Genomic DNA, 144,179 nt, shown 5'->3' on the forward strand with positions numbered 1-144,179 from the left:
TGGTATTATCTGTTAAATTTATAGAGAAGCATCAATTTTTCTTATAGTTCATCCATCTGATAATGGATAAACATAGATGGTGAACAGCAATAGTCCATTCCCAAACTCTTTCATCTACAGGAAAAATCAATGCTCATAATTAAGTTAGTATGCTGTTATAAATTTCAAGGAGGGAGGCAAGATCTGTAAAATATGAATAGGACTGGTTACTGGGCACTTCCTAAATCATATAGGTCATAAAGGTTTTAGGCATTAGAGGTAATAAAGCCTAGATAGAAATCTGGGGAAAGTGTTCTGTGTCCCAGTTCCATAATGTAAAATAGTCTCCTCTCTATGAGAGGTATGCCATATCCCTTGGATGGAGAAGACAGTGAGCCATGTGAGAAGAATGACTGTGACACCTTCATGTTGACTATTCTCTTTTCCTAGAAATGGTCTTCCTATCCATATCCACACAGCTTTCTCGCCTCCATTAAGTCTTTGCCTATATATTATATTTCTAATGAGGTCTTCTAATCACTCCACTTCAAGTTACAACACTGCATTCCTGATTCCCTTTAGCCAACCATACTGATTTATTTTTCTATCTTATTTCACATAATCATTAGACTTATTGTCAACTCACACTAAGATGTAAATTCCTTAAGGGAAGACAAATGTGTTAATTTTACTTATTTGGGGGGTTTGTTTTAGAGGAGGGCCATACTTAGTGGTGCTCAGGACATAGCTGTACTCGGGACTGAGTGCAGATTCCTGGATCTGTACTCAGAAATCACTCCTAGCAGGCTTGGAGGACTATATGGTATGCTGGAGATGGCCCCTCGGTCAGCCACTTGTAAGGTAAGTGACCTACCTTCTGTACTATCTCTCAGGCTTCCATTTTATTCATTTAAAAAATAATTAAAGGCCCTTGAATGCACTAGGTGCTCAATAAATATTTGTTGAATGATACTTTTGTATCTGATATTGATGACAATATTATACTTTCTGTAGAGAAGAGACATTTCTCAATTCAGACAGGTAAAATACAAACATCTTTATCTTAAAAAGGTGAACCATTACAGAACCACAAATATTCTCCCTTTCCTTTGGGAAGAGAGAAGAATGAAAGATAACATTTATTGTACACATTCCTTGGGGTGGGAGAGCCTGACCTAGTGATCCACTCAGAAGTCTGCAAGTCTGTTTCTTTTCTCCTTCGTTCCTCCCTCCCTCCCTTTCTTCCTCTCTTCCTCTCTTCCTTCCTTCCTCTCTTCCTCTTCCTTTTTTCCTCTCTTCCTCTCTTCCACTCTTCCTCTCCTTCTCTCTTTCTCTCTTTTGAGAGAGAGGCCATGCCCAGTGGTGTTCAGGGTATTATTGGCTCTGAACTTAGTAATCACTCCTGGTGGTGCTCAGGAGACTATATGGTATGCCAGAGATTAAGCCTGAGTCAGTCACATGCAAGGCCAACTCCTTACCCACTCACTATACTATCTCTCCAGCTCCCTCTTCCTTTCTTTTCATGATTGTTGGTGCAATTATCCATGGTCACACAAAAGCCTTGTTATATTTTTCATTCACTTACTTAGTAAAGGTTGCACTCATTTTGTTGTGATGTTCAAGCAAATTCTGGTTATAGTGATCATTGAGGTCACTGGGGTACTCACACACAGTAATTGCATTTCAGGCTATGGCCTTATCATAGCTACAATCCCCACTGAGCACTTTTTGCACTTTTTAGCTGCCGTGCTCCAACACACTTGGCTGCAGTGCAGTTAGAAATGACCTACAGTGCTTCCATGAACAAATGGCAGAGCCTATGGGACCACACTCAGTGATTGGTCAGCTCCAGATATTGAGCAAGGCAGGCACTCCTAGCCACTGACCTATCCTCCGGACACCAAAGGTCTGTTCATGTCAAGTAACTGTCCAAGTAAATCACACACAGTTATCACTCCAATTCTTTCCCCCAAGTAACACCTCTTCACTTTGTGGTGCTGCTGTCTAATATTACACAACTGCATCTGTCCTCAGCCACAACACAACTCTTAAAGTTTGACAAGCATTTTCAGTTTGCCTCACACAGATCCTTAGAATCCCATGTGAAGGTGTAATAACACTGTTTCCCAACAAGAGCACACCAAGGACAATGCGAAATACTTTCTCCACTATCCCAAATATTGTAAGTTTATGTGGCATTATTTTATAGTTTAGCACCTTTCTCTCTTATTGAACCCAGATTAATCACCCTTACCCTGTAGCACAGCAGTTCCAGTCAGCTACAATTAATGGTCATGCCTCTTGATTAAAAGAAGAGAAAGAGGAGCTTGAATGATAGCACAGCAGGTAGGGCGTTTGCCTTGCACACAGCCGACCCGGGTTCGATTCCCAGCATCCAATATGGTCCTCCGAGCACTGCCAGGAGTAATTCCTGAGTGCATGAGCCAGGAGTAACCCCTGTGCAATGCCGGGTGTGACCCAAAAAGAAAAAAAAAAAGGCATCAGTACTAGAGATTTTTGTCCACAGAACTGAACTTACCTGGTTGGAGGGTGAATGGGAAAGGTCCTTTGGACACCAGTGGAGAGAAGTAGGCACTATGGTGGTGGATATGATGTTGGAACAATGTACACATTAAAAAGGGAAATTAACAGTATTATAAATAATGACACCTCAATTTAAATTGTTAAAAAAATTAAAATTTAATAGTTGAATAGTTGAATAGCTCGGAACTGTAGAGCTAGTAAAGGGTATAAAGTACTAGACTTGCCTGCAGCTGACCATAGTTCACCCTGGCACCACATGTGATCTCTAAGCATTACAAAGGGTCTCAGTGGGGCACAGAGCCAGGAATAGTGCCTGAATACTTTTAGGTGTGTTCCAAAAGCTAAAAAATAAATGAAATAGGGCCAGAGAGATAGTATAGCAGGTAATAGGTTTGCCTTGTACATGGCCGACCAAACTCAGGTTTGATACCCCAGCATTCCATATGCTCCCCTGAGCACCTCCTGGAATAATTCCTGAGCACAGAGCTAGGAGTGACCCTGACCATCACCAGGTGTAGCCCCCCCAAAAAACCCAATAAATAAATAAAGTTATAAATAAAGTGGCTAGAGAGACTGTGCAGGAGATAAGGTGTCTGACTTGCATGTGGTCAATTCATTTTTGATCCCTGGAACCAGATATGGCTCCTGGAGCATCACCCAGGGTGACTCCTGAGCACAGAGCCAGTAATATCCCCTGAATATCATTGGTCATGACCCAAAATCCTCCCCAAACAAAACATTCGTAGGATGTCACTGGAGTGAGAATAAACACAGTATCCTTTACCATGAACATCTGAAGTCATTGGAAATACTAAGTGATTGTGAAAATATATGGACCTTCCCTTTGCAGAACTCTTTGTTGAATGGTATATTACAAGGGCAAAAAAAAATCACTAAAATCTATGCAAAAGTATCTGGTTTAAGTGTATGGTAAAGAATATTTAAAGCAAGAAATTCTCAAAAATGGAACAAAGCAAAAAATGCTCTGCTCCTATAAAACCATCCAATCCCTGCTGACCATCATCTCTGTGATCTTCTGATCTATGACTTCTTTGTACCCAGTTCCACACTCTGACTGCAACTGTCACTGAGTCACACAGCCTGCTCTAGGCATAGAGCCAAATTGATTACAACAACTGCTTGTGTCACAAAGAAAGGTGGTTTTCAGGGCCCAAGAAAATGGCTCACCCAACCTTCTGACTCTGAGGCATAAATTTTGTCCATCATTCACAAGACAGAAAATAAATATCTGCCAAATCTAGTACATTAATAACCAGGAACATACATATGGACACAGAGTTAATTAACCAGGACACAGTGAGAATGTCAGGTTTCTCATACACTAGCAGATATGAGCTCAACCACAATATCCAAAAACATAGTTTCTGTGAACCAAATATGTTTGCAAGCGTAATCCTGCCCCAACCCTGGAGATACAATTGTGGTTTGCTCATTTTTAACTCCCAAAGTCTAGTACACATGTGCATTAATTTTTTTTCTTTAACTGAAGGAGAATGAAATAGCAAGTCCCTTAGAGTCAGAGTTATCTATTAGGCAGCTCCATCCACCAAAAAGCTGTTAATTGGGTGGGTGGCCTAAAGACGGTGCTGAGAGAGAGCTAAGTACTTTCTCAGTCTATAAAGGCCCTCCCGTTGATCGTCGATTTGCTCGAGCGGGCCCAGTAACGTCTCCATTGGAGACTTTGTTGTTACTGTGTCTGGCAAATTGTACTGAATTGATCATTTTTAAATATGGTATGTTCTTGTTCTGATTTCAGTTTAAAGGAAATCAAGTTACTTTCTAAAAATGAATTCTATGGTATTCTATGAATTATAGTTAAAACATTCAAAAATTATTTTTTTATAAAGATGTGCTAACCACTAGGTAGTTTTCTTCACTACTTATATCCAATGTTTCTTTTTCCACTTTCCAGTTACATCTAAAATATGACCCAAACATGGTAACTCTCCCAACCTCTGGGGAAAAGGAAGTCTTTGATGACCACACTTCTTCCCTGATCGTGTATTTTTGTTTCATTTATACCGTTTACCTAATAGACTCTTATTCCACTGAATTCATAGTTAGATATTTATGGGAGACTGAAAACTAACCCACTGAAGCTACCATGTAATGAGTACCCCTTATGTTACTCTCTGATGCTACACAGATCATCTCAAGCAAACAACACTGTTTTTATTTTACTGTTCCACTTTACAAACAAAGCTGGAAAAGTCAACAATTCCCCAAAGTCATTTATCTAATACCCTGAAAGATGAAGTTCAGTGCTAGGCTCTTTTGACCCTGTTCCCCAGTTCTTCCCTATTCACAAACAGAGGTTGAACCAAAGAAGGAGATGAATTTCCTTATTCAACCAGTAAATTGATGGCAAACAAGATATACATGCCTGATAAAACTCAAATGACTCCAGGGGAATCCAAAAGGAAATATAAGATGCCCTTGGCAGAGGGTGACCTTCTAGCAACATAATGTGTAACTATACATCTACGTGGAGTAGAACCTGGGAAAGGAAATTTCAGGCCACGAGAACCTGTAACTTTGAGTCATTCCCACACCAACTCTTCCTCCTAGAACATTCATTTCCCCATCCAGCCAGCTTTCTGTGTTTTATGTTTGAATCTGGGTGTTCCACCAGACACTGTGTTTTCCATATATTTCCGATCACTGAAAAAACTTACCTTTCTTCTCTCTAACTTAACTAAATTAAAGCTTAAGGTTTCAAAAAGTATTCTGCTAAGAAATTGAAGTGGAAGGGCCTGGGCAATGGTTTAAATGGCTAGAGCATATGTTTTGCATGCAGGAGCTCCTGGATTGATTCTCAGCATCATATGATCCCCTGAATGGTGTCCAAAGTGGCCCCCAAGCACCTGGGGTGGGGGAGAAATAATTTGAAATAGCAGAAATTAATGTTTAGAAATATAAAATTTTATAGCTATTTGTTTTTGTTTTCACAATCCTCAGGAAAGTCTATTCAGAGGTTAGTCTTCAATTTAGTTCATTTGAAATCTCATTTCTTCCTTTGTCTTTGATTGGGGGTGAAGGTGGGTGACAAGTTTTTTCTGTACCTATTGGACATAATCTTGTTTCATTATGAGGGTATTGAAAGTGGTATTCTTTCATTCTCCATTCTTACAGAATGGAGAAGCGAGTTTGCAGAAAATGAAATAATATTTCCAACAGACCTCAGAGGCAGAGAGAAAAAGCATTTCTGACCAGCCTTCTTCTTTCCAATTTTCACTTTGCCTTGTACAGAACTCACCCTCTTCTGAGGAATTTCCTTTCTTTTTTTATCTTTTTTAAAAATTTTTTTAAAATTTTTATTAGTGAAACACCATGAGGTACAGTTGTAGAATTTCCTTTCATCACAGTCCTTCCCACTTCCTTTTCGCTCACTGATTCCCCAGCAGTTGAAGCAAATGTCCGTTGGAGGGTAGTAGACCTAAGATTACACCTTTGCAGTAACAAAATGCTTATAGATTCAAATCAATATGTTGTAGGTCTGTAGCTGTGTGACCTTGGGTGGTTTTGGTTTGGTTTAGGGGCCACACACAGTAGTGCTTAAGATTTACTCCTTGCTTTGTACGCAGGATTCACTCCTGGCAGGTCTCAGGGACCATAGAGGATGCTGGGGATCAAACCCAGGTCAGCCACATGCTAGGCAACCACCCTACGTTCTGTACTATCTCTCCAGTCCCATTTATTTCTCCAGTGAATGGTGTGACCTTGGGTGACTGCCTTCAACTTCCTGGGTGAGATTACTTTATCTGTCTAAGGAAGCTACCGACTTCAGAGCAAGAACAAAACATCTTGATACCAGGGCAAAATGATAAGAACAGTAGCTGACACAGAAACACACAGCATGATTGTGAACTACTTTTATTAGGAAAATCATTGCACGGGAAGGAATAATAAATAAGGACTTTAACACTCATTCTAAAATACAACATATCAGCTGTCATTGATTCATTCTGTCAGCAACATGGTTTGGGATAATAATAAACAACAAAGAATACCCAGGGGGAATAAAGAAAAAAATTATCTTAGAATTTCTAATGTTGATCTGCTGTATTGATCTTTGAACTAAAGATTCATCTGGGAGAATTAAAAAAAAAACATGCTGTGAAAGATAAGATGAAGCATATTTTTTAAAAAATTGTTTGTTTTTTGGGCCACATCTGACTGTGCTCAAGCTATAGACTCAGGGATCACTTCTGACAGTGCTTGGGGACTACATGTGGTGCCCAGGATAAAACCTGGTAACCTGCATTCAATTCAAGTGTCTTTTCCTGCTGTTCTACCTCTCCAGACTTTATATTAAACTTTTATTACTTTTTTTGAAGGACAGAGTGGAGTGCATGCCGCTCATGCATGACATCCTGGGTTTAATCGCTGGCAATTTGTTTTTAAAAAAGAAAGAAAGAAAAAAGGTTTGAGGGGGAAAAAAAGACGCAAATAGGGAAAGGACAAGTCAGAAGTGGTGAGGAACATTCTACCCATAGGAGCTGGGGGGAAATCCTTTACAAAGAAGAGACAAAAGCAAATAAAATTATTTGATAGGCTCTAGCTTAACCTGTCATCTTATTTGGAAAAAATATGTTTCTTATTTTTATTACTAACCTTAGATTTCTATTCTTAATGTTGAGGCACTTTAAGCTTAAGTTCTGGTTTGCTTTGCTGTTTCTAAGGCATTATTAGAGCCACTTCAGTCAACTGGTCTTTTTGTTTAATTAATTTACATGATGTGGACCAGGCTGGAGTGATAGCACAGCGGTTAGGGCGTTTACCTTCCACGCAGCCAACATGGCTGACCCAAGTTCGATTCCTCTGCCCCTCTCGGAGAGCCCGGCAAGCTACCAGAGTATCTCGCCCACATGGCAAAGCCTGGCAAGCTACCTGTGAAGTATTTGATATGCCAAACACAGTAACAAGTATCACAATGTGACTGGGCCCGCTCGAGCAAATTGATGAACAATGGGAGGACAGTGACAGTGATATGGACCATTTTATAATTATATATTCTTTGAGCAAAATGGGAACTACAGATGGACAGTTATTTATCCTGAGGCTGGAACAACTACCAAAGTTGATGTCTAAATGTTTTCTCTTTCCTCAACCACAGCACTTCATTCCAATACACAATGAGAAGGCTGACTGCAAGAACCTACAGACCCAAATGTGAAACATTATTCCAAATGACTCACCTTCTTAGGAGACAATGTTGTTTTTTAATTCAGGAGTTAGCTATTCCTGTATGTAGAAAGGATTACATAATTTGAAAGATTGAGGAAAAGACATTTTATAATGGTGCCCATTTAAAGAAAACACCTCTGAATGCAATACAGTTTTGCTTAGGGCTGTTTTCAGCGACATAAAGGATTTTAGGAGACCTTTTTAAAAGCAGACAAATTGTGAGATAGACTGGTTAAAAAAATTGCATCTTTGACAAAAGCAGTAATCCTTTTAGCAAATTTTAATACTCTTACTATAATACTTTTTTTTCTTTGCTTTTTTGGCTTTTTGGGGGGATCATACCCAGCAATGCACAGGGGTTACTCCTGGCTCTGCACTCAGGAATTACTCCTGGCAGTGCTCAGGGGACCATATGGGATGCTGGGAATCGAACCCGGGTTGGCCGCATGCAAGGCTTATATTTAATTTATATGAAATCTAACTTCTCTCTTACTATAAAACTTAGCAGTTATTCTTAGAATAGTCTGGATAGAGCCTGGACATTTTATTATATTATTGTTTGGGGAGTAGGGAGAGTATTTCATAAGTGTTCAAGGAGTCTGGGGGTTCCTCTTAGCTCTGCTTGGCTAACCAGATCAGTCAGGTCAATACCAGGTCAACCAAGGACATAGCATAGCTCAGGCTCTGCACCATAGGAGAACACGCAGGCCGCACCTTTTGGTGCTCAGGGGCCTCTTGAACTATACTCTGCAATGTTCTAGGCCCATGTAGTGCCTAGGATCAAACCTGGTTCTGAGCTTTTCATGTGTTCCTGACTGATGGTGCTATCTCCCTAGCTCTGAAATTTCATTTTCACAAGTTTCTCAGGCAATTGTGCTGCACATCAAAATGTGAATACTTTTAAATTTTGTAAGTATTCATTTTGGTGAATGCTTAGTAATATATTGTGGAAACATTAGAATATGTATGTGTTATATATATATATATATATAGATAGATAGATAGATACAATATTTTAGGTATTCCCAGATGGAACACAGGGTCCCACACATGCAAGGCAAACACTCTATGACTACATACAAAAGCATTATTTAATCAAGCTCCCACAAAACTATTTAATCCACCTCCTTTTTTCAAGTATTTCTTTTTCTTTTTTTTAATTTGTTTTTGGGATAGGGACAGGGATTGGTTGTTCTTTTGGTTTTTGGACCACACCTGACAGTGCTTAGAATCTACACCCAGTTTGGCACTCAGGATGTCAGTTCCAGTGATGCTTGGAGGACTATGAGGTCCTAGGGATCAACTCCAGGGTTCTTGCATGAAAAGCACACATCCTCTGAGCCATCTACCTGGCCCATGCGTCCAGGTTTAATTTAAATGTTCACCACTATGGGCTGGAGCGATAGCACAGCAGGTAAGGTGTTTGCCTTGCACACAGCCAACAGGGCTGACCTGAGTTCTATTCCTCTGCCCCTCTTGGAGAGCCCGGCAAGCTACCGAGAGTATCTCGCCCGCACGGCAAAGCCTGGCAAGCTACCCATGATGTATTCAATATGCCAAACATAGTAACAACAAAGTCTCACAATGGAGACTTTACTGGGCCCGCTCGAGAAAATCGATGAACAATGGGAAGACAGTGACAGTGACAGTTTACCATTATAAAAGTGTGCTGTAATGACCAACTTTAATATGTATCTCACATTTCTCTATGCAGCCATTATACTGCATGCTTATTATCTTTGGATAAATTAATTTTTAAGTTTAAAATGCATGTTATTATAATAAACAACTACATCTTGCTCTTAATGGCTTTTTCTTTCATTCTTTCTTTTTTTTTCAGTGAGGGGGACCACATGGGCAATACTTACTACTAGCTCTGCACTCAGGAATTACTTCTAATGGGGATCAGGGGACCACATGGGGCACCATGGATCAAACCCAGGTAGGACGTGTCCAAGACAAGCCCCCCACCCACTATACTATCTCTCTGATCCCTGCTATTAATAGTTTCTCCTCTTAGGCAGCTAAATTAACATTTTAAGATTTTAAAAACTATTTCTTTTTATTGAGGTAACGGAGATTTACAAGAGAGTAAACATGAATACATTTTAGGGCTATAGTGTTCTCACACCAAACCACCACCAAAATGCCAGTACCCTCCAGCATTTCCACTCTATCCCCCTCCTTGATAATCTCAGTTCTGACAGTGCTTTGGACAGACTCTACAAAGACTGATGCATGGAGATAAATTTTATATAGTATTAACACTTTTGTTGCCCACTGCCAGGATGACACTCCCAACGATTCACTCCACCAACAGTGGCTCATTCAAGAAACTGAGAAAAGATTTGTTCTTACTGGTGCATCATATCTTAGCCACTATTGTTGCTAAAAGTAGCACTCCTGAGTGTTTGCTTCCAGGAATGCCTATCCAGAATCCAGCCACAGGAACTCTATCCTGTTTCTGGGAACTGGCACATTTCACATGCTGTCCCTTCAAAAGTCTGTCAAGACATATCCATGTCCGGTCCTCAAGGGAGCAAAGGGCTGTGTGGAAACGCTGCATTCAAGATGATTTCTCTTAGAGCATTCAATATAAAAACAAGTAGTTTCTCAAACCGGAAAAAAAATTGTATATTGACTTACCTACCCAGGTAGTAGGGAAAGGAAATCAGGCTTGAAAAACACAAGTCAAGTTGGCATACTGGAGTCATTCAAGGAACAAAAATGAAACACTTTTCCTTCCCATTCTTCTTCCCTAAGATCTGGTATTGCTTCATGTAAAAATAGTAGGAGATGTTTTGGCTACTAAATTGGTATTTTAAAAACCACTGCACCAATCCATTATGCTAGTTCAGGGAGAAATCTTGTCTTTATAAGGTAAAGGCCCTCCCGTTGATCATCGATTTGCTCGAGCGGGCCCAGTAACGTCTCCACTGGAGACTTTGTTGTTACTGTGTCTGGCATATCGAATACTCTCGGTAGCTTGCCGGGCTCTCCGAGAGGGGCGGAGGAATCGAACTCGGGTCGGCCATGTTTGGCCGCTTGTAAGGCGAACACCTTACCACTGTGTGTTTGATCCAATGCATATAATTAGGTCATCTGGGGTCTGTGTACAAATAGTAGAAAGCAGGATGACTTGTTTTTGCATAAAATAAAATAAACTTTTATTATAAAAGTGTAGAATTTTGATGGGGCTCAAGCAATAGCACAGCGGGGAGGGCGTTTGCCTTGCACGTGGCCGACCTGGGTTCGATTCACAGCATCCCATATGGTCCCCTGAGCACCGCCAGGAGTAATTCCTGAGTGCAGAGCCAGGAGTAACCCCTGCACATCACCAGGTGTGACCCAAAAAGCCAAAAAAAAAGTGTAGAATTTTGAAACAAGCGGATTTTCTATTTCATTGGCTTCTCCCATCACTTTAAGAACATAGTAAGAGTAAAGACTTAAACAATTTGAGAGATTTTCTAGTCTTCACTGTTGTTTTACCAATTACAAAACAAGGCACAGAGAAGTTAAATAAGTTCACCTAGCTAGCGAATGGAAAGTATAATGGATGGCAGTCTACCAAGAATAAATTTAGTGTCTATCCCTTTATTTTGTTTCTTAGTCCCCCAAGAATTTCCCACAGAATTTGCAGTTCCTCCCTTAAGGAAATGTAGTAAATGGGTCATCAATAATTCCTAAATCTAGGTGTTCATGTTTTTCCACTCCACTTAACAGTGTGTCTACAATACAGTGAAAGCATTCCCTATTGTTTACAAAAGCCTGTGCCATTAAATGTGTATCTCAGACTGGATAACAAGAGCACTCACTCTTGTGGATTTTAGAAAAAATTAGTGTCAGTATCAACTAGCAGCAGGATGGGATGTTTCTTGGAGTTTTTGATAAGGATATTTAGGGACAGTGATGGAAATAACAGTTTAGAAGATGGAGATCAGAAGAAAATTTGCTTAGTTTAAGAAGCAGGATAGTGAAGCACAGGACCTCATGGCTATTGTTTACTGTTGTAACAAACTTGAACATCCAGAACCAGGTTTGGTTCACAAAGTTGACACAGTAAAGGTCTGTTGAATAAAAGAATATGAGTCTGGTACTTCAGATACTTAAGATCTAGCTCTCACTTTCTCACTAGTCTTGATCCACTCACTTTCTGAGCCCATTTTCATAATCTATAGCAGGAAAGGTTGGACTAAAACATTTCTATGATAAACACAGATATTTTCATCTGCAAAGTTGCCACTTGGTGGAAGACCTGCCCTGACTTCAACTCCACTCTCTCTGTGGTTATAATAGGAGCACATTATTAAACACATTTATAAAATCTAACACTGTCCATGGACGATGGGTGCTTGTTCTGGACACCGGTATTTCAAGTTGGGAAAATATTGTGTTCCCCCTATTCCACCCCCAGGAATCTCAGAATTGGAAACGAAAATATATAAGCCTTCTTTTGGTGGTTGATAGTGGCCATATACAAATCTATTACTAGTGAGTGGTCACCTTCCTGAGTTTGAACTGAGCAGCAGAAATAGAAAATAGGAAGAAGGAAGAAGCAGGCACAGGGGAGCATAAAAAAGCAACTTCTAGATTAATGAACCCAATCCAATTGAAGCCCAATGCATTCCTGTCCTTTATTGAATTGGATACTGTAAACTACTCACATGAAATTTTCCATTAAGAAATTAAAAAATAGCCACGTAACCCTTAAATTGTCTATTATTGGAGATGAAAATAATTATAGCTAATATATTCTTATATCTCTTTAATTTCTGGAAGTTTTTTTGAGGAGGATTTGAGCCACACATGTAAATGTTCAGGGTTTACTCCCGACTGTCCTTGGGGTACCATATGGGGTGCAAGGGATTGAACTAGGGTCTGCTTCTTGCAAGGCAAGTGCCTTAACCACTGTACTCTATCTCTAGCCCTCTCTTTAGTTTATAAAAGTTGAAAATTTTAAGGATTATGAATGCTGCAGGGTGGCTAGATAAGACTATCATACTTTGACAGGAAGCAATTTGCTGAATAGACTTGAAAACAGAAGACTGTGTGCTAATGGAAGATTTCCTTGCAGTGAGGATCAAAGGAATATTTTCACTAAAAATATCAGAATTAAATGAGATATCCTTTTACATAAATATAAGGGTAAGTTACAGAGAAGCAACCAGAGCAAGAACTATTTCCATCATGTCAGGAAAACTAAAAGACAGACTCCTCTCTCATTATATAAATGTTTAACAGTTTGTTTACATAATACTAGTCCCAGGCCTAAAACTGAATCTATCTGCTCAAAGGCTTAAAGGCAGGGAATTAGTAGGAATGGAAAAGGAGTGAAAATGTAGAAACTTTAGTAATATTGCAAGTCAAACTTACAAACTTACTAAACAGAGGTTTAGAATTTGCCTTCAGATCCCCAAGATTATTCTGTGGTAGAAAAGTAGAAAAGTTTTACAGTCTCTCCAGATCATCCAGTATTAATTTTATTTAATTATTACTATGGAAAAGTCCTGGAGAGGAAATAAACATATGTTTCCTCTTGAGGATACACACACACACACACACACACACACACACACACACACACACACTTCTTTGGAACTTGAAAAAAATTCAAAAAATTCACAGTAAGATGCCAGGAAGCTTTTGTTCTTGTTCTATTAGGAATCTGTCTTGTCACACTAAATTTTTATCTTGATGATAAAGAAAGAGGAAGGCCCCTTCCTATCATATTCCTACACTACTCTCAGCGATGATAGTTATACTCTTATTTATTTTTGTGTCACTTTTAGACTTTAACTGTTAGTCCAAACTGGGACTGGTATTTAATACTGATCTGACAAGATCAATAATATTGCTTCTAATGGAATCTCTAAAGATACGCAGGGCTTCTAATTTGATGCAAACAACAAAACCCATAAGGTTTTGAGGAAAGCTCAACCCGCAGTCTTCTGCCCCCGCGCCTGGCTGTTCCTCGCCGAGGTCCCTTGGAGGGGAGCAGGTTGAGCTTTCCTCCCCACCCCGACCAGGGCTCCGGCAACCGAAGACCTCCAGGACCAGCCACCACCATGCTGAGACCACTCTCCGCACACATGAAGGTACTGGCAGAGGGACAAAGCCACGCAGGTTCCGGGGCCGAGATCTCCAAGCCTACTCGGACTGGAGTTGAGCATCTTCCACCCAGATCCTCCAAATCCCAGTAGGTGGGGGTCACACCCACCACCTGGCCCCCTGGAGCCGTGTAATCCCATCAATGGCCAAGACTCAGAGACAATAAAATCCAGCTCCCGGACGAGAACAGTGCAGTCTTCTGCCCCCGCGCCTGGCTGTTCCTCGCTGAGGCCCCTTGGAGGGGAGCGGGTTGAGCTTTCCTCCCCGCCCCGACCAGGGCTCCGGCAGCCAAAGACCTCCAGGACCAGCCACCACCATGAATCATTTTAAGCTGCTAAAATTTTTACTTTAAATATAATAAATCGTATTCTTTTCATTGCATTTTTTATTTTCCCTCTTCTCTTCCCTTTATTGTTGTTGAGATGAAGTGGGTGTTTCATTTGTGGTTTTGGAGTGCTTGGTTACAAACTGTCTTGTGGTGCTAGGAATTCAAACAGCATTGCTACTGGGATGGCACTTGGCATGTAAGGTGGTGCCATAGATCTAATTCTCTTCAACCAGCAAGGCAAAGACTCTATGAAGTAGGTTTTCCTGGGTCCCTAAAATGGTTGTTCTGAATTTTACAAGAAGACCTTCAACTGAACTTCCTTCAAATTTGGGAGAGGCTGCAGACAATTTCTGTCAGTCAACATTGTTGAGAGAACAATGGACAATGGATATTAGATAACTGATATTCTAGGTAGATAAAAGAAGTGTAAGAAAGCAGGGACCCTGCTTCCTTACTTCGACGGTCAGAATATAAACAACAACACTTTTTGAATCAAACATTATATGTGTCTGTTATAAGAAAAGAAATGGGAGACCCAGCAAAAAACTATGTTGGAATGGATGATAAGTAGAAAAGGTGGCCTTGAGCACTTAATACACATAAAGCAACCACAGAAATATCTTGAGCTAGGAATCAAAACACAGTGCATTCTGTAAAAGATTATTTTCCTTAGAGTATTTACATATAAAATGGGTCTGTACAACGAATAATGCCAAAAAGTTGATTGAAAACAAGTAAACCAGTTTCATAAATATCCAATAGGTGTTGGTGAATGAAATCACATATTTATATAAGCTGATGGGTGAAGAGTGTCTGTAAGAGCTTTCCTGTGGGGCTTCATTTCATTCTGGCCTCAAGTAAAAAAAGTGTAGCACTGTCCTCCCATTGTTCATCAATTTGCTTGAGCGGGCCCAGTAACGGCTCCCACAGTAACGTCTCCATTGTGAGACTTGTTGTTACTGTGTTTGGCATATTGAATACATCATGGGTAGCTTGCCAAGTAGCTTGCTGGGCTCTCCGAGAGGGGTGGAGGAATCGAACTTGGGTCGGCTGGGTCAGCTGTGTGCAAGGCAAATGCCCTACCTGCTGTGCTATCACCATCACCATCACTGTCCTCCCATTGTTCATCGATTTTCTCGAGCAGGCCCAGTAATGTCTCCATTGTGAGACTTTGTTGTTACTTTGTTTGGCATATCGAATACGTCATGGGTAGCTTGCCAGGCTTTGCCGTGCGGGCGAGATACTCTCGGTAGCTTGCTGGGCTCTCTGAGAGGGGCAGGGGAATCGAACTCGGGTCGGCCATGTTGGCCACTTGCAAGGCAAATGCCCTACCCACTGTGCTATCACGCCAGCCAAAATATGTACCCCCCCCCCAAAAAAAAAATAAAGTATTTCACCAGTTTCTCCTAGTGTTGATAGTCCCTTTGGAGGTTGAATTTATACAAATAAATATAATCATTAGCACAGATTCTTTTTTTTCTGTTCACACTCTTGAACCCATTAGTGAAGTGACTTTTTCAGGGTGGTTTTTCCTTTCATTGTTCTTTCATTGTTCTTTCATCTTACAATAATGTTTTACAGTTACTCACTTATTGTCTATCTTAAATTTTATATGAAGCAATACCAGTTCACCCCACAGCACTTTGTTAATAACTTTTTAAGTTTCTGGGTCATACCAAGTGGAAATGCTTAGAGCTTCCTTCAGGCTCTGTACTTGGGGATCACTCATTGCAGTGTTTGTAGGACCACATATAGTATAATAGACTGAATCCGGGTCAGCCACATGCAAGGCAAGCATTTTACCCACTGTACTATATTTGTGGCTGCTCCGTTTATAACTTTTAATAGCACTTATCACAGTAATGGTAACTTACCAATTTACATCTTCACTAGACTCTAAACTCCTTGAAATCATGGAATTTAACCTTTAAATTTAAATTTAATCTTAAATTTAATTTAATCTTTAATTAAATTTAAATTTAATCTTTAGTACTGAACCTAGCATATAAAATTAATCAAGTACCTTAAGTAACCAGAATCTTCCTAATAAAGATCTTTTATAAACTTATCAAAAAAGAGCTTTTTGAGAGCTGACCGAAACAGTACGCTTAATGAATTTTATTGGTATTTTCTTGTAACTTGTCTATCTTTTGGTGAATGCAGTTTTTCTTTTGTTAATTTGTTTTTTTGTGATTCCCTGGTTGGTGGTAGGGGGAGGGGGAGGTGCTATTCTTGGTTAAATAATGTTCTAGAACCATATGTCACCAGGAATCAAGGCTGGGACTCCTGCATGCAAAACTGAGCTAAGGCTTATTGAGCTACTCTCTGACATGGAAACATAAAGAGACTAATGACTACTTTTGGTCTCACAAAAGATCAATAACAGAAGTGAAAGTAGAAATGAAGAATAAAAAATTAAAATAAGATAATTTTAGAATGAAATGAGTTACACTTTGTGTGATTTCCAAAGCAATCTGGAATTTTAGATACATGAAAAGTTTAAAAAAAACAGATATGCATAAATAGAATTTACGAATTTGAAAGAAAGCTTGACAAAATCTCTAAATCATTACAAATTTGACAGATATGAGGTTGAGATACACATTTTTAGAGGAAGAAATTACTATCACCATATAAATAACACTTGATAAGCACCTATCATTTGTTTCACTCCATAAATTATTACACAAAAAGTAAAATATGCACGAATGTTGAATTATATAAAATTTGTAAATGATGGATAATTAAATATAGGCACTTAACAAATACATAGTTAAGAAGATCGTCTTGGGATAGGGAGCTACCTCAGGGGTCTGGTGACCAACACCCTGTTGGCCCTGCCATGGTCCATCATCCATAGTTCTACAAACCACACCATCCCACCCCAGTTTTGCTGACCCTTGAGCAACTCCCAGAGCTGGCTTGTTGGTCCCCAGCACTGCCAAGGACTGAGCAACCCCACATCTTCAGGCTCTTAGCATTGAACTTCTGAGTATCTTGAGAGAGAGAGAGAGGCCTCTGGGCTCCCTAAACACTGCTTTGGAGGTACTGTCCACTACCTCTAACCTAAATAGTGTCATGGAAACATAAGGAGTTTCTACATTTTGAAGATGTAGATTTGCCCAAGTAATATGGGATTATAGAAAGCAATTTGATTGTTCTCCATCCATTTCTTAAGAGTTACATGGAAAAATATCAAGAGATGTACTTATAACCAGCAACACCAGTAAGGCAAGTTAAGAGAGAAGGGGTAAATCCTTGGACAGCTTGTCTGGGACCCAGAAGGAAGAGGGCTGGGATGATGCAATAAAGGAAGGAAACTTGAAATAAACAAAGATTGGCTAAGACCCAGAGGACAATGAGGGTGTGAAGTGTTTTAGGCCTTCTTGATAAAGGTTTTTCAAGCTGAGGGTTGCATTCTCTGGGAGAAAGGAAAGTCTGCATCTCAGGATTTTTCATGTTCAGGAGGAAAAAAACACATTCCTTTATGGTGTGATACTGGCCTTTCTGGTGAGGATTACACTCTCAGTTCCAGTTACTGGAACTAAGGTTTTCAGTACCTAATAATTTTGAGACAACAGATGTTTAATTTGGGAGGGGCACACACAGCAGTGTGCAATCTGGCAGCACTAGGGGAGATGGTGAAGCTTGGGACAAGGGGCATGAAACCCAGAGCCTCTCATGGGCAAGGCACTTGAGTCATATCCCTGGCCATTCAAACACATTATTATTCAAAGATATTCAAATTTTTACAGAACCCCAACACAGACACATTTGGGGATGCTAATAAGATTAGTGTCATTGAGTAAAACAACAGCAGTTATTTTTATTACTTGTCATGCAACATCTTGTATTTTCTAAATGTTTCTTTTTAGTGACGCTATAAGGTTGTTTACAGGAGAGCTGTGGGGGGCACACTTGGTGACACTCAGGGCTTATACCTGGCTTTGTGCTCAGGGACCACCCCTGGCCATACTTAGGGGCCCAGTGTCAGGGACTCAACCTAGGTTAGCTGTGTGTAAGGCACTGGGAGACTCAAGTTTTAAGAAAACAGGCCTCTTCCCCTCACTTGAAGTGATCCTGAGGACCCTGCAGTCAGCATGTTATCTGCCTTATCCTTTCCAGTCCCAAGATCATGGCCTAATTGTTCTCTCTCTTTTTCTTTTCTTTTTTAGTTCTGGAGCCACATCCATCTGTGCTTGTGGCTTACTCCTGACTCTATGCTCAGGGATCACTCACGGCTGAGCTCTGGGGAAAATATGGGGAGCGTGAGACCAAACCCTGGCTGCATTCAGAGCAAGCATCTTACCAGCTGCACTAATTCTCTAATTGACCTGTAACTGTTCTCTTCTATGGACTAAGAAGGCAACAGCTTTCTTATGGCTTTCCAAAATCTTATAAGGTATCTAAGACGACAGGGAAACCTAGAGGAAACATTTAAATAAGGCAGCGTTATACAAAACACTGTATGTTTTCCCTCTATGAGTGACATTTCCTTTATATCTCTTCTCTTTACTATATGACTATTACAGTTTATGGATATATGGTAATTATCTTAAACAAACACATATTGCCAACACGAATGGAGGGAGGGCTGGAGGGACCTCTTTTATATAAATACAGGGCTATACATGTTTAATTTTGAAATTATAGTAGAGCAAATAGAAGTTAAAAACAAATGCACAATTTTCAGAATCCCTAAGTGGGTTGTATTCTTTTATACAGACCTAATAAAGTGTCATAAAGTCCAATCAAAGTGTTGGGGTGCAGTGAGGGAATCTTCAGTATGTCAGCTGGGAAAAATAATTTTGGGGAGAAAGAAGATAACAGAGAGAAGAGGGAAACTGTGTAGGGATACGGAAAGTGACGCCCCTGCCCCAGTCCTGGGAAAGAGTCCCAAGACTGCAAACAGTAGTCGGCTTTATGCCGAGAAGGGCAGAGACAAAGTGCTGAGTGGGCAAAAGCGGAGACAGAAAGAAAAGGCAAAAAGAAAAGGGGTAGGGAAAGGCCTGGATACGATGCAGAGAACTATTTCCCTAGTCCGGGTTAGGAAGGGTCACTTATTATGTATTCAAGTGAAAGAGATGTTTTGCTGCAGAGCTTCTTGAAACTTTAATGTGCGGATGAATCACCTGGGGATCTTGTTAAAATGCAGATTCTAATTCAGTAGGACTGGGGTGTAGCCCAGGCATCTGCATTCCTAACCAGTCCCCAGGTGAAGATAATGCAACTTTGATAAACAAGGATTTACAGTATTACTCATGAACACTTACATTAGTTTTATAAAATAAATGAATTAGTGCTTCTCAATATAGATACTTTGTGTGGTTTATAAAAAGACCTTAATTGTGAAATATCCTTCCTCCCACCCTCTTAGCAATTTGAAAGCATGACATTGGTAGAAATTTACAAGAAGGATGGGACAACTACCTGTGGTGCTTATAGTAACAGAGATGCACATTAAAGTGCCTAAAAGAACTTCCTGAGATCACAGAAATGTTCTATTTGGACTGTCTCAGGTGGTCACCACTAACCATCTGTGACTATAGAGCACTAGAAATTTGACCAGTAGAATGAGGGAGTAAATTTTTAACTAGTGGCTGTGATGATTATCAAAGTTGCTAGCATCATTAAAAGACAATGAGATACTTTTTGTCTCCTGATGGAAGTGCTCTTCCTGTCAGGGTTCTAGAAATAGTTGTCAATTTACAATAGAGACCCAAGAGGTATCCAGATTACACTAGGATCTGATGGTATAAGGTAACTGCCATATCTGAGTCCTATTGAAGGAAACTGATAACACTAAGTATGAATTTTATGTCAACTCATCATCCATAGCAATATTTCATCAAGAAGCCCATTTTGAGAAGCTTCTCTCTCTCTCTCTCTCTCTCTCTCTCTCTCTTTCTTTCTCTCTTTCTCTTACACACGCGCGCGCACACACACACACACACACATACACACACACACACACACACACAGGTTTATGAAGCAGAAGATTACACATTACGGCCCAGCTATGTAACTAAACTAAAGTCATCTAAACTTTCCAATCTTCAGTTCTTAATTTCTTGAGACTGGAGAGTTTTGATTGATAGTAATACCAGTAGGGAAGGTGTTAGGATGTTAAGTTTCGAACAGAATCATTGATTATATAGTCCCAGTCTATTAATTATTAATTACTCAAAGAGAACTCAAATACTGTATGTAAAACAAAATCCAAGGAACACTTTCGTTTTAGACTCTTGTACTAAATTTCTGTTTAATGTTCATAGATTACACTCTTTTAAATGAATGTTTCAGTGCTTCGTATTTGCTGTAACGAAGCCTAAAACTGCAAAAAAGGATCAAGACAAAGCCATTTGGTAAAAAGATGGTTAAGGGAGGGGTGCTTTATTTAGTAGTTTGGGGGAGCTGGTAAGCATCCTTCCTGCTAAGATTATACTGAAAATAAAGGAAATCGCAGACTGCTCATTTCCCTTGTACTCGTTGTAATCTTGTGGAAACTTCCTGTAAAAGGCAGTTATAGCATTAAAAGTAAACTGATTTCACACTCACCGGATACTAGCAGACGAACAATTGCAGTCCTCTGGGAGAAAAATAAAATAGCATACTTATCCTTTATACTTTGTATTAGTTGAGAAGAACATGGAAATCCTAGTGTTGGAGAACAGACTTCTGCCAGAGGCAAGGAAACGATTTAGAAACATGGTTACCATTTAGCAGTTCCACTGAGAGGCAGAGCTCATTAGCCAAGAGACCGGTTACACTCAAAACAAAACAAAACAAAACAAAAATCCATTAAAGAAAGTACAGCATGAAAATAGAGCCCCCTTTGATCTCAGCACAGATTAGTCACAGTTTTAAGATATATAATTTTAATAACCTCTGCTAAGGGGTAATATTAAGAGTAATTTTAGCCATGGCGGGTGTACATGAATTTTTATATACTGTCAGAACATTAAGATTTATCATGGCTGTCTCCTCTTTGGGCTTTGCAAATACACAAATATCTGTTAAGAGTTTATTAGTACAGCAGCATGTATGAAATGCCAAACTGCAGTTGTGTTCAAGTCTCAACAGGAAGGGAAACTGGAGAGACCCAATTTCCATCACAGTGTCAGTCATTACGGCTTCATTTTTATATATGTACAGCAGTTTTTGGGTAATATTTCATTTGAGAAGCTTCCATTACAGGCATTCTTTGAAGAAATTGTGGATTTGGTTCCAAAACATCACAATAAAGTGAATATTTCAATAAATTGAGTCACATGAATCTTCTCTCAGTGCCTATAAAAGTTGTGTTTAAATAATAGTATAGTCTATTAAGCATGGACTAGAATTCTGCTAAAAATGTAGCTCAAGGCTGCAGAGACAGCAGAGTCACGGACACCAGAGTTCAGTCCCCACGTGGTCTCCTGAGTCTGCCAGGCGTGATCCCTGAGTGCAGAGCCGATAGTGAGCTCTGAGCACCTCTGCATGGGGCCTCAAACAAAACTAAATGTATAGTTTATTTTAAAATAGTTTGTTTTGCTAAATGTTAATCATCATTTGAATCTCTCACAAATGACTGTTGCTGGTGGAGGAGGGTCTTACAAAAATAATGCAAAATCTGTGAAGTGCATTAAAAGCTAAGTGCAAACAAACTGAAGAGCACCTATGTTTACAACTCCTGCTAAAGAAAATGCTCCCAAACCATGAAAGGCAGCCTTAGCCTTCAAGCTGCATCAAATTTAACTTGGAAAGAAAATATAAATCCACTAGAAGTTTATTAGGAAAAAGTGAGAGACTTAATTGAAGTATAAAATAGCAAAATAGAAAATAAAAAGTTGAGAGGATGAATTCTGAATTCATATTTTGATTGCTACAGACTGACTGGTCTGGAAAGAGAGGGAAAGCCTTGAACTGATAGGGCTCCATGCCATTTGCTGTGGGCTACCCTTGCAGTTCTTTGTGTGCTCAAGTCTGATATCTACCTCGAGGTGAGAAAAACTTTTTTTTTTTTTTGGCTTTTTGCATCATAGCCAGAAAAGCCCAGGGATTACCCTGGCTTGGCACTCAGGAATCACTCCCAGTGGTGTTCTGGGGACTATATGGGATGCAGGGTACTGAATCCTGATCAGCTGAGTGCAAGAGAAGCACCCAAACCACTGTACTATCGCCCCACCAGAGAAAAACTTTTTTTTTTCCACAATTTTTCATTCCACTCTTTTTTTTTAAATTTTATTGAATCACCGTGAGATAGTGACAAGTTTTCATATTTGGGTTACAATCACACAATGATCAAACACCCATCCCTCCACCAGTGCACATTCCCCACCACCAATATCCCCAGTATACCCCCCCCCCCCGCCGCCTTCATGAAAGACAGGATTCCCCATAATTTCTCTCTACTTTTGGGCATTATGGTTTGCAATACAGACACTGAAAGGTTATCATGTTTGGTCCTTTATCCACTTTCTGCACACATCTCCCATCCCGACCGATTCCTCCAGCCATCTTTTTCTTAGCGATCCTTTCTATTCCAGCTGCCTTCTCCCCTTTGCTCATGAGAAAAATACTCTAGGATCTTCTTACCTTAAATGATATTCTACTTTGTATCTTTGACTTAGTGATGGTTTAGGTGAATTTCTGAACTTCACACTGGTGTGAAAATAGCATGTACTGAGTAGAAACAACTTCAAATGTTGATCTTCTGCTGGGTTAGTAGAAGCTGGGAAGGTTTCTTGTGATGTGGCCAGTGAGTCACATGTCTGCATCAGCATTGAGATCGCAAGGATAAACAAGTGATACTCAATGAACTGTTTTCACTTTCAGTATAGTAGTCAATAAATCACATGGCACCTGGTTGAATGATTTTTTCCATCACAGGCTAATGCCAGTTGTTCGCAATACATTTTAAGGTAAACTACTGTGTTTAATAGATTAGGTTTATTAAATGTACTTTTAGCTTAATGATACTTTCAATTTATAACTGGTTACTCAGGACATCATCATGGGCTAAGGAAGATCTGTACTGGCAATTATTTGGCAATTGTGTTGCTGGTCAACAGATGCTTTTGATGATTATCTTAACATGTTGTTAAATGGTTGTGACCAATTCCTAAATCAGGGACAACTGTATCTGCTATTGTGACTAGCTTCCTTCCCAAAGACCCACCTGAAAAATAAACCCGTCTTGGCCATTATCTATCAACAATCTATATTGGTGGTGGTGGTACTGTGCAATAATACAGATTTTAATTAGGGAAGTGTTTAGTGATTACAATCTCTGGGTGCAGTCTGTGTAAAACATTTTTGTCTTGTTTAGCTTTTTGGGTCACACCCAGTGATGCTCAGTGGTTACTCCTGGCTCTGCACTCAAGGAATCACTCCTGATGGTAGTATGGAATGCTGGGGATTACACCCAGGTCGCCTGAGTGCAAGGCAAATGCCCTCCCTGTTGTACTATCTTTTTGGCCTTTTTTTGTTTTGTTTTTGTGGGGGGAGTGGGGGTAGGAGGAGTTATACCTAGTGGTGCTCGGGACTTATTCCTGGCTCTGTGCTTTGTTTGATTACCCTGGCAGGGATTGGGGGACCATATGGGATGCTGGGACTAGAACCCAGGTCTGTCATATGCAAGGCAAGCATCGTACCCTCTATACTATTGCTCTGGCCCCTCTAAAACATCTTATTAGGGAAAAATTTAAGTGGATAAAAAGGTAAAAGGACTCTGATTATCATACATAACCAATACTGAGTCATCTCTATCCCAATGCACTTCTCACTACTCTTCAACCACTGAACCATTTTGAAGCAAACCTCAGATATTAATAGTAATTAATTTTCAAGCAATTCAGGATGTATTTCTGAAAGCTGAGGACTTAAGGGGCCAGAAAGACAATACAGGGATTAAGGCACTTGTCCTTTCATGCAGCCGATCCTGGTTTGATCTCCAGCACTATATACAGTTCCTTGAGCCAGGAGCGATTCCTAAGTACAGAACCAGGAGGAAACTCAAAACATGGCTGGTGTTCTCAAACCCCTAGCACTTTCCAGCCCCCTTCAAAAAACAAAAAAAAATAAACAAATGAAGATGTAAAAAACACAATCATAACACCATTTCTTAAAAATAGTATCATCTGTCTCCAGCCCCCACTTACTCAAATTAAAAAAAATAAAAAATGTGTTCAACTCTGGATCCAAATAATGTTTCACACATTGCATTTGGGTGCTGAAGATCTCTTTTTTTCTTCCTATATTTATTTATTTTGGTATTTTGGTCCCTATCAAGCTGGGCTCAGGAATGACATCTGGCAGTGCTCAGGGAATATGTGGTAATGGGGATTTGAACCTAGGTCACTTATGTGCAAGGCAAGAGCTTTAATCCCTGTACAAAGTCCCTTTTTCTTGTTTTCTTTCATTTTTAGAGAGGCCTCTCTAGCAGTGTTCCCCGCCTCTCAGTGATTGTCAGCCAAGCTGGCTGTTAGTTCAATGTGAGTATCCGTGGTATTGGGGTAATATGGTGCTGAAGGTCAAACAAGAGCTGGTTGCATGCAATTATGTGCTTTAACCCAGAACTATTTCTTCGAATCTCTGGAACCCTGGCATAGACAAGATTGGGCTTCTGGAGCCTGGCAGACTAGAAGACTCCAAGACCTTAAGCCTCATCACAGGGTCATTTCTGGTTGTTCCAGAGTAGAACACTCACCAGAGCAAGGCAAATTTTAAAACGCCAGCCAGCTCTTTCTTGTATCTATGAGGCCTGATACTCAATCCCTATTAGCACATACCCCTGGCTTCAGAACCATAGACCAAGCATTGATGGCCACAGCATTTACCCAGCAGGTCTTAATTGCTGGGCCAAGTACCACAGGGAGTGGGCCATAGACTCCAGAGCAAAGCTGGGGAGATCCCATCCCATGAATGTTGGAGAGATAAGAGGAGATAACTACAAATGCACAATTAAAAAAAAAAGGCACAAAAGTGTCCTGTGACTAGCATGGATAAAGTCAAAGGTAATGAAAGTTCTCGGTATGGAATTGGGAACAATCAAAGTGTTCATTTGGGCTGTCGATTGTATCTTGTTCCTTTAGGTAAAAGCAACTTGTGTGAATATGGTCAGTATACTGGTGCCTTGCACATGACAAGCAAGACGGTTTGCATATTTGCTCCCAAAGCCTGTAACTGATGATTTCCCTGATGTACTTCAATCTCAAACAGAGGCAAATCTTCAAAAAGAAAAGAAGCCTTTGCAAGCAATCCAACTTTCCTTTTACTTAATTATAATTCTGAGAGCTATCACTTACTGATGGTTTCCTAAGGGTCAGGCAATGCAAACTAGCCACTTCTCGCTAAAATGGCACATATACACACACAAAAAAAATCAAAGTTATTTGTTCACTCAAGGATATAGAGTGCTTTACAGTGAACCTTCAGACTAACTCTTCCGGCTTGTTATATAGAGTTTATGATCATCTCCATTTTACAAAATCATTGTTGAGCTGAGATTCAACCTTCTTAAACTATTCTAGGTGCTTTATGATGTATCATTATTCCTTTGTTACCATGTCTGACAGGTCTTGATAGATAATTATCCCCATTTTACAGAGGGGTTTAGTTTAGAACACATACATTAAGAATGATGGAACTTGATTTAAATTTGAGTATCCGAGGAGTCAAATCAGTGCCAGTAGAACAGGTCAGTACCAACACTCAGTTACAGGGTCTCAGGTTCACGGAAGACCCACTGCAGATCGTTCCTTCTCTTTCTGCTGCAAATTGCCCCCTCCTCCTTCACTCTGAGTCAGGCCTGTGTTGCTGGTGACAGGAAGCAAGTTACATTGCATCAAGAAACCTCAGGAATCAACAGGATGCGTTTTGTTTTTTGTTTTGAAGACCCACTGGTTTTGCGCTTTAATCTGTCAAATATTTAAGTACCTACTGTGTGCAAAATAGGTCACAGCTTAGCTTTTTGCACTCCCCAGAAGAGTAATTCAGAAACTTCCTGGAGACAGATGGCTGAAGAGGCCTGCTGGCTTGTTTGGGAGGTTCTTCCACATTTCCAACCCTCTCCCCCCACCTCCTTAGCCTCAGGAATTGTTCTACCCCCTCAAGGTAGTGGGAGTGACAATTCTCATTCTCAGATTGCACAAACCTGAGAATGAAGAGAAAAGCATTGGGCCTGGAGAGTTTAACAGATATCTCGGGAGAGGTGTCAGAAACTTGCTAGCGTATGCGATTCAGTCCCCCAGACCCGACCAAGTCCAAGTTAGCTTTCCAGGTGGAGAAGACATAATAGAATTTGCAGAAGACAGAATATAAAAGGGCTTGAGGTCCTTTGAGTCCCCACACCCTAGACTACAGCGCACAATCCCAGCAGGTTTCTGTGCAAAAACATTTTGAGATGAATGCATACATTGTCCTCTAACAATGCAAACGTGACAGCTGCCTAGTCACTAATCGTTCCGCCTCCGTTCAGAGCAGTTCGTGCCACAGAGGCATCTTCTGCGCTATCGTTATGCAACCTCACTCGCAGCGGGAGTTATTTCCTGTGCTTCTGGCTGCGCCAGATTCATGTAACACGCCTACCATGGGCTTCAATGGAAGTAGTTCTCCATTAACAACCACTCTAGCTTTTGGGGATGAATGCCCTGCACAGAATACCTCTTGCGCAGTAAAAATCCAAGTCATTAAAACTAATTCCTTTTCTCTCCCCTCCCCCACCCCCACCTCTCTCTCTCACACACACAGACACACAGACACACACGCACACTCTGGTTATGTATGCATGCAGACGGGGAACTGCAGCAATGCAACCGGAGGGACAGCAGGCGGAGCTCTCTTTGTACAGTCCCTCCTTCTAACCCCCACCAACTCAAGATGAACTCGTGCCAGTTCTATTCTTTGCTGTGCCAGGAAAACACACACAGACACACACTCACACACGGCAGAAGAGGGTAGCCGTCAAATAGACTCTCCATGCACAGTGTCAGTTCTAATCTCTTCCTTCGAACGACCCGGATATTCCAAAGCAAGTAACGGGGAGTAAGGCGCCGCAACAATGCAACCTCCCAGGCAGCTCCCCGTGCAGCTCACACCCCCGCCCCCTTTCGCGGCGTGCCAAGAGTTTGGAGCGCGCGCACGCATACAGCGAGCGCAGGGCCTGGCGTATCCCTCCGCCTCCCTCCTTTCCCCGCTCGGCGGCTCAAACAACGATTTGGGAAATGAAGGGAGGAGGGAACTACTTTCCTGAAACTTGCTATGCTGCACACGACTTCGAGTTGCAGTGATTCGCCCGGAGGCCGCAGCTTTTAGTCGTTCTAGCACACACCCTCCCCGTCCAGGCAACCGTGCTCGGCCACCTCGCCCCGCGTCCGTGGTGGCCCCCCCCGGAGGGGCGGGGTGGGGGGGGTAGGTAAAGCTGCGGCCGGGAGAAGTCGCCAGGGACTACTTCGCCTCTTGCTCCCGCGGGCGCCCCCGGTTCGGGCAGCAGCGGCGGCGGCGGAAGGAGCGGGCGGCGTGAGCGCTTCCGCCGCCCCCCTCGCGGCTCCCCTCAGGCGGGCGTGAGGAGCTGGCCCGCCGAGCTGCTGGTGGGCACAGGCTGGCGGGCGACCCGCGGCCGCTTTCCTCGCCCTCCCGCCTCGTCTCGGAACCTGGCCTCCGCGCGGGCGCACCCGTTCTTCTCCGGCTGGGGTGGGGGCGATCGCCTGCTCCCGCCTCGCCAGGCTCCCCGCCGCCGCCGCCCCCTCCTCCCCTTTCTGAAGTCTTCCCGGCTGGAGCGTGTCTGGAGGAATCCGCCGCCGCCGCCGCCGCCGCCAGGGCCCTCGCCGGCTGCAGCCCGTGCCTGAGGACCGCCCCGCTCGCCGCCGCCGCCGCCGCCGCCGGGGGCTGAGCGGGCAGCCGGGCGGGCTCGGGCGGGAGATGGTGGGGTGGGCTCCGGCAGGACCGCGCCGCCGCCGCCGCCCGGAGCCTGGGCTCGGCACCCCCCCGCCGGCCCCCACCGAGCGGAGCGCCGCTTCCTCCTCGCCGCATCCCTGAGGGAGGGAAGCGCCGCCTCAGCTCGCGGCCGCTCTGTCCGGCCGGCCGGCCGCCCGCCGCTTCCTGACCGGACCCCGTGGCACTCCACCCCAGGGGCCCGACGAGCGGCGCCCCACGCCGCCTTCCGACCCTCTTCACTTTCTCGTTTTTGCGTTTGTTTATTCTCTTTTCCTTACACCCTCCGCCCCTCTCTCCCGCCGACCCCTCCCGGCCTCCTCGGATCCCGTGGCTGGACACTCAGGCGAGGGAAGAGGCTGGGGTCGCCACGGCAGAGGCTGTTGCCGCCACCCCCTTGCGGGGGTGGCCGGGGATCCCGGCTGGGGGGGCACCGTTCCGGGTGAGGCATCCACCATGGTGAGGCCCCTGAGCCGCTGCCCTCGCGCCCCCCCGGCCGCCGCTGCCTCCTGCCCCTCGGTGCCGCTGCTGCTCCTGCTGTTGCTCCTCCATCTCCAGATCGGATCACGGTGAGGGAAAGATGAGCGAGGAGACGGCGACTTCTGACAACGAGTAAGTGCCTCTTGGCTGGCTCTCGAAGCCCCCCGGCCACCCCGACCCCAATCTCTGCTTTCCCCTTCGTAGACAGCACCACTCCCCCGACCTTCTGGGATTTTGGGGCCCGGGAAGCTTGCAGCCCTGCAGAGTTCCGTGCATCTTGTTCTGGACACAACCTTTGATTTCTTGAGCCATTTTATTTTATCGCGGCAAACAACTCTCCCCCCCCCCCCCATTTTAGTTTGCATTTTTCGGCGCGGGGGAGACATTACTAAGTGTTGGGGTGCGATGGCAATTGCATGTCCTTGAGGCGAAGCTGGGTGGAGGCAGGGTAGGGAGAGCCCTTCGCCTGGAAAAGCCCCCCTCCCGTCCTGTGTAATTTTTTGCACTTAAGCACCCCTATTGAGCACCCCCCAGAGATCCTCCTTCTGCTTCCTTCAGAGACGTTCCTTTCGGAAACTAAAGTGGGGGAGCACCTCCTGCAGCAAACTGCTGTTGAATCTTAATTCGATGAGTCAGTGACTCTTAAATACCGATTAAGCCTGCCCCTTCCCCCCACCCCCCGTCTTTTAAACTTATGACCCATAAGGTTCTTGGGGATTTTGTTGGGGTTTCTGTTTGTTTGTTTGTTTGTTTGAATGGCGCTCGGAAGTATTTTTAGAGTTTAATAGGATTAAGGCCCCCCTGGGGTGTGGGAGCTGTTGAACAATTAATTGTATTTGACCATTGCGAATACTGGACCTGACTTTATGTGTGGAGCACGGAAGAGTTGTGGACACCAGTTTGTGCTCCCCCTCAGCCCGTGTTAGAACGCATGGATTTACGTTGATTTTTAAAACAGTATTTACATTGCCTTCATTCATTAACTTAAACGGCTTCCCGGTTTAAGTGTTTGTTTATTTGCACTGTCCTGTTTTCCAAACGGAATCTTTGCTTTTTTATTAAAAAGAGAAAAAAAAAAACACCACTGCATTCACGTTAACAGCTGCTTGAGAGGGCGAACGGTGCGCGCCCAGTTTTCTATTGAGACGGGATTTAATTCCATGCCGAATATCCGCCGCCGTTTTCTCTGCCGTGAAGTTCAAGTTTTGTTTGTCCGGGGGGTGGGGGAGGGGGAGGGGAGGGTGGGAGCGCATGGACTGAGTTAGGATTCGCCCTGGGATGCATTCCTTTAAATAAAATGCATTCCTCAAGTCATACCTTTCTGATAGGACTTTAAAGTCCGAAGCCGAGGCCTGTTTAACATAAAACAGCTTTGAGAAATGCCTAGCAGCTTCTTCCCCCACTCCCCCCTCGACGCTCACTGCTCTGACGGGCGGGTGTGGGAGAAGGTAGAATTGCTGCAGTGTCAGTGCAGTCGAGAAGCAGAAGTGGCCGCCATGTTCTCTCTTTTTTTGTGAATCGCTCTCATTTGCATAGCACACTCTTCATTCATAAAAAAAAAAAATTAAAGCATCCATCACCTTGGACATCTTGAAAGGATTTTCCAGGGGAAGAAAACTTGAGGCTTTAGCCATCTGTCTTGTCGATTTTTAAGTTGCGGAAGTAAGGGTAGCTCACAGTTACAGGTTACATTCACAGACACAGCGCACACACAAACAGCTACCTCTGTTCTCAGAATGTTGACACAGTTATGTGGGAAATATCAGTTCGGGGAGGTGCTGGGATCACGTGATCGCCTCCATTCATAAAATACCTGGCTGTCCATTCACAGTGCTGTACTGTCTGACTGCCTTCCGCAGATTAGACCTACTTCGAGAGATCAAGAAGTATCTCAGATAACACCTCCGTAGGAGAAAAACTGCTGGCAATTCTGTGCGTAATGACGATAGTTTTTAACTGCATTCTGTTAGAAATTAACTTTGATCAAAATGTCAACTTCAGTTTTTGATGGGAAAAGTCTTGAATATCATTTTTAGGTAAAATATTCAATAGCTCCTTGATAATGCAGCTAATAGAAAAAACAAATGAGGGACTGAATTGACATATGTGTAAAATACATTGTTTCTGACTGGTTTCTTTTTATAGTACTTGCCAGAGTTTAAATAGAGTGCAAGTTTTGGGGGTAATGCTGTCAGTGGGTGATCCAGCTGTTACATTTAAAAAAAAAAGTAAATTTTACCAATGTTTTAAATCCCAAGGCACTGATATTTAAAGTACTAAATGACCATTTTTAGCTTTATAAAAATAATAGCCTTTTAAAAAACTTAATACACTTACTTTGGGACAAGTTGGAAATTCTCTCTCACCCCGACTTTTAAATTTTCATTTTCACACATATATCCTACTTTATTTATAAGTTGTTTTCTGGGACATTTATGTTTGTTTTGGTAGGACAATAATTGGTTCTAACATGTTTCATTATGAGGTGTTCCTTTTTTGTTTTTTTTTTGGGGGGGGTTACACCCGGCAATGCAAATGGGTTAATCCTGGCTCATGCACTCAGGAATGACTCCTGTCGGATCTGGGGGACCATATGGGATGCTGGGAATTGAACCCGGGTCTGCCACGCGAAAAGCAAACGCCCTGCCCTCTGTGTTATCTTTCCAGCCCCATGAAGTGTTTGCTCTTGAGGGGAAGATATTTGAGGGTTTTACTTTTAATATTAGAAAGTGATATTTTCATTTGATACTTAGTTTTATTAGAACCAACATTGTGCATTGACAGGGGGTGAGTTTTTATTTCAATAATTTATATATCATCAGTAGGAAGTATTTTGAAAGGTCAGTTTATTATATAAATCGTGTATATTTATGGAGAAACTAAAGAGCTTTATTATACTAGGCATCCTTAAAATTTTACCATAGTGTAAAACTGCCTTATAAAGATTTAATTTGGATCTTATATATTTGATTTCCCTTTTTAAAAAATTTTAGAAGTCACAGTAGGAATTTATACTAGAGATTGCTTCCTGCTCCAATTTTCTTTTCACTTCATTTCAACATTTTGAAGAAGTGAAAATCACCACATCTTCGGAAACAGTCATTTTCTAAGTCAGTATGGTAAAAAACCTTTGAGGTCTTCAGAAACCTTGTTTTGAAATCCTCTAATATATGCTCTATTACTTGAAATTAGAGTTCTGGCTCTGTAGGTAATGTTACATATAAGTATGTATTTAATCAAGAATTTTGAAGGCTTTATTATGTGTAAGAGTTTGTGGTAGTTTGTGTTATGTAATGTCTAGTTTGGGGGAGGTTGAATTTTGCTTTTCTTCGTTCTTGTAGGAACTGCTTTAAAAGTGTCCATTGGAAAAACTTCTCTCCATGTACAAGTAATAGTTCATTTCAGATAATGTGCAAAAATTGCCTTTGAAGTGAATAAAATAATTGATTTGGAATGTCTAACACTTTAATAACATGTTTTATGTGTAATCAGACTTTTGCTATGATGATGAATCCTCTGTATTAGATTTTTACTATGTTTTAAGCTCTGACAAATGTTTCTTGAATATGTAATTTATAGTTTGTATATACATGTATTCCCAACATCCCCAGAATTGCATAGTAGGTGCATCAGAGCTAATATATTGTAAGTATATCCCATAATGCAATAGGGCATGTTTTTTAATGGCTACATGGTATTCAGTGTATAACATATTCTAGGGTTTATCATTTTATTATTGTTGGATATTTCTTTTATTTCTAAACAATGCTTCATTTGATCCTGAGTTATTCGTCCAAGTTTATTAATTTTTTTCTTGAGATTTCTAGGAATGGATTTTAAATTAAGAGTGTTGCTGCCTTAAATGTCTCAGCAGTTCTCTTTGAAGGAAAAATATCAGTTGAGATAATTACTGATTTTTTTTTAAACCTACATGATGAAATTGATTTTTTTTGGGGGGGGGTCACACCTGGTTATGCACAAGTGTTATTCCTGGCTCTGCACTCAGGAATTACTCCTGGCGGTGCTCAGGGGACTATATAAGATGCTGGGAATTGAACCCAGGTTGGCTGCGTGCAAGGCAGTCGTCCTACCCGTAGTGCTATGGCTCCAGCCCCATGAAATTGATTTTTGAAAAACAAAAATTTGTTAAAGGCAAGTAGACTTAAGTAATACTTTTTTTGGTTGGGGGAGAGGGTAATTTTTTTTTTTTTGGTCATACCAGCGATGCGCAGGGGTTATTCCTGGCTCTGCACTCAGGAATCACTCCTGGCCATGCTTGGGGGACGGGGGACGGGGACACACACACGACCATATGGGATATGGGATGCTGGAAATCGAACCCAGGTTGGCCACGTGCAAGGTAAACGCCCTACCTTTTGTGTTATCTCTCCAGCCCCTTAAGTAATACTTTTAAATAAGATTAAAGTGATGATGCAAAAGACAGTTGTAAAAGATTTATTTGATTATTACCAACTTTTATGGTAGAAGAAGGTAAAGAACATTGAACTTAGAATTGGAAGATGTCTTTTTGCCCCAGCTGTTAGCAGTTCTGTGATTCCAGGCATGTGGCTCCTTCTGTAAACCTAATTTGATCACTTGGAAATCAAGAAATTGAGTTAAACATTGTTGTGGATCCTTCTTAATGCTAAATTACTCTAAAATAATATAGTTGTAAGAGATTTGCAAGTCATCAGATTCATAGTATATGTACGTGTTAATAGATTATAATATACTGTTGTTTCCGGCATGTTAAAGAAACTAAAAGACCTGAGATGTTAGGATGATATAGTATAAGCATGAATTTTTAATAAATTTGTAAATAATTGTCATACTTCTACCTAATTTTGGGCTAATAGACACAAGCCTTTGATAAATATGTACACAGATGGACAAATTTATAGTGTTTCTCTGTTTTGTTTTTTTTTGGTTTTTAGGCCACACCTGGTGTTGCTCAGGGGACCACCATACTTAGTGATGAGAATCAAACTGGGCTCTGCCATGTGCAAAGCAAGAGCCTCAACCCTAATAGTATCTCTTTGGCCCTGAGGTGCTCTTGGGAGTTGAGGGGAAGGCCTCTGATTGGATAAATGAGCAAAAGGTTATTCATCTTAAATACCAAGTTGCTTAGTTTTAAAAGGGCTGGAGTGATAGCACAGTGGTAGGGCGTTTGCCTTGCGTGCAGCCAGCCCAGCCGAGCAGGGTTCGATTCCTCCACCCCTCTTGGAGAGCCTGGCAAGCTACTGAGAGTATTCAATATGCCAAACACAGTAACAACAAGTTTCACAATGGAGACGTTACTGGGCCCGCTCGAGCAAATCAATGAACAACGGGAGGACAGTGTTTGTTTGTTAGTTTTAAAAGAAAAGAAGTTAACATCCTTCATGCTTTATTTATTGGCCAGAAATGCTAAAAATAAGTATTTGGTTATTTATGCATATTAATCTGTCACTGTCTGTCACTGTCCTCCCGTTGTTCATTGATTTGCTCGAGTGGGCCCAGTAACGACTCCATTGGAGACTTTGTTGTTACTGTGTTTGGCATATCGAATACATCACGGGTAGCTTGCCAGGCTCTGCCCTGCGGGCGAGATACTCTCCGTAGCTTGCTGAGCTCTCTCCGAGAGGGACGGAGGAATCGAACTCGGGTCAGCCATGTTGGCTGCGTGCAAGGGAAACACCCTACTGTTGTGCTATTGCTCTAGCCGGTGTGTGACGTATTCAGTATGCCAAACACAGTAACAACAAGTCTCATGATATATTAATCTACTAGCAGATTATCATTTAATAAAGAAATTTTGATTTAGGTCAGTTTATGATCTTCTGTTTCATAGTTGATTTCATTTAGGGTCTAGAACCAAAGATATTACAAATCTCAGATGATTTTGTGGCATTCAGAATGGATTGAATTAAAAACAAAACAAGATTAATATAACTTATTTCTTAAACATAGTTCTTTAATAGGTCGGAGCCATGGCATAGCGGGTAGGACATTTGCCTTGCACGCGGTGGACCTGGGTTCAATTCCTCTGCCCCTCTGAGAGCCCGGCAAGCCACCGAGAGTATTCCGCCTGGACGGCAAAGCCTGGCAAGCTCCCTGTGATGTATTCGATATGCCAAAAATAGTAACAGCAAGTCTCACAATGGAGACATTACCGGTCCCCACTCAAGCAAATCGATGCACAATGGGAGGACAGTGCTATAGTGCAATTCATTAATGGATCCTAGAATAAGATGTTAAATTGCTTTATACATAAAATTAATAGAATTTACTTTGGTTCCTCCCTCTCCATCCCCCCAGTTTCTTACTGAAATTTGTTTGCATTTGTAATCGGAGGAATCTCCAAGTCATAGCAGCAGTGTGTGTGTGGGACAACAGTTGTACTAGTTTCCTAGAGCTACCTTCATAAAGTGCTGCATAGTGGGTGCCTTAAATGAACAAGAAATTAATTTTAAAGTTCTATTGCTTAGAAATCTACAGCCACGTTGTTGATAGTCAGGCTCTTTCTGAAACCCATTAGAGAATCCTTCCTTTTTTCTATGGTTTCTTGTGGTTTATGGACTTCTGACGGTTTTTTTGGTGACTTGTGGTTGGTTAATAAATTTTTTTACCTTCATCACTTGGTGTTCTTCCTGTGCATCCCCTTTCTTTTTACAAGGACACCAGTCCTTGGATTAGGAGCCCATCCTATTTCAGGTTACCTCTTAATACTTCTGCAGGGATTCTGTTGCCAAGTAGGGTCATGATTCTGAAGGACTGACTGGGAAAGTTAGGAGTCCAATATTTTTTGAAAGCATACAATTTTCAATCCATTACACTAATAGAAATAATTTCTCTAGTACTACTGATACTCTATTATGATATTACATATATATTGGATGAGAGCCCGGCAAGCTACCGAGAGTATCTTGCCCGCACGGCAAAGCCTGGCAAGCTACCAGTGATGTATTGGATATGCCAGTACAGTAACAGTTTTCATAATGGAGACATTACTGGGCCTACTCGAGCAAATCCACGAACAACAGTGAGGACAGTGACAGTGACAGTTCTGATGTTACAGATACCTGCGTTGAAGTAGCAGTTATCACAATGTGATACTGCTATAATAATTAAGCCATTGTCATAGCTTATATACTAAAACTGCTAATAAGAATATTTTGCTATATTAAAATTTGAATAACTGGTAATTATTTCAATTCAGTGTATTTTTTGGTTATTCTACATGTTTTCTGTCACACCTTTAATATTGCTTTGTGAAGGAAAACATAGGTTGAAATCTCCTTTTATATAGATTGCAGCCAAGTGGCTGAACCCAAAGATAAAGATAGAAAATTGGAAGATAAAGAAACACCAAGGATAAGAGGAACAAGTTCAACATGAAGCTAATAGTTCCGAAAGAGATAATGGAGGAGAGGAAATATTCAGAGATAATGGCTAGGAATTTTCAAGTAGTGGCAAGTCAAACCCAATTCAGTGAACTGAAAACAAAGCCTCACAGTAAAACTAGGTTTATCTCAAGAGTTTAAAAATGCATCGGTGTGAGAGGAATCTATGAAATTATATGTAGAGGTTAGGGAGAGAAACAAGTAATCATAAATGCTGTAGAACTAGTGTAATATGTAATTAAATGTTCGCAATTTATAAGTTTATAGTAGAAGTTTTTTAAAATTATTTTTCTGCTTCTCAGAATTTTAGGTTTTAAGGTTTTTATTATTTAAAACAAAGCTGTTGGATGATCAACTATGACTTACTCAAGTTATAAATTCCTAAGTTCTTTCATTATGCTTCTGAAATTCATTTTTGCTGTCATTCTTGTTATTCATAAATGTAGGATTGACTGATGGATATTATCCAGTATCCGAGATATTTTTGAATTATCTTGGAAGATATTTTCTTTCCATAGTTAGAATGCAAACAATAAACTCTTGGAAGATATTTTCTTTCCATAGTTAGAGTGCAAAAAATAAAAAAAAGCAAGAGTAATCGAAATTAAAATTTAATGCCAGTCTGTGATTTCATTTTTAAATCTTATCTATATTGCAGCTATTATTAATTTTTAAATTTTTTCTTGAGTCACACTCAGCAGTGCCCAAGGCTTATTTCTGGTTCTGCTGCAGGCAGAGAATGATTCTCATGAATCATTCCTAATGGTGCTGGGAATGGAGAGGGGGCAGGCAACATACCACAGGATGCTAGAGATCCAACCTGGGTCACTTGCAAGCCAGGCAAGCACCCTGCCTGCTGTGCTATCTCTCTGGCCCCCGGTATAACAGGTATTGCTTAGAGATGATTCTTACGTGGAGTGAAGATTATATTTTCCCAGTAGCATTTACTATTGGAATTGCCATTTACTATTGCAATTCCCACTTCATATGATCAGACATATCTAATAATGTACATTTTACAAGTAACAGATTTTGTTTCTCTGTGTTGTATCTTTGAATATTGCTAAAAGTACAGAGTAAATTTAATGAATTATGACTTTACTGATACTGCTTTTTTTAAATGTACCTCTAGAAGCCCTGGCAGTCATGTCCACACCACAAAGCTGCTACCCAGTTTAAAAAAAAAAGCTACTCCAGCTGTTTTCCCCGATAAGAATACTGAATATTCTGAACAAACACGATGCTCTCTTAACACCTGTATTGAAAACCGTAATGCACAAAAGGAGAGAGAAAGAAAGGTGCCTTCCATAGGGGAGTGAAACTGGGACATTGGTGGTAGGAAAGGTGCACTGGTGGAGAGGGATGAGTGTTGGAATATTGTATGACTGAAACCCAATCATGAACAGCTTTGTAATGGTCTCTCACAGTGATTCATAAAGAACAAAAAAAAATCTTTGTTCGTTGAAATAGTTTTAAGTTCTCCTTCATGCCTCACCACAAGTCTTAGTAATGATGATAATAAAGTGTGAACTTAAGTTTTTGTCATTCGGTAGACTAGTTGTGACTGAGATATTTTGTAGAAAACTGAATACAGGGGCTCTTTTGAGCAGTTATTTGATATGAAAGAGAAGAAAATGAGTTCTTTAAATGAGGAAGGTATAATAAAGGGGGGAAGCATCTGGAAATTAGGTATTTGAAACTTGGGTATGGATTTGTGAGGCACACCCAGCAATACAATTACTTGACAGGACTTGAAAGAAAGTGTGGGTTAAGATGAATTCAGCATTAAAAATTGGGCTGCTGTGATACTTTTAAATGAAGTGGGGGGGGGGAGCAGAGATCTTTTAATGGCTAAATAACAACTTAAGTCTTAAATTTGTGAGTGTCTATTAGATATCAAGGTTAGAAAATGTCCCATGGGTGTTTTAAAGTACAGCTTTGGTGCCCAAACAATAGAGATTAGAGTTAGAGGTGATGGCTTCAGCATATGTAATATTGTTGAAGGTGGAAAATTATTAAAGGAGAATATTCAACTGTGATGGAAAGATGAGAAACGGCAAAGTTAAGGTAGATGAAGAAGAGACATCAAAAGATTGCAAAGTTTCAAGAGGTAGGACAGTACCGAGAAGAAATATTGCAAAGTGAGAAGTGATGAAGTGGAGGCAACAGAATAAGATAATATGTGGGGAAGTTAGGAGATGCAGTTTTGGGGAACTAGGTGTTAGTAGTGGAGAGGGAGAGAAAAATTTGAGGAATGGTTGGGTAATTGAATAGTTCAGGATAATCGAGTCTTACAACTTTTTACTGCTGGTTACTTAATCCATTTGTTGAGATCATGTGAGCTAAGAGCTATCCATAGTTACGGATGAGATAACTGACACTTGAGAGAGGCTTAGGCAACTTGTCCACTGCCTCATGAGAAGGGTGTGAATGGCAGAAATTGAAATGGATGAAATTGAAATTGTGTATTATTTATACTATGCTACATCTCACACAGTAAGATGTATACTTTTTTTTTCTTTTTGGGTCATATCCAGCAATGCTCAGGCGTTACTCTTGGCTCATGCATTCAGGAATTACTCCTGGTGGTTCTTGGGCGACCATATTGGATGCTGGGGATCAAACCTGGGTCGGCCGTGTGCAAGGCAAATGCCCTACCCTCTGTATATCTATCGCTCCAGCCCCGTATACTATACTTTAAAGAATAAGATTGAAATGAATGCATGAACCCTATCATTAATAGTATTGTAAATCAGGGACTGGAGTGATAGTACAGGGGGCAGGGCGTTTGCCTTGCATGCAGGTGACCCGGGTTTGATCCCCGGCATCCCATATGATCCCCTGAGCACTGCCAGGAGTAATTCCTGAGTGCAGAGCCAGGAGAAACCCCTACCCCTGTGCCGCTCATTGTGTGACCCCAAAAAGCAAAAAAAAGTATTGTAAATCACTGTGCCTAAAATTAAAAAAGAAATGGAAGTAATAGACTCAGAATTGACAAATGTTTGATATTGAAACTTTGCTAAGATTTAAGAACATGTAGAGTGCAAGTGGAGAAAACTGAAAAATGGGTTTTGTTCAGAGAACACAGCCTCCAAAATCATGGCATGCGAGGGAAGATTAAGGTAGAAATAGATGGCTTGTATGGAGGAGCTTGTATCAAAAAGGTTAGCAGTATTGAGGTTCAGTTTGCTGCTGGACTGGTGTCAAAAGTTGAGTAGGGGCTGGAGTGATAGCACAGTGGGTAGGGCATTTGCCTTGCATGCAGCCTACCCAAGTTCGATTCCCAGCATCCCATATGGTCTCCCGAGTACTGCCAGGAGTAATTCCTGAGTGCATGAGCCAGGAGTAACCCCTGTGCAACACCAGGTGTGATCCAAAAAGAAAAAAAAAGTTGAGTAAGAAAAGACCTGAGCCAGCACCAGTGTATTTAAAATAAATGTGTGATGAGTGATTCACATTCGGAGTATGAACTTTGACCTCTACCTCTACAATCAAAGAACAGGAATAAAAGTTTTGGAATTGCAAATGAAAGAGGGGCTTGAAGAGATAAGAAAAAGGAATGACTTGCTGGGAGGAGCTGAGAGTACTGGAAATTAATCACTCCTAATAGTGGTCTTATCAGGGGTAAGGGATGTTGGGGATTAGGAAGCTGAAGAGAAGATAGATAGACACATGAATTAATTACCTAGATTTGTATTTCATTGAGGATTTTAAAGTTTTATGAGAGACTACTCAAAATGTTGGCTGATATAGCAGGTCTTTATCCAAATTAACTACTTTGTTTTTGACAGAAGGTTTTTGGGGGTTTGGGTTACTGCAATTGTAGTTAAGAGAGGCCTTGGAAACTAAAAATTCACCAATTAATTTTCTATCCTTAACTTGATATTCACAGTTAACCCTATCCTGCAGTTACTGCTGCCTGTAGCATTAAATCTGGCGAGTCATGTGTCTGGCTTTGTGCTTGATTCTCTATTTGTAAAATCAGGATAATGTGATCGTACTTTACAGGGATGTTAATGTACGTTTCTTTCCATCAGTAGCAGTTTTTTATTAGAGATAAAGAAATATTAAGAAAATTCTGTTATTGAGATGAAAGTTACTATATTCATAAAATCCAGCATTTATTTTCATTTAGCCTGAAGATAGGGTTACTTTTTAAAAAGGATTATTAACCTACTGAAAATATTGTTTCAGTTTAAAAGTCAAAAGATATTTTTTCAGAAAAACTTAAAAACTCTTATGAAGCAGAAAAATAGTACAAATCAAAATTGTGAAGGTTTTTCTATGTTCTGAGTTAGAATATACATAGCTATAACTAGTATGAGGCAAAATACTAAAACATCCAAATCTAGCTGATTGTTTAGCTTGTTTAATTTTGAGTATTATTTAGTTATAAAAGCATTTTTAGAGTTTATTAAAACATTTTTAATCAGAGCACATTTTGGAATTATAAGTAGAGTTGACACATCTTCATTTTTATTGATGAAGCTTTTCTTGCAGAATCAGTATAGGAGCTACTTTTTTGTTTTTGTTTTGGGGCCATGCCCAGCAATACTGAGGGGTTATTCCTGGTTCTGCAATCAGGAATTACTCGTGGCTTAGCTCTGGGACCATATGGGATGGCAGGGTTGAACCCAGATAGGCTGCATGCAAGGCAAATGCTTTACCAGCTGTGATATCACCCTGGCCTCAGAACATAGATGCTTCCGAATACCACATGAAAGGCAAAAATCGGCTTTGGGGAGGGGGCACTGGCTATCCCCTACCAGTGGTCAGGGTTTACTCCTGACTCTGTACTTCAAGATAACTCCTGATGAAGCTGAGGGATCATGTTGTGCCAGGAATCAAACTGAAGTTGGCTGCGTGCAAGGCAAGTAGTGCCCTACCCACTGCTGCCCATAGCATTAAATCTGGCAAGTCATGTGTCTTGGACTCTGGCCCCAATCCCCTGTGCTTTTTCTCTGGGCCCAGAAGTAGAGGGCCTCAAACCCGGATTTTGGAATCAATCAAGAGCTTCAAAATTTGAATCTAATATTATTGAACCACATTCCTGGCTCGTGAACTAACTTTTTTTTTTTAGGCCTACAGCGTTCTAGCTATTAAGGTGGTAGATTTTGGAGATGAGGATGAATAAATAAATACTACTGGCTACATTAGGGTCAGGTATGTGTAAGCACTACAGAAAGGTAGTATGACCTCTGCAAGTACCACATTTAAAAAGGACATGCAAGCAGCATGATAGGAAGAGCACATAATGAGCACTGCAGCTATTCTAGGCAAAAACCACAATCTTGTGTCCTTCACTTAAGAATGTGACCCTCAGCCCACCACTTCCTTGCCTCAAGGAGTTCTTGATCAGGTATTAGAGAATAAATAGTTATTTGGTAATGATACACTTGGAATACTGATTCCAAGTAGGAAAAAATAGTTTTTTAAAAGAAAAACTACTCAAAGTAAAAGTGCTTTACTTTGAAGCAGCTTCTTTATAGGGGATACTTATATCTAGTTGAGTATTCTTGTGATTTGACAAAGTAGCTAGTTTTTGCTGTCTTTGATTCACTTTGAGCTTGTGTGGCAAGATGATTTGTGTAAGGAAATTGAAAATTTAGTGTCTGTTAATTGATTCACTTAAGATTATGGATCAAGTATTAATAACTTATTTGTAAAGTTAAGCCTTTATATATTATATATACTTATCAGTAATATCTTATTTCTTACAGGATTATATGTATATTTTCAAAAATTCATCTCTTTTAGGGCTGGAGAGGTAGCACAGAGAGTAAGACATTTGCCTTTACGTGCAGCAGACCCAGATTTTATCCCCTGAGCACTGCTGGGTATGTTCCCCAAGTCATCTTTTTAAAAATTAATTTCTTTCACTGGCAAAAGCTTTTATTATGATATGTATGCTGGTGATCAAACTCGGGGCATTACCACACATGCAGGGCAGGGCGGGGCAGGTGGTCTATCATTGAGAGCACCACAGGCCCAGAGCTTAGAAATGACTGGTTTATAATTAGCTCAGTAAAGTCAGACTTTAATAAGATGTGGCATGCTAAGTCAGGTACAAGATTCAGAAAGCATATATTTCTAAAAAATTAATGTCAGCTTTAGCTGAAGAACATGGTATGGTTCCAAATTCCTCAAATAACTTGATGTGAACCTACTGAGGAATATATTTTTCTCTTCCCTTTCAGGTATTTGTACTAGAAACTTGGATTTCATGGGTCAAAGTTAAAGCAGTGATAGACTCATGAAACATACTGTTCTGTTACACCTTTTACCAGCCTATATAATGTTAAGAGCTTTTCTACTACTATATTTTGGTTTGATTTGGGGGGACCTAAAGTTGGGGTGCTGAGGGATTACTCCTGGCTCTTAGCCCAGGGAACACTCCTAGTGGGACTTGGGGAACCATATGAAATACCGGGATCCCTGGGTCAATCATGTGCAAGTCAAATGCCTTCACCTTCTGTACCATTCTTAATTATGATTATACTAAAGCATTTTTGGTGATTCAGTACTGTAGAGTTGGTGGTGCTTAATTATACCAGTGAATTTGGTTATTTGATTAAGATAGTGTCTGCCACATTTTTTAGCTGCTAAAATCTCTTTGTAGTAAACGGTCATGGTCCTCCCGTTAATCATCGATTTTCTCGAGTGGGCCCAGTAAGGTCTCCATTGTGAGACTTGTTGTTACTGTGTTTGGCATATCGAATACGCCACGGGTAGCTTGCCAGGCTTTGCCGTGCGGGCAAGATACTCTCGGTAGCTTGCTGGTCTCCGAGAGGGGCGGAGGAATTGAACCCGGTTCGGCCGGACTGGCTGCATGCAAGGCAAATGCCCTATCCCTGTGCTATCGCTCCAGCCCTTGTAGTAAACACTCCTGAGGAAATACTTTGAAATTTTTGTAAATATTTGATTTTCTGTGATATGTTCTCTGTTTTTAAGATCTCATAATTTTTGAGAGCAACAATTATTGTGGTATTTGCCAAATGATGATTTTCTATTTCTCTTATTACTCCTATTGTCAGTAACACTTACAGTCCATTTATAACTTTGGTGCTCAGGTTATTCAGTGTCACATCATTTTTACGTCACTGTTTATTTGAAATTTTTTTATTATTTTTGAGCACTTGATTTTCAGAATTGTAAGATGTTCCAGGTTCATCTCATTTTTCCTTCACCAGTGTTAGAGTCATCCCATTATTCTACAGCAACGGTGATTTCCTTTTGTTGAAGAGTTTAGCACTGTAGCACTGTCCCCATTGTTCATCGATTTGTTTGAGCGGGCACCAGTAACGTCTCCATTGTGAGACTTGGTTATTTCTGTTTTGGGCATATGTAATACGCGACGGGGAGCTTGCCAGGCTCTGCTGTGCGGGCAGGATACTCTCATTAGCTTTCCCTGCCCTCCGAGAGGGATGGAGAAATTGAACTTGGGTCGGCCGGGCCGCGTGCAAGGCAAACGCCCTACTCATTGTTCTATTGCTCCAGCCCGTTGAAGAGTTTAGTATTTAGAAACTATTGTTTCTCTACAAGACTGGCGATACTAACCCCATTTTATTTACTTTAAATTTTATTGAGTCACTGTGAGATAGTTGCAAGCTTTCATGTTTGGGTTACAATCACACAGTGATCAGACACCCATCCCTCCACCAGTGCACATTCCCCACCACCAATATCCCTGGTATATCCCCCCTTTTCCACCTTCCCCCTGCCTCCATGGCAGACATGATTCCCTATAATCTCTCTACTTTTGGGCATTATGGTTTGCAATACAGACACTTTGGTACATCTACACAATGGAATACTATGTAGCTGTCAGGAGAGATGAAGTCATGAACTTTGCTAATAAATGGGTAGACATGGAGAATATCATGCTAAGTGAAATGAGTCCGAAAGAGAGGGACAGACATAGAGGGACAATACTCATTTGTGGGGTATAAAACAACATAACATGAGGCTGACACCTAAGGATAGTAGATACATGGGACAGATAGATTGCTCCATAGCTGGAACCCCATTTTATATATACATAAAGCTAAGTAAAGTTTCCAAGTCTTGTTCATAACAGCAAGGTAAATGTGACAAAGTTGGAACATAAACATATTTCTTCTGTAGCTATAATAGTATGTCTTTTCCATAGTTGTCTTTTCTAACAAAGATAGGGCATAATCTAAAATACATGAAAGAAAATTATTTACTAAGAATACTCTATTTCAAAAGAGAAGGTACTCGCTTACAGGCTATTTCAAAGTACAGTTTTCCCGTTATGTCCTTTCTCTGAGTAAGGCATCATGTTAGACATTGGTTATGTTTCGTTTATGTATATATGGAGGGAACATTGTCTCGAAAGCTTTAGTTTGTTTATGTGACTTCTCCCTTCCTCGATATATAATTAAAGGTTATAGGTAGGTTGCATGATATGACTATTAATAAATGTTACGTATTAATCTAAATATTTATCTTATTTAGATTTCTATCTGTTTGTGCTCATTTCAGTGTATTGTCATTTTATAATTAGCCATTAAATGATGTTTGCTAAATACTTACGCAAGCTTTATGTTCTTTTAAAAATTAAAAAAAATATTTGTGGGGGCACACCTTGTGATATGCAGGGATCACTGACTCTGTGCTCAGGAATCACTCTTGGTGGGCTTAGGGGACCATATGGGATGCCAGGAATCAAATCTTGGCCAGCCATATGCACATCAAGTACCCTACATGTTGTACTACTGCTCTAGCCCCAAGCAACTTACATTTTTGGTTCTTACTATAGAATCTTGTGTTAGAATTATTTTTTCCATGTCACATAAGAAAAGAGACAAGTAACTTCCTCAAGGCCAAAAGACTTAATAAACAGAGGATTTTAATCCAGTTTCTATAGTCAACTGTTACATGCTGTTATATTTTTATTTTGTACATTATATTTGTATTTCGTTAATACTTTCAGAATCATTTAGTTCTAACCTGAAGGTTTGGTGAACATGCATTCTTTATACCTTGTGGGAGCTTTTGAGTTTATTCTGTCCAGATACTACTGTTCAGTGACTAGTATCGTGATTCTTGACTTTTCTTAAATTAACATCAGTAAAATCAAAGATAGTAAGGAGCTGGAGAGAGTACAGCGCAGGTAAGTCATTTGCTTTGCATGTGGTCAACCAAGGTTTGCAAGTGACCAACTAGATTAAATCTCTGGCACCACATATACACAAAACAAACAAAAGAATAGTTATATCTGTTTTGGAAGATTACTGTTAGGATTAAGTGTAATTTATGTTAAGCATTGAACTGGGCACAAAGCACTTACTGAAATGTTAATAGCCGATCATCACCATTATTGTTAGATCTTTTATAGAGTACTTTTGTATAATTTGCACTGCCTAATCATAAACTACTTATTAATATATTATTGAATAGTTAAAACTCTCCAAAAAGGAAGCACTAAATGTTTCTGCCATTGAGTAAACAACGAATAATATATGACATTAATGGTGAACTACCTGGGAACATTTTACAAGTTTTGGGTATTTCATGAAATCAAAGAACTTTAGAATGGAAAAAGACTTTAAGTAGCATCTTGACTCAGTTTTTCTCACATAAAGATACTAAATTCTGGATGAAGTAAGTGACTTCCCTAGATAAGAGAGTTTCATTGTGTTAGTCTCAGTGGGAACTTTGGCTTCACAACTGTTAATTCACTGTTCATCTCCTGCCAATTTTTCCCACAATATGACCAGGGAAACCCAGTCTAATTATATTAAGGAAAATTACATCCTCTTTACTTTTAGGGATCATTGATGCCAGTAACTTCTAATTTCTAAAATATTGACAGTATGATTTGGAAAAGAAGTAATTTGCTTCTTTGAAGGAGACTGATGGAATAATGTTTGTATTAAGAATACCTTCAGGGACCCAAGAGAAAGTGTAACAGATAAGGTGCTTGTCTTGCAGGGAAACGTGGCTTAGATTTCTGGCACCATATATGTTCCCCTAAGCACTACCAGTAATAAGCCCTGAGCACAGCTGGATACCTGCATTCACTTAAGCACCCCCCCCCCATAATTCATTAATCTGAGCAGCTGGTTAATAAAAGTTTATATAAATGCACTATCCAGATTCTCATGTAGCCAGAAAGGTCTTGGTAAGAGATAGCTTTTCATCTGAGTAATTGCTTTGGTGAAGTCCAATTTTGTTTTGTTTTATTCACTTTGTGCTGTTACTGTTGGTGTGGAGGGCACACCTGGTGGTTTGTTGGTGTCAGTGGTGCTGGTCGGCCATCAGGGCTACTCCTGGTAGTACTTGGAGCATCATGTGGTGCTGGGGATCAAATCTAGGTCCTTGAATATGTAAGGCACAAGCTCTACTGCTGATAGCCACTGTTTCCATCCTCAAAGAAAGTTTTAACTAAATTTGTAAGCTTTGTAAGCAAAATGTTCTGTTTGACCCTTGATCTGTGACCACATTTTATTTTTTGTGAGTGAAATAAGGTCTAAGTCACTTTTGCATGTAGATGTCCAATTGTTTTGGCACCATTTGTTTATAACACTTAACTTAGTTCCATTATGTTATTTTTGAGACTTTGTCAGATGTAGCACTGTAGCACTGTCATCCCATTGTTCATTGATTTGCTTGAGTCGGCACCAGTAACGTCTCCATTGTGAGACTTGTTACTGTTTTTGGCATATCAAATATGCTTTGAGTAGCTTGCCAGGCTCTGCCCTGTGGGTGGAATACTCTTCGTTAGCTTGCTGGGCTCTCCAGGAGGGATGGAGGAATTAGAATCTGGATTGGCCGCATGCAAGGCAAACACCCTACCTGCTGTGCTGTCGCTCCGTTCAGTATCATGTTTGTAAGATGATAACTGTTAAATGGCTATGTCTATATAAGATGAGCTCTGGGCTTTCTGTTCTGCCCCATTGATCTCTTTTTCTATTCTTTTGCTTATACTATAATCTGATGACTTTAATAAATTTGAAATTGAGTAGTGTCAATCCTCCTATTTAGTTTGCATTTTGTATTAGCTTGAATTTTTTGGTTCTTTGCCTTACATACAAACTTCAGAGTCAGCTTGGCAGTATCTATCTGCAAAGATAGGAGTCAAATCTTTGCATTTCAGGAGACTCAGATCTAAGACAACATGAAAACTCAGCTGAATGATCTGAGTCTAATATTAATACTTTGTCATAAGTTGTAGGTTTTTTTTCTTTTTGGTATGCCTGGTGATATTTTCTTGACTTCATTAATAAATTTTAATGATCTAAAAATAAACCATTAGTAAAGTTTGGGGAAAGTACGGAAATGTCTTAGTACTACTAGGTCTGTCCTTTTCCTTACTGTTTCATTGGAGTATAATTCATAAAATTGTTTTATGTTCAGGTATTTATTTGATGTTTCTGTGTTGGTATTCTTTGTGAAATAAAGTATTGATCTAATATATATTTATACTAGGTTATACAGTGCTGGGGGTTTTTGTTCGTTTGTTTTCTTTTTTGGTCACACCTGGCGATGCTCAGGGGTTACTCCTGACTCATGCACTCAGGAATTACTCCTGGCAGTGCTTGGGGAACCATATGGGATGCTGGGAATCAAACCCGGGTTGGCCGAGTGCAAGGCAAAACGCCCTACCCACTGTGCTATCGCTCCAGCCCCCCACATTGCTGTTCTTTTTTTTTTTAAACACTATTTAGCCTGTTAGAAAATTTCAAGTATATTGTTGAGTAGTATTATAATCACATTGCTGTACATTAGATTTCCTGAGCTTGTTTAGGCCTGCCTGAGTCTTTAGTAATCCTGTGTCTCTGGACTATTAAGTTTGTTTCAGTTACCACCCTCTCTTAGGTGAGACTGATGTCTTAAAGAGATGTAATTGGGTATTTCCCTTTCCCTACACGTACAGGTCTCTGATAAAACTTCAGATTAGGCTCTAGTTAAATAATTCTCTATAGGGCAAACTATGTTAAAGGAAACAATACTGTTATATTACAAAATGTTTCCAGCCCCCCTTCCTCTTTTGAAAGCATAAAAGGATTTTCCTTCTGATTTTTATTGTGAGAACTTGTAGAGTTCTCTGAGGTAAAGCTAACAAAAGTGAGACAATTTGATGACTGGGTTCCTTTGAAGTTTTTATTTCAGAGTTATTCATACTGATCATCCAGTGATTTGTCAGTTACAACTTTTCTTACCCTGGCAGGAAATGATTCCTGCAGAGCTCTCTGTTCTAGGCTTTCTACTCTTAACTAGTTTAGGGTTTTTTTTTTTTTGTATTCATCTGTCTCTCCACAGTTTCGAAAATAGCAAGTTTGTTTCCCTTTGACTTCATTTCTCTTTTACCATCAAAGAGTTGGAAATACTTAGTTTATTCAGTTTACTTGCTAATGCGGATTGGTGACAACCAACTTCATTGCATATTGATAGGAAACATAATCCATAAGAATAATGTTAATTTTTGTGCTCCATTTCTTTTTCTTTTTCTCCTTTCTCTATTGATCAGTTTATTCTTTTTTTTTCCTTAGTTCTCGTCTATTTATAAAAGAAATGCCCCCAGTGTTTCATTTTGGGATGTAGTAATTGAATTTTAATAGCCATTACTACATTAAATATCTTTCTTGTATTTTTTTTTCAAAAATACTATAGCAAATTACCATTATTTTTTTAAGCACCTTTCAAACTGATAGAGCTTTCCTGAACTCCTTTTTGGTATTTGAATCTTGATGTGGAAACTAGGTAAAAATATTGTCCCGTTTTACTAAATTTTTCAAAGTTAAGATTCTGCCTATTTTTGTTTTTATTCATAAAACATCCTTCTGGGAGTTGGAGTGGTAGGACAGTTTGCTTTGCATGCAACAGACCCAAATTTAACCCTGGCACCTGGTATTATCCCCTGAGTCTGCCAGGAGTAAGCCCTGAGTGGAGCTGCCTGTGGCCCCCAAACCAAATCTAAAACACAAAAAGTAGATCTGATGTTGCACCTTGTATTGTTTGAAGCTAAGGTTCTGGAACTAGTTTTCTTACACTCAACTCCTTCCTAGAATAATCAGCCTCTTTAGGCTAACAAAATATAACTTCCCCATTGCATCTCTTTTTTCTGGTGTGGGCATGGTAGAAGCCTATGATAATGCTATTTTGTTCCGAATTTTTTTGAGAAAAGAAATGTGTATACTTCTTGGGTAGAGTCAACTTTGCATAAAATAGTCTTATATTAGGAAAAACATCTTCCTTATTTTACTTTACCCCTTCTCTCTATTCATCTTTCAGCTTATATTCTTAGTACATTTGGTTCCTAGAAATATTTCAATCACTGAAATTTGAGGTTTTCTTTGAAAGCTGCATGGTTGAGCAAGGTTACATCCTTTGTTTTGTTTTTTTTTCTTGAATTATAAACCATTACTTTACTCCTCTCTTTGTCCATAGAGTTGCTTCTTTAGTTTTCTAATGTTTACCCTCAAGACAAAACTATCTGAGCGCATACAGGATAATGGCTTCATACTGAAAGAGAGATCAAAAGGAGGGGAAAGCAGAGGGGACTGGGAAAATAAAACACTTTACTTTAATCTTGTTTCAAACCAAAATTTTGTTAAAACATTGATTGTCCTTATAGAGGCTTATAGATAAGACATGCTGGTATGTTGAGAATAGGACTGAGAATGTAACTATTTCATATATATGGTATCTCAGGTAACATTCTGCTTGATACTGTCTGTAGTAGCTATGGACAGGATTCCTTGCTCATGTGAGATTCCTTGCTCATGTGAAACATAAATACTATGAATAGAAATTACCTTAAAGAACTAAGCAAGTGATATATTTTAGGTTGTGGGGAGGAAAATCATTAAGCAAAAACTGAAACAAGAAGGAAATAGTTGAGTAAGGAAGAGGGAAGCTAGATCTTGGAGCACTTTAGATGGGGTGGATCTACTTTGAGGAGGATTCTTACTTGCTGATACTAAAATTCTCTTTGGAGAATTCAAACAAGGGAATTAGCAAGGGCTGAAGCTCTGGGATGGAAATAAACTGTTTCAGGAGTAGAAAGGATACTGTTGTGATTGGAGATGGTGAACAGGAGAGATAATCTTGTAAAGGGGGTCTTTTTTTTTATCTGACTTTTGTTTTCAATTTAGTGTTTTTCTTGGAGCTTAACTTTAAAAAATATATATATAAAACACAGTGTAAAACACATATACTGCCACCAGTGTCATAGGAAATATACTTTTTCTAAATACAATTTTATAATTTTTCACTTGTTCGATCACGCCCCAGTACAGTTACACATCAGTTACTGCTTCAGAGAGACATTCATATATTTTCAAACTTTGTTGTTTCCTATTATAGCTAGAAACTTGTTACTTCTTATTATTTCCACAGACTAATAAGGCATAAGTTTAAATGTAATAATTTAAAACGTTGAAATTTTATATTCAGGTTCCAAAAATAAGGGCTGGCTTGATAGCACAGTGGGTAGGGTGTTTGCCTTGCACAGGGCTGTCCCAGGTTTGATTCCTCTGCCCCTCTCAGAGAGTCCAATAAGCTACCAAGAGTATCTTTTTTTTTTTCCCCTTTATTTTATTTTATTTTTTTTAAAGTTGTAGATTTACAATTTTTTGTGCTTTGGTTTCAATTATACAATGATCAGATACCCATCCCTCCACCAGTGCCCATTTTCCACCACCATGGATAATATCCCTCCCACCCCCATCCCCCCATCCCCCCTGTCTCTGTGGCAGGGCAATCCCCTGTGTTCTCTCTCTCCTTTTGGGTGTTGTGGTCTGCAAAAGAGGCATTGAGTGGCAAACATGTTCAGTCCATAGTCTACTTTCGACATGCATCTCCCCTCCTGGGAGGATCCTCCAAACATCCTTTATTTGGTGCTCCCTTCTCTATCTGAACTGCCCTTTCCTCTAGGATACCCGGCTGGCCTCTAAGTTATGGAGTAATCCTCCTGCTACCAAGAGTATCTTGCCCTCATCGCAAAGCCTGGCAGCTACCCATGACATATTCGATATGCCAAAAACAGTAACAACAAGTCTCACAATTAGTTGTGAGACGTTACTGGTGCCCACTTGAGCAAATTGATGAACGGGAGGACAGTGAACAGTTTCCAAAAATAAAATGTCAATTGTGTGTTTTTTTTTTTGGAGCGATAGCTCAGCGGTAGGCGTTTGCCTTGCACGCAGCCAATATGGCCGACCCCAGTTCGATTCCTCCGCCCCTCACAGAGAGCCCGGCAAGCTACTGAGAGTATCTCGCCCGCATGGCAGGGCCTGGCAAGCTCCCCGTGATGTATTCGATATGCCAGACACAGTAACAACAAAGTCTCCAATGGAGACGTTACTGGGCCCGCTCGAGCAAATTGATGATCAACAGGAGGGCTTTTACTTTATTTACTTACTTTGGAAATTAAAATACAGGTTTGCCAAGCCTCATCCCTTTAGAGTCAGGTAGTGAATCTTGGGCATCTTTTATTTTTAATATGTGCCAGTCCTGTTTGGAACCCAGGCAGGCATCAGGAGTGAGATGTTCATTGTGGTACTGGAAATGGAGCCCAGGGAGTCACAAATGCCAGATTTGTACTCTGCTATTTGATCTATATCCCACACCTCATGAATCTGTATTTTTAAAAAGTACTCCTGGTAGTACTGATAGTCAATTTGCAGACCTGAATTTAGAAACTTCTGAAATAGAGATAGTAAGGGAGATAAAGCCTCTTACCTTGTCTGCTGACACCCTAGTTTGATCCTTAGCACCACGAATGGTTCTCCAAACACTGCCAAGGATCACTCCTGAGCACTGAGCTAGAAATAGCTTGAGTACCTCTAGATGTGGCGCATCCCCACCTCCAAGCAAAAACAACCAAAAAGTTTCTTTTACCTGAACTAGTGGAATTTTTACTTAGAATGTTTTGCCATGATTCCTTGTTCATTTGTGTGATAATCATTAAATTTTTTTAAATTTACTTGCATTGTTTGGTGGATTTATAAGCTACTTGTAGCATTTTCTGAGAATGATTTGTTTTGGGGCCATATCTGGAGGTGCTCAGGGGTCACTTCTGGTGTGCTGGGGGACCTTATGGGGTGCTGGGGGGTCAAACCTGAGTCAGTGTACACAGGACCAGTGTGTACAAGGCAAGCATCTTACTTGGTGTATTATTGCTCCAGCAAACTTGTATTCTGGTTTTAAAAAAGATAAATATCAGGGCACTGTCACTGTCCTCCCATTGTTCATCGATTTGCTTGAGCGGGTCCAGTAACATTGTGAGACTTGTTGTTACTGTGTCTGGCATAAGATAAATATAGGGATTAAAAATAGTTTTATTTCTAGTGAAGTAAAGATTATTTCTAATGTAGTAAGTAAGTTTATTTCTAATTTAAGTAAAGTTAAAAATTGGGTGAAAAATTTGTAAGATTTTTGTAAGGGCAAGATTTCCACCTTCTCTAAGAAGATCAGAGCATTCTTATACTGAACTTGAGTTCCTACATATCAGCTGCTGGATAGAATGTAAAGATTTTCTTTTAGATGGCTACAACCTTTACCAAAGCAAGTATTGTAAGTATTTCAAGCAGTAATCTTTTCTTATTTATATATTTGTCTCATGTCGTTTAATAACTAAGATGCTCGTATTCATATAAACTAAATCTGAATCTTCATGAAATTAAATGAAAGTTCACATTTTTCTATTAAAAGGTGGCTGTATTAAAAGAGTTAATTAGTCCTTTGATTATACTCTTATTACTGGAGAAATGCTTTCCCATATGTTTGTATAAATTCTGTGAGTACTTTTGTGTTGGTTGGAGCATTAGCACAGCAGATAGGGCCTTGCACGCAGTCAACATGGCCAACCTGAGTTCGACTCCTCCACCCCTCTCAGAGAACTCAGGCAAGCTACCGAGATATCTCGCCCACATCCCGGCAAGCTAGCCGTGATGTATTCGATATGCCAAACACAGTAACAAATCTCACAATGTTACTGGGCCCACTCGAGGAAATCGATGAACAATGGGAGGACAGTGACAGTGACTTTTGTGTTCAAATCATGTTCCCAAATAAGTTAAGTTTCTCTTCTGCATATTAAGAGAAAACCATTAATATTTTCCCTAAAGCTCAGTCTTAATAGTAGTTTCCACTTACCTTGCAATTCTGCTTATCTTCTTTTCGTCCTACTTTGCAATTCTTTTTTATAACTTTTATTTCCTGAATTCATTCCTTGTGCTTCTGAAGTTTGATGGCAATTAAAAAATTTTGCTCCTTTGCCGCTGCCTCAGAGCTTATTGGACAGCCAGGTATGAACCGACGGTGACGGGGCAACTGCAGCCTCATGGGATGGGGGGGGGGGGTGGGGGCGGAACTGGCACATCCTTCACACCCTACCGAGGCTACGAGTTTCCCCCCATGAGCGGCTCTTGGGCATGGCCATGGCACCAGAGGCACGCAAACCAATCTTGTAATTATCCGGCTCTTGGCAGAAATCCCTCCCGACTTAATTAGTAAAATATCAGAAATCCAAAATCGCACGGCTGCAATAGCAATAGACATCATGTGGTTTTCATAACCAGCAATAGAAAACATTATTTCACAATGTCTTTTCAGCAGTTCTGATTGTTGGGGGAAAATTCCAAACAATAATGGTGCATCATTTGTTGAAATAATGTAATCAAAGAGAGTTAAGTAGAAATCATCTGCCTCACAGGCATTGGTAGGGGTGGGAGGGGGGTATATTGGGGTTCTTGGTGGTGAAAAATAATTATTGGTGAAGGGAAGGGTGTTTGATCATTGTATGACCGAGACTTAAACCCGAAAACTTTGTAACTTTTTTCTAGCAGTGATTCAATAAATAAATTTAACAACAACAACAAAACTTTTCTCCTTTTCAAGCTAGTTGTGATGTAAATTCTTAACATGGATTGAGTTTTTCCCAGTTGTTAAATTTATCAATCAGAAAATTGGTAAATTTTCTGTTGAACTTATTAATTGGCTTATAGCTATATATTAATATATTTGATTCTTTGATGAAAATGAAGTGATACTTTTGGGGGAGTGCTTTTTGAGCCAGCAGTGCCCAGGAGTTATTCATGGCTCTGCTCTCAGGAATTACTCCTGGCAGTGCTCATGGAACTATATGGAATGCTAGCTATCAAACCTGGGTTGGCCACATGCAAGGCAATCGCCCTACCTGCTGTAATCTCTTTCTGGCCCAAAATGAAGTGATTTTTTTAATCTGTAGATAAAAGACTCAATGATTTTCATGATACATTGCAAATTTGGTCTTATGTAAATTGGATTTAAAGTAGGTCTTACAATGATTTTAATAACTTAGGTTCACCAGATCTCAGTGTGAGGATACCACTGTTATGGGGTCATTTTTTTTAAGGGTAGTAGGGGACACATCTGCTCAGGTCTTTCTCCTGGCCCTGTGCTTTGAGACCATGGGATTCTAGGGATCAAACCAAAGTCGGCCCTGTGCAAGATTAATACCCTAGCTGCTGTACTATCATTTTGGCCTCTGGGCCTGTGGGATGATTTTATAGGCAAAGAGGATAAAGATCTTTTTTAAATTTGGAAGAAATTCAGCCTCTCTATAGTGCCAATCCCTAGGAGCTATTCTTTTTATAGAATACAATATTACTGTCTGTTTCACATACTTCTATTGTATGAAGAACTCCCATAGGAAGAAATTTCTGGAGCATTTCCCAGATAAATACAACTACATTCACTCTTTTACTTAAAACATCTGTAAAGTTGTTTATATTCAGAGTCTCATGATTAAGGAGCTTAATAATTGTCTTCTTCATACATAAATTAAGATCAGTCAAATTCATAGCCATTCTAGTGATAGGATTGATGTACTTACTACTATCACTACCACTTTATAATCGTGTTCATGGAGTTGTTGCATTTCCCAAATAGTTTAAAATTTTCTTCATTATTCAGGTTTGCTATTGATCTGGTGGGTCAAACTGAAGGAAAAGAGGTGAGATATTCAGAGCCATGGTGACACAGTTGAGCCCTCTATCCTCATCTTCTTGGTAGGAAAAGCTGCAACTGTGACTGACCCTTTTTCATCAGTTTTATGGATTTTTTTAAACCAACATGTATTATGTACCAGGATTAATGTTGTTAGGGGTTATTAATTACTTTTTTGGAGTGTTCTTATCATATTTGAAAATCAGACTCTAGTAATCTTTGACTTCTGTGTTGTTTTCATATAATCTGGCTCCCTTTTGGGGTTATTTTTGGGGGCACACCAGGCTGTGGTTTGTGTTTACTCCTTATTTTGCAGGGAACCACATATGGTTCCAGGGATTGAACCTGCATCTGTTGCCTGCCAATCACCTTGCCTGTTTAGTTTTATTTATTGTTGTTTTCTTCAGTAATCTTCCATCGCTTGCATCACTTGTAGGAATTGCTGCATACTCTTGTGTGTGTGTGTGTTTTTTTTTTGGGGGGGGGGTCACACCTGGCAATGCACAGGAGTTACTCCTGGCTCTGCACTCAGGAATTACTCCTGGCAGTTCTCAGGGGACCATATGGGATGCTGGGAATCGAACCCTGGTCGGCTGTGTGCAAGGCAAATGCCCTACCCCTACCAGCTGTGCTATCACTCCAGCCCTCTTGTATTCTTTTAAAGACTATCCACTTTAAACAAATGCTCTAACATTGCTACTGTAGTGTTATGTATCAATGTTCAGAGATAGTACACCACACTATCACCAAAGTGCCATTATCCTTCACTAATGCTTTACTTTCATTCCTCTTCCATTGCTTTCTAATCTGCTTTGTAATGCAAGGTCAAAGGTATTCATTGTCTCTTTCCCTTGTTTTGTCTCTTCCACAAATGAATGAGATTATCTGTTGTTTGTTCTCTTGTGACTTACTTTAACACCTTTCAGTTCCAGCCACATGGTAGTGAATTGTATGATTTCAACTTGCATGGTATTTACTGTGTATATGTACCAGAATTTTTCTCCAATTCATCTGTTGTTAGACAATAGGGTTGTTTCCATATCCTGACTGTTGTAATAAGTGTTGCAGTGAACATGGGTGTGCATTTATCTTTTCAAATTAATATTTTGAGGGTAGATACCAAGACGTGAAATCACTGGATCACATAGAATTATATTTTTATTTTTTGAGAAATTAACGTACTGCTTTCTATAGAGATTGAACCAGATGACATTCCCACCATCACTGGTTCATACCAACATTTTTTGATATATAGCATTCTCATTGGTGTGACGTGGTACCTTTTTGTCATTTTGATTTGCATTTCCCTGACTTTGAACACTTTCATATGCCCATTGGCTATAGTCCATACAATGACGTTGACTTTAAACAGTTGTTTACCTGAAACAACTGTTCTCTCATTAAACAAAATATCTTTGTTATTGTAAAAGTCATCTTTATTGTTCCAGTTTGCCAAGCATATCTTTAAATTTTTTTTTTTTATTTAATCGCTGTAAATTAACAGAGCTACAAAATTACTTAGGATTGAATTTCAGGGCCAAGTATATCTTACCTCTCCTATTAATAGTACCAACTTTTTTTTGTGTCATACCTTCTTCACTGTCAAGGTTTTTAGTTTGAGTCCTGTCCTTCATTTCCCACCTCCAAATATCTCTTCCCTTGCCTTGCTTATGTGATTGTTTTAGTAACCAACCCGTATAATGAAGCAGAGAGATGAGACACAATATCTGGATTTTTGAACTCTGCGAAGAGACTATCTCCTGTGACTTTTAAGAATTTTGTTCACATAGAACTACTGAAGGAATTGGAAAGAGGAACCTTAACCAGAGTCAACCTAAAATGAAATCAGTTTTGGGGTCAGAGTTATAGTATAGTGGGTAGGGCGCTTGTCTTGCATGAGGCTGCTCCTGGCATCCCCAAACGCCCCAAGCACCACTGGGAGTAATTTCCTGAGGGCAGAACAAGTAGTACCGAGCATTGCCAGGTGTCACCCCCAAACCAAAAATAAATGAAATAACATGAAATCAGTTTTGTTTGAAAATTAAAACTTTTAGTTTGAAGCATTGCTAGTATTCAATAATTCCATAGTAGAGCTTCTGCTAAGTTTCTCATATTGACAGTCACATATTGTATCCACATACAGGTAATCTATGGAAATACTGTATGGCCATACACACGTGTAAAAGGGATCCCTTGGTAACTTTACACGAATCCAACCACATATTGATAAAAAGAGAATGAGCTGAAAGAATTAAGATAAATTCATTTCAAGTAAATACATATAACATATAACATGAATACTGTTGGCCTTTTTTTTTTCAATTAGTTGTATCAGCCCAGCCCCAAAGACTTTGCTCAAAAGACTTTTTTTTTCAAATCCTTGCTGTATCACTTAATATTTATGTATTGGGTATGGAGACATTGAGGGTTAAGGAAATCTCAGTATAAGAAAATTAACTCTAATAATGAAGTCTTATTTTAGTCTAAATGAAAACTTTTTTCAAGAGAGAGTTTTTGTTTTGAACCTCAAGGGGATTATTGTTCTTTGGGTTAATTGGTGGGCTGGAGCGATAGCATAGCGGGTTGGGCATTTGCCTTGCAGCGACCGACCTGGGTTTGATTCCTCCACCCCTCTTGGAATGCCTGGCAAGCTACCGAAAGTATTCTGCCCGGTTGGCAAAGCCTGGCAAGCTACCTGTGACATATTCGATATGCCAAACACAGTAACAAGAAGTCTCAAAATGGAGACATTACTGGTGCCCGCTGGAGAAAATCGATGAACAAGGGAAGGAGAATGCTACAGAGGTTAATTGGCAGTGCAAACCTTTCTCCTCAGCAGTCTTAATAGGAAAGAGATTATGTCCTCTACCTCCACTTTTAGTCTCCCCTGCAGCACAAATAAACTAGTTGATTGTGTAAACTGCTTTAATGTTTCAAAATATTTTCTCACTTTTTTGTTAAGATATTATTAGATAATTTTTTTTTGCTTTTGTAAGTGTTTTTGGTAGGTGGTGTGTTTTTGTTACCTTAGCAGTAATGTTTTTTAGATTTACAACTTAGATTGTCAGATATGTGTAGTAAGTACTAGATTTTCTTCCTGATTTTTATTCTTATACAATGAAATAAGTAACACAATGAGGCGATAGTCATATTTTGATAACTGAAACTGCATTATCAATTATAGTGTGCAAACGCAAACTTCTTTCAGGGCATATGTAAATATGTCTTCATCTACTTAGTTTAGATAGTAACTTTTTGGGGTGGGAAGTCCATTGCAGGGAGTGCTTAGGGATTTTACCTGACTCTGCTCTCTGGATTAAAACCTAGATCAGTGGCTGGAGTGATAGCTCAGTTGGTATGGCGTTTGCCTTGTACACGGCTGACCAGGGTTTGATTCCCAGCATCCCATACAGTTCCCCCACCATCGCCAGGAGTGATTCCTGAGTGCAGAGCTAGGAGTAATCCCTGAGCGTCTATGGGTATGACCCAAAAAGAAGAAGAAAAAAAAATAAAACAACCCTAGGTCAGCCTCATACAAGGCAAATGCCCAACCCCACTGTACTATCCATGTGGCCCTAGATAGTAACATTTTTTTTAAGATTACCTAAAAAAATTGGGGTCCAATGTTTATTCCAGGCTCTGTATTCAGGGCTGACTCCTTCCCCGGTACTGGAGGACCATATGAGGTGCTGGGGATTGAACCTGTGTTGGCCACATGCAAAGTAAGCACCCTACCCTTTGTACTATTTTTTAAGCGCCTAAAGATTACTTTTTGATAAACATTGAGAAGTCTTCTTTAGATGCTGGAGAGTACAGACCTACTCATTGTATTGTCACACGTAGCATGTACACCAGACATAAACAGAAGATCTAGATGTGCTTATCTGGCAGTCAACCTAGGTTCAGTCCCTGTAACTACAGGCTCAGTCCCCTGAGTTTCACTAGGAATAATCCCTGAGCACTGAGCACAGTGAGTATGTCCTCAAACTGAAGAAAAAAACAATGTTTTATTAATGTTTATTTTACTTTACCCTTTACCCCTTTCTTTTGTTGATTTGATGACTCAAGTGGTATGGGGGGGAGGGAGGTATGTTTACACACTTGGCTGTGGTGTCTGCTAGAAATTGGACTCATTTAGTTGTGGTGATCTTTCACATCTGTTCTTATTGCTTGCTGGGGATTGGTGAGGTTCTCTCACACTTGTTTGTCAGAAGTCATAACCATAATGCTTGCACAGGCTCACTAGGTATTGGAGCCTTGAGTTGTGCTCATAAACATCTGGGTGTGGTGGAACTAGAAACCTGTCCCTGGAATCATAGGCAGCAGATACACCAGGCATAAACAGAAGATCTAGTCTGCTCCACACATGCAGTATCTTTGAGTATGGAACTAGTGCCCTTACACCCTATAAGCTATCATAATCTATGAAGGCTATTTCCGGCATTCTTTGAAAAATTTTAAAGTAATACACAATCGAATTTATTCTCTCCTTAATGGAAAATGAGCCTTTGGTTAATTTCTTAAACTCTGGCCCTCTAAGATCCTGATGAAGATGGAAGTGTCAGTGGTATTATTCTGCATTGTAACTGATAAGTAAACAAGGTCTGGAGTGAAGATTATAAATGAATTTACATACTGATGGAAAACCAGAGCATTGATCTGCCCTGAGCTTGGTGTATTATTGTATCTGGATAAATCCTTTGCCAGGATTTTGAGAAACTAATTTATGGAACTATTTCAAGATATTTTGGTTCTTGTATAAGCCTTTTTAATGAGAAGTGGTTTCTTCTACTTATGATACTACCATTAGCACTGTAGCACTGCCTTCCCGTTGTTCATCGATTTGCTCGAGCGGGCCCAGTAATGTCTCCATTGTGAGACTTGTTGTTACTGTGTTTGGCATATTGAATACGTCATGGATAGCTTGCCAGGCTTTGCCGTGCGGGCGAGATACTCTCGGTAGCTTGCAGGGCTCTCTTAAGAGGGGCAGAGGAATCGAACCCAGCTTGGCCGAGCTGGCTGCGTGCAAGGCAAACACTCTAAGACAGAATAAATTAAAGAATTAAAGAATTCCTCAACTGCAGTATGAAATCCTGAGGTTGTGCAACAGCACTTCTTGTCCTATGTTATTTCGAATTGAGGGTGCAGAATAACCTACTTAGGTTATGTGGACTTTGATTATTTAGCTCAGAGGTGAACAACTCATTGAGTATGGATGTTGAAGATACTTTTTTGTTTCTTTCCTAAATTGAATCACCTGAATTACAAAGTTAACAAAGTTATTCAGGGTTAGGTTTCAGGCCTACAATGTTTCAATAAGTCCCTTCACCAGTATCCTCTTCTCTCTACCAGTTTCCCTAGTTTCCTTCCTGTTCCGCATCCTGCCACTATGGCAAGCATGTTTTTCTTTCTTTTTTTTTTCATTTTTAGGTTTTTCACTGTGGTTTACAATACTATCACTGATGCAGTATCATATCGCCTTCTCTTAGCACCCAGCCCTTCTCCAGAATGAACACTTACCTCTATCATGGCCATAGTGGCCCCTTCCCAGACCTATTCCCATTTCTTCCACAGGGGCAAGCTTTCCCTGAAGCACCAGTTTTCCTGATCTTCATTTTCAGTACTGTTTTTTGACTTTTTCAATGTAACTTTATGTCTTCCCATTGTCCATCAATTTGCCCGAGTGGGCCCAGTAACGTCTCCATTGTGACAATTGTTACTGTGTTTGGCATATCGAATATACTCTTGATAGCTTGCCAGGCTCTCCGAGGGGGGCGGAGGAATCGAACTCGAGTTGGCCATGTTGGCCGCTTGCAAGGCAAACACCCTATATGTATGGTTTATATTTCTATTGTACAGCACAGTTACAGGATATTAAGTTTTCAGTGAAAATTGAATCCATGTTTATGTTCCATTTGGAAGGAAAAAAGTTTAAAGTTGCATAATTAGGATTTGCTTTTCGTAAATTATTTTTATTCCCAGACTTCAACAGCATTTTCAAAGGAATAAGCTAAATTTCTCTTTGTAGGATGAAGCATTATTAGCATGGCATAATTATGTACATACCACACCACTGAAAAACTTAAATGAATTTTGACTAGATTCTCATTGTAATGCAGTAGGTCGTTTGCCTTGCATGCAACCAACATGGCCGACCCGAGTTCGATTTCTCTGCCCCTCTCGGAGAGCCCGGCAAGCTACCGAGAGTGTCTCGCCTGCACGGCAGAGCCTGGCAAGCTCCCCGTGACGTATTCGATATGCCAGACACAGTAACAACAAAGTCTCCAATGGAGACGTTACTGGGCCCACTCGAGCAAATCGATGAACAACGGGAGGGCCTTTACCTTTACCTTTATCTCATTGTAATGTTTGAGTCACCTATGCTGTCTCGATTCTCTCTAAAAAACTTTTTGCCAGATATTTAGAAGAACTTCTTATTTTTCTTTTTTTATTTAGTCAGACAAGTGTTTATTAAATGTCTGTTTTATGAAGGCGCACACTCCAATTTCCTTTCAAGTCAGATTCTCAATTTGGTGGGTTTTTTGTTTTTGTTTTAGTACTCTATATGGAGATACTTATTCTTTTTTTCTCTTGGGAGATTATTCTGATTAATATGAATGCCACTGAATTTGTAACTTTTTTTTTAAATCATCCTAGGCTTGTTTGCGTGATCCTTGAGGAACTGGCTTCTGACATATGCTGATTGGCAGCTTATTTTTGTAGTTCCTGTTTCTTGACATTAAATGCCAAAACTTTATATGTATTCTCAGCATGGATAAAGCTGTGTTTTAAATATATGTATTTATGCATTCAAAAAAATGAGGCTGTGTGGTTGTTTACCTTTACCGAATGAGGTGACGTTACGGAACTGTTATATAGGAACAGACAATATATTGACACTAATGGGTATTAACTGTTAGGAATTCTACTGGTTTCCTTAGTGAAAGCCATCTAAAAATACTGGTAAAGAATTACTTTCTTAGGAGTGTATACTGAACCTCTGAGCAGACTGAGTGTTCCCTGTTCAGAAAGAAATATTTCTGAGAAAAAACACTTGCACTCTGATGAATTCAAAAGAGTTACTGCTTCATCTCAGTTCTTTAACTCATGGTTTTTAAAACTAATACGTCTGATAGCATAGATGAGATCAATATTTTGGTCTTCACGATCACGATCATCCTGTTGTTCCTCAAGCAGGCACCAGTAACGTCTCCTTCGTCCTAGCCCTGAGATTTTAAAAAGTGCCATATTCAAGGCTCTTTCAGGGTTAGGAGAATGAGACCCATCATTGTTACTGGTATTTGGCACATTGGGTACACCATGGGGAGTTTGCCAGCCTCTGCTGTGTGGGCAGGTTACATTCGGTAGCCTGCCAGGTTGTCTAAAGTAAGAATGAGATAAAAAGATGTCACTTGGCAGCGCGCTTCCCGGAGCTGGGTTTTATATAGTCTCTGGGTCTTGGCCGTTGATGGGATTACACGGCCCTGGGGGGCAGTTGGTGGGTGTGACCCCTGCCTAATGGAAGATGGAGGATCTGGGTGGAGGATGCTCAGCCCTGATCTGAGCAGGCTTGGAGATCTCGGCCCCGGGACCTGCATGCCTTTGTTCCTCTGCCAGTACAGAGGACTCTGGCAGAGTCTCCTGCCCTGTGCCTGGCTGTCCTCACCGGGGCCCCAGCTCTGGCAGCCGAAGACCTCCAGAACCAGCCAAAACCACTCTCCACATGCGTTTTGGTCTTGATTTTTAAAAATTATTTCATAATTTAACTATGATTTATGATTCCTCATTTTACCATACTAAAGTCACTGAAAATGAATTGCTTTACTAAAATTTTCACCAAGGTCTACAGATATGACTCAAGTGAGGCACATGCAGTGCCAGCCTTAGCACTGCATGCCCCTCTCCCCTCCCCATACAGTATTGAGTAGCCTCCCCTGACCAAAAAAAAAAAGTGATTTGCTGTATTTTTTTTTTCTAATGACTTCCTAGAAGGTCAACACTAATACTAAAGTTTAGGTCCCAAACTTTAGAAATAGTGTTTGCCTCCTGTGTCTCACATTCTGAGTTATGGCAATGAAACTTTCATTTATTGCCAATTTTTCCAACATAGGTCTAGAGAACTAGTATTATGAAGTCATAACATCGGTGTTGGCAATTAAGAAACTAGAAGAATGGACAGTGGTGGTGCCAGAAGCAGGAGGCATGTAAAGTTTTTCCAAAACTATTTGGGAGATTGATGGTATCTCGCAAAATAGAGAATGATTGATCTGAAAAGGGTAGCATGTACATTCCTGTTTATTTGTTCTTCAGAAATGTAGTTTTTTTATTTCCCTCTAAGAATTCCCTGAAGCCTCTAATTTGATTTGAGGTTCTTTTGTGGCCGAAGATAATATAGAGGGCAGAGCACTTGCTTTTCAAATAGCTGACCTGAATTTGATCCCAGTCACCCCATATGGTTCCCAAACCCCCTCCAGGTGTGATCCTTGAGTGCAAAGCCAAGATTAAGCCCTGAGCACGGCCAAGTGGGCCCCAAAACAAATAATGCTTTTGTCCTGGAAGTAGTAATTAGAAGAATTGCCTATTCTTAGTTATGGTTAATAATTTCTTCTGTTCTAAAATAAGTTCTAATAGGGAACTTTCTCCTAGGTTAGTTATAGTAAAGTAAAGTAAAGGCCCTCCCGTTGATCGTCGATTTGCTCGAGCGGGCCCAGTAACATCTCCATTGGAGACTTTGTTGTTACTGTGTCTGGCATATCGAATACTCTCGGTAGCTTGCCGGGCTCTCCGAGAGGGGCGGAGGAATCGAACTCGGGTCGGCCATGTTGGCCGCGTGTAAGGCGAAAGCCCTACCCGCTGTGCTATCGCTCCAGCCCTAGGTTAGTTATATTAAACTATAATAAATTCAGAATGAATAGATTTATAGTTGAAGAATGTACATGTTGTAACATCTTAATTTTTCAAGTTTTATTTCGAAAAATATGAAGAGAGGGAGAGAAACAGGCTTTAGAGGAGAGAGGACTGAGGGAACATATTTTAGGTTAGTTTTATAGTAAGAGCTTTTGCAAACTACAGTTTGGGATTTCTATATATGTTCCAAGGGTGTTGCCAATAGGACGAGCTTTGCATAAATGCTAACACTAGTGTAACCATGTCTAAACTACAATAAATGTTGAAAAGTAAGTCAAGTGTTGGTGAGGTCGTAGTCCTTCTGGAGAAATTAGGGAAGAATCTGTTTCCTTTCCCTTTCCATTATTTCAAAGCATCCAGCACTCTCCTTATTTTGTGACCTCTGTCCCACGGGGTGCTCAGGAGACTGGGACCATCCCGGCTATTCTCAGCCAACCAGCTGGCAGGTTCACTCTGGGTCTGAGGATGTAGTGCTGTTTGAGCCCTATGGTGTAGGAGCCACCTAGGTCACCCTGGCAGTACTAGTGAGCCCTATGGTGTAGGAGCCACCTAGGTCACCCTGGCAGTACTAGAGGACCACATGTTAGCAGGGCTTCAAAATGGGGTTAGCTAATACAAGGTATGCACATTACCCACTATACTATCCCTCTCTGCTGAGTCCTTTCCCCCGACACACATACCTTAAAGCAAAACTATATAACATATTTAAATCTCTTTGGTTGTCTTCCTCTTCTCTCTTTTTCACTTTAATTTATCTTACATTGCAATGTTGGAATATTATTTAACTTTTTTTCTTTTGTAATGTTTGACTTAACATTAAAGTTCTGTAAGTGTAATGATTTTCTGATTTACTTAAGGATGATGTGAAGTAGCCAGCATTCTGGTAATTCATTTTACTATACCTGCAGATTGTAGGACTTTAAAATTAACTTGATGTACTTGTCCTTGTTTTAAATAGTGTCATACCTGGTAGTACTTAGGAACCACCAGAGCTATATCAAGCAGTGCTTTGGGAGGCCAGGAGGTGCCAGTGCTGAAAAATGCTATGCAATGCTAGGGGAAAAGGCAGCTCAGATAGAGAAGGGAACACCAAATAAAGGGTGTTAGGAGGATCCGCCCAAGATGGGAGAAGCATGCTGAAAGTAGACTATAGACCGAACATGATTGCCACTCAATGCCTCTTTTGCAAACCACAGCACCCGAAAGGAGAGAGAGAAAAAAAGGGAATGCCCTGCCACAGAGGCAGGGTGGGACCGGGGAGGGGGTGAATAGGGGGAGGGATACTGGGATCTGTGGTGGTAGAAAATGGGCACTGGTGGAGAGATGACCATTGTATAATTGAAACCCAAGCACAGAAATTTGTAAGTCTACAACTGTGCCTCATGGTGTTTCACTATAAAAAAAAAAAAGAAAAAAATGCTAGGCATATGCTTTACCACTTGAGCTAACTCCACAGCCCCCTTAGGCTTGGATCAAACATTGACCAGGCAGAGAATTACAGTGAGTAACCCTCTAGTCCTTTTAGAACTAATGGGTGTAGTGCCCTATCTACTGTACTGTGTCTCTAGTTCCAGGATGATAATTTTTTTCTATTTTGTTTATTAAAATAGAAACAACTTTCTCAAGGATACACTGCTGGTATATTGCTTAGCTGAAAAAATTCATCTTACAAAAGTTGGACTCTAGATTCCTGACTCAAGCACAGTGCACATCGCAGCTGTAAAAGTTCACAGCTCTGGGACAGAGAGTTAGTATAGCAGGCAAAGTACGTGCCATGTACAAATCTTGCCCTGGTTTTATCCTGGAATATAGAACTATGACCCAAACCCCACAAAAAAATTATAGAAAAAAAGTTTATAAAAGAAATACAATTTTTTAAAAAAACTTAAGGAAGACAGCTCAATAACAGAAAACCTCTGTCAAGAAAAACTTCCTAGAGAACTCCTCAGAATTAGTGACAAAAAAGGTAACAAATAGTCAAAAGAACTAAAATGACCAGTAAGTCTTACTGATGATCAGTATCACTAGTCATCAGAAACCTGAGTAAATTTTAAGAAGACTTAAAAACTGCTAGTGTTAGAAAGAATGTGGATGGAACAGCTAATTAAACATAATGTATAGCTAAACTGTATCAGTTCCATTCCTAGGTAATTAAGAAATTAAAGGATAAATTTATAAAAGACATACCTGCATGTTTGTTATAGTTTTGTTTTTTTAAAAGGCAATAAGTAGGAACATTCCAAATTCTGTCATTATATAAACCAGTTCGATTTTATTTATTTAGTGAGAATACTAGGTAATTAAAAGGAATGAATTTTGTAATGAGGAAAAGAAGGGTGGACATCATCCTATTGATTTTATTTCTAAGAAGACCTATAACAGATAAAACTTAATGTTTATGTTAAAGTCAGATGGTTGTTTGATAGGAAGAAGACTTGAGAATTTCCTGAAATCCAGAAAATGTTCATGATAGCACAGTGGTAGGGCGTTTCCCTTGCACGCAGCCAGCCCGGATGAGCCGGGTTCGATTCTTCCAGCCCTCTTGGAGAGCCTGGCAAGCTACCGAGAGTATCTTGCCCGCACTGAAAAGCCTGGCAAGCTACTGGTGACCTATTCAATATGCTGAACACAGTAACAAGAAGTCTCAAAATGGAGATGTTGCCGGGCCTGCTCGAGCAAATCGATGAACAACAGGAGGACAGTGATGACAGTGATACTTAAATTTGTCAGAATTGGTAAATTGTTTAAATTTTTTTACAATTTTTTTAAACAAATTTTTAACACGTTAAAGTTTTTTTCAAATAAGCACATTACTGTATGTGTTTTTCAGTAAAACAAAGCAAGAGGGGGATTTTAGATGACCATTATGATAACTGGTAGTCTGACATTATCACTGTCACTGTCTTCCCGTTGTTCATTGATTTGCTCGAGCAGGCCCAGTAACGTCTCCATTGTGAGACTTGTTACTGTGTTTGGCATATTGAATATATCACGGGTAGCTTGCCAGGCTGTGCCCCGCAGGCGAGATACTCTCGGTAGCTTGCCAGGCTCTCCCAGAGGGGCAGAGAAATCGAACCTGGGCCGACCGAAGTCAGCTGTGTACAAGGCAAATGCCCTATCTATTGACCTAATGCTGTTGCTCCAGCTATAGTCTGTCATTACAATATGAAAAGATACATAGTGCTTAGAACCTCAACTTATACTCAGAATTACCAAGACAAACTTGAGTTATACTGTCTAAATATTTCAGTACAGCAAAAGTACATTGCTTTTAAGAGAGAAATTTACTAATCATTGTACAAGTTTTAAAACTGAAGTGCTTAGATGTCAGTTCTAAAAAGTAATAGTATATGAAACACTTCTTACATAGTTATGGTTAATTCTGAGAAGTAATTGAGATTGAAAATTAAATGTTGGAGGGAGCTGACTGGGTGAGTCGACATGGTAGTGGCTGTATTAGTTTTTTCAGTAAATGTTGCTAAGATCAGTATTTTACAAAAATGAAATGCAGTTTTATGAATAGTTTCAAATAAGGAAGTCATGTAGGCCATTTTTGATAAATTATGAAGTTTATTTGTATGATTTGCATGATTTAGATTTCCAGTTTGTAAGAACAAAAAAAAAACGGTATCTGAGAAAACATGTTTATTTCAGCACTTATATTTGAGAAATGTTAGAACTAGCTAGAAATACCACAATCATATAATACAGCAGTGATCTCTCCTGGCTATATTTGTTGCAGATATATATATATATATATATATATATATATATATATATACACACACACATATACATATATATATATCTGCAGGCCCAGTATATATACATTCACTGCAGGTGTATATATACATTCATTGAGTAGCCTTTAGTTTGCCAAGTGCATATAGCTTAGGTCATTCATATTTGTTTTATGACAGTCACATTGTTTGCACTATTCAAGTGATGAGTTGAAATAAGATTTCTATAGTTCTCTATAGTGAGATTGCCCTTTAAGAAGAAAGTTAACCCTTTTATGTTAATGGGTTTTGACCCCTTTCATGTAGGTACTTTCTGTGGAAGTAGCAATTTAGTTACCACACACTAACTAATGTGGTCTTTAGTTCTCAAATGAGACTGATGGCTTGACTGGTTTTTGTTTATGGAAAAGCTAATTTCTAATCTTTGCATCTATTTTAGTAATAGTTATGCACGAGTACGAGCTGTGGTGATGACCCGGGATGACTCAAGCGGTGGATGGTTACCACTTGGAGGGAGTGGACTAAGCTGCGTCACTGTCTTCAAAGTCCCTCATCAGGAAGAGAATGGCTGTGCTGACTTTTTTATCCATGGAGAACGACTCAGGGACAAAATGGTAATGAATAATGCATTTATTGCTATAATTTTAAGGCTTAAAATGAATTGTCCATTCAGAATTATGATTACTGTAAACTGTCATTTATGAGGATTGGTTTTGCCTCTGAACAATTACACAATTGGAGCTTTTTTCCATGTTAAATGTATTGAAATTTGCAAGTTTCTTTGCAACTGGAATTCACATATACGTAGAGTTAGGACTTTTTCAGTTAGGTGCAATATAAAAACTTTAATAACTTATCTCCTTATTAAAACTGATCTACCCTGCCTCCCCCTCCCTATTATATCTTAGATTAAGGGTTTTCAAAGTAAAATTTACAAATCTATACTAGTCACTTGACTTTTATATGAACTCTGAGTTAAGAATGAGTTTTACGTCTTTAAATAGAAAAGGAATTTTGTGACATGTGAAATTTATTTGAAACTCAAAGTGATTTTGTGAAATGTGGAAATTATTTGAAATTCAAATTAAAGTGTTTATTGGAACGTTACCAACCTCATTCATTTTTGTCACTGCTTTTTCATATTATGATGGCAGAGTTGCAGTTGCAGCAGAGACAATAATTTTATCAGGCTCCTTATAGAAAACTGTTGTTCATCCCTATCCTGGACTCCTGTTTTCTCAGGTTTATTTTTCTTCATTTCTTATTATATATTCTAAACTCAGTGCTACCTGGTGTTTAATTTTTATCATTTTCATCTTGCATGAGTTTTTAACATTTGTATATTTTAAAAGTTTAATCCAGCCTTTGATACCATCAGGTGTTTACTTTCTTTTCAGTTTGAAATCTTGTATTCTGTTTGTAAGCTCAAATCCAACTCTAAGTCTGAAAAGCTGAATGACGTATCTTTCCTGCATCAAGTGAAAGGGAAACCTATACTTAAAGACAAAATGAGAATTCAAGTGCCCCAAATATCTAAGATGCTTGAAAATAGTGAGAATGCCCCTTAAATATTAATTTTGTTAGCCATTTTAGCATCTGTAATGTTACTTCTATAGAAAGTATGTTTTGAATTTTTTAAAAATTTACTTTTAAGTTGTTGTGCTTGCCAGAATGTAGGCTTCTTCAGCCTTACATGGCAGGTGCTTTATATTAAGCTCTCTCTGCTCCCCCCACCTTTCAAGTTATATAAGTGTAGTATACTCTAGAAGATGGCCAAAAAATGAAGTACATTATGTAAAACGATATATAGAACTCATAAAACACCTGGGTTACCAGTGTGTTCTTTATTTTTTTAAAAAAAAGAAAGGGTACAGAGCTTTGCCAAAGCCAAATTACAAGGTAGCTGTTCAATAAAGTTGAAGTGGTAAAGGAAATATTGAGATGAAGAAAGGGTAAAGAAAGCAATTCAAGTTTATAGTTTTCTAAAAGATTATTTTCGGATTGATAGGTAATTAAGTTATGGATTAAAAATGAGCTTATTATAAGATGTTTTAAAAGACAGTTAATAAATGGTTTCTAATCCCCTAAGTATCAATATCTAAATCAAATATAGAGTATATCCTACAAAGAAAGTTTATATAATGTAGAAGTATCTTTATTAAAAATTTAGACTTGCCCCCTTTCCACTCTGGGGAACCTTAAGAAGTCAGTGGAACATCTTTTTTTGTTTTGTATTGAACTTGATGAAAGTACAGCACAGCAATTTCCTGTTTAGCTTTTCCCACTGTGCCTCTGAGAATTATTTCATTATGAAATCTTAAACTTTCTACAGAGCTCTTTTTTGAAAACCAGTTGCATTAAGTAACTTTCCTCTTTCAATTTAGCCACCCTAGCATCTTTTCTCTTGAAAATGATTCTCCTATTCACCATAGTACCGAGTAAGGAAAAAGAAGTTACTGTTGGAGCAGAGATGGGCCTTATTCCCCGCACTAGTATTACTCAATTACTTTTTCAAATTACATAAATCTCATTTGGAGACTACTGCTGACCACCTCTCTATCCACGCCCCATGGTTTCAGCACCATTCACTCAAACCAGTAGTATTGCCACTTTGGGAAACACTTCTATATATTCAAATTACCAGTGACATCTAGCTTTCATTTTCATGTACTGACTTTCATTTATTCCTCCCCACAGCCAGTTTTCTCACATCTGAGCCTCATCATCGTTCCTATTTTCTTTGCAGTTTTGACCTTCTGGTCTTCATTTCAGCAGGCTACTTTCCTGGATCTGGTTGTTACTGAGAACAGTTTCATTTGAGGAATTTTACAATTTCCTGCCCTTTCTTTTTTACTCCCCTTTTCCTGCTGTTAGGTTTTGTGCCTCCTCTGGTACTTTGTGTTTTCTATTTCCCCCTAGTTTTACTAGATTTCGACTTTAGTATCTTTCTTACTATTTCTTAATTCAGTCTGTTTTTGTTGTCAATTATACCGCTCATTCATATTTCAGTAGACAGATACGTTGCTGCCTTTGTGCCTGATTTTACACTGTAGGAACATAGTCTTGTATTACTTAAAGGAATATTCCCTTTTAAAAGTTCATATATCATGCAATAAATACTTACTGGATACCTATTATATGCTAGATACTATACTAGCCATAGTACCAAGCCTAGTATTTACATTACTGGCGGTAATGTAAATCCGAATTCTTTTGAGGGTTGGGGCCATACTTGGCAGTGCTCAAAAGCTGTTTCCAGCTCGGTGTACAGTGGTCACTGAGGGGCATTTCATGGTATTGGGTGAACCATGTCTTCCTGCATATAAAACATATGTGCATTTCAGACCATTGAGTTTTCTTTTAGAAATTCCAGTTCTTAAGGGAATACACATTTTTATGAGAAACAGAAACATTATAATAAAATATAGCTGCAGTATTCTATTTTAAGCGGGGGGGAACAAGTTGGGAACAAAAGTGGTGGGTTTTTTTTTCCTGTAGAGAGGTATGTAAAAAAATTTAAAACACTGAGAATACATGTAGCATTTGAATAAAGGTTTCTAACATGAACAATTCTTTTTATTTCTATTACTATACTCAGATTTTTAAGTTTTGGATATCCTTAGTATGAATCTGTGTTTTGGGTTAAGTTCTTGCACTGCACTTACATAAACTTGGAATATTTTTGCAGATCTTGTAAAGATTAACAAAAGATGTATCAGTTATAGTCAAATCTAAATATTACATTTTCGCTATTCAGATGGTTTTTTTTATTGCATCTAGTTCATTCTCTCATTTTCTTCTTTTTTATTTTTTTCTTAGTCATACCTGGTGAGGCTCAGGGGTTACTCCTGGCTCTTCACTCAGGAGGGACCATATGGGATACTGGGAATTGAACCCAGGTTAGCAAATGCCCTACCCACTGTACTTTCATTTCCGCCCCATTTTCTCTCATATCTTGTACTGCCAAGAAGTTTGTGTTTTGCTTTTGGGTGTGAGGCACACCCAGCAGTGCTCAGGGATAACTCATGGCTCTTCTTAACAATCACTTCTGGCGGTGCTCTGAGGACCATAAAATGTGCTGGAGATGGAACCCTGGCCAAATTTGTGTAAGACAAGTACATTTATTGCCTGCTGTACTATCTCTCTAACCTAAGTAAATTTTTTAAAACTTAACTCCAGTTTTTATATTGTCATAATGAACTTTCTATAACTTGGGTCTAGTATTCAGTTAGTAGTTCAGTCTTCCAGACAGTTCATCTCTTATCATACAATGAGTACTTTTATAATATGGCCCTCTCTCACTTCCTTTAATCTATTTCCCTATGTATCTCAAAAGCAGTCACTTCCCTAAAATTAACTTAATATAAAGATAGCATTTTTCTTTTTTGGTCTCACCTGGAGATGCTCAGGGTTACTCCTGACTCTGCACTCAGAAATTACTCCTGTTGGTACTAGCGGGACCATATGGGATGCCTGGGATTGAATTCAGGTCTGCCGTGTGCAAGGCAAATGCCTTACCTGCTGTACTATCACTCTGGCCCAAAGATAGAATATTAAGAGCTTATGCAGAGTCAAGAATGTGGGTGGATAGTTAGTCTGAGGAAACAGTGGCAGTTAACAGTTTCCTTTTTATTTGTAATAGATAAGTCATGAGAAAATAAGAAATACTGAGTTAGGGAAAACACCATGGGCAAATCAGGTTTATTTAGAATTGAAATTGGAAGAAATAATGATGACATTCAGCTAGTTCAAAATTATATGTTCATTTTAGGGTCAGTCCCTAAAAAATAAGATTTTAAAGAAAATAAGATACATTAATGATAGTCCTGTGAAGCCACGAGTTTTTACCTTTCTCTAGTGATTGTTTAACTGCAGTACATTCTTCTGTATTCCTAAAGACTCATTTAGCATTTTCTCTTTTTCCGTTTGAAACCAGCTGCTTCCTGCACATTAAAACTTAGAATATGTTCCATATTACTTTTCTGGTTGTCTTCATTTCTTCTTGTTTGTTTGTTTTTATGTAGAAGTACTGCTATTTATTCAGTCACTGGTTAGCTAATTGAATTGGGCATGAACTCCTCTTTACTTTTTTTCTTTCATTTTTTATAATTTTATTTATTGAATCACTATGAGAGCAGTTACAAAGCTTTTGGGTCTAAGTCTCGGTCATACAATGAAACACTGGTACTTTCACCAGTGACCATTCTCCACCCCCAACAATCTCAGTATGCCATCCCACACCCTCCCCCTACCTGTGGGACAGATGATTTCCACATTACTCTCTCTCTACTTTGATCACATTCAATATTTTGACACCAGACCCACCATTATTATTTGAGATTTTACCCCAACACTCAGATCTGCTGAAAAGGCAACAGTAGACAATTTGTTTTCTATTGCTGGTTATGAATAACATATGATGTTGCGTGGCTGCAGTAGTGGCTGCACAATTTTGAAATTCCGAAATTTTAACACAAATCTGGAAGGATTTCTGCCAAAACCTGCTGGGTTCCAAGATTTGCTCCTGAGTCTCTGGGATCATGGCCATTAAGCAGCTTGATCAGGAGCCAGAAGGCCATTCTCATGGGCGGCAACTCGGGGTCTCCTTGGGACAGGGAGGAAAAGGCCTGCTCCACCCCCACCCCATGAGGCCCTGCGTTCTCCTCACTGAGGGCCCAAACCTGACTATCTAGCGGCCTCTGGAGGATGAAGGCCACCGAGCCACCTAGGGGGAGCAGGTGGAGGGACTGCGCCCTTTGCCCCCTGGGGTCGCCTGGCGACAGTAACCAACTGCGGGGTCCAGACGCATTTCTGCCAAAAGCCACTGGGTTTCAAGATTTGTTTCTGAGTCTCTGGAATCATGGCTGTTAAGCAGCTTGATCAGGAGCCAGATAGGCCATTTGTGGGTGGCGACTCAGGGGTCTCGTTGGGGTGAGAAGGAAAGGGCCGACTCCACCCCCATCTCTTGAGGTCCCACGTGTCTGTCACTGCGGGCCCAGACCTGACTGTCCAGTGGCCTCTGGCGGATGGCGGCCACCGAGCCACCAAGGGGGAACAGGCGGAGGGACAGTACCCTTCCCCCCCTGGGGTGGCCTGGCGACAGTAACCTACTGCAGGAACAGGATGCATTTCTGCCAAAAGCTGCTGGGTTTCGAGATTTCTCTCTGAGTCTCTGGGATCATGGCCATTAAGCAGTTCGATCAGAGAGGCCATGCCTCCAATTATATAGCTGAGCCTGAGGTGGTTTGTGGGTGTGTCTCCCACATACCTAACTTTTGGCCGTTTACTTTCTTGGTAAACTTTGCTCCAAGTTTTTGGGGTCTGGCCAAAGGCACAGCAGCAATTTTGGGGTATCTGGAAGTCTGAAGGCGCCATCAGGCTGCTGATGCACTCGCCTCACAGATAGAGATTGACCTGGTGGCACCATACCCCTGTCTTAGTTTCTTTTTGTAAAATTTCAGAACGTCAGCTCTTTTTTTTAAATTTTTTTCTTCCAGCTCTTTTCCATGTTGTCTTTTTCATTCATTTGTTTTCTTCAAACTAGTATCAGTATGTTCTTTATTAATTTGTACTGGCTGAAATGATTTGTCAGCATTATTTTGGCTTCCATCTCTTTTTATACTGATTGTGGTATATTTAATAATATATGTCAGGGTTCAGAGAGATAGTACAGTGGGTAGGGCTTTGCAATGCGCACAGCCAATCCCGGTTCAATCCCTGGCATTCTATATGGTCCCCTGAGCACTGCCAGGAATAATTTCTGAGTGCAGAGCTGTTAGTAACCTCTGAGCATTGCTAGGTATGATCCAGAAAGACAATAAATAAAATAACAGCAAAATAATACTATATTTCACATTCCTTCCATTTTATTCCAAATGCCATTGCATTATTATATAACCAGTAAGTAAAGTAAAGGCCCTCCCGTTGTTCATCGATTTGCTCGAGCGGGCCCAGTAACGTCTCCATTGGAGACTTTGTTGTTGCTGTGTTTGGCATATCGAATACGTCACGGGGAGCTTGCCAGGCTCTGCCGTGCGGGCGAGATACTCTCGGTAGCTTGCCGGGCTCTCCGAGAGGGGCGGAGGAATCGAACTCGGGTCGGCCATGTTGGCTGCGTGCAAGGCAAACGCCCTCCCGCTGTGCTATCGCTCTAGCCCTATATAACCAGTAGCCTCTCTAATATATAAATTCAGATTCTATCTCAGATTACTGAATGTTACATGATTCATATATTTTAAGATTATTTCAATACTGTATATGACTTACAATCATATCATTAGTCTTCTAATTGCATTTATTATCTTCACTCTTTTGGGGGATATGTATATATATATACTTTGTTTCATAACTATAAAACAGTTTACCCTTATTTTTCCATTTAATATTATTCACTTAAATGTTTTGTTTACCCAAAATATTTTTGTGACTTTTGTACAACTTTTTGTCATTTGGTACTTTTAAAATTTTTATTTTTATTGAAGCACTGTGATTTACGAACATTCATAGTTGAGTTTCAGGCACTAAAATATCACACCACCAATCCTACCACCAATCCTACTATAAGGTGTCAATTTCCCTCTAAATATGCCCAAATTTTTTCCTACCTCTGTATCTTCCTGCTAGACAGGTAGAAATTTGGCGGGGGTGGGGAGAGGGGTGTTGGGACCACATCTGGCGGTGCTTGGGAATCACTCCCGGCAGATTTGGGGGACCATATGAACTGCTGGGGATTCTAACGCCATTTACCTCACGTAAGGCAAACATCGTAACCGCTGTACTGTCTCTTTGGACCTGTGGCAGCATAATTTTATGTTTACATTGTTCCTTGGTCTGTGGTTTATGGTTTTTTTTTAAATTTTTTTTTGAGGGGATGCCCACACCCAGTGGTGCTTTCTTTTATTGTAATACGATATCTTTTTTTCTTTTCTTATATGTACTTACCGGGCTGGAGTGATAGCATAGGGGTAGGGCATTCGCCTTGCACGCAGCCAATATGGCCGACCCGAGTTTGATTCCTCCGCCCCTCTCGGAGAGCCCGGCAAGCTACCGAGAGTATCTCGCCCGCTTGGTAGAGCCTGGCAAGCTACATGTGACGTATTTGATATGCCAAACACAGTAACAACAAGTCTCACGAAGGAGACCTTACTGGGCCCCCTGGAGCAAATCGATGAACAATAGGAGGACCGTGACTGGCACTTGTACTTACCAGAATTTTGTTATTTAAAATAGCAAAGAGCAAAACTCTGTTTCATGCACATAGAGTATGTTTTCTACCAGAGAGCTATAACCAACTGGTTTATTTTTTTGAAATTTGGTTTGCAAATGTTCTGTACTTGTTTATAATTCATTTTGATTGAAATAATATAGCTTATTAATTGCTATCATGAGGAATAGTGTAAAAAGGTCCTTTTAACCTTTTCTGTCTCGATGCTGGTATTTTGCAAAATTCTGAAACAGGTTTTTAGATCCAAGAGAATAGTACAGGGGTTAAGGTGCTTGCCTTGCACACACCTGTGTTGGACCACCTCAGTACAACATATGTTATCCCTAACCACCACGAGGAGTGATTACATGGAGCCAGGAGTAAACCTTGAGTATTCCTAGGTGTGGCACCAAAAACAGAGTAGATAAATTAAAGCAGATTTTCATACTTAATTGGTCTAATGCTGTCTTTTCAGAAAAGTTAACTCTCTGTTGGAATCTAGCTTTATAGAAAGTACTCCCTCCATCCCCCAGATTTGTCCTTGGGGCAATAACTCTTCTTTGAGAAACACTGATAGAATATCACCAAGAGATTTACTTTGAGCAAATGTATCTTATTCATATTTCCCTAGTTTAACTTGTACTTATTTGGATGTATATAGGTTTTTATATGTATAGATCTATCCAGTTGAATCACTTGTATCCACTGCCACTGGAAAAATAGAAATTAGTTCAAATCACTTTCCAGTTACATTTTTATAACTACATGTGCCTCCTAGGTCTTGGCCTGACAACCACTCACTTGTTCATTTTTTTAAATTTTGTTTTTTTTTTGGGTGGGGGGCAGAGAGAGATAGTACAGCAGTCAGGGCACTTCCCTTGCATGCCTAGTCTGGTTTGATCCTCAGTACCCATATGGTACCCTGAGCGGAACCAGGAGTAAGCGCAAAGCCAGGAGATCCAAAAAAACAAAGTAAAATGGGATATGTATTTGGGATTATAGTAATCACCAAGGTTTGCCTTTTTTCATTCTGCATACTTTTCTTGAGGGATCATCTAGGTTAAGTTGTCCAAGAGTTTGTTTCTTTTAATGTTGACTAGTGTTCCATGATGGATATCAGTTTCTTTAACCTCTAACTCACTGGAGGACATGTAGGCTTTGTTTCAGTAAAAGATATTATGGTCTTCTATGCATAAGTTTTTCTGTAAATAGAAGCTTTATTCCTGTGAGGGAGATGAATGGGTATATAGTTACTAGGTAGGCGACCATATATATAGTTACTTGGTATATACTTATTACTGTAGTTGTATGTTAAATTTTAAAGGAAACTGCTAAGTTTTTTCTTAGGATGGCTATTCTGTGTTGTATTTTCACCAGTAGGTATGAAGAATCTAGTTTCTAAGGTTTTTGTCAGCATTTTGGGTAGTTGGTATTATTTCTATTACTGTTACTGTCATAGGTGTGTGATGATGGCTTATTGTACTTGTAATTTACACTTAAGTACTAAAGAGTTGATTATCTTCCTGGGCTGCTTATTTTATTTTCCCATTAATTTTTTTTTTTTTTGAGGGGAGGGCATGGTGGTGTGCTTTGAAAGCTCTTCTTTAAACTTGTATTTCTTGTCTCTGCACAGGGAGCAAAGTGTGGAACAAAAGCAAAAATTTTGACAGATTTGTACCTTTTTTTTCTTTCATGGATTATAGTTTGGTATTATTTCCAAGAACTCTTTAGCTTTAGGTCCTAAATAATTATCCTTTAAGAAAAAAACTGAACGTTTTAATTTTAAAAATATTTTTATAGGGAACACACCCAGCAGTGCACTGAGGGCCATATGGTTCCAGAGATTGAGTTCAACACCACATTTTTCGTGTGTGCTTGACCAACATGAGGCATATCCTTGATATCATCCTAAAAGTTTCATGGTTCTACATTTTATATTTAAGTCTGTGGTCCATTTATTTTTAATTGATTGTTATAAAAAGTATGATATATAGGCCAGTGCCTATTGTTTTCACCTATGAATGTTCAGTTTTTCTGGTAGCATGTTTTGAAAAGATTGTTCTTTCTCCATTAAACTGCTTTTGTATTCTTTAAAATGTAGCATCTCCAGTGAAAAATCAGTTGAGCCGATTTGTGTAGGCTTCCGTTTTGCTCCATTTTTGTTTTGTTTTTCTGTCCACGGGTATTACACATTACCGTTTTGGTGAAATCCTTTGTTTCTGAAATTGGCTTATTTCATTTTTTGTTGTTGAAGTGCTGCAGTGGTTGGGGAGGGAGCGGGTACACACTTGGTGATAGTGTGGGGGTTGCTGTGCGCCAGTATTTGTTATTATAGGAAGACAGGGAGGGGGCTTGGTTGCCAGGGTTTGAACTCGTCCTCATACATGCAAGATAGCACTCTGCTACTGAGTCACATTCCTGGTCCCCTAGATCATAACTTTTGATAATGTCAGTCTTAGGCTGGAGCCATAGCACTGTGGGTAGGCGGTTGCCTTGCAAGCTACCAACATGGCCGACCTGAGGTCGATTCCTCCGCCCCTCTCGGAGAGCCCGGCAAGCTACCGAGAGCATCTCGCCCGCATGGCAGAGCCTGGCAAGCTACCCATGACGTATTTGATATTCGATATACCAAACACAGTAACAGTTGGAGACGTTACTGGCCTGCTCGAGCAAATAGATGAACAACGGGAGGACAGTGACAGTGTCAGTTTTGCTAAAGATTTAATGGTTTCATTTGCTTTTTATTTCTCTCCCAGTCTCCCAACCTCTCTTTCATTGTCTTGGCTCTGTTTTTTCTTTCTTCTTGCTTTGAGTTTTTATTTAATTGTTTTTCTAGTTTATTGAGGTAGAAACTTGATTAATTTGAAATATTTCTTACTCCATTATCTGTAGCCTAAAGCTTCAGTTCATTGTAATACAAAACCTTGAATTTAGAGTTTAACCTTATGTGTTGAATTATTCAAACCTTTAATTTCACTTCAAATTAAAGGCTGAAGATCTCTATCATTGTTTTAGGATATTTTTATGTTTTTAAATGGTTATTGTATATGTAGATATTACTGTGTAAATTGGTTAATTAAAATTTTATGGCTGTTAATCCTTGGATCATTGAGATTTCCTCAAAATTGAAAGAGCCATTACAAGATTATTTAGTCCCAGTTGAGGGAGAAGAGTTTTTTTTTTTATATATATATAGTCCAGGAGTCTCTTTATTTTTAAACAAACACTTCTCATGCCATGAATTCATAGGGAATGGGCTCCAGCAGCTCAGACTCCTTTCCATTGGTTCTTACAAAGTGTGCTTCTCTGGGTGGAGTAGGCTGGTACTTCAGTTAAACCCAAGTTCCTTTCTCTTTGGCTTCCTTCTTTTTTTGATCGTTTTCCTTCACCCATTTCAGGAAGCTGTCTCGACTTTTAGGATTCTTAATATGCTCAATGCGGACATTAATTCTCTTGGCAAGAATCTTGCCCTTGACTTGTTTGTTAACAACAATGCCAACAGCATGCTGGGTAACATTGTAGACTCTTTCAGTTTTGCCATAATAACATTTGTGGGCCATTCATTTTTGGATAGTGCCCATTCCCTTTATGTCTACGATACCACCTTTCTTGTATATATGCCATGTATGTGGCCAAAGGAACAACTCCATGTTTTCTGAAAGGTCTGTAGAACATATAGCAGGTGCCCCTCTGTTTTCCCTTTGTGTTGTTCATTTTTGCGATTTACTGGACGCTGGCGGTTCTGGCCGAAAAAAGGAGAAGAGAATTTTTTAAACCAATGTAGGCTTGAAGAATCTGTGGGAACTTGGGAAAAGAGCCAAGTAAAGAAGTAGAGAATATTGTCTGTGCCCCAGAATTTTATATCATATTGTGGCCACCAGAAGTTACCCAAAACAGTGTCCTAGTTAAAAAACTGTATGTAGTACCCTCATCTTTTTTGCTGGTGTTTTCCCATCTAAATTCTATAGGCTATGGCCTGAATCTATTGGTTGTTAATGCTTGACCCTTTTCTCAGAAGTGCTAATCAATGCCAATGCATACAACTCCTATCTTCTCAGACCTTTACAGTGTTTACCTTTACCTTTCTTTCAATTAACTTTCTTTTGTGGTTATGCATCTCTGATATTCTTCTATTTTTCTTTTCACCCAGGTGTAGTAAATTATGTAGTTTACACCTCCACCCCCCAAAGCTATTTCACTTAGGTTTTTAATTATATCACTTTCTTTTTCATCACTTTCTAGATCTTAGCTAGGCATTTAGTTTTGTCTCTCTTTTCATTTGATTCTAATATGTTTTTGTTGTTCCTTTATACTTTTAAAAATGTGACTGGTTTTTGCAAAGAATCCATTGTGGCAGTCGTGCAGGAACTCTGTACATCCTTTACTAACTTCACTAATGCTTAGCATGCTTTTATCAGTCTCCATTTCCCCATGTACATATACACACTTGAAATACATTTATTTTTGAAGTATTTGAAATTGGTTGCATACTTCCTACTTTGCCTCTTTATACATTAGTGTTTTAATCTTGAAAACAGGATATTTCTTATATTATTGATGTGTAATTATTGTGCCTAAAAATTTAACGTTAATTTAGTACTTTAGTCTGTAGTTCATTTGTCAGCTGTCTCAACAATCATCTTTTGTTTCTTAAGTACAAGATCACACAACATTTACCTGTCTCTGTTCTCTTTATTTTATTGTGGTGCTGGAGATCAAATCCAGGGACTCACAAATGCAAGGCACATACTCTGCCACTAAGTGACATACCAGATCCTCTCTTTAATTTCTTGTGTCTGAAGTGTTTGCTCAGTCTTCATCTCACAACATAAACATATTTAGAGAATTTTGATTCCCCCTCTCCCTCCTTTCTTTGTGGTACCTAAACAACCACTGGCATTGTTTATTCTGTGACTTCAGGAATGAGGGTTTCCAAGCATTTCGGGGGCGGGGGGGCAAGGATCATTCCTTGTGATGATATACTAAGAATGCTAGAACCCTGTAGAGCTGGGAACCACTGGGACGACCCTGGTGGTGCTTGGATGCTTCCTGGGCTATACCTGCACTCCTCGGAGGTCAGGTCTACCATGTATGAAGATCAATTTAGGTTGTAGTGCATACCAGGCTTGTGCTACAGTCCTTGAGTTACTCCCCTAGTCCCTCATACTGTGCTCTTAAAAAAAATCCTGCTGGACTCAAAACACAGTGCTAAATATAAAATAATATTTTATTTGTGAATAATTAAGACACAGACATAAATGTTACCTCAGTATGAAAAAATAATAATACAATCAGTGTGGGGTGGGTGCCTCCCAAGCTGTGGTCTGGGATCCCTGGCAGTCACTCCTGGCAATTTGTAGCTGAGCGGGCTGGATATTTGAATGCTGGGGCCCTTGCGTACTCGGGGGCCACCAGGGCAACTCCTAGCAGTGCTTAGGTGGCTTAGGTGTGTGTAGGAGTGGGATGGGGGGGTTAGGGATTGAGAGATGGGTTACAGGTTACATCAGGGTCCATGCAGTGTCAGGGAGTGAACCAAGGTGTCTTGTATGCAGTCCCTGTACCATCTCCCTAATCCAGCTAACTATAATTTTATATTTTACAGAATATCTTGGTTTCCTTTATAAAAATACACGCTTTTATATTGCCCCCAAATCTGGACTTTATAATGTGAATCTAAGAGAGAGAGAGAGAGAGAGAGGTGCTCAGCATTAGCGCTAGGGCTTACTCCTGGCTCCAAGCTGAGGAATCAGTTGTGATGAGGCTCAGGAACAATATGAGATACCAGGGGTCGAATATGGGTACATAACAAGACAAACTTCTTGAAGCCCAATCTGTTATCTTTTTATCTGGAGTATTTTATTTTAAAAATAAAATGTATTTTCATTGGAGTCAAAGTGTTTCAGAAATAAACTAACAAAATGTTTGTCTTGTTACCAACTATACGACTCTGAGATAACATTATGTGTAAACATATAATTATCTTGTAAGGTAGCAACTATAATAAAGTACACAGTAGTTTTAAAGCACATACTTAATTTTCTTCCCTTCTCCCAAATTATTAGTTATTAGTGAAACAAAAATATACTCATATTCGTTTTTGGCATGGTCTATTTTAAATGTTACTGGCAAGCAGTCCAGTAATTTTATGATGAGAGTTTTGCTCTATATTTCCCAAAATAACTTGGAATATATCTTAAGAAGTTTCAGTTCAGTGGCCACAGCATTCCCTCCCCCAGCCCACCCTTTTCTAAAAAAACACACTAGACTTTTTCTCAGAAGGAAAAGGGTTTGGAGATTGAAATCGTTTTACTCCTTACAATCCATTAATTTAAGTTCCATAGACTCAGTTCCCAAGCTGTTTGAAGTCCCTTTCCTCCAACTCAATAAAAGGTCTTCCTTTGAAGGAAAGGTTTACTATGTATTAGGTGGTACTACTTGAGTAGTTGATGTATTACCACCTTTAATTCTCAAAAATCAGATGTGGAAGTGTTGGAGACTAGCTGGGATTCAGCTGTCTAGCTAGTAATTAAGGCTACAAGCTTCATTTATTTTGATACTGAGTTCTCTTAGACTAATATTTTTCTTTCTCCTTGTGAAGTATGTGTCCTACGTCTATTCAAACTTTAATGAATTTGTTTTGGGTAATTTTTACTAATATAAATTACCACTCTATACCATCATTCTCATTCTTGAGAATCTCAATCACTCTCTCCACACGTGCGTGTGTACACACACACACACACACACACACACACACACACACACACACACACCCCTAGTAGTCCTTGAGGGCTACTCTTTCCCTCCCCCTTTTTTTTTAAATTGAATCACCATGAGATACAGTTACAAAGCTTTCATGTTTGAGTTTTAGTCATACAATGATCAAACACCCATCCCTCCTCCAGTGTGTGTTTTCTACCACCAATGTTCCTGGTATACTTTCCCACTCTCCTCCTCCCTCTGTGGCAGATAATTTCTTGAGAGCTACTCTTGGCTTGGTGCTTGGGGGTTGTTCCCTGTAGTGCTCTGGGGATTTTGAAGTGTTGAGAATAAAATCCAGGAATTGGCTGGGGATCAAAACTGGACCTTCTACATGTAAAGCATGCACGCTAGCCATTAGATATATCTTCCAAATCTTGTAAAGGTTGTATTTTTAATGACTTCTGATGCTCGCCTTACGATAGACTTGACAGAATTTAGAATTAGTCATCTTGGGGGCTGGAGTGATAGCACAGCGGGTAGAGCATTTGCCTTGTACACGGGCAGCCCAGGTTCAATTCCCAGCATCCCATATGGTCCCCTGAGCATCGCCAGGGGTAATTCCTGAGTGCAGAGCCAGGAGTAACCCCTGTGCATTGCCAGGTGTGACCCAAAAAAGAAAAAAAAAGAATTAGTCATCTTGCTTTGTACCTTATCTTCTCTTACAAAGATATTCTTGGGGCTAGAGAGATAGAACCTAGGATAGGGCATTTGGTTTGCATGACTGACCTGGCTTTCAATTCCATATGGTCTCCCAAGCACCACCAGAAGTGATTAGTGCAGAGCCAGTGAATAGTGACCATTGAACATTGTAAGGTGTGGCCCCAAAAAAGAAAGAATGAAACTGTTACGAGTAGGTATGTAAGTCGTGTATTCTAGAAGAGTAGAACTTTTTTCACTCATGTTCTCTTGTCCTCATAGAAATCCAAGTGTTTCCAGAAACAACTCAGATTCATTATGTGGCTGATTTTGAACTCATTATTGGTCTTTGTAACTTTGGAAACCTTTTAGAGTTTCCAATTTTTTTCATGACTCCTATGTTCAGTTATGAATGATCCACATTTTAGGAAATTAGGCTAGAAAATGCATTTTCACTAACTACATGAATAATTTACAGATAAAATTACCTGATAGCCAGCAGTCATTTATCCCATTGCCTTGTTTTTCCTACACAATAGGTAATTCACTTGGTAGTGTTGGTTGGTTGATTGTAATCTCTTGGCAGCAATGTAATTGCTGCTTTCTATAGTTTTTTTGTTGTTGTTAATTGTGCTATTGATCACAAATATGACAAACATTGAGCCTTGCTTTCTATGTGAACATTATTGCTAATATTACTTTTAAGATACAGAATTTAGTGAACACTGTAGAGAATTTATGTCATTGCTATGAGACTAAATACGACTCTGATTCTGTTGGGTATTTTGTTTTGAGGCCACACCCCAGCTGTGCTCAGGGATTACTTCTGGCTCTGTACTGAGGAATCATTCCTGATGGAGTTCGGGACAAGATTGAATGCTGACAAGCGCCCTACCTTCTGTACTATCACTTATGACTCCAGCCTTTGATCAGTTATTTTAATCCATATAAATTTGAAGTGATACAGTCAGGAGTCACGTTTGACTTTTTGTTATTTTAAAAATACATCTTAAGCCTGTTTTTATTAATTTAGTATTTCCTCCATTTTATTTCATTGTATTTAATTGATTTTTCTAGTGTTCTTTTAGTCTCCTTTTGAAAATACTTGATGTCTTTTGAATTTCCTTGGGGATTACATAGAATGTCCTAAGGTATGACAACTTAATTACATTGATAATCTACTTCAATTCAATCTCATGCAGAAACTTCACCTCCAGTTTCCCATATTATTATTAATGTAATAAATTACATTTTAGGTGTAAGGTTTATAGATTCTGGGCTGGAGTGATAGCACAGCGGGTAGGGCTTTGCATGTGGCCAACCGGGTTCGATTCCCAGTGTCCCATATGGTCCCCTGAGCATCGCCAGGAGTAATACCTGAGTGCATGAACCAGGAGTAACCCCTGTGTATCGCCAGGTGTGACCCAAAAAGCAAAAATAAATAAATTTTAAAAAAAGATTCAAGTTGATGTATTTCATAGACTTATAATAATTTTTATTGATTTATTCCCTTTGTTTACATTCCATGTATGAGATCTTATTATGTTTAGGATATGCACACATCCGGAGATGCTTAGGGCTTACTCCTCCTGGCTCTGCACTTGGGGATGATCCCTGGTGGGGCACAGAGGACTACATGTGGTGCAAGGATTAGAACCCAGGTCAGCCATGTGTAAGTCAGAAACCCTGCCTGCTGTATTATTGCCCCTTGCCCAAGATTATTTTTTTTTTAGGTGAAGGTGGTGACCCGTAAACACATATAGATGAATAAAGCTAAACTGAAACTACGCAAAACTGTAAATCAATAATAAATTGATTTAAGGTAGAAATTTTACAGGGGTATGGTTTTTATTTATTTGTTTTGTTTTTTATTCGGGGGCTACACCTGGCCAGGTGTTATTCCTGGCTCTGCATTCAGGATTTACTCCTGATGGTGCTGGGAATCAAACCTGGGTCGGACCATGCAAGGCAAGTATCCTACCCATTGTACTATCTTTCTGCCCCCTGGGTATATAAATTTAAAAATTTAATTTTAATAATTTTGTCCTAATGCATTAAAAATTTACATCAAATAGATTAATCTTGCAAATACACAATTTCATAACAATGAGGATTTTTTTAATTAAGTTAAATCTGAATAGGACCAAGAAAATTTATTTTTTCCTTAAAAGGCAAAAATACACTTTTATAGGCCCTTATGTTAGAAAATATATTGTAGATAATATGTAGTGAAAAATGTGCTTACCTTACATCCAGTTGACCCAGGTTCAATCTCTGGCACCTCTTAAAGTCCCCCCAACCACTGCCTGGAGTGATCTCTGAGCACAGAGCCACAAATAACCCAGCGTTCGCTCAGAAACAAAACTAACTTAAAATTAGTATGGTATTTTCATGCAACTACTTTCTCTGTATGTCTTTTTAAATTTTCATTTCTTTACCCATTATTTAGTTTTTTTATAATTGTGCTGGGGTTCTTGCGATAGGAAGAATTGAACTCTGGGTCCCTGCACAGTCTAGATATATTCTCCTCCTCTTTGAGCTATTTTTCTTCCCCCTTCTTATTTTCTTAAAGCAGTTACAGATTACAATTGTTCTCCAGAATATATACTACATTTCTCACTGTGTAGATGTTAAAAATATTGCAATAAGTCATAGCACTAATTTTAACATTGAATTTCTAAATTTTCTAAATTTCTAAATGTCTTGTCAAATAATTTATTTGTGTGAGCTGATGTGATAATGTGCTGGTGTATAGAAGCCCTGGGTCCCATGGTAATTCTACATCTGTAATCATCAAAGAATTGAAAAAAAAGAAAAAAGACCCGTGGAGGTGATTCAGCAGATGGGACAGGAATTAGCCACTTTATTGAAATAAGGTCACTTATTTCAGAATGAACAAAACTTAGTGTCAGAACTCCGTATGTTCAGTGATACTGGTTAAAAGGTCAATAGCTTTTGAGGAGAGGGTTTACAAAGGGCAATGATTTGTAGTCTTAACATTTTTCTACCATGATTGATTTCACTGATTTTTATGGCATATTTGTGTATAGGACTTGGAAGAGAACAGTAGTAACTAACCATTACTTAGTATGTGTGTCATGTAACTGATAAACAACCAAAGAAAAAGGTAATTACAAAATTAAACAGCTATAAATTGATTTTCAGTATTTTTGTTTGTATTGTAATCTCAGATTATACGGTTATACAACTTAGTTTTTAAAAATGTTTTCCAGCTAATATTTCCTAAGTGTTATGAAACACAAAAAAACAGACTAAGAAATTTTTCTAGATTGAAAAAAGACTGAAAAAGTATCACCCCCAAATCCACAAAATTAAAAAACCAGTTCAGTGCTTTCATGTAATTTATAGTTCACATAACAATTTTGTCTGCTTGTTAATGTCTTGTGCAGTTTTTAGTCACTTGTTTTAACTCTTCCGGTGTAGGTTACTTTATAAGTATCCCACATTAGGTTTTCTGAATTTATGGTGGCCATACCCTGAAGTAACAGGAATGGCCAGGTGATTCCAGGGATCAAACTCAAAAGTCTTTTTGAACTGTCTCCCTGGCTACTGTTTTTTTCTGTTTTCTGGTTGTTGTGGTGGCTTTTGTTTTGTTTTTTAAATTGCTGTTTCTGTTTTGTTCAAGTTTCATTTTCTTTGGAGTATCTAAAGGCCCCCTTTAAGTCTTTATTATATAGTTCTCTCTCAGATAGTTTGTTCTTTCAATGGCCAGTGCTTTATTGTATGCCTTTTGATTTTCGGTTGAACTCTGTATTTGAACTTTATAGTGTGGTAACTCTGGAAATTAGGTTTGTTTTATTTTCCAGAGTTTACAATTTTTAGTTATTATTTTTCTTTGATTGTCGTAGACTGTCTCAATGCCATTGTACATCCTGAAATGGAAACTTGTTACCTTATTTTGAACCTTTCTCAAGGCGTTCATTGCATTAATAGACCCTTTCTGTGCAGTTGGTTTTTTTGTTTGTCTTCTCAGGGATCCTCCTGTCTGGGATTGGGACACCATATGTGATAACTGGTATCAAATCCAGATTGGGTGCATGCAAGACAAGCACCCTACCATCTCTGCTAGCTCTCCAGCCCCTGTAATTGTGTTTTTAGTGCTCTGGCCATTAGCATCTTGCCATCCCACCCCCCAAAAAAGGCCCATTAAATACTTTGATGTTTACTTCAACTTCATTCAGATGAGGATCTTAAAACAACATTGAAACAACAAGGACTAACTTCTTCTTTACCTCTGTTTTCAAAGTTCATTGATCAGAACAATGACCTAGAAATTTGGAGGGCTGGGTTCTTTTTACCATGGCTCCTTTAAACCTGTGTTCAGGTTTAAGTACACAGTTACCTGCTAAAGTGACGGAGAATATAAAACAGTAAATGCTGTGCTCATAGTTGAAATTAACCAAAATTTACCCCAATTTGTCTTTGGATGGAAGTAGCAAGCCTTTCCCAACTACAGAGTTTCAACATAGATTCAAACAGATTCAGATAGTGCAGTTTCTGAGGGATAGAGGAGAAAGGGACAGGAGGAGGCAGTATACAGACCTATTCCTGATACTTTTATTCTGCCACTTTCCCAGAGTGCTCTAAAATGGTTTTCATGTTTGTGTTGAATACTCAGACAAGAAGTATACTTTAATAACAGTATTTCTTAGAATATTAATATGAAGATCTTGCTTCTTAAGCTCTACTTCACAGATGCATTCATCACAAAAACTAAAATGGAATTGTGACACCCTGTTACCGCCAAAAGGAAAAAATTACATAAAATCTTTTTGCTAATCTGTTTATATTTAGGAGCTACATTGGAATGTTTGTAACGTATGTATAGTAATTTTTGGCATTTAACTTTTGGCAGGTGGTTTTGGAATGTATGCTTAAAAAAGACCTCATTTACAATAAGGTCACTCCAACATTTCACCACTGGAAGATAGATGACAAGAAGTTTGGCCTTACCTTTCAAAGTCCTGCTGATGCTAGGGCTTTTGATAGAGGTATTCGAAGAGCTATAGAGGATATTTCTCAAGGTAGGTCTTTAACTTTTCTTAATTTGTTTTGCAGTTACATACAGTGAACTTTAGACAAGTCAGCTTTTGTGATTTGTTGAAAGCTCACTATTGGTGAAGATAAATTAATGAACTTTGGGATCTATTCTATGTTTGCCACATCACAGTCTGTACCAAGTACATTATTATCTTTAAAAGTCTATCAACAAATGCCTTAAGATAATTCAAATACTATTTTTAAAAAGACCTGGAAGATGTAGAGAGCAGTCAAAATACCACTGAGGTCTCTCTTTCTCTTTCTCTCTGTCTGTGTGAAAGCAATGATATCTTTACTTTCATAGTGATAGACAAGAATTCAAAGAAAATAAATTCCAGTTATTCTGTGGTAACACTCAATCTCATGTTGTTGACTAATGGCTGATAAAGCATGCAGGTTCTGTTGGAGAAAAAAATTATATGTATGACTGGCCGCTGCTAAAATCTGCTTAATTAAGATTGCTATTATTATTTTATCTTTGTCTTTGGGGGAGAGCTTTGGGCCACACACACTGTCAGGACTTACTGCTGGCTCTCTGTTAAGGAATCACTCCTGGTGAGACTCTGGAGACCATATATCTTGCTGTGGATTAAACCAGAATTGGCTACATGCAGAGCAAGCACCTTACTATCTTCTGTCCCCACTGTTTTCTTTGAGAAAGAAAATTATCTCTTAGTAGCAATAACCTATATAAAGCAAATGATTCAAAATATGCTAGATAGTATTGTGATTTATATTTTTGAATACAGCATTTCAGTTGGAAAATTAAAATAAATTAAGTTATGAAACAGACTATGGAGAAATACATAGAAATGCATAGTAACAGCCTGTAATATTAGTGGATAAAACTGGTTAAATAGCTTAATTATTTTAAAATACTAAAATTTGGTCAAAATAACACTTGATTTCTAATTTAGAAAATATTATAAAAAGAATCCTTTAATTCTCCATAGGTGACGTTTGTTGAACTTTTGCTTCATATTTGAAAAATAAAATAACCAGTCTCTTCACTCTGTCACTTAAAGCAGGCTCACTCGGGATTGGAGCAAGGAGCTTTTGTAAATTCCCAGGCAGTTCAAATGTGATAAGGAAACGTTGTCGTAGTGAATGATTATATTATTCAGATTGAATTTGAGTATTGGTAATGTAAGATGAATACAGATTCTCATGTTTTCCAGCAGTGGTTGTGGTTCTCAAACCACTATAAGAAACTTGAAAATTGAAAGACATGTGTTACCCTTATTCTTGACCCCTCACAGTCTGACATCATTGCTTTGGGACTATACTTTGGTATAAGAATACTTCTTAAAATTCCCCAGATATTTTAAATAGTGTTAAAGAATCTCTGCTTCGAAGAGAAAATCATTATCCATGCCTGCCGGAATTTAGGTGGTTTGTTTAAATTTTTTAATTACTTTTAAGCCTACATTGATGTTCCCATAAGAGCTTATTTCTTTCACTAGGAGAAAAATAAATTTTCAATCTTTTAAAAGGTACTTTATAAGGAGCTTACAAACTCTTATCCAGTTAGAATCACTGTAGTATCCATCCTATTAAAAAATAGTCTGGTTAACTTTATCAGTGTGTAGATTTTAAACACTCCCGTTAAATTCTTTTATGTAACTTTCTATAATAAAAATAATCTGGGCTGGAGTGATAATGCAGTGGGTAGGGTATTTGCCTTGCACAGTGCAAAACCTAGGTTCGATCCCTGGCATCTCAGTACCCATAACCCTGACAGAAGTGATCCCTGTGTGCATCCAGATGTGGCCCAAAAAGAAACATTGATGCACAGAGGTCAGTAATAGTAATTGGTTGTTGATAGTTGTGGATTAGGCTCTTCTTGTTCTTTCTTCCCAAAACACTTAAAATCTTAATTCTGGGTGGTAATTACTATTTCTTGACTCGGGACTTAGAGAAAAAGTGAATGGATAGTATATACATATTGTCTGAGCATCAGATAGTGTGATATATATAGTCTCCCTAGAATTAAAGTATTGGGGGGGGAATTGGACTTGGAAATAAAACATTCGGGGGGGTGATTTTTAAGTAATAAGAATTTACCTGTATAAGATAAAAGCAATCCCATTTGTTTATTCTAAGAAAGCAAATATGAGTGGCCAACATCTGGTTAGGTGCCAGGCAGGCAAGAATGATCTCTAATCAGTTTTCTAAAACGGTATGATAAAATAGTCTGCAGTACTAAAATCTTAAATACTAAGAGTCTATGCTAAATTAACTATTACCTCTTTTCTTAGGATGCCCAGCTTTAAAAAATGAAGCTGAAGGAGCAGATGATTTGCAAGTAAGTAGTTTGACTTGAAAAGGAAATCACTGGCCTTAATTATAAGACACGTTTCTTCCTTTTATCATTGCTATTTATGATCTTGGGAACAGGAGTTGTTACACAATTGGTTGCACAAGTGACTTACCCATGATTTTTCAAATACTTCTCTTGGGGGAAGCTGACTTTTCTCCCCTTGAGTATGTGTCGTGTACTTAATGGATTAGTTCTTAGCCAGAACCAGCAGATTTCCAAGGGTAGATCATGAAAAGACCCTTACAGACTTACTCTGAAGAAAGCTCCTAAGAACACTCGGGCAACTGTCAGGATGTCCATGTGTTGGGGCTACAGGGTTAGTAGAGCAGGTAGGGTGCTTGCCTTGCACCAGCTGACCTGTGTTAAATCCTGGTACCACATATGGGTCCCTGAGCCCTGCCGTGTGTGGTAAACCATCCTGGAATCACATTGTTCAAATGACCACAGAATTAACTGATGATTGCAACCTCCTGAGGTACTGAATGAGAAACACTTGAGCTGTGACCCTCAGTAATATTTAGCTTAAATAACTTTATTTTATTTATCTTTATTCACTAAATTGGGGTCATTTATTACAAGTACAAATTTTGATGGCGCTAGAGCGATAGCACAGCAGGAAGGGTGTTTGCCTTGCACGGGCTGACCCAGATTCTATTCCTCCGAAGAGCCTGGCAAGCTACCAAGAGTATCTTGCCCACAGGGCAGAGCCTGGCAAGCTCCCCGTGGCGTATTTGATAAGGCCAAAAACAAGTCTCACAATGGAGACGTTACTGGTGCCCGCTCGAGCAAATCGATGAACAGTAGGAGGACAGTGCTACAAATTTTGATACCTAAAAATGTGGTGCTGTTATAATAAATACTTTAGAATGGAGAGTCTTTTGAACTTGGCCAGTAGTTGGGTGCTGTAACGTTAACCTTTTAGGAGACTGCAAGGGCTTAAATGAAAAAGATGTTGGGGATGGGATGGGGAAAGAAGAATGACTATTTTTGAAACTGGAAAAGGGACTCATTGTATAGTGACAGAAAGTTTAACAATACTGTCACTTACAGTAATGTATTGGGATGTAGTAAATGTTCCTGGCTAGGTGATCCAGCTGAGAAAATTTCCAGCAGAAGAATAAAGCTATTGCTGCTTTTCTTTTTATGTATGGTCCACTATAGGCTATGAGAGGCCTTCTAAATAAAAAGGAGCCAAAACTTGTTTTGAAGACTCTGCCTCAGTATACCTACCAATTATACTAAAATTAGGAAATGACTTTTTCACAAAGATGAAATTCAAGAAACTCTCAGTATAGCTTTATGTAAAGATTAAAACAAAGAGTGTAACTAAATTCTTGCTGAGACCTTCAGAGATCTAAGGTGTGCTCTGGCTCTATGACCTTTCCAACCTTTCGTCCCTATGCAAACACCTGCTCCCACCATGCTCAGTTGGTCCCATACCTCATCTGCAGTGGCTGCCCATATTGTTTCCCTTGGAATTTCCTGAAACCCCCAATTGAGAAAGACTGCTTTTGATCATCCTTCAATATAAGTAAATTATGGCCTTGTAAGTGCTTTGAAGGATTAAAGGTTTTGGTTTTTTTTTTAAATGTTTGTTTTTTGCTTTTTGGACCAAGCCCCATGGTGCCAGTGCCTTACTTCTGACTCTGCGCTTAGGAATCACTCCTGGTGTGTTCAGGGGACCTTATGTGGTGGTGGTACTAGGGATCAAACCTGGGTCGGCCTGGTGCAAGGCAGGTGCCCTACCTCCTATATTACTGCTTCAGAAATTTGGGAATTTAAGTTAGAAAATACTTTCTTACTGGAGATTATTTGTGTTTTATCTAATGAAGTGAACCCAGTAAGGTTTACAAGAGACCCATGATACTTTGTTTTGTTTTGGGAAACACAGTCATTGGTGCTCCCGAAGTGCTCCTGGCATTGTGCTTTGAGGTTGCTCTTGGCAACTGTGTGGCACCTAGTGTGAGGTCCAGCATACATAGTATGTGCTCCAGTCCTCTGAGCTATATCCCTGGCTATCACTTAATCACTTAATCACTTAATCCCCGTTATTCATCGATTTATTCGAGCGGGTGCCAGTAATGTCTCCATTCATCCCGGTTGCGTGCCAGCGTAGCCCAATGGTATCTGTTCGTTTTAGGAACATGTAGAGCCTCAAACCGATCATTTAGGGTCTTGACGAAGAAGTCTGACCATCTTATAGGTGGGCGTCCACGTGATCTTTTGATGTCTCGTGGAATCCAATCAGTAATGGCTCTAGTCCAGCGGTTGTCTGTAAACCTCATTACATGTCCAGCCCATCTGATTTTTGATGTCTTGGCAAATGAGACAGCGTCCCTGATTCTTGAGCATTGACGAAGATCAGAACTCCGGATTCTATCTCTCATTTGAGTGAATCGTGATATTCCAAGCATAGTTCTTTCGATTCCTCTTTGAGAGACCCGAATAGTGTTCTCATCCTGTTTTCGTAGGGTTCCAGGTCTCTGAGGCATATGTTAATGCAGGAAGAATAGTGGAATCAAAGAGATGTGCTCGTAGCTGGAGGTTCTTTGTCCTTTTAGTTATTTCTTCAATGCTCTTGAAGGCATTCCAAGCCGCTCTCTTCCTCCTGCGTAACTCAGGTGCCAGGTCATTCATCATGTTGATTTCTCGACCTAAGTATATATAACTGTTGCATTCGGAGATGGTGGTTCCGTTGAGAGCGAATGGAGCGTCAGGAACAAGGCTGTTTCTCATAAACATTGTCTTCGTAAGATTCAGCTGTAGTCCGACCTTTCCACACTCACGGTCAAAGTCCGCAAGCATTTGTGCCGCTTGGCTGATGTTTGGTGTTATTAGAACGATGTCATCAGCAAAGCGGAGGTGGTGTAGTTGCCGACCATCTATCTTCACTCCCATGTTTCCCCATTCCAGTCGTCGCATGATGTTCTCGAGGGTGGCACTGAAGAGTTTTGGTGAAATGGTATCACCCTGCCGAACCCCTCTCTTGATATGGATGATTACTTCTTTGTAGAATGGTGAGATCTTGGTAGTGAATCCGCAGTAGAGCTCACGAAGGATCCTGATGTATTGAGTTTGTACGCCCTGATTGGCTAGGGCTTCCATGACCGCTTCCGTCTCAACAGAATCAAAGGCCTTCTTTAAATCAATGAACGTTAGACAGAGCGGCATCTTGAACTCCCGAGATACCTCAATGAGCTTGGTTATTGTGTGGATATGGTCAATGGTACTGAATCCTTTTTGGAATCCAGCTTGTTCACATGGTTGTCCTTCATCTAGTGTTCTGCTAATCCTATTCAGGATGACTCGAGTGGCTATAAGATCCATATATTCTTTTAAAAATGACACTGGTAGAAATAGCACCAACGTGAACTGAGAAGTGGCACTTCTATATCAGGAAGATTGAAATATTTCAGACAGACGTGAACATGAGCCTCTGTAAAATAGAGCAATGGTTCAGAAATGAGAACCATTCAGATCTCAAAGGTCAAAACCAGGAATTGTGGAGAAATTATTCTCCGATCTTAATGTTCTATTCAAGGAACTTCTACCATGTTTTAAAATTACTTTATATCTTTATTTTCTATCACTTACAAACAAGAAGCAGAAGAAATGTGGGGGCATCTTGGGAGTGATAGGGATAAGTGTATTTTGTATATGAGAAAAATGTAAATAACTTTTTCTGAGAGCAACAGACAGTGGTAATTTTTAAATGACTACGTGTTCTTTCCATACTTTTATATGTATTGTAGTCTTGTCTTTCCCAGAGTAGTGATATCTCCCCCTAGGAGGTGCTGTAATGATTCAGAGTTTGTGTTGCCTTGGGTACGGTTGGGGGGTTGTATCCTATTCCAGTAAAGGAGGTAGATTTTTAGGGTGGCACTAGATGTTGTGATTTTGGTTTTGGTTTTGCTTTGCTTGCTTTTAATCCTTAAAAGGGAGTGGTAAGCCAAATAAGTACTCTCTAGATCAGTCATTTTGTAAAAGCTTGCTACTTTGTACAGATATTTAAGCAGGTTTTATAAAGAGATTTGTGTGGTGAAGAATCTAGACAGAACTAAAACTTTCCTAACAACCAGTGAAGGGTCACCTTGGAGGCAGGTCATCTGGCCCCTAGCTTGCCTTCACAAAACTACAAACATGCTGATATAATGTAACCTGATTAAAAAAAAACCTATGAACCAGAACCATTCAGCTAGGTTTTTTCCTAAATATTTCACAGCAACTATAACAAAAATTGCTTTAAAATTATGTTGTGATAATTTATTATGCATTAATACTTGACTAATAAACTTAAAGAGATATTTAATTTTTTTCTTTAACTAGAATTTTAGGTAGTATTTGAGGTTATAGCTCACTTAATCCTATTATTTATTTCCCAGTGTTCTTAGACACTAAGTTAAATTTTATTTTTCAGTACAGATGGTACTATATCTTCTATCTCTTTCATAGCCAAGAAATGTTTAAATCTAATTTTTAAAAAAAAAATCTGAGCCTGATTATGTAATTTAAACGTTTATTATGAGAAGAGGGAAATGGCAATAATATAAGGCAATTTTTTGAATATTTTGCATTTGGTAAGTTTAAAATTATGTCCATAATTAAAATTGCCAAAGAAAACTCTTAAATTTACCTTTGTTTACCATTTATTTGATAATATAGGAGTTTTCATATGTCATTCTTCTGAAACTTAGGAAATAGAAGCATTATATATTTAATTTTATATATGAAGATGCTAAATAGTGGAATGGAAATTTCTTTTTTTTTTTTTTTTTGCACTTTTTGGGTCACACCAGCAATGCATAGGGGTTCCTTCTAGCTCTGCACTCAGGAATTACTCTTGGTGGTGCTTTGGGGGACCATATGGGATGTGGGGAATCGAACCTGCGTTGGCCGTGTGCATGGCAGACACCCTACCTGCTGTACTATAGCTTCAGGCCCCTGAAAATATCATTTTAAGTATTATAAATTGAACAAATATGTCAGTACTTTGTAAGACATTTAGTTTTTTGTTGATGAGCAACTTTATACTTGGAATAATTCAGTGTCTTCAGCTATCATAAGTAAACAGAATTTTTTCATTTTTCTATTTCATATCGTGGAAGGGTTTCATAACTAAGAGTCATTTGAATTTAAAATTATATCTTGTTTAGGCTCAGGGGTGTAATTCAGTGGTAGAGTGCACACACGTACATAATCTGAGTCTTTTTATTTTTCCCTTTATATCATGTAAGTATTTGTATGTATGCATGTGTGTGTATGATAGTTTAATCTGTGACAATTTGTTGAACATTTATTTCCTATTGCCTTTTACATCACTTTTTATATTTCTGACTATATCCCTAGAATAAAATACTGGAATAAAATTTACTGTTTAAATACTGTAGAAAGACTAAACTGGTTAGCTGAAGCTATGTAACTACTACTACTGAATTTAAAATGCCAGACTAACTTTGTTTTTGCCAAACTTTAAAAAAATCAGCTCATACTTATATTCATTCCACTTTTTTTTATCACTCATTACAGTGTTCAGCTGTTTTTAACTGTGTATTATGGATGGGGAGGGGAGGGGCTGCCAAAGTACAGAGGGTAAGGTGTTTGCCTTGCACGTGACTATATCTAGTTTGAATCCCCAGTATTGTATTTGTCTCCCCCAAGCATTGCCAGGAGTGATACTTGAGTACAGAACAAGGAGTAATCCCTGGGCACAGCTAGGTGTGGTACAAAAAGAAAGAAAATTCTATATGTTGTTATTGTTTTTAGAGAAAAGTCTTAGATGGAAAAAATTTAGCTCAAGGGGTGGTGTCATTTTTTATTATCCTTAAATTAACCAAAAGTAACAATGAACAGAACTAGAGACAGTTACCAAATTTTAAATGAATTGCTGATGGAAACTACACCAAAATGTTAATGATGATTTTGATATGTTAGTAAACTTGTAATTTTTTTCTCCTTTTCTATTCCTTTTTTGTTTGCAAAATTTGAGTATGATTTTAAGAACTCAAATGTGATTGTTTAGAAGTTCAAACATTTAATCCTGTTTTTAAATCCTAACTTTTTTTTACAATATATCAAGTGTTAAAAACTTTTTCTGGGGCCAGAGCATAGTACAGCATGTAAGGGCATTTGCTTTGCACACAGCTGACCCAGGCAGGTTCAGTCCCTGGCATACCATATAGTCTCCTGGGCCCTGCCAGGAATGATCCCTGAGTGCAGAGCCAAGAGTAAGCCCTGAGCACAAACATAATAACCTTTCAATACCAGTATTGCAAACCATGATGCCCAAAAGGAAAAAGAGAGCAAGAGAGGTGAGGGGAGGGATAAAGTGCCTACCACAGAGACAGGGAGAGGGGTGGTTGGTGGAAAACTGGGAACATTGGTGGTGGGAATTGTGCACTGGTAAAGGAATGGGTATTGGAACTTTGTAGGAGTGAAACCTGATCATGAACAACTTGGAACAACTTTGTAACTATACATACCTCATGGTGATTCATTTAAAAAAAAAAAGGAGTAAGCACTAAGCACCTCCATGGCCCCCAAACAAACAAAAACCAACCCTTTACTAATAAAATCCTCATTTGTTTACTATGACCCAGCAACATTTTCAAACCTATGATTTTAGATATGCAGCTGCATAAATGAAGTTATTGAGCAAGATGTCATGTGATACTTTTTTACATTTGATTATTGGGAGTCATCTATTTAAAAGATTTGGAATCATCCATTTAAAAGATATGCACAATAGTAGTGTGCGTACATGTGTGTACACATAGCCTCGGAGTGAATAGAAGGACAGAGGCTGGAAGCAGTGTTCTTATTTTCCCTAGGGCTGTTACCTAGCCTAATGTTCTAATGGAGACCTACAGCTAGAATTACTTTGTTTTACCCTGGTATCTTTTTGCCTATAAAAACAAAATTGCTATAGTAGTCTTGGAAAAGGAAAAAAGATAAATAATCTCTTAGCAACCAGAGGCTAATAATTACACCAACTCCTGATCGTTAAAACATGTTTCCATGGTACATTAAATATTGGTGTGGGTTGATTTATAGATAAGATAAATGAGCCTTTGCCAACACAATAATAAAAACATTAAAAGTGGGTACATAGCACTACTGCAGGGGATTTTTCTAAAGCTAGAGCTCATTCAGATATGTTTGTTGTTTGTTTGTTTGTTTGTTTGTTTGTTTTTTTGGAGGGGGGGTCCACACTAGTGGGACTCAGGGCTTACTCCCAACTCTGTGCTCAAGGTACGCTCCAAGGGCCGAATGGGGTGCTGGCGATCAAACCTGGAAGTGATCCACAGGCTCTCTGGCCTCTCATGCATATATATGTATAATCATTGTACATATCATTTATTAGACTTATGTTCTTGTAGAAGTTTTTTGGCTTTTCGGTCATAAATTTTTTTAAAAAGAAACATTCATTTTCTTTGGGGGTGGACAGGATCACCCATCCTGCAGCAGTGCTCAGATCTTACTTCCCAGCTCTGCACTCAGGGATCACTCCTAATGGGGTTTGGGGTACCATATAGGATGCAGGGATCAGACCCAGATATACTGCATGCAAGACAAATACCCTACCTGCTATGCTCCCTGTACTTACTCCTTTTAAGGGATTATAGTATGGTGCGAATTATTTAAGTTAGTTTGACTGAGTTGTAACACTTGTATTCATCCAAATTAAGAAAGATTTGATTTTGGACTCGAGAGGATATAGGAGATAAGGGAATTGCTTTGAATGTGGCCAATCCTAGGTTGAGTCACCAGTACAGTATATGGATCACGGAGAACTGCCAGGAGTGAGTCTTGAGCACATTACTAGGTGTGTCTCAAAAACAAAAAACAAAGATTTAGTTTTGATTAATTTAAATATAGGAATGTTAGAGATGATTGTTTTGGAAAATAAGCAAAATACTGTCATTCTGTAGTGTAGGTAAATGCCATCAATTCACTGTGTATGGCACTGCATCTTCCTCAGATCAGGTAGCAGACTAAGTAGACATCCTGGATGGGGGGGTTGGGGGGGCAGCAGGGCTAGCTTGGCACTGCTCTGTTACGCTCTGTCTTTTCTTCACTCCCATCCCCCCCCCCACGTAGCATGTTTTAAATTCCTTGTATACAGCTCTTGTTACCTTTTTGTTTTTGAAATTTCTTAAAATTACAAACTAGTACTTGAATTGTATTTTTATTCTGATATATTTTAGGTGTATCAGTATCAGTCTAACTTAATAATGAAGAGCTCTTTAAAGTTGGCTATTTTAGTTAGCAGATTTTAATATTCTAATTCTTCTTAGATTCCTTTCTATAAGAGCTCATTTTGCTCAGAAAGTTGATTTTTGAAATTTTATATTTAAACAAGGTTTATGGATTTGAGTTTTGGGGAGTTGCCCATTCTTAGTGAGATAGAGGTCATTGTCCATGCTGATTTGCTAAGTACTTGTTAGGGTGAAAATATATGTATTTTTTTTTCTTGGCAATTGATGAATTTGAAACTGTTTCTGTTAGGCAGTTGAAGAAGATTCTTCCAGTTCTCTAGTGAAAGATCACCTTTTCCAGCAAGACACAGTTGTTACCAGTGAGCCTTTTAGAAGCTCCAGACCTCCCTTTGAAGATTTGAATGCCAGAAGAGGCTATTTACAAAATCAGGTAAGATAAATACGTGCAGTATTGACGTGTACAAAATTAGGTGCATTAAAAAAGTTCGAAATAGGGTGGCATCCAGTAAACATTTGTTGAAAGAAAAATTAATAATTAAAACATCACCTTGGGGAAAAATTGCGTATTGACTCAAAAACTTGCTCCTTTATTGACTCAAACTTACTCCTATTCTTGTTATCCTCCAGTTCGATTAACTTGATAAAGTTAGACTCGTTTGGTTGCAGACAACACTCCATTCTAAGGAAAGCTTTGTCATTTCTCCTAAGTTATTTTAAGAATGAGTGAAATTAAGCCTTTTTAAGATCTGGAAAGTCGTAAGATAGCTCTCTCCTCGTTCCCTCCCCTTTCTCCCCAAATCCACCTATGACCATTTATCCCCATTTCTCTTTAAACATCTGTTCATTTTATATCTGCATGGTTTAAAGTCTTCGCGTGACATCATTTTATAGTTATGTTGTGACTGTCAGAATATCAGATTCAGACCTTTAGTCTACATGGTATTCCAGCCTCTACCTGATAATCTAAACTAATTCCGTATTTTTGTAAGAAGGAGCAATACCTTCAGGCGGGAGTGATACAGTACAGCAGTTAAAACGCTTGCCTTGCACTTTGCTGACCTGGTTTTGATCCCTGGCACCCCATGTGGTCCCTGGAGCCTACTAGGAGTGATCCCAGAGTGCAGAGCCAGAAGTAAGCCCTGAGCACAGTCAGGTGTGACCCTAAAGCAAACAAAGAACACTGCCAGAGTGATAATACACCAGGTAGGGTGATTGCCTTGCTTGCAGCCAACACTGGTTTAGTCCCCAGCACCACACATGACGCCCCCCCACCCCCCCCCCTCAACCCTGCCAGGAATGATCACAATGCCAAGAGTAAACCTTCAGCACTGCCAGGTATGGCCCCAAAACAACCAAATAAAAGAAGATAATCTATTTCTAACATTAGGGAGAGGTTTGTAAAACATTTTTTAAAATTTTTATTAGTGAAACACCATGAGGTACAGTTGCAGACTTACAAATTTTTGTGCTTGGGCTTCAGTTATACAATGATCGAATACCCATCCCTCCACCAATGCCCATTCTCCACCACCGCTGATCCCAGTATCCCCCACCACCACCACCACCACCACCCGGCCTCTGTGGCAGGGCATTCCTTTTTGTTCTTTCTTTCCTTTTGGGTGCTGTGGTTTGCAAAAGAGGCAATGAGTGGCAATCATATTCGGTCTATAGTCTTCTCTCACTCAGCATGCATCTTCCATCCTGGGCGGATCTTCCCAACACCCTTTATTTGGTGCTCCCTTCTCTATCTGAGCTGCTTTTTCCCCTAGCGTGTGCAACTGGCTATATATAGATAATAGATTATATTATGTGAACTGTTAGATGCACACAAATGTAGTTTTTAAATCCTAGAGACCAAAGGGTGCCAAGGATCAAACCTGAGTTGGCTATATGCAAGGCATATCTCTCCAGCCCCACAAGAACAATAAAAGGAAGCAGGGGGAAGGTAAAGAAATATGAATGATGCAGATACTAGTGTCAATGGGCGAATATGTTAACAAATTGCGTTTTAGACATTTTTTTAAGTGGAGTGAAGCAAAGTTGCTGGAAATTGTGCTGAGATAGGATTCTATAGAAAAAATGCTTTGGAACAGCCTCTGAGGAGGTATTTATATACACATGGGTGATTGAGGGTATGCTCCCAAGCATGGTCCTCAGGGTGCGTAGAAGTACACTCCTGGTAATGTTTGGCCAACCTGGTCAGTGTATTAGTGCTAGGGCCTAAAATATTTGGTGCCCGGGACCCAGGACCACACTCGTAATGATCAGGAACCTTCAAGGCCACCACTCTGTGAAATATGGGTACCTCTGAGGCTATAAACAGCAATCATGGGAAGCTGTGTATTGCCAGGGATTGATGCCTTGCATACATGGCCCTTAAGATAAAACCGGCCATATGAAAATCTGGGCAGAAATACAAGGAATTCAGTATTTTAGAGTAATAGGCTTGTATAATTACACTTTGGTGAGTGATGTTGCAATTAGTGTGATACAGGGCAGGTTTTTAATCAGTAAGGTCTCATTTGTAAATTAAAAACTATTGTTTAGGAAATAAAATATGGTCAGTGTGGTATTAAGATAAACTTAAAAGCTATAATAAAAGATCTGTTTGAATAAGAAGAAATAATAGGAAACATAGCATAAACATGGTTAGGTACAGAAACAGGCATTTTTAAAGACAGTTATATGGTAATTTGAAATAGACTGAAACATAAAAACCCAAGAAATGTGTATGATTCTCATTTTTGTCATTATTGCTGCTGTTTATTTTAATATGAAATAGGTAGTCTTGGGCAGATAGTTAATATGTCTTCTGGTGGTGGTGGTTTGGTTATGTCTTGGGCAGATAGTTAATATGTCTTCTGGTGGTGGTGGTTTGGTTATGTAAATAAGCCAGGAAGTCTTAACTGAAAATCTTTTAGGGTTCCATGAAAATGACAAGTAGGTAAGTTTTTTCAAGTGGAGACCTGAAGAAACCCTGTAAAAGATCAGATTATTTTAGATGTTATTTCTAACTTTTCCTTAGATGGGGAATAGTCATTGGCCTAGTCTGGTAAGGATCTTGAATATACATGCTACCACATCTGTTGTTTGGAGATAGAGCATACCAGTTGGTCTGACTTGTTGATTGATGTATTGATCTGGCTTAAGATGAAATCGTCAAAGCCCAGAAATTGTTCTGTACATCTATTAATTTTCTAATAACTAAATCAGGCAACCTGTAAGCATTTACCCATTTAAGATTGTACTGAATTAGAGACTCAGTAAGATATAGGAAAAATAAACTTCAGTTAGTTTTTATGCTGTTCATGGTCCCAGTCGGGAAGAAAGGAAAGGTTGCCTGGCCAGATTAATTAAAGATTGTAATTTCTTAAGTCTCCAGGAAATGTCGGTCACTTACAAAAATTAGTCTCAGTAAGAGTCATGATAACAGCATGGATCCTGTATGGGTATAAGCTTTTCCTTGTTGAGCACTGCTGCTTTTGAAAGTGACGAGGCTTTCAGGGACTTGATTGCTCAGAGAGCAGTAATTTCACAATCCTCCTAAAATCTGTCATACTCTTTTTTTTTTAATCTTTTTATTTATTTTTTTCTTTTTGGTCACACCCGGCGATACACAGAGGTTACTCCTGGCAGTGCTTGCTGGAGTATATGGGATGCTGGGAATTGAACCCAGGTCAACTGTGTGCAAGGCAAATGCCCTACCCACTGTGCTATCACTCTTAACGCATAGTGCTGGTGCTTATTTCAGACTGCTGTCATTGTCACTGTCCTCCCGTTGTTCATCGATTTTCTCAAGCCGGCCCAGTAACGTCTCCATCATGAGACTTTGTTGTTACTGTGTTTGGCATATCGAATACCTCACGGGTAGCTTGCCAGGCTTTGCCGTGTGGACAAGATACTCTCAGTATCTTGCCGGGCTCTCCATGAGGGGTGGAGGAATCGAACTCGGGTCGGCCATGTTGGCTGCGTGCAAGGCAAACACCCTACCTGCTGTGCTATCACTCCAGTCTGTGTGTGTCATACTCTTAACGCATAGTGCTGGTGCTTATTTCAGACTGCATAGATTATTTAATATTTAAATTCTATAGAAACTCTAGTGAACAAAGAATTATATTAAAATGCTAACCTTACAAATGAAAACGATAATGAAGAGAGATGTGCTAGTTTTGTCCCTGTTGTGTTTATAGTACCTACATTTAGTAATATGGATAGCCAGTGTCACACTTCAGATTTCTTTTTTAGATGATATCCTAAGTATAAGATTAACAAGTAAATTATGTCATTATGAGTATAACAAGTAAATTTTAATTATTTTTTTAATGTAGGATTACTACTGTTTATTCAGTCATTGATTAAGCTGATTGAATTGGGCATGAGCTTCACAAATTTTAATTATTAAACGAAGTTTTCCTTATACATCACATTTTATAGTCCTTGCATTTCATGTTGACCATTTTTCAGACAAGCCAGTATTTTATCTTTTGCTTAAGGTTTCTCCCCCCCCCACCTTTTTTGAAGGAAGATTCCTATTTCTTCAGAAGTTTTTGATTATCTTAATTTGTTAGAATGTGTCTGTTTTTCCAGAACTGAAATTAATGTTGATTCTTGACATTTTTCCCCTCTCTATATAGTGAAGTAACTGTGAGAAGGCACAATGAAACCTGCTAGTATTTCAGCCTGGTGTCTTTTATTGCCTTCTATAGAAAGGATAAAATTACCAAAGGCAGCAGTCACATTTCTAAAAATCATTCTGCATGTGGGAAGGACAAGAGTAGGGTTAGTGACTTTAATTCTAATCCTCAGTTATTTTTCAACAGTTAGTAAATGTTTTGTTGTTTTCAGCACAATATTTGCATTCAGGTTTAAACATTTATTCCACCTGTAATTGTCTTAGAAATTGAGAAGAGAGTTTAAAATAAGAATGAGATTTTATAGTGCTTGCATGGGAGCTTTACTGAGTGCTTTTGATTCCATTAGTAAAGCATGCCAAGACGTTTGACTAATCAGGGCTGGAACGATGGGTAGAGCATTTGCCTTGCACTCGGTCAATCCGGCTTTGATTCTCAGCATCCCATATAGTCCCCCAGGCACCGTCAGAAGTAATTCCTGAGTGCAAAGCCAGGAGTGTGCATTGCCAGGTGTGATCCAAAAAGCAAAAAATAAATAAATAATCATGAGTTTAGTAATTACTAAATTATTGATAATTAATATTACTAGAAATGATACTTTTTCTTTTTTTCTCTCCCGCCTCCTTATTTCAGATTAATATGTTCCCATGTAGGGACAACTATTTAAAATAATACAGATATTAAGCCACTTGCTTTGTATGTAACTGCAGTTGACACAGTTTGACTCCTAGCACTGCATCTGGTCTCTTGAGCCCTGCCAAATATGGCAAAATACATAAAATAAAGTAAAATGTTCCCATGATAAATAAGGAGCTTTGTATTTCATAGAATCTGATGATTATGGTTGGGTATTCTTCACTGTATTTAGTGCCTAATATGTGTTAGATTTATTGTTCAAAGCACTTCACTATTATAAGTCTTAAAACTTCCACAGCTGTGACAGTCTCATTTGGGGAATAAGAGCTAATTTTAGTTTATGCATGTATATTATCTTTTTTTTTTCATTTTAACAGTTTTAATTGAGGTACCAGGATTTACAATACTATAAATCATATTTTTCATGTATTCATCATTCTAATACTACACACCCATCACTTTTATAAGTTTTTAAAGTTTTATTCTTAGAAAGGGAATATTGGGCATTATATTAGAACATACTATATTATGGGTTGGAGCAATAGCACAGCAGTAGGGCCTTGCACACGTCCAGCCTGGCCGAATTGGGTTCAATTCCTCCACCCCTCTCCGAGAGCCCGCAAGCTACCAGGGTATCTCACCCACACAGCAAAGCCTGGCAAGCTACCCGTGATGTGTTCGATATGCCAGATACAGTAACAAGTCTCAAAATGGGAGACCTTACTGGGCCCGCTTGAGCAAATTGATGAACAACAGGACAGTGCTACAGTGCTACTATATTATACTGCTTCAGTGTCTATAGTAATAAGTAAAGACTAATTAAAAAAAATCTATGATTTTAAAAAAACCTACCTGATCAGTCATTAAACATTCAATGTAAGTTAAACCTTAATTAACCACAGAAAATGTATATAATCCCTTAGCAAACTTGGAGTAAACATATCTTTGTTATTCTTATTAGAGGGCAGCTATAAGTGCCATAAATGAGTCCCAAACTTGGTGCCATGTTCTGGAAAGACAGATTGTCCTGTCTTCTATGTATTTATAGAAGTAAATACATATATTTATAGGAAGTAGTAAAAAAAGGAAAAGAGACTACAGATAGAGAGGGACTTTGTATAGGACTCAGTTCTGTCCTGTCTTTTAAAGTTCTTTAACACTACTTGCTGAACTGGTTTCAAGGCTGTGAATTTTCCTAAACAGTTGCCTGTCTGTGAAACTATATTGTTCCTTCAAATATGAATGATAATCTAGTTGAATAGAGTATTCATGGTGAGGTATTTCTTTCATTAGTTTTTGTACTATATCCTTTCATTCTCTTCTGGCTTGTACAGTCTCATTTGATAGATCTGCTTTGACTCTTAAGGGCTTTCCGTTGTATGTAAGTTCCTTATTTTGATCTTACTACTTTAAATATTCTGTCACTGTCTTTGATTTTTATCATTCTGAGCACAATGTGTCTTGGAGTTTTCCTATTTGAGTAATTTTGCTTATACACTTCAGACCCCTTGTACTTGGTTGCCTGTGTTCCTCAACTCTCAAAATTCGTATATATGTTTTAACTGTTCTTTGTCAAGTTTGCCTTCCTGTAAATGAGAAAGGACTTTGCTAATTCTCTTATCATTCCTCTTAAACTCATCCCATAGTTCTCTGGCATGCTGTTTATTTCTTTTCAGATGTTTTCCCCCCATCTTTAGCTGTTCATAGAGAGATTGTATTCATCTCATCTTGGAGATCCTTGATGTTTTCCTCAGCTGCTGCTGTTTTGCTGCTACTCAATAGAAAGATTGAGTTTTTATATATCACTTACATATTCTTCATTTCTGGTTATAGGTTTTTTTTTTAAATTTCAGCTCTCATACTTTCTTGTATTTCTGCCCTGTGTAATCATTTCTTTGAGCTCATTAGATATACCATGGAGTCACTAACGTCATTCTCTGAGGATTTGTAGAGCTCTTGGTCTTGGTTGAGTCTTTTGTTTTAGTGTTGTCACTCATTGAACTCGGCCTTCTGCACTTCTTCCCCATTGGACTTGCAGTGTTCCTGCAAGGTGCTGAGGGTGAATCTTTGTAATTAGTCTCCCGGGGAGACTCTGAGGGATGAAGCTGGGAATTGTTCTCACTTCTCTGCCAGTTATCACCCAGTGATAGAAAATATAACTGAGCAGTGTGAAGTTTGATGAGTAGAGCTGTCACATGGCCATGTTTGCAGCCATGTGTCTCAGGAGATGTGGTGACAGGTTGTTTAATATGGCTGAAGTCCGTCACAGAGCAACCTCACCAAAAGGTAAGGGAAGTCTATCTTTGGTTTCAAAAGGTCTGGAAATGAATCTCACCGGGCAGGGTGGTAAAGCAAGAAAAGGATCAGGTTTTAAATTACATAAGAGGGGCTGGAAGTGATAGCACAGCGGGTACGGCATTTGCCTTGCATGCGTTCGACCTGGGTTTGAATCCCAGCATTCCATACGGTCCCCTGAGCGCCATCAGGAGTAATTCCTGACTGCAGAGCCAGGAGTAATCCCTGAGCATCGCTGAGTGTGACCCAAAAAAAGCAAATAAATAAATTATATAAGAAAAATCACACTGATAGAAGAAAGGAAAAATTTGTAATCCAGTTTTCCTCCTTGTGAAAAATAACAAGAATAAAGTCTGAATGAATTTACATGCTTTCTCCAGGATTTTGGAATTTCAGAACAATGCACTCAGACTCATATTTACTCATAAATTTCTAGTCATCCTAGTGAATAAGGAATAACTGAACAATATCTAGTTTTGGCCCTCCTGTTGATCATCGATTTGCTCGAGCGGGCCCAGTAACGTCTCCATTGGAGACTTTGTTGTTACTGTGTCTGGCATATCGAATACTCTCGGTAGCTTGCCGGGCTCTCCGAGAGGGGCGGAGGAATCGAACTCGGGTCGGCCATGTTGGCTGCGTGCAAGGCAAACGCTGTGCTATCGCTCTAGTTTTAAAACTGTTAAATACAAAAATTATGTTTCAGTATCTAGTGACCATAGAAAAATTTCGCATAGGTATTCACATTTTGGACTAAGTCACTGATTAATGTAGTTGTGAAAGTAGAGTGAGGGGAGATGGTGAATTTTCATCAAAGTTACATAAATTAATACTCATCCATCCCCCAAAATGAAATTTACCCAGTCTACCAATTTTGACTAAGGGAATAAAATTAAACTGTTTTGCTTTGTGGGTCAATCTGGCGGTCCTCCACTCCCAAAAGGTCACCATATTGATGCTGAACTTTGTGCGGACACCCTATTGGCATAGCACACTATAGCCCAGAACTCCTGAACTCAAGCAATCCTCCAAGTAGCTGGGACTACAGGTGCGTGCCACCATACCCAGACTGGAGCAATAGCATAGTGGTAGGGCATTTGCCTTGCATGCAGCCAGCCCGACCGAGCCAGGTTCAGTTCCTCCACCCCTCAGAGAGCCCGGCAAGCTACCGAGAGTATATTGCCCACATGGCAAAGCCTGGCAAGCTAAAGCTACCCGTGATATATTCAGTATGCCAAACACAGTAACAAGTTTCAAAATGGAGATGTTACTGGGCCTGCTCGAGCAAATCGATGAACAACGAAATGACAGTGCTACAGTGCTTGGTGGGTCAAAGTGAAAAAATCAAAACTTTTCTCCCAAAATTACAGTGATAATTGGTGAGGTGATTATAAATTGCATTCATCTTGTAGAAAAGGGAATGTAGGCTTGAAAACTTCAGAGAGGTAAGTGAACCATAGTTGATTACCAGTTGAGCAAGGTTTGAAATGGCTTCTTGAATTTGGGTCTCAATTCCAGTTTCTTTATTGTCACTACCTTTTAGTATTTCTAAAGCTGATGGAAAAACAGAGGTCACATTATCAGTTTGCATAACTAGATAACTTAGTTACATATTTGTTGATGTTAAAATAGACTATCTTTTCAGTTTATCAGAAATGAAATTGAAGGTAAATAGGGTGCTTTCCTTGCACACCCAACCCAGATTCATCCCTCTCCCCTCAGTGGACCCCCGAGCACTGCCAGAAGTAATTCCTGAGTTCAGAGCCAGGAGTAATCCCTGAACATCACTGATTGAGTCTTGGCCGCTGATGGGATTACATGGCACCAGGGGGCCAGTTGGTGGGTGTGACCCCCGCCTACTGGCATTCGGAGGATCTGGGTGGAGGATGCTCAACCCCGATCCGAGTAGGCTTGGGGATCTCAGCTCCCCCGGGGCCCACTTGCCTTGGTTCCTCTGCCGGTACCTTCAGGTGTGCGGAGCGTGGTCTCAGCATGGTGATGGCTGGTCCTGGAGGTCTTCGGCTGCCGGAGCCCTGGTCAGGGCGGGGAGGAAAGCTCAACCCGCTCTCCTCCAAGGGGCCCCGGTGAGGACAGCCAGGCGCGGGGGCAGGAGACTGCACTGTTCTCTTGCGGGAGCTGGTTTTTCCGGCAGAGGAACTAAGGCAAGCGGGCCGAGGGGGGGCTGAGATCTCCAAGCCTACTCTGATCTGGGCTGAGCATCCTCCACCCAGATCCTCCGAATGCCAGTAGGCGGGGGTCACACCCACCAACTGGCCCCCTGGCGCCGTGTAATCCCATCAGCGGCCAGGACCCAGAGACTATAAAAACCAGCTCCCAGAACCTCGCGGCCGCGACATCTTATTATGACATCTTATTATCTCATTCCTACTTTAGACAAACTGGCAGGCTACCGAATGTAACCTGCCCACACGGCAGAGTCTGGCAAACTCCCCGTGGTATACCCAATATGCCAAATACCAGTAACAATGATGGGTCTCATTCTCCTAAAGAGCCTTGAATATAGCACTAATGTGGGCTAGGATGAAGGAGACGTTACTGGGGCCTGCTCGAGGCAATCGACGAATAACAGGATGGTCGTGATTTGTGATTCGTGATCACTGATTGATCATGGCCCAAATTCCCCACCCCGCTCTTGCTCAAAAAAGAACTAAATTGAAGTGTTTTCTGTTTTTAAAGCTGTGGTAAATGTTATGCACATCCTTAAATATTTGGTAGAATTCAGTGAACCAATGTGGATCTGGTCCTTCTTTTTTGGAAGGCTATTTGATTCAGCTTCTTGAATATGTATCACGCTGTTTAGTTGTCTGATTTCTTCTTGTGAGTTTTAGAAGATTGTGCCTTTTAAGGGATTAATCCACTTCATCCAGGTTATTGTAAACATAATGTTGATAGTGTTCAAAAGAACCAGCCTGTTTCATTAATATCTTGTATTTGATTTCTATCAATTACTACTCTGATTCTTACTTTATTCTTACGATTTAATTTTTTTTCTAGATCTCTAAAATGGAAATTGACTATTTGGTTTTCCCCCTACTATGTTCACTCATAGTTTTTACTTTAAAAACTTCTTTCACAGAATTTTCCCATAGTTTTTAGTGTTTTGCAGAATTTTTATTTGCATTTAATTACATGCTTCTAACTTTTTCTTGATGTACTTCTTTTTTTAATCCCTATATATTTGTTTAGTTTATTATAATTAATATCGTATATTTACAATGGCATTGACAATTATCGTATCTTGGTGTAACATAGTTACCTCACCACCACCAAAGTGGCCAGTAGCTTCCATCCAGGCCCCTATACCACTACCTGTCTCCCTACTCCCCACCCCCACCCCACCTCAGCTAAATCTGGCATTCTCGTCGGTTTCATTGTACTTAGAGTTTATTATCCAATTACATTGCATATTCTCTTTTGTTTCTCTTTGTTTCACAGACGAGCAAGATCATCAAATGCTTGTCTTTCACCCCCTGACAAATTTCTCTCAGCACTTTATCTTCCAGTACTGTACATCATGTTTTCTTGCAGATGTATACTATTTCTGTGTGTGTGTGTGTGTGTGTGTGTGTGTGTGTGTGTGTGTGTACACACCACAACTTCTTAATCCATTTTTCTGTTGTTGATATTTGGATTATTGCCTCTCCCCACCCTCCACCCAGTTGTGCCCAGATATCCTCCTGGCAACTCTTAGCGATCCATATGGGGTCCCAGGGATTGAATTGGGGTCAGTTGTGTGCAAAGCAAATGCTTTAACTCCTGAACTATCTCTCTGACCCCTTGTTAATATTCTTTTTGGAGCAAACATTGTTAGGTCAATTAAGAATAATAAACGTTTGCAAATACTACGTTTTTTTCTCTCTCCCCTTATGAAGATCATATATAGTTGCAGAAATTGATTGTTTCCCTTCTGTAGCGCTGTTCTCCCATTGTTCATCGATTTCCTCGAGCAGGCACCAATAACGTCTCACAACATGAAAAACTTAAAAGTATTAACGTTTTTTTCTCTCTCCCCTTATGAAGATCATATATAGTTGCAGAAATTGATTGTTTCCCTTCTGTAGCACTGTTCTCCCATTGTTCATCGATTTCCTCGAGCAGGCACCAATAACGTCTCACAACATGAAAACTTAAAAGTATTCATCGAATACTGTTTCTGGCACATCGAATACATCACGGGGAGCTTGCCAGGCCTTGCCGTGCGGGCAAGATACTCTCGGTAGCTTGCCGGGCTCTCCAAGAGGGGCAGAGGAATTGAACCCAGGTCGGCCATGTCAGCCTCATGCATGCAAGGCAGACGCCTTACCCTCTGTGCCATTGCTCCAGCCCATTTCCCTTCTACCAGTTCAAATAGGTCCTGATTATATACAGCTGCTCAGGCTCTTTATTAGTTTCTCATAAGGCTGGGTCCTGCCAAGAACAGAATGCTTTGACATATTTAAAAAATGGCTTGTTTCATCCTTCCCGTTTGAGCCATCCTAGGATTTTTCTGATATTTACTCTGGAAACATGGTTGAATTTCTAGCAGTTAACTCACAAGTTGGGGGCTCCACTATGACTGGACTCTTTTGGAATTTCTTTCAGAATTGTCCTCACTGTGGCCTCTAGCAACTTGCCATCCACAGTTCTAACTTTCCTACCCCAGTCCTGGCTTCTGCAATGATTTCCACTCATATGTTTCTGCTATGCTAAACTTGCATCTCCTTCTAGCTCTCCAATCTTGGAGGCAGTGGTTTGCGCTGAACTCTCCTATAATGTATTCAGTAGAAATTGCTAGTTTCATTGTTGTTATTATTGTTGTTTAGTATTTTACGTGTTCTGACAGAGGGAAAGTTTTTCATGTGGAACCCAGAGGCCAGAACGCTGTACTACTTCTAAAATTAAAATTCAAGTTGTAAAGGAAAATCTAAGTTAATGGTTTTTATTAAATTACTCTAAAGATTTGCTCACTGCCAATAGATTAAGTTTTGGAATTCACAGCATATGCAAGTTTTATTAAACGTAAGAAATTTATTCTTTTGTAAATAGAATTTTTTGTGTTTTAGATAACATTCAGTCATCCAGGCCTAGACATTCAGAGCAGAAGTATAGAATATGCACAGCGGCAAATATCTAAGGAATGTGGAAGTGTCAAGTCCCAAAATAGGGTAAGTAATCTTAGTTTTTGTCTTTGTATATGGAATATAACAACAGAAAAGTAATTCAGGTTTTTAAAAACTTCATATAGCTGAATTATATTAGAAATTTTTTTCAGTGTATAAATCTACATGGGTAATTATGAACTTTATTAGCTTAGTTTTTGGTTTTTTTTTTTTTTTTTTTTTTTTGCTTTTTGGGTCACACCTGGCGATGCACAGGGGTTACTCCTGGCTCTGCACTCAGGAGTTACTCCTGGCAGTGCGCAGGGGACCATAGGGGATGCTGGGAATCGAACCCGGGTCGGCCGCGTGCAAGGCAAACGCCCTACCCGCTGTGCTGTCTCTCCACCCCAACTTAGTTTTTTTTTTTTTATTTAAGTCTAATTGCCCCGGTGTAATCACCCAATAGGAAATCACTGTATTGTGAATTAATGTATTTCTTGGGAAGAGGATAGGCATGGCATGGCAATATATTCACAATGTAGTTCCTAGCACTGCTCAGGGATCATTTCTTGCAGTGCTTGGGGAACCAAATGGAGTTCTCGGGATAAAACAAAGAGTAGACCACATGCAGGACAAGTGCTGCCCTAACCATTATACTGTCTCTCCAGCCCTATTGTTAATTTACTAAAGTTCATTGGTTACACTTCCTTTAGCTCAGATCTGAAAAAAAATTTTTTTTTCAATATTTTGTATATATGTGGTGCCAGGAATCTTATTTCAGGGCCTCACACAGACATGATAAGTCTGAGCTATTTCTCAAGCCCTGAAAAATATGGTTATTTACTTATTTTTAACTTTCATTCCAAAATGTCTGATAAACCGCTTGCGCTGGGTCAGGTGCTGATTTTTACAGTATCAGTACCCAAGGACAGGAACTCACTGATTAAAAGATACTGGTGATTTATAGATTTCCTTCTATCATCTTAGGTCCCTTTGAAATCCATACGACATGTCAGCTTTCAAGATGAGGATGAAATTGTCAGAATAAACCCTCGAGATATCTTAATACGTCGATATGCAGACTACAGACATCCTGACATGTGGAAAAATGACTTGGAGAGAGATGATACTGACTCCCCTATTCAGTTTTCTAAACTGGACAATAAAAAACCAGACTATATGTACTCTTGTGGGGATGAGACTAAATTAAGTTCGCTCAAAGACTCTGTGGTATTTAAGACACAGCCTTCTTCATTAAAATTTAAGAAGTCAAAACGAAGAAAAGAAGATGGTGAACGTTCTCGTTGCGTGTACTGCCAAGAAAGGTTTAATCATGAAGAAAACGGCAGGGGAAAGTGTCAGGATGCTCCAGACCCTATTAAAAGATGCATATATCAAGTTAGTTGCATGCTCTGTGCAGAGAGCATGTTGTATCATTGTATGTCAGACTCAGAGGGAGATTTTTCTGATCCCTGTTCATGTGACACTAGTGAGGACAAATTCTGCTTACGATGGTTAGCCCTAGTAGCTTTGTCTTTCATTGTACCATGTATGTGCTGCTATGTCCCTTTGAGAATGTGCCATCGTTGTGGTGAGGCTTGTGGATGCTGTGGTGGGAAACATAAAGCCGCTGGATGAAAGGATTCCGTGCTTAAAATGAGCTCAAAATCTTTGTTTCCAGGAATTAGTTAACTTGGATTTGTGGAAGCTTTTGGCAAGCACTATGAATCGTGCCTGGTGTCATTGGGGCCACAGGCTGAGGCAGCAGAACTAGACAGTTCTTGGCATTTTACAAATGCTAGTCATGCCTAACTTTTACCGTTAAGTACATGGCATGCCTTGTAACAGGTTATAAAGAGTATTTGCAAAAGGAAACCATTTCTGGGTTCTGGCTATAAAATTGACATAAAATATGATCCAACTAAAAGGGATTAATTTTTGGTGTTTTTGTATATTTATGCGTTAGGTGATGGGCCTTTTAAAGGTTTGAATTCATTAGGACATCAACTAAAAGTCTACTAGGAGACACTTGATTTCAGTCTAAGAAAAGTTAACACTTGGGAATTCTAAGAAATAAAACAAGTGCAACTAAATCTTTCATTAGTTGTTTTTGGAAGCAGTTTTATGTAAAAAATAACAAATGTTTATATTTAACTAAATATAAGGTACGAATTATTGCATATTAAAAATTTCCCCGTTCCTAGTTCAGAAGTAGATGTACACATATCTACTGTCACATTCCATTCCATGTTGAATATTTTACTCATCTAGTTAATAACATTTTTGTTCCATGTGAATGATTTGATATTTTCATTCTCATTTCCCTTTCACTACAGTTTATGTTGAGTTTTATCTGTACATTCTGGTAATCTAAAATCCTTAAAAATATTCTAATAGCTTTCTGAGTGACCAACTTTTTTTTCTAAGCACAGATGTAATTGTCTAATGTTCTGATGAGAATGTAACACTTATTTTTATATAAAAAGAGATTGAGTAAACAGAAAAATGAGGGTTGATTTTTTTTTTAAGGTTTGGTGTTTTTTGGTTGGAGTTTTTTGTGTTTTTTTGTTTGTTTGTTTTTGGGTTTTTTTTTTTTGTGGTATTGAAACCAGCAAGTTGTTTTCTTTGAGCGTTTCCTCCTTCAAAAAAATCTTAATTGCATTTACAAATGTTTTTACAAGGCAAAAAATGTAACTGGATAGTTAGTGTAAAACGAATCTTTCTGAGATTTCCATTTATCATTGTGCTAAATCAGAATATGTTCAGCTGTGTTACTAACTTCTAGCTTAATCCTCAATGTTTATTATACACATAACAATGATAACTTTTCTCAGTTGCATTTTCTTTTATTTAAACTGACCAGAAGCAAAATTATTTTATGCTAAGGTATGTGTTAAACTATCCCACAAAGTATTTAATCCAACATTGTTAATGAAATATCTTGTACATATAAATCTATTTCTTTTACAGAGCATTGTGTTACTGGATGTTTTATTTACAAAGAAGTTGGATAAACGTTCCAACAGATTGTTTAAAGAACTTTAGGGTCAAGTTGTCTGGGTTTTTTTTTTTAAGGTGTTACATTAAAACTCTAACCAAGTAAGGAGTTCTTTAAGAACATTCCCTTAGAGGGAAATGGTCGAGAAGTGTGCCTTTTTTGTAATGGCCTGGTGTTTCAGAGATAATAAAAATAAAAATCACTACCATTTTCTATGCAGGTTTTTAAATGGCGTTTATGTATTTTTTTTTAACATATCACACTTATGTTAGCTCTCTTTTTTTGCCCCAGATCAATCTGAGCAATGTATATAACACTGTCTGTAAAATACTTTTTTTTAAAAAAAGCATTTATATTTATATGACAGCTTGAACTGACAACATTGTATATAGATCATCTTGAAGTATTATTTCACATTGAAAAGAAGAAAAATATATTGATAACTATAGATGTTATAAAGAAGAGGTTATTTCTAGTTTTGTACTAAAGTCAATTGGATGAACTAAATCCAAAACATGACACTGTAGCAGCAATTTTAAATTTATTTTTACTGTTTATATATTTGGGCGCTGCTACACTAGATAGTCTTCATCCCTGAAGTTTTCAGCTAAACTTGGTTTTCTAGAATAGACTGTTAACTTTAAAAATTACTTTCTATTGATAAAATACTGGTTTTCCTTGTGAATGACTTCATATTTGTAAGTGCTGAGTTTATAATTCAGGTTTGAGCAAGGTGTGGATAACTGAAGAAAATAACTTGCTGGCTATATAGGAAAATGCTGTGGAAATGAACTGTGTATATATATATATATACTTCTGGGAAGAACAAATTTAATCATTTTCTCTGTTAAGCACTAATCACTATAGTGCGACTCCTGGTTCTGTACTGTATTTTATATGCAACATATATGCTTTAATATTTTAATGTTTGTGCATTAATATTTTCAATTTGTTTAACCACTTTGCTGCTAAGATTTTGCTGTCCCGTCCCCATTATTTTCCTTTACAATTTTAAACAAGTCTCCTTCATTAAAAACTATGGTGATGAAATGTTTTTTTTTTCACCTTGGATCTTTATAGTTATTACCCTGTCTTCAAGTCTGTTTAGAAGACTGATTGTTATCTGACTCCCTATGAAAAAATTTCTCTTGAGTAAATAAGTATTCTTACATGAAAACAAATACATAGCTTAAATTCCTCATTTGAAACATGACTATAGGTATATTCAAGAACATTTTCTTGTTCTTCATACAGACTTGGCACTGCCAGTTGACTTTTTTTCTAAAATCTTTCTCTTTTAATCTGGTAGTATACGCAAATGGCTAAGCAAAACTGCTTGGGTAACAGCAGATACGAAAATTAGTAATTTGGATGATATTATAAGAAGGATTTCACTCCAGTCAGATGGTTTGTATTCTGAATTGATGTTTCTTTAATGACCCCCTGTCCCCAACTCCCCACTTATGAGGGAAGTCATTTGATTTCTGAAGAGTTACGAGGTACTGAACTTCAGCACCACCTGCTGGATTCTTTATAGACCAGAGGCATGAGATGGTGATTGAGAGTGACGAGGTTCATCACTGCTACCAGTAAAGGGCCCTTTAAGTGGTGACCATCTCTAAACGAAGAAGGATGGAATAAGAAATAATATTGACCTATAAAGTGAATCTTTCCCAAGTATGTCTTTAAAAAACAAAATTACTGGATCACAGATACAATGAAGCCAGCGTCTAGTCAAAAGATTCTAAGCACTTTTAAAAAATACTTCCTGTTTTGAAATGTTACTAATACTTAAAACTGTATCAGTTTTAAAGCATTTACAAAACCAAGTATTTAAACTCAGTAATGCTATTATTGAAATAGTATTTTCCTCCTGTTACCAGCCAGGGAGAAATTTTGAAGAATAAACTTCACCTATATTTCATCATAACAGCTTCAGAAGGGAGTGTATGTATGTATGTTTCTGAGATTGTGTTGGGGTTAAAGTTTAAAGGGGAAAACATGAAACTACCTATTTTATTTGGTATTCAGCAGTGCCTAAAATGAACTTTTGAAATAATGCAAATGCACTTTGAATTCATATGTATAGTGAGTACCATCTAATACCCTAGGTAAGTTTTACCTTTTCTTTTTCCTTTCAGTGCCACAGGGGTATTTCTTACTATCCATTAAAATAAGTTTCTTTTGAAATTCAGGTTTTGTGATTTCACGTTAGAAAAGGAATAAAAATAAAAATTGGTTTTAAATTTTAACCCAAGGATGCATCAAGTATAACATTTTCTTTCATAAAAAAAACTGAAAATTTTAGTTCTCTGGAAAACAAAATTGTGATAATGATATTCAGAACTTCATTTCTAAGTATAAAGGAAAGCACTAGAAATTTGCAATTATTATTGCATTTCTTAAATTGGTCTATAAGACAAAGATAGTACCATTTGTGATGAGTCAAATGTTTTTTAAAAATCACAACTGAGGGTAATTTATATCAGCCAAAATAAGTTTTAAGATATTAAGATAACTTATTTAGCAGCCAGGTGGTTTTAAAACTTACATGCTTTGATAAACTGATAAATGTTGCATTGTTCTTGAAAGTCCTAAAATACATAAGTTGCTTGTTTGAAACTTTTCAAGAGTTAATCTAATTGAAAAAACTTTGTATTAAAGATTTACATAGATTTTTGTGAACATTGCCAATGTGTAGTCTCATTCGCTTTCTATTCTTGACCTGAAAGTGCCTCACTTGTATATTTCCATTAGAATTTTGACTGCATTCTTTCTAGTAAGCAATGAAAATTTGTTTAAACTCATGTCATAATGTATTTCCTTAGATACTAGTTTACTAGCTTGATAGTTTGGGGTATTTAATGTAAAGATGCATATATAAGTTTGTAACTGTTTGTTACATCAGACCCATGTAATTGGACATAATCAGATGATATAAGAATTTGTTTAATTACCTGATTAAACCTATCATGAAATATATAAGGACTTTTTCTTACTCTTCTAGAACATAAGAGTTGCATAAGAGATCATTACTAGAGGAGAAAGCAGTAGTGAAAGTGAAAGTTTTGATCATGATTTAAGGTACACTTTTAGCTGAAAAGTCCTGCATATGTTATTATTATAGGTACACTTTTAACTGAAAGATCCTGTGTATATTATTATTACATGTATACAAATGTTTTCATAATCTGTTACCTAGTATAGTTGTTTGGGGACAATGAATCTTAGGTAAGTTCAGATTAACCAACTTAATTTATCAGTGGAAAAATTTACCTAAAACATATATTGAACTTCTGTCTGAGTCAGTTTCACAATTTTACTGGTAAGTAAAAGTAATCTAAATGAAAGTTACTAGGCTGAGACGCAAAATAAGTACTTTTTAGTTTTTGAAGTAATTGTATTGGTTTTACTTCTTTTGGAAAAGCAAAAATTAGCTTATTATCGTGAATTACCAGTTTTGTGCTTATTTGTAGGTTTTCAGAAATTTTCTCTATATTCACATCAATAATCACATATATAATAATCACAGTTTTTAATGCCAGCCACTAAAACTAGGAACTTGTGTGTTTGCTGTCAGTGTAGTGACGCACACACACTCAGTGGTCCCTAAAGAAATGAAAATCGGTAATGTAAAAATTGGGCTCCGTTGTTTTAAACAAACAACGGGCTGGAGTGATAGCACAGCGGTAGGGCGTTTGCCTTGCACGCAACCAGCCCGGCCAAGCCGGGTTCGATTCCTCCACCTCTCTCGAAGAGCCTGACAAGCTACTGAGAGTATTCAATATGCCAAACACAGTGACAAGAAGTCTCACAATGAAGATATGACTGGGCCCGCTCGAGCAAATCGATGAACAATGGGAGGACAGTGTTGTTTTAAAATTTACTGTTAAAATTTGTCATTGTAAGGATATCCCTGGAATGAGGGTTAAAAAAACACCAAAACAAAATTGTAGTTGAAAGGTATTCTTTTGTCTATTATTCATGTATTTTAAAGGATTACTTTTAATACATAAATACCATGAGTATTATTCTCATACTAAAAAAATTCAAGAGGTTAAAAAACGTTCCTGAGCTTGGTCTTCAAGCTCATGTTCTTCCTTGAAACTGTCTCCTTTGCTTGTCTCTGTTGCCCTTCCAAATAATACATGTTCTCTCTGGAACATGTGTTCCATCCTCCCACCCTCACATCTAAGTAGGTTTTGTTCAGTAAAAACTGTTGCTACACACACACACACACACACACACACACACACACACACACACACACACACACACACTCCTATTCTTTAAAGTTGAAAATTTTAAATAACTTTAAAGTTCTTAATTCCCAAACCCTTTGGTTTAGTTTCTGGACCTTGCATTTATCTCTCAGTAGATTGTGTTGATTGATGTATCCACAGAATGGCTTATGGGAGTCATTAAAACTGAGAATAAGGTCTTGGGAATTAGTTTAGAGAACTAGTCTGCATTCTTTGAATGCTGGAAGTCCAGGTTTGATCTTTGCCACTACAGTGTCCCCTGAGACACACACCTGAAGTAGCCCAGAGCACCACCAGCTGGAACCTCAAAACGAGTTGAGAGTAAAGTTGTGACAACGCATCAGCATTTTCAAAAGTTTATTGATCTAATAAGCTCTACTCGTTTAGTCCATTTCAGTCAAGTTTAAGGGAGCCCTTCACAACACATAATGATACCTTGCAGTAAAAGTCCCTGCTTCCAAAGATGCCTTTTATGTGTTTCTGTATTCTTCCTTTTCAAGTGGTGAGCCATATGTCCATTTGTCAGTTATTCTACAAAGTCTGTGTTTGAGCCAGAGCTGCATACAATATCAGACTGCTTATGTACATAGCAGAATGCGGAGATTAGAGCCCCTCTTCCCTCAGTCTCAAGGGTTTTTTTAATGTGAGGTAGGAGGTGTTTGGGACATGTGCTGGGAGACAGGAGTAGCTACTGCACTGTGCTTGGGTGTAACTCCAGATAAAAGATTTATTTTTTCACTAAAGAAAAGAACCACAGAAATATTTGAGGCAGAAAGCTAGCTCAGTGAGCTGAGCATATAAAAACATGCTCTATGATCAGGAGATCTAGGTTTAGTCTCTCAAGCACTTAGCGTGATCTGCAAGCATAGGGCCAGGAGTAGCTCCTAGCACAGCCAGGTAGGAACACCCACCTCACCTCCAGCAACCAAAGGAAGGTGAGAACTTAAGACTGACATTTTAACTATCTCACTTTTCATACTAGCACATAGGCCCAACTAGGGAATTATGAACAGTTTGAACTATAAAATACAATATATAGGAATGATCAACTTTGTTTTGCCATGGTCCGATAGCACAGCGGTAGGGCGTTTGCCTTGCACGCAGCCAACATGGCCAACCCAAGTTCAATTCCTCCGCCCCTCTCGGAGAGCCCGGCAAGCTACCGAGAGTATCTCGCCCGCACGGCAGAGCCTGGCAAGCTCCCCATGGCGTATTTGATATGCCAAACACAGTAACAACAAAGTCTCCAATGGAGACGTTACTGGGCCCGCTCGAGCAAATCGATGATCAACGGGAGGGCCTTTACTTTACTTTACAACTTTGTTTTATTTTTCTTCAAGGCCAAACCCTCTTTAATAGAAGCTTGTCTGTTAGTGGTGGTGATGGTTTTCTGAGAGCTTGAGTGAAACAGCTTACTACTGAAAATTTTGGAATATTTTGAAAACATTAAAATCAGAAGCTCCTTAATCAGATGATCTATATTCTGAATTTTTGCTTTTTAAAATTAATTTCCCTGAAAGTGATACCACCTCTCTCTCTCTCGCTCTCTCTCTCTCCCCCCCCCCCCACACACACACATGCACGCACACTGCTACCCTATGGAGGTTTCTTCCCCATACAAAACTCATATTACAAGTATTACATATTGAGCAAACCCAATTACTTGAAGAATATTGGGAAGGTGTACCATTTTATAGAGCAGTGAGAAAAGGACTTGAAAATAGGAAAATGTCCATATTTTATATGCTGGAAGAACAAATGCAAAGACTAAACGGGATGGCACTTGATTTGTATGACTAGAACAGGTGGAGCACTTGATTTGTATGACTAGAAGAGCTCCAGAAAAGAGGTGATGTTACAGAGATGAAGTAGCAGGTGTTATCTTGTGCAGGCTTCTAGGTCACTGGGAGAAGTCCAGTTGGCTATATTCTGGGGGTCTTAGGATTTTACTGGAAGGCGTGGTATGGGACACTGTTTGTGGGTACTGTTTTCAGATATTAGGGGATGTATGTATGACTGGTTTCAGATATTGGGTTGTTTGTAGTACCTCAAGCTTTGTCCTAACCATTCCACTGAAATTTTTCAACAAAGTCTCCTATTACCTCTAATTCTAAAACAACTCTTGATGTCCTCCCTCCAAGCTTGTTCTACCACCAGTAGAATGATTGTAATTCACCCAGTTGCTCAATAATTTATCTTTGGGGTGGGATGGGGTTACCTCGGGTCTTCTAAACTGCTGAGAGGAGTTTCTGGGGGATTACCTGTGTCAATCTAATAGTGTTTGTGAGCTTCCAGAACCACAGTTGTTGTGCTCAGTAGGCCATGTGGTTCTGGGAATCAAGCTGGGTCAATTGCAATCAAGACATGTTCTTTAACCCCTGTACTATCTTTCTGGCCCCTAATAATTAAGTCTTTTTGCTAAATTCAGACCATCTTCAAAAGACTCAAAAGTAGATTTCAAGTGGGAAGATATCTCCGTGTACCCCTACTGCTGTATCAATTCAGACTTCATTTATTTCTTGCCTACATTTTTGCAGCCTCTTAACACTCCCAGGCCCTTTTACTTACGTTTGTTGAGTACATTTTCCAATATTACAGTTTCAGAATGTTTTTTTCTTAAATTAGATATGTGGTATACTTTGTTCCTTTTCTTTCCACTTATACCTTGTAAGCAGGTAATGAGGACAGAGAATTTAATTATATGACTCTTAAAAAAACATGGGGCTGAAGCAATAGTACAATGGGTAGGGTGCTTGCGTTGCAAGTGGCTGACCCAGCTTCAATTCCTGCCATTCCATATGGCCACCCAAGCACCACCAGGAGTAACCCCTAAGCATTGCCAGCATGGCCCAAAAGACAAACAACAACAACAACAAAATAATTTGTTACGATTGTTCACATTTCAGGACTGGAGCGATAGCACAGCGGGTAAGGTGTTTGCCTTGCACGAGGCCAACATGGCCGACCCGGGTTCGATTCCTCCACCCCTCTCAGAGAGCCCTGCAAACTACCAAAGTATCGCCCACAAGGCAAAGCCTGGTAAGCTACCCGTGTCATATTCAGTGTGCCAAAAACAGTAGTAAGTCTCACAATTTGCCTGCTCGAGCAAATTGATGAACATCAGGAGGACAGTGCTACAGTTCACATTTCACAGATAAGGACACTGAGGACGTATAGAGGTTTGAGAAAGTCACCATATTCTTAATGAAGGGTGCAAACTAAAACTCAAACCCAGGTCTTTCTGTCATTTTGGCTTCTGGGGGTGTTCTTTATGGTATCCTCCAAAAGTCTCTGGTTTCTCCCCTGCGCTGATTTCTACTCCTTTATTACATTTTTCTGATTCATCATTTTTCTCTTCAAAGCCCTTCATTGTTATTTTTCTCTCATCTTGGCTTTCCTATTATGCTCACTGGTCTATTCTTACCCACAAATGACACGCAAGTAACACTAGATTTTCAGAGCAGTTTGTGCAAGATTAGCCCCGTAATTGCCATCAGTATTAAAGCCATTTAAAGATGTTAAGACTGCTTTGAAGATTGAGGGGGGAAAAGTGACTAACTGGGAGGTCAGATTGAACTTCTGTAATACGATTTTTGCAACGCTTTACACTCTGACAGAGTGACCTTTACTGGCTTCCTGATAATGAAGCAGTATTAAGTCTATTGTGCTTAGTAAATGCTGGTATCATTCATATGGTTTGTATACAGCTGGTTAAAATCATGTCTACTTCTGATGATGTGTATCTTTTCAGAGAGAGGGCACAGCCAGTGGTGCTTAGGGTACCCTGCAGTGCCAGGGTAAAGCCCAGGAGTCAATGTATGTGCTTCAGATTTTTGATCCATTTTTCAGTCCTAATTTTTGTGTGTCTTAATCATTCTTTTTACCACTTTCTAAAAGAAAAAATTTCTATAGAAAATTAAATTTTATGTATACCTTTCTTCCCCTTCACTTAATTTTTTAAATGATTAAATCTAGGGTCCAGAGTCATAGTATAGCAGGTAGGGCATTTGCCTTGCACATGGCCAACTAGAGTTCCATTCTCAGCATCCCGTATGATTTCCCAAGCACTGCCAGGAGCAATTCCTGAGTGTGAGAGCCAGGAGTAACCCCTGAGCATCACTGAGTATGCCTCCCCACCAAAAAAAAGTCTAATAATACATGATTGGTTTTTGTCCAGGTGGTACTGGGGCTACCAAGAGCTACAGACCACAGTGTTCAGTGATAGAGACGGGCCTGCACTGCCAGGGATGCAACCTAGGCCTGACGTCTGCTAGGCGTGCTTTCTGTAAAAGTTTTCTTCTCAAGCTCCCCTTTGCTCGACTCCCGAATTACCTGACTTAGAAAATTACAGTAGAAGATTTAATTAAGAACAAGACCCTTTTGGGGCCGGAGCAATAGTACTTTAGATAAAGCACTTACCTTGCGCTCAGCCGATCTAGGACCAATTTTCAGTATCCCATATGGCCCCCTAGCCCCACCAAGAGTGATCCCCGGGTGCAGCGCCCTAAGCATTACTGTGATCTGCCTCTACCCAAGACCTGTAGACTACTTAACTTCCACCTTAAGGAAGCCTGCTGAGAAATCTGTGTGGCCTCTGAAGGCCCTTCAGTTACAAAGACTTTTGTTTGTTATTTTTGGCTTTAGGGGCATACTGAGCAGTGCTCAGGGTTTATTCCTGGTTTATCTCCCAGCAGTGGTTAGGGTTGTGTGTGTGTTGGGGGGGGGCGGGGGGAGATGATGCTGGGGACTGCACCAGGAGCTTCCCTGTAAAAGGCAAATGCCTTACACCTGTGCTCTCTCCAGGCCCCAAAGAATAACTTACTTTTGTAGGCTGAATGGGCTGAACGATAGCATTTGCCTTGCACACGGCCGACCTGGCCCACCCGAGTTGGATTCCTCCACCCCTCTCGGAGAGCCCGGCAAGCTACTGAGAGTATCTCGCTGGCATGGCAGAACCTGGCAAGCTGCCCGTGCCATATTTGATATGCCAAACACAGTAACAAGAAGTCTCACAATGTTACTGGGCCTGCTAGAGCAAATCGATGAACAAACGGGAGGACAGTAACAGTGTAGGCTGAATAATGGTCCCCAGATATGACAGGTATGAGTCCCTGGAGCCTGCAAATGTTGCCTGGAGGTTCTTTGTGTTGACAAGATAGGTTAATCTGGACTATACATACAGGCCCTATAACACAAGCATTCTAACGAAGATCTTCCTGGTGTCTCTACCAAGTGGGAGAATTGCTATGGACTACTCACCGCTTTATATTACTATTCCTCTTCTTTTCAAATGAAAGTCTTTGTTGTAGTTACTCTGTTCTTCAGCATTGTATATTAAATATGTTGGAGTGAGAGCAGATAAGCTAACTTCTGGCTTAAAGATTTATGGAGAAGAAGCATTTCAAAGAAGAAAAATATATAGATCACTTGGAAGAATAGGACATTAGACTGGCTGCAGTAATAATATAGTATTTCAGCTTGTCTCCTTTGGGAATAGGTTGTTTTGTGTGTGTGTGTGGATCAAAGCAATTATTGATGTCATAATTAAGGCAGAGTTTATTTGTGTTTATCCAATCTTTGTGCCTCTCTACATCTCCAAGATTTTCCAAGGGACACACTGGCTGGGTAGCCAATAACAGCAAAAGAAAATGACTTTTGATATGGAAGACTAGATAATGATATGAAATTAACAATCATCCCTGATTCTTGAGCGTTGGCGGAGATCAGAACTCCGGATTCTATCTCTCATTTGAGTGAATCGTGATATTCCAAGCATAGCTCTTTCGATTCCTCTTTGAGAGACCCGAATAGTGTTCTCATCCTGTTTTTGTAGGGCCCAGGTCTCTGAGGCATTTGTTAATGCAGGAAGAACAGTGGAATCGAAGAGATGTGCTTGTAGCTGGAGGTTTTTTGTCCTCTTAGTTATTTCTTCAACGCTCTTGAAGGCATTCCAAGCCGCTCTCTTCCTCCTGCGCAACTCAGGTGCCAGGTCATTCATCATGTTGATTTCTCAACCTAGGTACATATAACTGTTGCATTCGGAGATGGTGGTTCCGTTGAGAGCGAATGGAGCATCAGGAACAAGGCTGTTTCTCATAAACATTGTCTTCGTAAGATTCAGCTGTAGTCCAACTTTTCCACACTCACGGTTGAAGTCAGTCAGCATTTTATTATATATATATTATATACCCCCCGCCACGAGCAGCTCTCCGGCAATTGCCATGGCCCCAGAGGCACAATGGACCTAATTCGAAACCCAGCAGCTTTTGGCAGAAATGTGAATGGACTATGCAGTAAGCTACAGCGACATGCCCCCCACAGCCCCCACGGGAGGGAAAGGGTGACTGTCCCTTCCACCTTTCCCCGCCATGGCATGGTGGCTGCCACCTCAGAGCCTATTAAACAGCTAGGTATGTATGAGCCAGCGGTGACGGGGCAACTGCAGCCTTTGATATGCCAAAAACAGTAACAAGTCTCACAATGGAGATATTACTGGTGCCCACTCAAGGCAGGCACCCTACCCACTGTACTATATCTCCAGCCCCTAAAACAAAATTTAAATAAATGTAAATTAGTTTTAGACATATCTGACATCAGTGAAACTAAGGACCAATTTTAAAAAAAAACAGTATTAAGATCACACTGCTAGATAACTTGTGGTTCAAAGGTAGCACTGTATCACTGTCCTCCCGTTGTTCAGCGATTTGCTCGAGCGGGAACCAGTAACATCTCCATTGTGAGACTTCTTGTTACTGTTTTTGGTATATTGAATACCTCACGGGTAGCTTGCCAGACTTTGCCGTGCACGTGGAATACTCTTGGTAGCTTGCCAGGCTCTCCTAGAGGGGAGGAAGAATCGAACCCGGGTCCGGTGCGAGCAAGGCAAACACCCTACCTGCTGTGCTATCACTTTGGCCCGGTTCAAAGTTATAGTTGATAAAAACTTAAAATAATAAAAACATCAAAACATGTAATATCAGTACTTGCAAAAAATTTATAGCTTCAAATGCAAATATTTTAAAAATCTTAAAACTAATGAACTACTGAAGAAACCACTGTGAAAGGTTATAACAGTAAAATTAGACTGATGAAAGCCTATAAAGAAAGAAAAGGATATAATTGGGATTTAATAAACTAGGAAACATACAATATTGAAGATCACTAGAGCCAATGTTGGGTTTGAGAAAACTAATAAAGTTGATAAACCCCCGGGAAGATTGGATCAAATAAACAAAGGACAAACATATAAGGTTTCTATATCCAACAAAAATGTATTTCAAGAATGAAGATAAAATAAAAACTTATCAGTAAAAATGAAAACTGAAAGAATTTATCCCCAGAAGAGCCATGCTGCAATAAATAAAAGAAGTTCTCTTTCAGCCAGAATGAAAATCACCAGATGAAAATCTTGATCTAAACAAAGGACATGAACCTCATAAAATAGTAATGACATGACTAAATAAATACTTTATTCTTACTTAATTTTTATAAAAATTATATTGACTTTTCAAAAATAAAAACAATAGCGTTGGTTTATAACCATTGTAGAAATAAAATATATGGCAACAGCATAAAAACCAAGAGGTAAGAAATGGAACTATAGGATGCTTAGATTGTCTGTAAAACTTTATCGCTTGAAAGCAGACTGGGAAATATACTATAAATTCTACACTAACCGCTAAAGCAATAAAACACAGTTTAACCAAATATGACCTCTCACATGATTCCTTTTTTTTTCTGTGTCACACCCGGTGATGCTCAGGGATTACTCCTGGCTCTAGCACTCAGTGGTGCTTGGGGGACCATATAGTATGCCAGGGATTGAACCCAGGCTGATCATGTGCAAGGGAAATGCCCTATCCACTGTACTTATGGCCCCAGGCCCAGCCTTTCATATTATTCCACGGGAAGCTTTAGTTGTCTAGCCTGGCCCCAGCAGACTTCAGCAAAGGTGTCAGCCTCCTGATGCTGGCTGTTACCAGAACAAGGAAAACCCATTTTGAGAGATAGATACTGTGGAAAGTCTGTGGATTTCTGTCTCCACAAGTCACCATCAAAGTAAGAAAATTCACTGCAAACCTTATGTTCCCTGCCTGTCCAGGGTAGTTCTTTCTTGTACATATCAAATTTTCTATAACAAAAGATTATTTCTTCTGGATAGGGACTTATTTAAACATCCTTCAGCTCCATCTTCTTTTTGGTTTGTATCTCTGCTTAGAAATTCAGTGAATATTTGGTGAATCTAACAATGTTTGGCTACATGTTACTTAAAACTGTATGGGTGCAATATAAACGGATTGCAGAGGAGGCATGTCTCTGAGGGTCCCCCCCTTCCATATATCGTGTACATGTTCTCTGAAGCTGTCACTTGATTTCTCTGCTTTTGCCTTACCTCTTTTTTAGCTTGACCAGGACATTGGTGCTCTTTTATCTTTATCCTAGTCTCAACTCCCCAAATTATCTTACTTCTAATACCTTACTTATCAGCTATTACTGCTTATTTTCCATAGACCTTTATATTCCAACATTGAATAAAAAGTATGTTTCTGGGCCAGAGAAATACAACAGTGGATTGTATTAGTTATATTATTTTAAAACATAGGTACTTATCTAATGTGCCCTACTTGGGCATCACGTTTGGTTCCCTGAGCCCTTTCAGAAGTAATCCCTGGGCAGAGAGCCAAGAGTAAGCCCTGAGCACAGTAGGATGTGATCCCAATATCTCAAAAGTAGATTCCTTACATCCATGATTTACCCGGTATTCGCATTTCTTACCCAGAAGTTCCAAACATTTGTTTGGAAGAGCTGTAGAAGTGGAAAAATATAGAGTTAAGCAACTTTTAGTAAGACTTTCATTTATACCTTCCCCCCCCCTTCAAATTCAGTTTCCTTCTCTGTAGAGTACAAATACTAATGTTTTCAAGTATTAAATTCAGGAACACGAGAGATAGAACAGGAGATTAAGACATGGTCAACACGGGCTCAATCCTCTGAACCCAATTTTGTCCCCTAAACAGCGCAGAGTGATTCTTGAGCAGAGCCAAAAGTAAGCTTTTACTATAGCCAGGTGTTCTCCAGAAAGGAACCAAATACAATTCATATCATTAGATTTTCTGGTCTGTTTCTCTATTTGATAAATCATTATGACTTACAAACACTGATTATGACATTGTTCTTGAACAAAATCTTTCCCACAAAGTGATTCTGTTTAATATGTAAATGTATAATTTAACTAAGGATATTATGGTTTCTGCATAAGTGGATGGAAGAGAAAGGAGTATGGACTACATCTCCAAATATTTCAGATGTTTGCACTTGAATTTCAAACCTTCCTGTCTACCTCTGTCTTTCAAAAATGTGCTTGGGAGCAAGTGAAAACAGAGATAGACAAATGGGACTATCTTAAACTAAGAAGCTTCTGCACCTCAAAAGAAACAGTGACCAAAATACAAAGACAGTCTACAGAATGGGAAAGGATATTCACCCAATACACATCTGACAAGGGGTTGATATCAAGGATATACAAAGTACTGGTTGAACTCCACAAGAAGAAAACATTCAACCCCATCAAAAAATGGGGCAATGAAATGAACAGAAACCTTCTCAAAGAAGAAATCTGAATGGAAAAAAAGCACATGAGAAAATGCTCTACATCATTAATCATCAGGGAGATGCAGATAAAAACAACAATGAGATATCATCTCACACCACAGAGACTGGCCCACGTCCAAAAGAACAAAAGCAACCGGTGCTGGCACGGATGTGGCAAGAAAGGGACCCACCTTCACTGCTGGTGGGAATGCTGACTGGTTCAGCCCCTTTGGAAAACAGTATGGACGATTCTCAAAAAATTAGATATTTGACGCAGCAATACCATTCCTGGGAATATATCCCAGAGAGGCAAAAAAGTATAGTCAAAGTGACATCTGCACTTTTTTGTTCATTGCAGCACTGTTTACAATAGCCAGAATCTGGAAAAAGCCTGAGTGCCCGAGAACAGATGACTGGTTAAAGAAACTTTGGTACATCTACACAATGGAGTACTATGTAGCTGTTAGAAAAGATGAAGTCATGAAATTTACATACAAGTGGTACTACATGGAAAGTATCATGCTAAGCGAAATGAGTCAGAAAGAGAGGGACAGACATAGAAAGATTGCATTCATCTGGGGAACATAAGGTAACAAAATAGGAGACTAACATCCAAGAATAGCTGAGATAAGTACCAGAAGGTTCACTCCATGACTTGGATGCCAGCCACACATGCAAGGGGAAAAGGCAGCTCAGATAGAGAAGGGAGCACCAAATAAAGGGTGTTGGGAGGATCCTCCCAGGATGGGAGAAGCATGCTGAAAGTAGACTATAGACCTAACATGATTGCCACTCAATGCCTCTTTTGCAAACCACAACACCCAAAAGGAGAGAGACAACAGAGGGGAATGCCCTGCCACAGAGTCAGGGTGGGATGGGGGTTGGGGGGTGGGAGGGATACTGGGATCCGTGGTGGTGGGAAATGGGCACTGGTGGAGGGATGGGTACTTGATCATTGTATAATTGAAACCCAAGCACAAAAATTTGTAAGTCTACAACTGTACCTCATGGTGTTTCATTAATAAAAATTTAAAAAAGAAAAGAAAATGTGCTTGGGGTGGGAGGATAGGGACAGGGAAAAATGGCAGTGACAAGAAGATGGGATTTAGAGGAAGATGGCCCTTGCTTTCTTTCATTGACTTTTTCATCCCTAATCCTGCAGGCTGGAGCGATAGCATAGAGGGTAGGTAGGGTATTTGCCTTGCTACTGCCAACCACAGGTTCGATTCCTCTGTCCCACTTGGAGAATCTGGCAAGCTGCCGAGAGTATCCCGCCTGCACAGCAGAGCTGGCCAGCTCCCTGTGGTGTATTCCATATGCCAAAAACAGTAACAAATATCACAATGGAGACATTACTGGTGCCCACTTGAGCAAATTGATAAACAACGGGAGGGCAGTGCTACAGTGTAATTCTGCTTGGAATGCTGGAGGGCGAAAGATTGCAGCCTATGTCTTTAATTCAGTGTCCACTTCTGGGGAAATATTGCTGGTTTAAATCACCATATGAGGGGGCTGGAGCAATAGCACAGCAGGTAGGGCGTTTGCCTTGCACACGGTGGACACAGGTTCCATTCCCAGCATCCCATATGGTTCCCTAAGCACTGCCAGGGGTAATTTCTGAGTGCATGATCCAGGTGTAACCCCTGTGCATCCCCAGGTGTGACCCAAAAAGAAAAAAAAACAATCACCATATGAGCTGTCTAGTTGGCCCTGGAGTTATCTTTTTTAATAAGGGCATAAAGAGTTTGCCTTGAACATGGCCAACCCTGCTTCAATACTTGGCACCCCATATGGTCCTCTGAGACCTGCCAGGAGTAATTCCAGAGCTCAGAGCCATAAGAAAACCCTGTGCACAGGTGTGGTTCCAAAACAAAACACAAACAAGAAGTCTGTTTTTTAATTAAAAAAAGTTTTTATTGAATCACCATGAGATATAGTTACAAAGCTTTCATGATTGAGTTTCAATCATATAGTGATAAAACACCCATCCCTCTATCAGTGTACATTTCCTACCATCAATGTTCTCAGTATCCCTCCCACCACACCCATTCAACAACAAGACTATTTCAAGCAAGACCTGAAAGCTAGTTTCTAGCAATAGTACCTCGCCCACTGTACTATTCCAGCCCCAATATCCACGTTTTTAATAAGTGTCTAGGTCCTAATACAAAAGTTAAATACAAATGACTCTCAACAATGTTTGCTAAATAGGTGACCTGAGGCAGATGGATGTCTCAAGGTGAGTGCAGTTTGGTTGGAGTCTCGATATGAAAGTCTCATGTCTTGCTTGCAGAACAAACCAGCTTCAGGGGCTTGAAGAAGAAAGGAATCACCAATTCTTTGTGAAGATTGTTATGCTATCAGAAGTTTGGAGGTTGAGAGTCAATATAAGAGTTTATTTGGGATATTTTGTTTGTTTGTTTATTCGTTTTTGCTTTTAGTTTTGTGCTCAGCACATCTGGTGGTGCTAGGGACTATATACAGGGCTGGGAGTGAACCCAGGTCAACTACCTGCAAGGCCAAGTGCTGCTATCATTTTAATACAGTCATACTATCTCTTATCTCCTTGTTTCTCTTCAGCAGTATGGTAGACCTTAAATTCCCCAACCACCTGATTTCCATCCTAGGGCACCTTCCATAAACCAGCTTGCTGGAGCACACATAGTGATCACATTTCCCGACTCACCTGGGATTCTTTCAAGGTCATAGGAATAACTTTCTAAGAGAGAAAAGTTAAGAATAGCCAGTATTGGGGCTGGAGCAATAGCACAGTGGGTGAGGCATTTTTCTTGCATGCAGCCGAGCCGGGTTCAATTCCCAGCATCCCATATGGTCCCCCAAGCACCACCAGGAGTAATTCCTGAGTGCATGAACCAGGAGTAACCCCTGAGCATCGCTGTGTGTAACCCAAAAAAGCAAAAAAAAAAAAAAAAAAAGAATGCCTAGTATGGGCACCAAAGAGATAGTAGAGGAGTTAAAGTGCTCACCATGCATGCAGGATACCACAGTTCACGCACCCTACCAAAAATAGCCTGGTCAGGAGGGACATGGGGAGGGATTGTTGAACTTTGTTGTCTTGGTTCCTGCAGCCCTGTGTGGAGCCACACACTGTTTTCTGGTTGATGTGGACTTTTTGGTCATCCAAATAGATTATCATGTTATCATGACAGGGACTAATGCTGGGGCAAGTCTTCGGTTTTCCAGGCATCTCTTTAAAATCCTTGTATAAAAGTAACACGGTGACTGCCAGAGGTTGTGAGTACTAATTGGATGTGTACTTGTTTTATTTGACAATAAGCCCAGCTCTGCCTCTTGTCACAGAGTGAGTGGTTTGCAAGGAATGGAGAGCTAATGTTCCCTTAAACCTGAGATTCTAAGATTTCATAATGGATTTAGCAGCTGCAGGTTTTGATGCCATGCCCAGAAATACACACCACAATTGCATGGTGTCTGAATGCAGCAGTCCTTAAGGATCAGCAGGGAACTGATGAGATTTTGGTGAAGATGAAATAAAATGCTGGATGACGTAAACTGCTTTGAAAAGGCTGATGAATTTTATACAAACTATTGTCCATAGTAAGGAGTGAAGCACCACATTCAGTAGCTCATTGTATCCTCAACAAAACTCATAATTATCTAGTCCTTAATGGTAGCCCACAAAAGAGAAATGACAGTTGCATGTAGTTTCTGTTAAGGGTATAAAGCACTGTTTCTCCACTGGGACAAAATGATCTCCAACAAATCCACAGGATATTCCAGGGTGGACCACAGGTGAAAATTGTGTAAAACGTTGGGGGTGGGGGCATAGTGTGAGACTAGGGAGTCACTATTAGGATGGGGCACAGGAAGTAAACAAGATCAGAAGGTGGTCACATGGGGCCAGAGCCATAGTACAGCGAGTAGGGTGTTTGCCTTGCACTCGGCCCACCTGGGTTCAATCCCTGGCATCCCATATGGTCCCCCAAGCACTTCCAGGAGTAATTCCTGAGTGCAGAGCCAGGGGTAACCCCTGAGCATCGCTGCGTGTGACCCAAAAAGAAGAAAAAAAAAGGAGGTGGTCACAGTCAGAAAAAGACTGAGAAATAATGGCACTGGAATAGTGATCTTCACATTACTTATAATCATTTGCCTTTTCCTGAATGTAGGTATTGGTAAATCATCAGCAGCTGACCAATATGTGAACTAGAAACCTAGCCTCTGAATCTACCACCCTGCATTCCCATTCTGGGGGCCACTATCATAGGCCTCCTTGCTCTGAGTTGCCATAGTGTCAGGACTGAATTTTGTTAAACTTTTTAGTTCACATTCATCTGTGCTCGGGCCTATCTCCCTTCTTCTTCTTCTTCTCTTACTTAGAATCTGACCAAGTGCTGACCTCCTCAGATCCCTTCTGTGATTTCCCATTGACCCCAGGACATCCACACAAGCCCTTTATAGTGTTTTTGTGAACCTTCCAACCCATTCCATGGTTTATTTCTGTCCAAGCTTCCTCCCTTCCACCTCAGGGCCTTTGCTCATGCCTACTCTAGGCTGTCCAGCTTTCCTGCATTCTCCTGACCAACTTCTGCTCATCAGAAGCTCAGAAAAGAAAGCTTTTTTCTGGAAATCCTGAGTGGTTATGCCTATTATAGCTTCATGAGCATACTTAACATTGATTTATGTGATGACATAAATTATAATCCCATGAGACTTAAAAAATTAGTTAATGGGTCTAGTCTTCTCAAGTGGATATTGGGAAGGAAATGAACCCAGGAATTGAACCGAGGCTGGCTGCATGCAAGGCCGTAACCGCTGAACTTGTGCCCGTTCTTGTTCTTAAGCATAGCAAACCAGGAGATCCCTGCCTTCAAGTTCCTCACAGTAGATAGAGGTGATATCTGCCTTGAGCTGTTCCCCGGGTGGAGTTGTGCTCTGACATTGGTTGCATGCTTCATTAGTACGTTTGATTTCTGCTCTTGGGCATGATCATTAGCGTTAAAATAAGGGTGAAGGTCCCTGGGAGAGGGTCACTCTGGCATATCTCTTGGCACAAGCTAATTTAGTCGAACTTCTTTCAAGCTCCTCTCTCCAGTAGCATCTTCCTTGGGCCCTTCCCTGTGGGTTAGTATTCATCATTTCAATCATCATTTCAATGTCCATCACCTAAGAGAGTAGGAGCACCATCAATTATTTATTCTTTTTAATTAATAGGTAGTGTTGTGCATTGCCTATTCAGATTCTCCCTTAAGGCACATGTCTCTAGGACCAAAGTCCCCCATTTTACCATCTCTGTTTTCCTTGGTGACCGTAAGCCAACAGCAAGGAAGCTGAGATCATTTTTCATTTCGGGGTTTACTAGTCACATGGTGTGGATTGGACGCTGAAAGGAGAATTGGGAAGTGCAGAAGATGAGATTAGACATTCCTGCTTCCTGTGTTCTCTAGGCTGGTTCTGTTTGTTGGTGTGTCCACTTGAAGAATTCTGTGTGGACTGTGATCTAAGGACCTTTCTGGTTCTGAGAACCAAAGGGAAGAAAACCCAGGTAGCTATGAAAAATGAAAGTACTTACAACTGAGAGTGAGCAGGGAACAAAGGGCAACTCCTTAGTTTTAGCCAAGTGATAGAAGCTAAAGTAGCCCCATTCCTCATCATTCTGAAGGTGATGGTGAGAAAAGAATTGAAGTTGGCTTCTTGTATGTGGTTGAAACTGAAAGGTTCAGCTTGAATCATTCCATTTGCGCCTGGTGGTTATATTGCCACTGTGGATAGGAAAAATATTCTAACTTCTCAGCCTCATGCAAGACAGCAGCACATCCTCTACTTTCTTGAAACATTTTTCTTTTGTGGACCACGCCCAGTGGTGCTCAGGGCTTACTCCTGGAACTTTGTTCAAAAATCATTCTAGTCAGGCGTGGGGGATCATGCTGAATGTCAGGGATTTAACCAGAATCTGCTGTGTGCAAGCCACGCACCCTACCTGCTTTACTATTGCTTTGGTCCCTTTTCTTTTACCTCTAGGGATATCACTGGCTGATTTTTATTTGTGGGAGAAGGGGACATCTAGCAGTGCTGGGGTCTACCTCTGGTTGCTACTCTCAGCCCCAGTGTGGTGCTCAGGGGCCATTCCTGGCACTGTTCAGGGGACCACATGATGCTGGGAATCGTACCCCAGCCTTTCACACACGAAGTCTGTACTTGTGCTTAGCCCTTTGAACCATCTCCCCTGCTTTGGGTTTTTTCTCAAATTCTTGGGCTTTGCCTTTTCAGTCTCATTTGCTAGTTTCTCCTTCTTGACCAAAGCTAAATTATGTCTTTGAGTTTAGGCCCAGCCCTTTTATCTGAGTGATTGATTTCCTTTGGAAACATGGCTGTAATCACTATCTACTAACCGAAGGAAGAGCTCCCAAAAATAAGTCCTTATGTTTGACCTTTCACTGACACCCAGGTTTGTATAACTGAGAACCACTAACGTCTCCATTTGGATGTGACTTATTGGTACTGTTCATTTTTCCCCAAGTCACTCTCCCCTCTCCAATCTCTTCCGAGGCCTGTTCTCTGCAGCATCACCAGCGTCCCTGTCTTTTGGCCTCCAGTTACCCAGTGGAAGGCATTGGCAGGAGCTAGGAAGGCAGGAAGAGAATGAGGTTGGCACATGTGTTCACTGTTTCTTCTTAGTCTTTGTCTTTCTCTGCTCTCTGGGTTAGAAGTTTTCCTTGACTGAGGTCAACCTTTCTCTAGCTCATCTCTTTAGCTTCTGTGAAGTCCCCCTTTTCCCCTTGTCCTTATTCCTGGTATGTTCTGTGACTTGCCTCAGGGATCTTTTCCACTCCATCTTGGTCTCCTTGACCATAGGCCATTCAACTCTTTTCAGTTTTCCATTTTGCGTTTGCCTCTGGTTCCTGGCTGGTCATGATCACTAAGGACAGCGACTGAACATCTGAAATACGGCCCTGTCCAAATAGGACCTCTGTCTCTCTTCAACATAGGCTCCAGCCCCTTGCCCAGTCTGCTCATCAAAGTACATAGCAGCAGTTAGCACCTCCTTGCAACAAACCAAATACCTAAAGCTCAGTTCTACTATAAAACATCAGCATTCTGCAGGATGCTCGCAGTTTTTATATAAAGGTTGCTCATGAGTGACTCCCCATCTACAACAATGACAGAGTTAGAAGCCTGGAACTTGTCCTGAATGCTGCCTTAACTCGCCTATCACGAGAGTTTTGTAACATTTCTCACTATGGGGTTAACCTCTTAATGGCATAACCATCTCTCTTTGTATCATTCATTACCTAGCACGGCATTCAAGATGTATTTAAGTCCAAATTATGAATATTGCGTTTATGATTTAAAGTCTTGGCCGCTGATGGGATTACACGGCGCCAGGGGGCCAGGTGGTGGGTGTGACCCCCGCCTACTGGAATTTGGAGGATCTGGGTGGAAGATGCTCGACTCCAATTCGAGTAGGCTTGGAGGTCTCGGCCCCGGAACCCGCGTGGCTTTGTCCCTCTGCCAGTACCTTCATGTGTGCGGAGAGTGGTCTCAGCATGGTGGTGGCTGGTCCTGGAGGTCTTCGGCTGCCGTAGCCCTGGCCGGGGCGGGGAGGAAAGCTCAACCCGCTCCCCTCCAAGGGGCCCCGGCGAGGAACAGCCAGGCGTGGGGGCAGAAGACTGCACCGTTCTCGTCCGGGAGCTGGATTTTATAGTCTCTGAGTCTTGGCCGCTGATGGGATTACACGGCGCCAGGGGGCCAGGTCACACCCACCACCTGGCCCCCTGGCGCCGTGTAATCCCATCAGCGGCCAAGACTCAGAGACTATAAAATCCAGATCCCGGACGAGAGCAGTGCAGTCTCTGCCCCCGCGCCTCGGTGTTCCTTCCCGGAGTCCCTTGGAGGGGAGCGGGTTGAGCTTTCCTCCCCGCCCCGACCAGGGCTACGGCAGCCGAAGACCTCCAGGACCAGCCACCACCATGCTGAGACCACTCTCCGCACACCTGAAGGTACTGGCAGAGGGACAAAGCCACGCGGGTTCCGGGGCCGAGACCTCCAAGCCTACTCGATTTGGAGTCGAGCATCTTCCACCCAGATCCTCCAAATTCCAGTAGGCGGGGGTCACACCCACCACCTGGCCCCCTGGCGCCGTGTAATCCCATCAGTGGCCAAGACTCAGAGACTATAAAATCCAGATCCCGGAACCGCGCAGCCGCATTCGCGGCCGCGCGACATCTATTATCTTATTCCCACTTTGGACAAACTTGCAGGCTATCGAATGTAGCCTGCCCACAGGGCAGAGTCTGGCAAACTCCCCGTGGCCCACCAAATATGCCAAATACCAGTAACAATGATGGGTCTCATTCTCCTAAAGAGCCGTGAATATAATCTCAGGGCTAGGATGAAAGAGACGTTACTGGGGCCTGCTCGAGGCAATCGACGATTAACAGGATGATGAAATGAAATGAAATGAAATGATTTAAAGTCTAGTTAAAGGAACCCTTTTTGTTCTTTCCCATTCAATCTTTTAAGTGTAAAGCATTGCTCTGACTAGTGCAGTTTTAACTTAGCCAGAAGTAATTGTTTTCCAATCTTAGTACTTGACAACTGTTAAAACTTGATTTTTTTCCTAAAGTACAAAGGATGAGGATCAACTAGGAACGTTTTTGGCCTTTGAGTTGTTTTTGTGCTGAATGAAGTTCACAAAACTACTGGGAGATTTTTACATGAACAACTGCTAGTGACCCCAAAAAGGAAATGTGCATTTAAAAAAAGGCAGAATATAAATAATAAACATGCTGGGAGATCAGCTTGCCAATGGGAAGAGGAAGGCTGGGAATAGCAGGACCTAGACAAGGGAATATTTCACACTAGCTCTGAAAAGGCTTAAGCATTTTTCCTGATGTCTTTAAAAGAAGTTTTCTCCGTTTTTGGAGAAGAGATGATTGTGGTTATTTATGAACACCACGTTGCTAGGTGACACAGGGATGAGCATCGTGCTAACCTATCACTCTGTTATCTCAGCAGAGGAGGGGGACCTGTGGGGGTGGGGGAGAATCCAGGAAGGAATGCAGAGGTGTCTGCAGCAAAGGAATCAGCTTTAGTACGGTCCTTCCCCTCCCTCCCCTCCCCTCCCTTCTCATCTCCCACCCTCTCCCCTCCCTGCCTTTTCTTTCCCCTCTCCCTTCCCCTCTTCTCTGCCTCCCCTCCTCTCTCCTCCCCTCCTGTTTTCCCTTCCTTTCTCTTCTTCTCCCTTCCTTTCCTCTTCTATCTCCTCCCTTTCCTTCCTCTCTGCCCCCTCTTCCCTCCTCTCCCCTTCCCTTCATTCCCCCCTCCCCTCCCTTCCCTCCCCCTCACTCCACTCCTGCAAAATGATCTATTTGGGGTCTGGGCTCCAACCTTTCCCCTGCTCTCTCCTTTTAGGATCCCCTTGTTGCTAGCTGTTCTCTCTCTCTCTCTCTCTCTCTCTCTCTCTCTCTCTCTCTCTCTCTCTCTCTCTCTCTCCCTCCCTCCCTCCCTCCCTCTCTCTCATTGTTGTGACATTTGGCCTCCTCTGGGAGAAAAGTAGTCTGCTTCCTGCAGAAACCAAATTGGGGAAAATCACCAGGGAGGAAAACTAGGAGCCAGACTCCCTGAGCAGCAAGTCTGAGAATCGGCATTTTTCTCTTGTCTGCAAACACATGTGTGGGTGTGAGATGCTGCGCATCTGTGCTGGCCTTGGCCTTGTTGGGGGGGGGGGGGGGAGAAGGGGGCTTGCAGAATGAGCCTGTGCCCCAAAGTGAAAAAGTGATTTCCTGGCCGCTGAGCACCTAACACTGAAACTTCGTCATTTGGTCTTTTTACCCACTCTGATGTCAGTGACCTGTGGCAGGCAATCCTACTTTTTGAAATGCACCTACTAAGAATGGGGCCCTGATTGGTTAAGAAAGCTCAGATAAAGAAGGGACCACCAAATAAAGGATATTGGAGGGCTCACTTGGAATAGGAGATGTGTGCTGAAAGTAGACTATAGACCGAACATGATGCCCACTTAATACCTGCATTGCAAACCACAACACCCTAAGGGAGAGAGAGTAAAAAGGAATGTACCTGCCACAGAGGTGGGGTGGCTGGTGGGGGGGAATGAGGGGAGGGATACCGGGAACATTGGTGGTGGAGAAGGGGCACTGGTAGAGGGACGGGTACTTGATCATTGTATGACTGAACTGTGAGCACGAAAGTTTGCAACTGTACCTCACAGTAATTCACTACAAAATAAAAATAAAATAAAATAAATTTTAAAAAGAAAGCACAGACTTCAGCTGGGAGCACAGTTTGGCACAGTTGATTGGAATCAGCGAAAGCACTTGCAGGCTCCTGGGCCCTGCTAGGGTGGGGGGGAATGGGAGGAGGGACTGGAAATCAAGGAAGTATGAGCGCTGTGGTGCAGGATGGCGTGTATGCGTGCGTGTGGGTGGCCGTCCCCACCTTCTCCAGGACTCGGGCTGGAGCAGGATGACAAGGCGGATGATGGGCGCTTCCCGGCCAAGCCTCTTACTGGAACTGACGCTTATCCCAGACGCTGGTGAGTCTCACACACCCCCTGGCGGCCAGGAGCTCGTACTAGCGTGTTGCTCCCCGGGAAAACAGCCAGTGCTGTGCTCTGACCAGGTTTCATCTGGCTTCTGGTGCAGGCTCCACTACAGTTGTGCAAATTAGAGAAAAAAAAATGTCCTCAATGGTACCAGCTCTGGAATGCCATCCCTATCTAAAGTCTCCTAAGAGTTGCTGAGTTCTTGCAATTGAGAGTGGGGAGGTAGGGGGGTGGGGAGAGAAGGGAGACTTCCCCAGCAGTGCTAAAGGCTTCAACATCTTCCAGGCCTCAGGAGGTCATGTGATGCAGGGGATCAAACCAGGGTTCCTGTACAGGCCTGACAAGTGCTATAGCCATTTCCATTCTCAGCACTCTGCAAAGTTTTGAAGGATTTTAAATAAGGATTTTTCACTATTGACAGCAAAGATGGTCCCTGCATGTGAACCTTTTAGTAAGACAAGTTCCTGGGACAGAAGAAGAGGACCATATGGCCCACCCCCACCCCTCCAACACTACTAGGAGTGATCTCTGAGTGCAGGGCCAGGAATAAACCCTGAGCATATTCAGGTGTAGCCCCCAAACAAACAAACAAAATAACAAATAAAAGCTACCCATATTCTGGGGCTGGAGTGATAGCATAGTGGGTAGGGCATTTGCCCTGCACGTGGCTTACCCGGGTTCTATTCCCAGCATCCCATACAGTCCCCTGAGTAATTCCTGAGTGGAGAGCCAGAAATAAACCCTGTGCATCACCAGATGTGACCCAAAAAGAAAAATAATACCCATATATATTCTTTCTTCCTGTTGATGCCAGGGCTCATCAGGGTTAAGTGGTGATAGCAGAACTTCTGTACTCACTCACTGTCTTAACAAGGATAGTGCCCTGTGAGCACTTTATGTACTGGCCTTATATTGGATACAAAGCACATGAAAGTCTCTCTCTCTCTCTCTCTCTCTCTTGAACCTGGTTTCATGGTCTGCAAGACAAATGCCCTACCTGCTGTATTATTGTTTTGTATCTTTATGATTAACCTCTTTTATGTAAACATGGGTTTTCTTCCTCAAATATTTTAAAGAAAATTCTCAAAAGAATTTTATTGGATATATAATGAAATCTATATCATTCAATACAATACAATCTATATCATTTATAATACAATCTATATCATTTTATAATACAATCTATATAATTTTATATTAAAATCTATATAATTTTATCTGGAAATATTTCAGTAGTATCTCTAAAGAATAAAGGATCCTAAAAATATAAGCAATGCCAAGGATCATTAAAAAAGTTGATAGTAATTCCTTAATACTAACAAAAATCCAAGTTCATGTTCATGTCATCTTGTTTGCCACAGAAATTCTTTTTTAAGTGTTTGCTTGTTCAAATCAAGACTCAGGTTCTTAGGCTATAATTAGCTGATGTCTCTCTTAAGTCTCTTAATTTCTTTCCTGTGTCCTACCCATTCTTTAATTTCCAATAAATGGTCTGGATTTTACTAAAACGACTCTGTGGTGAAGTATCAGTCTTGGCATTTTTCTGAGAATTGGAAATTGGCTCTGGAACTTTGGTCAGCTGTAGTTTGGGTTTCTCTCTCTCTCTCTCTCTCTCTCTCTCTCTGTGATGATTTACTTCAGAGGTGGTTAGTGTAGGATTATCAGGTGTGTTAGGTGCAGATGGTCCTCTTTGGGCCATGTTATCAGCCATCCATGTTTACCCTCTAGTTCCATGAGCTCATTAGAGACTGCAGAATAAAACATTCTCATTCCTTTATTCGCCTTTTGTTCTTAGCTGGGATACTTTTGTAAAGAGAAGTTTCTCTCAGCAACTATTTAATTAACCTGAGGTTATCTGGAATCCATGGAAAATAGTCAAGGTGGACCAGTGGTGGGGGGAAGCAGACACTCTGGTTGAGGGAGTGGTGTGTGAACATTGTATAACATAAAACCTTATTTACTGTAGCTGGGGATCCAATGCCTACTCTCTACAATATGATAAATAATGGTGCATAAAGTAAAATGAAGAATACATGTTACCACACTTATTCATACATATGCTCATATATCTGTTATATCCACAATCATAAAATAAGTGTATTGTTGCTCTTATTTTCAACACACTATTGTTGTCTCACTGATTAATAATAAAATTAAGATTTTGTTTGTTTGCTTGGACCATGCCTGGCGATGTTCAGGGCTTCTCCTGCACTCAGGAATTCCTCCTAGCAGTGCTTAGATATGGGATGCCAGACATTAAATCTGGGTTAGCTATCTGCAAGGCTAGTGCCCTAGCCACCACACTATCTCTCCAGCCCAAGATTTTCATTTTAACTTCAAAAAATAGCCAATAAGATATTTTAAAGTTTTTTATGCATGATCTCTTGTATTTAAATATAGTTAATGAGTTTTTGTTTATTACTGATATTCTCTTTCCTTTTAAATGTAGGAATACAGTTAAACAACTGTATTTATTCAGCCATTGATTAAGCTGATTGAATTGGGCATGAACTACACATTACTTTTTTTTTAATTAAATCACTGTGAGATACAGTTACAAAACTTTCATGTTCGAGATTCCACCGTACAATGATTGAACACCCATCCCTTCACCAGTGCACACTTTCCACCACCAGTATCCCCAGCATACTCCCCCCCCCCCCCGCCCCCACCATCCCAGTCCTCACCCTGCCTCCATGACAGGCAATTTCCCAAATACTCTTTCTACTTTGGGGCATTATGCTTTGCTCAAATTTTCTCACCCTCATTTAAGCCTGCCTGCCAGGAACAGATGTTGTATCATTTATTGTCCATTGCTCATTTTGAATATCTTGGGTACCGCATCCACGCGCTTCTGGAATCCTAGATTGTAAGTGGTTGGGTTTCAGAGACATTTCTGTAGGGCACTAATCCATTTTGGGATTCAACTGGGTGTCTCTGGACCAGGGCTATTGGTGCACTAAGATTATGCCTGGAGGCACATTGTGGGGGTAACAACAAAGTCAATGGGCAGGCAAGGAGCCAGGGATGGACATCCCGGCACCTCTGCCGCCATGCGTTCTGGAGAGTTAGTCCTGGAACCCACATACCTGGGCCTTGCTTGTGGAAGCTCTTGGTCACCAGGATTCCATCTGGAGTAGGCGGGGAGACTGCACCTGCTCCACCTGGGGTGCCTTGGTGAAATTGGCTCGGTAAGGGGCCCAGAGAGATCTCTGGTTCTGTGGTGTCTTCCGGGACTTGTTGCTGTGTCTCTGGACCAGGGCTGTTGGTGTATTGAGATGGCACCTGGAGGCACATTATTACAGATATTCTATTCATTGATGTTCAAATAGTTCTGTCATTGGTCAGTGGAAACTCAAACAACTTGCCATCCCAAATATTGTCTTTCTGTTGTTGTTATACTATTATTCACCAAAGTCATCAAATTTATTTTGGATGGCTTTTGTTTTTACAATACTTGTTGATACTTGCTTCTCTTTCCCACTGTAGCACTGTAGCTGTCCTCCTGTTGTTCATCGATTTGCTCGAGCGGGCCCAGTAACGTCTCCATTGTGAGACTTGTTGTTACTGTGTTTGGCATATCAAATACATCACAGGTAGCTTGCCAGGCTTTGTTGTGCGGGCGAGATACTCTCGGTAGCTTGCCGGGCTCTCTGAGAGGGGCGGAGGAATTGAAACTGGCTGGCCCAGGCCGGCAACTTGCAAGGCAAAAAACGCCCTACTGCTGTGCTATTGCTCAGCCCCTGCTATCGCTCCAGTCCCACATGTCTTTGTTTCACTAAGTGTGAACCTGTGATTTTTCAACAAGTTGTAACACATTATATTCTTTATTTTAGTGTTTAATTGTCCCAGATTTGGCTAGCATGAACCTCTTCAAACTAGCTTTATTCTCTTTTTTGTTTTTGGGTTACCCACCCAGTGATGCACAGCGCTTACTGTCCTTGATTAGGCTTGCTGTCCATGATTAGGTTTCATTCATACAGTGTTCCAACACCCATCCCTCCATTGATGTACATTTCTCAGCACCAATGCCCTCAGGTTCCCTCCCATTGCCCCAAATCCCCCAAACCCCAGCCTGCCTCTATGGCAGGTACTTTTCTTCTCTCTCTCTCTCTCTCTCTCTCTCTCTCTCTCTCTCTCTCTCTCTCTCTCTCTCTCTTCTCCTTTTGGGCATTGTGGTTTGCAAAATTATTATTAAAAGATTATCAAGAATATCCCTTTACCTACGTTTAACACTCAGATCCTGTCCAGTGTGGTCATTCCCAGCTATTATTATCATACTGGTCTCTTCTCTATCTTACCTATCCTCTGTCCCACCACAATTGTGGTTGATTCTAACCAATGACCAATCCTCCTAGCACCTGTTTTCCCTAACCATGAATATTAGTCATCTACATACATATATATACATATGTATTTTATATATATACACATATATGTGTATCTGACCCATTTATATACCACAAATGAATGCAGTAATTTTATATCTGTCCCTCTCCTTCTGACTCATTTTACTCAGCATGATATTATCCATGTCTATCCACTTATAGGAAAATTTCATGACTTCATTTTTCCTGATAACTGCATAGTAATCCATTGTGTAGATGTGCCATAGTTTCTTTATCTGTTTATTTGTCTATTCTCAGGCACTCGTGTTGTTTCCAGATTCTGGCTATTGTGAATAGTGCTGCAATGAGCATAGAAGTGCAGATGTTGTTTCTGCTGTGTGGTTTTGGGCCTCCAGGGTGTATTCCCAGAAGCGACATTCCTGTGTCAAATGGGAACTCAATTTCTAATTTTTTAAGAAATGAAAAGGACCCTTTATTGTTATCAAACGTTGGTGATAACATTACCTTTCAGGTGTATAAAGATGTTAGTGAATATCTACTTGTACCACATTATTTTCAGCACCAAGTCTTATTTTTTCTCTTTCACTTACAGTTAATTCTTTTCCCCACCAGTCCCCTTCCCCTCTCTTTTGTGATAACCACTATTTTGTTTTGTTAAGTGTTTTTATTTAATTTTATTTATTCACTTATATATGAGTAAAATGGATGGGTTTGTCTTTCTTCTCTGACTTACATGAGACCGTAAGTTTGACCCATCAACACTGCCAGGGAAGGGCAGGGCCAAGGAAGCCTGATGTTCTCCAGCACTGAACCATTAGGCCCTCACTGATTCATCCTCAGACCAAGAACCACTGGGTTCTTCTTTTCCTTTTGCCCCTTTCGCCCTTTACAAAAGGAAAAGTAAGAATATTTGTTTTCTAGTCTATTTAAATTTTCCCATCTAAAAACATTTCAGTGACACTTGAAGCCATTTGTCAATAATACAAAAATGCAACAATTCCCGAGACTGGAATGATAGTACAGCAGGTAGGGT

The 144,179-nt window shown here is 39.9% G+C and overlaps 1 protein-coding gene and 1 pseudogene across 1 annotated transcript; one reads left to right on the top strand and one right to left on the bottom strand.

Moving 5' to 3' along the window:
- The first annotated feature begins 28,367 nt into the window (after nucleotides 1–28,367).
- On the top strand, nucleotides 28,368–117,389 carry SPRED1 (sprouty related EVH1 domain containing 1). The gene is made up of 7 exons (XM_056133352.1): nucleotides 28,368–28,693; nucleotides 67,990–68,164; nucleotides 88,028–88,196; nucleotides 90,471–90,517; nucleotides 99,038–99,178; nucleotides 111,371–111,472; nucleotides 112,394–117,389. The coding sequence occupies exons 1-7, from the start codon at nucleotides 28,662–28,664 to the stop codon at nucleotides 113,042–113,044; spliced, it is 1,317 nt and encodes a 438-aa protein (XP_055989327.1). The 5' UTR covers nucleotides 28,368–28,661; the 3' UTR covers nucleotides 113,045–117,389.
- Nucleotides 78,984–79,467, bottom strand: LOC130041290 (60S ribosomal protein L21-like; annotated as a pseudogene).
- Nucleotides 117,390–144,179: the final 26,790 nt, after the last annotated feature.

The sequence above is a fragment of the Sorex fumeus genome, unplaced genomic scaffold (assembly GCF_029834395.1).
Source record: "Sorex fumeus unplaced genomic scaffold, SorFum_2.1 ptg000098l, whole genome shotgun sequence".
In the NCBI taxonomy this organism is placed as follows: domain Eukaryota; kingdom Metazoa; phylum Chordata; class Mammalia; order Eulipotyphla; family Soricidae; genus Sorex; species Sorex fumeus.

Bases quoted from the DNA above. Each gene is read 5' to 3' on its own strand.
- SPRED1 (XM_056133352.1), top strand. From the start codon at position 28,662: ATGAGCGAGGAGACGGCGACTTCTGACAACGA. The intron at 28,694-67,989 runs GTAAGTGCCTCT...CATCTATTTTAG, and splicing joins ACGGCGACTTCTGACAACGA to TAATAGTTATGCACGAGTAC. The intron at 99,179-111,370 runs GTAAGATAAATA...TTTGTGTTTTAG, and splicing joins GAGGCTATTTACAAAATCAG to ATAACATTCAGTCATCCAGG.